This window comes from Glandiceps talaboti, chromosome 4 (assembly GCF_964340395.1).
Source record: "Glandiceps talaboti chromosome 4, keGlaTala1.1, whole genome shotgun sequence".
NCBI lineage: Eukaryota > Metazoa > Hemichordata > Enteropneusta > Spengelidae > Glandiceps > Glandiceps talaboti.
The window spans coordinates 20,776,124-20,920,302 of NC_135552.1; the positions used below are offsets into that span (position 1 = coordinate 20,776,124).

Below are 144,179 nucleotides of genomic sequence, written 5' to 3' on the forward strand. Positions count from 1 at the left end.
GTTGTTTCACATTGATTTTTCAAGTAGGAAGCTATCATGATAAAATAAATTAAAAATCCAAAATAAATACCCAATATTCATCCATTAATAATCTAGATTTCGGATTAATTTCTATGTGCATCTCATCTGAATCATTATGATTCTCTCCAAGTGCCAGCAAATAATTACAACTGCCGACATCAGACCGTGGACGAACGGAACCTGTTACATACAGGGAAAGTAAACAAATGAATCGGATTGATAACACTTGGCTCAGCATGTTGGAACAGCAGAGACTTGTATTACACACCACTGTTTGATAAGAACAGTTTTATGGCCTATTTATGTGTACATGAAATGCCAGTGGAACGGGAATTTGTATGTGAACATGGACTGTTATGTAAAGAGGACATAAAACTGTTCTTATCAAATGATAGAATGCAATACAAGTCTCTGTACTTCAAACATGTTGTGCCAAGTGTTATTAATCCAATTCAGTTGTTGACTTTCCCTGTTTGTAACAGGTTCCATTTGTCCACGGTCTGGTGTCAGCAGTTGTATGTAGGTACATGAATGTGGTCACTTACATTGTCGTCTTCTATCGCTGTACATTGAGTCTGTGTATATTCATCTGTACCACGTTTACTGCTAGTACTACGTGTATCCAAACTGTCAGTCTTTTTACCATGAACATCTTCTCTCTGGTTTCTCTGACATCTCACAAGGATCAATTTTCGGGAATGTTTCTTGTCGTACACCTTGTATTTATTATGTGTTGTTCCCATAGCAACTGAAATTGTCACCAAAAATGTTTCCTAATGGCGTATGGTAATACTATTGGTGATGCACTGAATCCAGCACGTATTTAACGATCTCTAACAAAATACAAGAAAAAAATATAAACTTATTTTTTTTAGAAAAGTAATATATTCACCCTCTTTTTTGAAGAGTAGTCCCAGACAACAGCGGGAGGTCTGTGGGTAGATATCAAAGAAAGGTAGAAACTCATTTATATGTAACTCGTAATGTTGCAACCTGAATTTATCTTGGTAATGGATGCTAATATAGCACCCACCTAATAACGTCCCATTACAATAAGGGAATATGGGAGCCTCCAGTAATTACAAGGGAGTAGGGGAATTAGGGAGGGGGTCACTTTTACAAATCGGTTCTCTGGGAGGGTCATTTTTTTTTAGAAAATGGGATTAGAGGAGAGCTAGAGTTACTTTGACTCATTCTATTGTCTAACTTTGTATTATTTTGTTATTTTGGCATCCCATCGCTGCCACCAGTTCTGCATTCCACTGCTGTCACATCGTTCAGGGTTGAGGTTAGGACAGTGTAAATACTGGAAGTCTCCAAAATGTACACGATATCTAGAAAATTTACAAGATGATGGAAGTCACCAGAAACGTCACTCTAAGTAAGCCGAAACATCGATTGCCACTGTTGTATCTGTTCGGTACATTTCCGGATGTTCAGTAGGTTCTCAGTGCACAATCTAGTCTCGGTTACCCAGACTCTCACCGCTGGGGGCTCTGCCTACGAGACCACCCCAGGACTTTTGAATCCACTTTATAAACATGAATCACGTGCACAGTAAAATCGGGTGTAGACTGACAAATTTCATGAAGGATGAGTCATACCTGTATGAATAGTTGGTGGCCTGATACAACACGGAAGCTTGCACAAAATAATAACAAAGTAATGATGAGAAACTGAACGCTGCATCTCAAGATAATATTTGATCATGTAAAGATGACCAAGGGAGTTGATGACATCTAAGCTAATACAACATACATAATATGGACATCTCATTACATTGCGGTTTAATGCTCAAACTAAGTCTAGCAACAATAAACGGTACCAGCATCATAAAACCACATGTATCTGTTAACCGGAAAAGGGTGGTCTTGTAGCTCTTCTTGTTGAAAAGACATCCTTAAAAAAAAGTTGTAAGATTTCTCCAGCGTCGTGCAAACACATGACTCTTTATGACTCTATTCTTCATCATTGCGTCAACGGAAAAATAGTACTGTGGCTCACGAAAATGAATTTATCAGGTAAAAAAATGGTTGAATTCGACTGAAATTGCAATTTTGTGTTGTTAGCATCTCCCTTTTGATAATATAAACCCCAGACCACTATGCACAGGGGTGAACGTCATTATAGGAATTTTAGTGTCAAAGTACACATTTAAAAGTTTAAATAATAAAAATTCTAATATAATGTAATGTGATGTAATGTAATGTAATGTAATGTAATGTAATGTAATGTAATGTAATGTAATGTAATGCAATGTAATTAAGGAAAATAAATTATGTACTGTCATCAAAATAACCCTAGAGTAACTCACCTACATATAATGTTTGTGTACAGGCTTATGGTTTTCCTTGACACTTTCTAATATTACATATCTGTTAGGAGACCCCGGTCGGACTTCTGCGCAATATGCAATTGCTGGCACAGTTATAACAGGAAAATAGTAAATACCACTACGTCAGCTCGCGCCACTTTGGCATTTGAATAATTACAATAATGAGAATTCTATTAGACTACTAGTCTATACCTGGTACATGTATCATGTTAATTTACATCGAACAGCTGAGATGTAGGGCGGTGAAAGTGTGTGACACACTGTTGTCGATGATGACGTCATTCACGGAAGTTAGTCGACTTTATACGGACAACTTTAATTCTGTAAAAGTGCGTTACGTGAACTAAGATACTTTACGTTTAGACTGTCCCTGGAGAACAGAGCTAGTACAGGACGAACCCAGCCCTACAATCTGGTATAAACTGGATATTTTATGCTGGGGAGGGGGAGGGTGGGGTCAAAATTTACGACAGGGGAGTAATTAGTTTGGTCAATTTTTTTACAGCGCCCCATGCCCAACCCCCGCTGTCAAAATTTTTCATGACCCCAAAATGAACCCAAGAATTTTCGTAGCATTCTGACCCCAGTCTTAGCATCCCACCATTACCACCACTGTACTGCAATATCAGAACACATCAGTCAATTCCTGCTGACAACCATGCAATGAATAAGTAAATTGTTAGTTGTGATGTGAGGAGTTGATCTCACAGGAGAGAAGGGAACAGTGTTGTGAGATAATTGGGGATATAAATTAGATCCAAACACGGACATTAATTAATGCAGTGCCTTCACTGCTGGTAGTAACAATCAATGCATTTAAAATTAAATATATACGTTACATATAGCTGTAGAAATATTCACGCTAAGAACTTGGACAAATCCCCCTTCTGAAGTTCTTGGAATGCATACTTCCAAAGCTGTATTTTGTGCAATGAGTCACATAATCTTTTTTGCTACTCTGTACTTTGTATATGTACATCAAACAAAACATTGTAAAATACTTGCAGCATTCTAATAATGATGGCCAAAATACTAGTATATATTGCATACAAGTGTATTACCAGTAAATACTTTGCTATGTGTTTGACGGTTACACTAACTTTACTTGATTCCATACAGTTCTTGCCTAAATGATGTAAATCAGCTAACTGTAGACTAGTGAACATGGTGAAGCTCAAGGTCTATTGGTACACTTCTTTACTGTCACCATGGTAAATGTACATGAAACAATAAAATTACCCTTGGTAAAACATGTTTTCAGTGCATTTGTACAATGTTTTAGGACACAGTGTATGCAAAGACATAGACACACCAAACACAATGTATGCAAACACACATACACACACACACACACACATGCATGCACGCACGTGTATATACGTGCACACACACACACACACACACACACACGATGTACACAGTTTGCACAAACACGGAATGATCCCATTCACTCCCTCATATGCACACACAAAGACATACACGCAGAAACATATACATGATATAAATGACAAAAGCCGCATAATTTAGTGTTTTTATTTATAACTCTTCGACTTGATCTGTCTGACATGAAAGTGGATTGCACAAATAAAATCAAACAAAACCAATTACAGGGTATAAAATCACATATAATTTCTAACAGTGGCTCAACAAATCATCTTTACATACATACTTCATCAATATTTTCACATTAATACAAAAATAAATAATACACCAAATTACAACAAAAAATAAGTACAGCTTTGGCTAATATTTAAAAAAAAAAAACCCAAAGTGATGAGAATATTTCTAGTTTTATCATTTCAAACTTACATTTTTCAGAGGTTTGAAACCTCAATACAATGGTTTTGTAATATTGACATGACGTGTGCTTGGCACTTAGAGAATTCATTATCATCATCATCATTATCATCATCATCATTATCATTATCATCATCATCACCATAATCGAATCACCGATATAGAAGTTTTCACTTCTAGATCACTGATCACTGGTCACTGCATCACTTTATCACTATGTTTCATGAACCAGACAAACACCATCAATAATATCATAGGAACTATTCTATGAAATGTAATTACAGAGCCTTTATAGGAGCCACAACGTTGTAAACCACAAGCCTCTCTATGGAACCATCCAAAACAAGGTACCCACTAAGAGGTTATTTCGTTGCTTTAACAGAAATATGTGCTCTGGTTTGCGAGAATGAGGAGCCACTGCTTTGACTGTTGTTCGTAATAAGCCATCTATGCACTAATATGGTGAAATTTGTTCATTTTTTCCAATTTGATTCATCCCTCTTTTAACTTCAAGTGTATTTCAGGTTAATAACTTTCACATCTCAAATATTTCATTTTATTAAATATAGAAAAAAGAATAATTACTTGTACTTAAATATAGAACAAAACAATCAATGTATAAATAAAACGTTGCACTTAAAGCAGTCAACTTATACAAGCACTATTATCTGTATATGTCAAACAATGGATGTTCTATGATGTAAGTATAGCTATGTAGTTACCTAGTTTGTGAGGTATGTCATGTTGGGGCGCCCTCACCCATCAGCCAACTCCTCTCAGAGGACAGATGCTTGCGAAATGACACAACATGACATATCTTACTAACTAGACACTACGTAGCACTTTAAATACAACAGATTCATCAGTCAAGCACTAACTTCCTAATTCTAAGGAATGTTGAAGATTAGCACGGAAGGTCAAACAAGTTGAATAAACGAGATATCTATCTAGAAATACAGTTACAGTATCAGTTATTTCAGCAAGCGCTAACTGCTAGAATTATAATAAATGTACATGGAGGGAATGTAAGTTCAACTTTGTAATTGTTGGACGGTAAAAATACATATTTCATATCAAATCACTGACTAAACATGACTATTAAGTAGATGAAAAGGAACACATTGACATTATGCATGGTAACGTATTGATGTACAATATGCATGGCAACATACTGATGTACAATATGCATGGTAACGTATTGATGTACAATATGCATGGTAACATATTGATGTACAATATGCATGGTAACGTATTGATGTACAATATGCATGGTAACGTATTGATGTACAATATGCATGATAACGTAATGATGTACAATATGCATGGTAACATACTGATGTACAATATGCATGGTAACATATTGATGTACAATATGCATGGTAACGTATTGATGTACAATATGCATGGTAACATACTGATGTACAATATGCATGATAACATAGTGATGTACAATATGCATGGTAACGTACTGATGTACAATATGCATGGTAACGTATTGATGTACAATATGCATGGTAACGTAATGATGTACAACATGCATGGCAACGTAATGATGTACAACATGCATGGTAACGTAATGATGTACAACATGCATGGTAACGTAATGATGTACAACATGCATGGTAACGTAATGATGTACAACATGCATGGTAACATAATGATGTACAACATGCATGGTAACGTAATGATGTACAACATGCATGGTAACATATTGATGTACAACATGCATGGTAACGTAATGATGTACAACATGCATGGTAACGTAATGATGTACAACATGCATGGTAACATATTGATGTCTAAATCACTGTGACTGTACTTTCAAATATCTTGTAATCACAATGACCATTTCTATCACTGAATTTGATCCACTACAACAAAATGACATACAAAACCGTTCAAGTAAAGAGCCCCCTCTAGTGACAAAATACAGCTGTGTCCTCACTTAATTCTAAAGTGTCACAATAACTTTGGCCATTTCAAATATCAATATGTATGAACTGAAACTTACAATTACCTGCAGTACTTGATGCTGGTATTTCCTTATTTTAATATCAATATTAAGTACAGTATACAAAATATAAGCTGTGTTCTCCTCTACCTCCCTTCCCTGCTTCATCACAAGAGGGCACTGTTTCATGAATGGGTAAGCTATTTTTAAATATGAAAGTACAGTTTCATGCCGATTAAGTGTTGGTATATATATGGGGGGGGGGGGGATTTCTACATTTTTATGCTCTTTTTGGACTTTGTTGGATATTTCAAGGTGCTAATCGTAGAGTCCAATTTTACAAGGAGAAAACTATGGACTCACATGTGTATCATCGTCACTTTGTAACGTGATCATAAAATATGAACAGCGCCACCTATCATGGAATGAACAAGACTGACTGTTTGCAGTCGAAAGCTCTCAGCGTATCAAAATTATGTTGAGTGTACTGGTTAAAATTTTAGTACTTATGTACCATCAAAGTTATAAAACTGTGATAACACTGTAAAGAATTAAGACAGGATTTGTATGTCATTGCATTCAGCGAGAAGCAAAAGCAAGATTCATGAACTGATGTTATAAATGTACGAGTTGTAAGTAGTAGTTCAATTGTTGTAAGACTGGTGATTTCATTTTTGTTCAGATTATGAGAATGGGTATACGTGACATATTGTTTCATAATTTGGTTAGTGAACACATGTATACTTTGTAAAACTTTACGAATACTATGACTGATCATTTAGGGGTATGATGGCCAACTACAATTAACCATCACAACATTTAGGGTATCACGGCCAGTCTACAATTATCCATCATAACATTTTAGGGTATCACATCTGACAACAATTAACCATCATATCAAAACATTAACAAACACAAATGGCAAGATTCCATAAATCTTTGATGTCCGAGGGCATTTCCCTGAAAAGCTGTCAACTGATGAAATCAGAGCTGTACTTTTAAAGTTGCGTATCCACTCAGAGTAAACAAGTACAAAAAAACTACTTGATTTGCATGTGTCTTTTGTGTTTCTGGTTTATGTATTATCATCTTATAAACCACACCACTGTGAGGTGGTGACAATAATAGAAAAAATATGCCATGGCCTAAAAATACTATCTTTGCTAAAAAATAATATTAGGAGTATGAAAACTATCAAAACATCTGAAAAGTTACAATATAGAGCAAAAATTGCTGTGGCTTTTTACTTTTACTTAGAGTTACATACATGGACACAAGCTGAGTTTATAATTTATTCAGGAGTAAGTTTCACTGCCTATTGAAAGGTACCAGTAGTAGTATAGTTAACCATCTCTTGTATTGGCAGAACTCAATCTCAGTATTTAGGCCCAATACTATAGATAAACTATTTGATGACATCATTCAGTAATGTAAACAAAAATGTTGAGAGAATCTATGTTACGACAACAAGTGTATAAAGAACGTCTAAAAATGATTTTAATACCAGCAAAGTCATGCATCAACTTTACCACTCTGAGAATAGTTTTAATTGTCATTTACATACCTTTCATTTTACAACTAATACAGGGAAAATTTCAAAGTATTTGAAAAGAAACAAACTATATTCTTTACTCAAGGTAAGGTTTATGATTGTTTGTTTTACGGGAAATAGAGTACAGGTGCCTGAACTTCTTACTAACTTGCTATCAAATAATCTTTGACACATGTATAAATTAACCAGAATATTAAGAGAGTACACATCATGTCTGGCCCTTCTTATAAAATGAAAACATATCAAAACTTGTCACTCATAAGTTTTATAATGAGGTTTATGTAAGTCTATGTGGTTGGCCAATAAATTTCTGTATAGTATATTAATATGTGAGTTGACAGGCCCAGACTAGCTGTAAGCTATTTCCTGACTCCCCATTTACCCACTGTTATATTTATTTGGGGTAAATAAACTTATAATTAATAATTTAACGATTGCAATTTGGACAAATGTGAATGACGGTTACAAACAAGGACTGTCTGTGAGTGTGCAAAATGTTGGCAATTTATAGAGTAATTTACTTTGGTAACATACATTGTATTATCACCAACCTACATACCACAATCACTTGATATAATATTTATATATATCCATAAATTTATATGTATTTCTCATAGACATTGGACACCTTACATTATACTAATCTCATTTTAAGTGTGTTGAACATTAGTCTCGGTTACCCAGATTCTCATCACTGGGGCTCCAATTTTCAAGGAGGAAAATGTCTGCCGAATTTTCACTTTCATTAACTCTATGTATGTTTCACAGAAATCTTAATTAAATCTTAATTAAGATTAAACAAAACACTCTTAGCAAGAGTTGCCACCGTGTGATTTTACTATAGAGGTCATGTTGTGGGTCAGTCGCTCTACACAGCCATCTTGTAACAATCACTTATTATGTTGTAATGTCCCAGAGTCTCTGCTGGTGGTGGGGAGTCTGGGTAACTGAGACTAGTTGAAAAATTTGCATACCAGTATATTACAAACGGGTATACTGTAGATTACAAACTGACCAACAGGAAATTATATAGATGCCACAACTATACATCTATAACATTACATACATGTATACCAACAGGAAGTAATATTTGACAGAGATTTTTTTACTTTGATTGAAAAAATACTTGTGAGGATGAAATAAAGTTAAGTAGATGGTGGTGTAGTCTGTCATACTAATCTGTTACATGGACATCTGCATGTCTGCAAAGCTGTAGAAATCATCTATATTCTTTGAAGCACTCTCAGCATCTTTGGATATGAAGTAGATAGAACTACCAATGATGGATTGCATAACAGAAGAACATTTCTGTATGGTCTGCTCACCATTGTACTCTAAACCTATGACAGGTCCTGCAATAGGAGAAAGTTATCAGTATCCATGCAATACTGCCCTCTACAGGACAAACTGAGTTGACTTTTTTTAATAATCTATTGCTATAGGACAAGAGGTAGAAAAAACAGTTGTCTGGCAGAGCTATAGGAATTGTTGGTCCCGAAAAAAAAAGAATGATCCTATTTATTACAATGGCTTCACTGATAAGATAGCACTAATGCAAGAACCTGGAATGAATCATATGCCTTTAAAGTCCCATTAGAATAAATTGTCTAAAAAACTTACCATTACTGACAGCCTGTTGATACTGTGGATCACCCAACATACGTGTCTCTTCTGGTTTCATTGTTACTTCCTTGGTTTGAACTAAAGTACATGAACCCTATTAAGAAAATACACATTACTCACTTACATTAATCACTTTTTCATTTTTTTTTCAAGTATATTAAACTTTAAGTCTTATCAAGGAAGATGAGTTATCCACAGATTCAGTTGTTTGAATACATATTTATATCACCCAAAGTCCTGATAATTGCCAACTACAGTTCACTGAATATACAGTTTGAAATTAGTATTTTACTTATTCACTTATTCCAGCTATCATTCAGCTTACACTGTCATTATCTTCACCTTAGTATCTAAGTGTGTTTTTAAAAAAAAAAAAAATTCCATGGCTGAACTATAGAATAGACAAATTTATGAAATGTGTTTTTGACACAGAATAACAATAATCATAGCATAGACAAATTGATGAAATGAGGTCTTTTTGTGACATAAAATAGAATATTAATAGGACACAGAAATTGAATAGACATTGATTAGAAAGAACACTGTAATCAATAATTCTTTTCTCTTTGACAACAAAACCCTTGAAAACATCAATCACACATTTTGTTGTCAGAATGACAATTACTTCTCTAATTTCATCAATGAACTGTCTCAATTTATAGTCTGATTTTGTGGTGAGAATAACAAATGCAACAATTACAATTACTACTTACTTCTGTCTCTCATTTTATCAAATGAACTGTCTCACTTTATTGTCATTTTATATTGTTAGAATGACAATAACTACTTACTTCTTCTCAATGAACTGTCTCAGATTTTGTTGTGAGAATGACAAATGCAACAATTACAATTACTACTTACCTCTTCTCTCATTTTATCAATGAACTGTCTCACTTTATTGTCGGATTCCTCGTCCTTGAAAAATAACACAAGGCAACTCTGCAAGAAGAAATGGAAACTTAGATGAGGAACACATCGTCATGTACACATAGTATCATTGTTTATTAAACTAGGAGTTATATTCTTGATAAGAGGAAAGTACTACTTTCGACATGCCAACCAATATTTCTATTTATGATACACTGTACTCAATATCATTACCTGATTTACCCATATTCTGCAACTGTATATCGGACAGACACAGATTTTTGTATTTTTATTCTCGCTAGTGTGTTGGGTATATATATGGTCTTTCTGTCATGTTGTAGTCTATTGTACATGTTGTCACTAGTGTGTTGGGTATATATGGTCTTTCTGTCCTGTTGTAGACTATTGTACATGTTACTTTAATTTTTGTGTAATTTTGATTTGCATGTAATGAAGCATAATAAATAAATAAACTAAAATAAATAACACACAAGTAGTTCAAAGTTTTATAGCATTGAGCTTTCAATCTGTCTTGGTTGACAATCCTCATAGAACATGGAAATTTGACTTTGGCACCAGGTGATAAAAACAACGAAACCATTTACAAAGGCAATTGAGTAAAACAAACAAAGAAACAATCTTCCAGAGAATAATAAGCACACTACAATTGCAAAAAAAGAAACATTATAACCAAGTGTCCAACTCTGAACTACTTGTGTGTTGTAAGTCATTTTATCTACCAAGCTAATAAACATCTTTGGTCAACAGTATATCCGGTTGTAATTGATCAAGTAACTGAAGTAAAAACATATTAGTTGTAACTTACTTCATCAGCTTTTTTTCTCCTAGTACCAGTTGTAAGAGGTACAACACTCTTCTCTGTGTCTGTTGATATGTCTACACATGCAAACTGTTCTGTCGTTGGTTTTGGGACAAAGTCTTCCAGTTTAGCATCCTGTCAACAAAAACAGTGAAAGATTTGAAATTTATTGGCATCCTAACATTTATGGTAAGTTGTCTTTGACTTGCAGCCAGAAGTATGTTGTACAGTATCACACACATTCTACCGAATGCAATCTTACAGGATTACTACATAAACACACGTTTGCCTTCAACATCAGACATTTGGCATAAAACAGACCCAGATATCCATTAAGGAATAACCCTCCAAAACGCAATTCAAAAACGGTTCACATCTGTCAATCCGGTACTGATCACGGTTAGACAACTGTCATGTTTTGCCAACTCAACTTTGTAATCTTACTAGGCTAAGCTGAAACACAAAGGTACTACTCACAGCTGGTAAAAGTGACCAATTCTGTTCTCCTGGCACTGGTGTAAAATCATGTATGGTACTCCAGTTATTGTTATAGATACTCAAATCTGATTTCTTGTACTGTTCTAGTTATAATTGAAAATAAAGTATTGTTATGACACACAGATTAATTTTATTTTCCAGACACAATTTATATCATGAGATACTTATATTTGAAATTTGAATATCATCTTAACTCATGACAAAATTCATATTAAATTGACCATATGGATGACAGTTGGGGTATTTATTTTGGATTTTTAATTCGAAAACATTATTGCATACCTGCATGCAAATGATATGCAAACGAGGATGCAATCATTTGCTACACACAAAATCGCATGATTGCGCTGTATGATTTTTTATGGAAATTTGCCATTTCAGATTAACATACTAGTTTGTAACAATACAAAATGTAAGAGAACCCCATGCCACGTAAGATCCAGTGTGGGTATTCAGGGGTGTTTGCACTCGTGCTTGTAGTGTTTACTGCTGCAGTGTAAGTCACTACGCTCGTGAAAGTACAGGTGCAGAGAACACTGCACGCACTCGTGCAAATACCCCAAGTATGGCACACTTGCACTCATGCGTCTTGGAGTTCTGTCATATTACTTTCACTTTCTACATAGACACTGAACATCCACCTATAATAACACACAGAAACTATAGAGAGTAATACTGTATTATTTACCTAGTAATTCTGGATAGTAGTACTGGAAGCAGCCAAATTTCATACCAGTAGAAGATTCTATGATTGGTTGGGTTTGACAACATAAGAAGACCTCAAATTTTTTACAATCCCTTGTCCTAAATTGTTGGCATGCAACAACACACTTACAGTCCCTACAGTCTCGGAAATAAACACTGAAATACACAACAATGTATTGTCTCAGAAATAAACACTGAAAATACAACAATGTATTGTCTCAGAAATAAACACTGAAAATACAACAATGTATTGTCTCAGAAATAAACACTGAAATACACAACAATGTATTGTCTCAGAAATAAACACTTTAAAAAGACACAACAATGTATTGTCTCAGAAATAAACACTTTAAAAAGACACAACAATGTATTGTCTCAGAAATAAACACTGAAATACACAACAATGTATTGTCTCAGAAATAAACACTTAAAAAGATACAACATTGTATTGTTTCAGAAATAAACACTGAAAAAGATACAACAATGTATTGTCTTAGATATGAACACTGAAAGATACAACAATGTATTGTCTCAGAAATAAACACTTGAGATATAACTATGTAGACAGCCTAAAAAAGAAACATTGAAAGATACAACATATCACTTTCTAAGTTCTAGGTACATGTTGTGTCATCGACTTTGTACACATATCTGGTAATAATCACCAAAGTCCTTCTTCTAGGTACATTGAAAAGGGAGCTGTCAGTAACTTTGTACATTATCAACTTACCTTCCTTTGATGGGTGCCAAAAAGATCCTACAATTTATACAGTCATCTACAGTGATTGTAGCTGAATGGTCATAAATATAAATATCACAGTCCTGTCAATAAAGAACATCATACATATATGTAAAAATGGGAGGCACTTCTAGACTTTAATAATTTCTACCGAGTAGATGAACCATTGTTGACGAGGCTTCTGGAAACAGACAGGGGGTAATCAGGTAAGTTACAATCTTTCCAGTATAATTAACCATAATTTTAGAACTCCTGTAGATTTCATCATTAACAATAACACAGATTCAAAAGTGTGATGACCCTACAAAGCTCAAAATTATCTTTTAGTGTTGGTGATCATGTCATTTCTAATTTTTGCTGTACGGAGTTAGTCAATGGAAGAAAATTGTGTTAATATTAAAAAAATGTGTTATCAAACAACTTTAATACTAATGTTTAATTAATGGCGCATTAAGATGCGTTTCTATTCTAAATTGTAATGATTTTCAATAATACCTCAATTTTTTAGATGTATGTTGTCTTCACAATGACTTGTTTTGTTTGTTTATCATTTTTCTGACAATTTTGGTAATAAATTACCATGAGACTATGAGTTAATATTGTGTCCTTGCTCTGAGCTTGACAGGAACACATCTTCCCAGATTTTAACCAACCTATTTCTTTGTCTAAATATTTTGATCATTTTGGTCTGATGACTTAGCCTCCAGTGACAGCTACATGTAATAGCTGATGGTGACCAGGAGATTTGGTTGAAATATTTGGACAAAGAAACATGTTGCTATAACTACAACTAATTCTAAAGACAAAGAAACAGGTTGCTATGACTACAACTAATCTTAAAGACAAAGAAACATGTTGCTATGACTACAACTAATTTTGAATCTGTTCAACCCTAAATAATATGTAAATGAATGGTTCATGAATTACAGACTGAAGTCTTTTACTGTTACACTTTACAAGTTACAGTAGTGATCAACCAACTAAACTGTATAGCTTTTCAACATAACATGGAGTTGTCATTTTCCCTTCAATGGCATCTCAATTGAGTTATCCCTAGTAAATCAGGATTATTCACAACAAATATGGCAGCCATTCAGTAAAAAGTGATATTAGCAGCAAAAAAGCAAAAGTAGTGGATGTGTCTATTTCTTTTGTATTACTAGTACCTTTATAGTGACATAGTTTAAAAATAAACTGGTCACACATAAATGCTAGAAAGTGTCTGCGATTTGCAAGAAATGACTTAAAACCCTAAAAGTCCAAGTCAAAGGTCACTCTCTCTTACAAGACAGCTTACATGTGATTACATGGGGTTAGACACTTGAATGGAATCTTTGTCTTAAAGTGTTTGAGTTATACAGTAATATATTGATTTTATACTGCAAATATGGCCACAATTCAGTAAAACGTGATATGAACACCACAAGTAATGCTTGAGTATATTTGTCTTCTTTTACATTACCTGTAAACATGAGTTAAAAGAAATTGGTAACAAATTTTAATACAAAATGTTTGTGATATGCAATAAAAACAACTGGCTCGATTTTGATAAATCGATCCTGAAGGTCAAGGTCAAAGTCTTAAAGAAAGCTTGCCCCTGATAGTATGGGGGTAGACACTTGTTTGGAGTCTTTATACATTTGGTCATGATTTGGTCAAACTTGCATATCTTATAAAATAAAATAAAATAAAATAAAATAAAGTGACATGTGTAGATGTCCCTCTGTGCAAGGTGTGATTGAAATAAGATATTGCACGTCTGAGAAATGATGTATTATGGACACCCGGATGCACGGAAGGATGGATGGACAAAACAGAACCCTTTGGGAGAAGTTGTGAATGTACAATGACGTCATTTTCACAATAGCCACTGATTTCTGAATCTGGCATTGTCCTTGCAATACAATCACGGAAAGCATAGTAGTATTCAATATTTGCCTGTTACCTGATGTCTACACCTACACTGGATGCCAATCAAGGCATTGGCAGCCATGAATTAGTTATCCATTGTAAAAATTTATCACCTTTGAAATTTGTACTGGATGAAATTGTAAAGAGTATTATGTGATGACCACTGTCAGTCACACTAACACTAACAGACATAAAAGCTCTATTTTCGTACACACGTCATCACAAGGAAACAGGTATTGGAAAATAAATTAAATTAGGTGAGAATAACTGTAGGAGATTACTGTATATATTGACTCAGTTATATGCTTGCCTTCATATGTATCTATTGAAACTAAATTCTACGGTTTAACAACTCAACAATGTATCTCAAAAGAATGTCTAAGTATATTCATTTACATCGTTCTGTGTGTCAATCTTCAGTTCTAAAGGCCTTTATTCTGCATGTTTATCTTCATTTGTAATTCAGAGAGTAATTTTGTCCATACAATATCCTCTTCTAAGTTCAACCGTTCTATGTTAACACAGTGTTGTACATACTGTGGAAACAAAAGAATTCGCTAATCCCAACCAAACACAAGTGTACACCTAAAGCTTTCAGCAAAAAGGAGCTCAGAATATTCATTAACGACTTTACACTATTATAGCTCAGATTTGAGTACACTACTTTAAATGTATTTTAAGTGAAAATGGTGACAAACTAATGTGATATTTGTTGACTGTGTCAGAAAATTTTCATTTACAGTGTAAAACAACATTAGAGACTTGGTCAGTATGATGTATGGTAGAGTTTCTATAGATCTACAATGTTTTGACATTAATGAAACTCAAGGATCTACGTTAAATGACTAAATACCATTCTTACCAAATACAATAGAATAGAATTCAAACATTCTTAAATGACAAGTCTGATTTCAAGCCCTCCTGACATCTGTCTGATGTAATATGTTATAAACAGCTACCATAATACATGACAATAGCCCATTGTAGTACACCCCTGATGATGCTGACAGAGACATCAGTGAAGATTTGGAATTAACTTCCAAGAAATGTTTTGACTGTGAGAAGAAATTTTAATCACTACTGTAAATACAAATGTACAGTGATAGCTATTGATAGCATACACTTTACAGCATTCCCATGTGACTCAAAGTAATTTGTATCTATCAAATTGAAAGGCTAGAGATAAACTGCTGATATAACATCACACAAAGATATGATAATTATGACATGGTTGCTATGGTTACATAAAAAATGAAACCTTCTTCATTCACATTACGATCTAAAATTTGATGCACAATCTAACATCCATATTTACAATTAGCCTACATTTAATCTCCGGTAAGAAATGAAAGCATCAAATTAACATACTGTTGTTACCTTGCTCTAAAAAACCTACACTGACATCTATGGAGGTTAACACGACATTAGCATTTCATATTTCTATTTCACTCAAATAAATCATTATTTAAGTGGTTATCATTCAATATGGATAATTTCACTGATACGTACATTTGCTTGGTTCAAACTAATACCAGATTAAAAAAAATGGGTTATTACCATAGTAATACTCCTAAATTGAGATTGAGTGAATATGATGATGCAGCAAATTACTGACATTTATATATAAAATCTAATTTACAATATTGATTGTCATATTTATATACTGTTCTCTACATACATGTATAGTAGTTTTTTCTTTTTCAAACAGTTTATTTTTCTAGCATATATTTTAGGTACAGATGATATTAACATTAAGTGTTATTATAACAACAAACACAGCAGATGAAACAAGATATTTATATTGAGGACACTCATTACACACTCACCTCACAATTGTTAAGAATAAACTGTTGTCCTTTGATTGTACCAGGTACTCGTCCCACAGTCTCACCCTTCAGGTTTTCTAACATAAAGTCTTTGGGATCAGGTCTATCTTCGCGGTCCCTATCCGGTGAAGAAAAAGGACGTAAAAAACAGTTAAACAGTCCAGGACTGTCTTTATCACAGGACTGGGTAGACATGGATCCAGTAGTTAGAACTGTTAGTTAGATGTAAAGTATGATGACCTTACTGCTACACGTACAGATTACATGTACACAATGCCCTCATAACATGGCTAATATTTTATGATCTACAGGTACAGGTAAAACAATGTCTTCAAGGTAAGATGTATATGTCTCTACTGGCTGGGTGTCTTCTTTCTATGAAATGACGTCTCTCTGTAAATCTTTCAGTAATCCATATGGTAATAACAATCAATTCATCATAAGTGAAAAGTGCTGTCACCACAGTCGTTGTAAAGTGATACCACTTTCTCGGTTTGTATTCTACTCCACGTGTATAGTCATTCAAATTTCTCAAACACAATTCTCTTCACGCCTAGGGATACTGGATTGATTGTAGTGACAATCACTACCATGTCACACAATTGTCCCTTGATGACTCATTTGAGTGTTAATACAATCATATAAATGCAAATATTGCCACCTGAGCACTGAAAAAACAAGAGTCAAGAAAAACAGAGTGATCCCGGCCCTCTCACTGTATTACGTCACGTAATTAGGATGACCTCTACAGCAGACTCATATCAAAATGAAGCTTGGCTTTAAATAATCCTATTGGAGATCTATCCAGGGAAAGTAATTACAATGTAACTGGTAATGAAGTCTTGTAAAACATCTTGAGACGTAGCTTTTTATCAAATAGGAAATTGCTCGAAGGTGAAAATGTTCCAAGATACTGTCAACCTGTCCAGTATACAAATGTAGTAGTATTGTGATAGTTGTATTGTGATGTCTGGTAGCACGTCATACACCGTTACTATTAGCCTGTAGTGAAGACTTCAGAGACCTCTTTTGTTACTGGTATAGTAGTTTTAGTACTCTCCCTTCAGGATCTTGGACAGAATGAATGCAAACAACACAAATACTAAGCCCCCCTAGTTTGATGAATAATAAGAACATACAGTATTGAGGACACCTATCTTTATTGGATTTCAATAAATAGAACACTGAGAAGCCCCTCAATGCATAAATTGTTTCTTTCTGGAGTCTGTGTTCGTGACTGGGGAAAACTAAAATATAAAAACAATATTTTAATTTAATTTTTCCTTTCTACAATTTACATGTTCTCAATTTGGGGATTCCTATCACATTTTGGATATATATTCAATAATTATTGAAATTATAAAATACTTTCAACATGTACCGCAGTAGCTCTCCAACATTAAGTTAAAATGTGACATAATTATTAGCATAAACAATTGAACATTTTCAGTCTAATCTACACATATTATCACGTTTAAAAATGTTCAATTACACTACAGGTAGTTAATATGTCAGATACTACAGAGATCCATAGCCTATAAGATACAGACGTTCGTGCCACATGATCAGCCAACACTCATCTGGTTAAGAAGCCTGATAGGGCTGAACAACACGATGTATCTTACAGTGGTTAAGAAGCCTGATGTGGCTGAACAACATGACGTATTTTACAGTGGTTAAGAAGCTTGATAGGACTGAACAACACGACATACCTTACAGGCTACAGAGATCCATAGATACATGTAGAACCTAAATCCTTACCACTTTATATTGCAATCTAGATAAAAAGCCATGGGAAATCAGGTAGGTTTTACCTACTTTTGATGATCATTATGATGATTGGTGTATAAAATGTGAGGTGACTAAATATTTAGTTTATACATCAGTAAATAATGCAGTGTTTATATTATACTTGTCAAACACATTTAATGTATTCTGTACATGTAATTTATTACGTTCTGAAACATACATGTACTTTATGTGTAGTAGCAGGTGAGTGGTGAGTGATACACGATCCTTTGGCTGTAGTGGCAGGTGAGTGGTCAGTGATGGTGAAAATTATGGCATTTCTTATGAGTAAACTACTTTGGCACTGGTACAATTGTATTTAATGATCAGAATGACTAATTCATATGCACACCCTTACAATGTACATACATGCAAACACACATACATGTACAAACACTGTGCAGATCTGTGATCCTGTGTTGCTTACATTCCCACATCTGACCCTTGAATCTCGTGCTTTTGAGTAGCCAATCAAGATGAGCGTTATGTTGGCAGCTGCACACAATGGAGAAATAAAAAATAAACAAACAAACAAACGTACACATGGAGGATTGTGTTGACGACACGACCTGTCGGTGGAGCTGTCGTCTCTCAAACGATTTTGAAAGAAACATCTTGATTGACTGAAGAAACCTTTCAAGATCCTTGAGAATCAAACAAAATTTTCTATTACACAGGGTCAGATGTTGGAGGACCCTACTGTAACAGCAATCAAATGACACAAAACAATGGAAATAGAAGTAAATAAAGACACCTAGTTGCCTTCACCACATCACATTTTAATCAGATTGGGCTCACTTAAAGGAACATACATGTAAGCATGTTAGGAACAGCACTAACAGGTTATGAACTTCTATGGTCACTTCCTACAATGACTAGTATTTGCCAAGTCATTTATCCATTCATAATAGAACTGCCAAACTTACCATACATGTAAGTTACAGCATTTACAATTACTATTTACAATGATGGTTGTTTTAAATATGCATTATTCATGTTCATCCTACTAAAATCTTCAGGCAGTGGTTAGAATTGATTCAGGTGTGAGAACCCAAAATAAACAAACATGTGAAATCTCGTAAAATTTGCAAATATTTCATTATTTGAAATCTGCATCATACTTTTGGTGGAGAAAATATGTGTCTGTATTATTATGTAAAGAGTATGACCCTTGTGGTAAAAATACACTGACATTAGCAAAATACTAATACAGAACATCACTTCTCTTTGTAAATAAATGTACATGGCAAGATAATCATGGTACATGTATATTATAGCATGCAACAAATACATGTAATACGTATTACATGTAACTACATCTTTCCTGTTATTTGACACTGAGGGCGCTCTCTTAATTTTATACAGTGACATATCCTTGGAAGAAAAGAAGCTTCATACAGCAATACTACAACTGCAAGTTAGTTTCCCTTGGAATGTATTTTTCCTAGCAGCAAATATGGAGAAAATGTTCAAATATCTACGAGATTGTATGTTCTCCGAGTGAAATATTCCTATGCCCACATGCAACCATAGACCCTCCACCCTGGGTGGAGGGTCTATGATCCAACTTACATGTACAACTTCCATATTAATGTTAATGGTTGTTTTGGCGAGCCTCGTGGCAATGTGGACACAGACCAAGATTTAATCTGATATTAATCTGTTTACTGGGTAGGCCATGGCCCAGATTTTGTTACATGTGAACATAGCTACACAGTGTGATGTTGCTAACGACTTGATAGTCAGATACCTTTCTCCCTCCCTTCCTTCACCAGTGGAGGAGACCGTGATGATGTTGGCAATGACTTTGATTGTTTTAATCAATGACAATAGTCATGCTTTCAATCATAGCATCAGTAGGATGGTTACCATCTTTTACATCATGTGGTCAGCCTTGAGAACATTGTAATATTCTTCAGATACTCAATCAACATCACTACAGTTGTACATGTATTTGAATGTAGGGTATGTGACACTGTCATTCCTTTATGTTTAGGCCCAAGGTTTACACTATACTATACTCTATTAAACTAAACTACACTACACTACACTACACTACGCTACACTACACTATAGTATACTATACTACTGTACATATATACTAACTATACTATAGTATACTATACTATAGTATACTATACTATACTATACTACACTATACTATTATAGTATAGTATAATATACTATACTATACTATACTATACTATACTATACAGTAATATACATACTACATGTATACTAACTGTACTATAATACTAGTAATTACTATTACTACACTACACTATACTATACTTACTACCAGTACTCTCTCTCTCTCTCTCTCTCCCTCCCTCCCTCCCTCCCTCTCTCTCTCTCTCTCTCTCTCTCTCTCTCTCTCTCTCTCTCTCTCTCTCTCTCTCTCTCTCTTTAAATGGGCAATCATGTTTTGAAACTGTACAGAATTCACCAGTAATACTACTAATAGTAATACTAATATCAATCTTTCTCCAGCATGACTTCCATCAGACTTTTCAAGAAGGACAGAGCTTGACTTTATTTGATAATAAATGTATTTATCAAATAACCACATCAAATCAAAATTCAAATTAAGATTTACCAATGCCTGTACCTGTAGCTTCCTCATGACTGTTTGTATCAAATTACATATCATTTCCTGTCACAGGAAAAACCTTTCAAAGATATTATATTTAAATGAAATAGAAAAGTTTATTTTGGGTTTATGATGTATTTAAATGATAAAGTATAGAAATACTACATATTAAAACTTAATGAGTGTGCCTTAAATTATATGTAAGGGTTTGTTGGTATTCACAGGAGGGGGGGGGGGGGGGGGTTGTCTCAAAACATGCTTGTTTTGTACATTTTCTGCTGGCAGCACAATGTTAAAGGCCAATGCAAGCCAAGATATAGAAGATATAATTAAGAAAATCATATTTCCTTCAGATCTACCAGTATTGTCAAAGGCGATTCTTGATACGTGTAACTGTACACACACTACATTCTGTAACGTTCGTTTGTTTCATTCAGATGATTGACAGTTCATTGCAATATCATAATTGCTAAATTCTAAGTTTAGGCTTACCAGCTGAACACTTTCGGGGCGGCGTCTCCGTCTCCGCCCGACTCATCCCCTGGTTTTGGCCATAGACAACCCATTCTTGGAATTCACTGGTTCAGCTGTACAGAAACATTCAACGCTACACAAGAGATTTATTTTGCTGTCAGACGCTCCCAGCAATCAAGTCTCGTCCTGTCACGTGATTTCTGTACTACCAAGTTTCGTTGACGAAATTTCGCATTATTTTCCCAATTAGTGTGACAGTTGATAAGTTATTAAAACATACACTCTAAGTTCACACATTTAACGTAAGTTTAAGGTCGTGAAAAGATATATATATTAAATTTCCAGTCTCAACTTTATCTCGTCAATGACGAGAGTAGAGTAGTTTTACTACGCATGCTCACTCTGGCTAGCGACGACGACGTGAGGTGCTGGAAAATCATCGCATCTCTCATGTGAAGACAGGTTATTATAGCGGAATCTATTGCTGCGGTACGTTGCTGGTGTTTACATGTTCACGTTAGTCATGCTAGTGGTCGGTATGATAAGTCATGTTGTGTTGTACTTGCGTAAGGAACGGGAACGAGTGTTTTATGTCCAATATGTAAATATTCCAACCCGGAAGTGTGTGGAACGTGAGTGTGTTGTCAATAATATGTGCGAGAAGACGGTACACTGTGATGCAATCATGCAAGGTGTTGTTTTGGTGTTTAGTTGCTTTGGGTGACCGTGATTCATTCGAGTTGTATGTAGGAATGTTTAGTCACATAGAAAATTAAAGATCGTGTCCGAAAAGAGTCGAGGTTTCGAAGCCGACGAATACAATTGTACACACCCCATTTCACAAGATGCTAAAAATAGTGTTAAAAAATCAACTTGTTCCACCATATTTTCGATAAAGAAATGCTAACATCGTCCTATCGCTGGCTGAACTATCACTTAACCTGAATAGAGTGTGGAAAAAGTGTGGAAATAACACGTGTAAATACTGAAATGTGTGTATGTTTACATTTAAGTTAACAGGGGGGGGGAGAATCTAGCATTGCAGCAATATGTTGTAATGCCACAGTACGTATTAGTTTACACGGTATAATGCACAGACAATAAATTCTCATTGTCTTGAATTAAAACAGTGGCTAACCATAAATATCCTGAATTAGGAGATTCACTAAAAATCATAGTTGTGGACAATAATTTAGAATTTGATGCAAACTACAGCCATTGCAAGAAAAGTGTTGATTATTTTCGTGAGCTGGTGTAACATGAAATGATGGTATAAGACTGTGTAAGAAAAACTTAAAGCTTAGCAAAATCATAGACATTATTATTTATGTCCACCATCTATGATAAAATCAACAGAAAAACGTGATAATTACTAAGTATGGTTGATAAAACCATACCTTGTATAGTCTGTTGAATCACAAATCTTGATTGGTCTGGCTTCATCTACATTTGTGATTGACACTAAAAATTTAAACATGATTATAAATTCAAAAGACTTATAGCTCAGTAGATTTTTTGTCAAATGATCAGTTGGCTTGCGCAGCTCAGGTGTTTATGATAACAACTTACAACAGTGACTTTCCACCGTTTTATTTTACTCTGCTGAATTGTGTAATTAGTAAACATCAACAGTTTAGTTGAAATTTAAGAGAGACAACAACAACAACAACAACAACAATTAAGTTGACATCTCAGACAACCACCAACATACAGATGTGTCATTGTGTAAATTGCTTTGACAACTTGTGTTTAACAAATGATTGATGGGGTGCTAACAATGATGAATTTGTCAGACTGGAGAAAAGGAAGCGTGAACAGTTAACACTGCAATTTAAAGGAGCAAATATTTTCCTGATTAGACAAAGTCTGAATGATTTTCTCACCAACTGTAAAAATTAACTCGGTATAATATTTGTCTTTCATCTATATCATACACACTGTGTTTGGAAATGGACGTGGTTAAGATAATTTCACAATTAAATGTAAATTGAATTACCTAGAAGTATACATGTGGTATATATTGGCTTAATCATAGATCACTTAGTAACAAATACACTTTGCACCTAAACGTGTACCTATCATTAAAGAATACATGTATGATAGAAACAGTAGGAAAAACCTTTTATATGTTGCTTTCTTTGAAAATATCAGTTGTAATATTTCTGAAGAAACAGACAATTCATATCTATCTCACCTAGAGTTACTGTAATTATAGACCCATATGTGTAGGATCTATGCTGTAATATTTTAATCATGCACTAACTTTATTTATAACTACATGTAGGATATCTTGGATATGCAAACAAATTTAGGTTTAGCATTTGAAATTTGATATTAAACTAGAATGTCTTAAATTTGAAATGAATGCTCATTATCTGAATTGGCCAATTTAAGTACACTCTGTAATTATAAATAGATGAAGCTAAATTATGAATATGTATATGTGTGTATATATGTGTGTTTGTAAATGATGTATATACATTATATATATATATATATATATATATATATATATATATATATATATATATATATATATATATATATATATATATAATGTGTATATATATATAATGTTTGTATATATGTATGTATATATATATATATATATATATAGAGAGAGAGAGAGAGAGAAAAGCAATTATCATATTCACAATACAAAACATGAGTATGAGATGGCATCTGATATTAAAGTATGATAAACAAGCAGATATCTGTTGAATTAGTATAAAATTGTGAATAAAGTGTTGGTTTGGACAGCAGAGTGTTTGTTTGTGTCTGTAGCTCTGAGGTTATCAGGCTTTCCTCACTGTACACGACTGATAGGGTACAGAAGCCAGAAATAGCAGCAATTAGGAAGGTAGCAGTAAATTAATATCATTGTTTCTAAATATAGCAGTCCACCAAACCTACATGAATAATATTATTAATAACAAGGTATGTACATAGCAGCATGCATGTACATGCCAAGTGCCATAAACATGTACCTTTGTACATGTACTAGGGTAAGTTTGGTCAACCATAACCCTTAAACCTAGCTCAGTAGCTGCATATAGATTTATCAGTACTAGGGTAAGTTCTTACAACTGCATATAGGTATATTTATTATGAGATGATTGACAGCAGTGGATATCCAATATCAATGCTATATACAGTTGATTAGCCATGGTCTTTATTATGAGATGATTGACAGCAGTGGATATCCAATATCCAGGCTATGTGTACTGATTAGCTGTGGTCTCAATATGAGGGTAAAATGGTGCATGATACACTCGATTTGACAGTGTAAAATTTCTGCATGAATAGTTCCAATTTTCAACACTCATGCTGTACTACATGTATGCTGTCTTCAAGTCATTCTGAATTTGTGTTCTTTTGTAATATCACTTGTGCCAATCAAGTTATATACACCTAGTATTGTATACCAGTGTAGGTCAGAATGTAGAGTAGACAGTACAACAAATGATGCCACTACTGTCCAATCACATCACATCAATAATAATATGTATCCATTGATAGACTGAGGCATCAGTAATCTGATTCTCAAAGAATAGTGTTTTCACTGTGTAGCATCGTCATGGCAACTCCAGCATCCAAGTGCCTGTAATGTTACAGATGAGGAAACCAATCTAAGTTATGAGAAGTGATTGATAGACTCACTTATAAAATACTTTGTACTATGTGTGTTTTGTGGTCTAAAAAGAGTAAAAATCCTACGGTATTATCTGGATTTGACTGTGACATGCCATGTGGTGTCATTTTAATTTCAGTACCAATGGAAATCAATTACAAGCAGCTGAATACTACCCATCGTTCATTGCTGTTACAGCTTCAGTTATCTCAACTGATTTATTTATTCCATGTATATAATAATAATAATAATAATAATAATAATAATAATAATAATAATAATAATAATAACAACAACAACAACAACAACAACAACAACAACAAGAAAATAGCAAGAAAAGAAAACTAAAGCACAAATCACATGTAAATTAATGAAATCATTATGGTTGCTTCCACCAAAATTTGCAGCAGAAGAAAACAATACAATGTACTTTCTAATCTAATGTAACCAAAGTTTCCTAGACTGAACAATTTGTGTTGCAGCATGATACAGTAATTTGTTATTTTCATATATTTTTTTCCATTCTTCATTTACATGTAAAGTCTATAACAATGGTACTATACATACAAAACATATATATGTACAAGTTTAATAAACAAGGGGTGTCTGTTTGTTGGTTGTGACGATGTTCCACAAGAGTGTTTATGTGTTTGTTGTATGTGACTTGTCCATTTAGTCTTGTCTGTAGGTTGTGTTTCATTTACAGTCTGTCAAATACTGATGGTGTGTGTGTGTATTAAAAGGTTTCCACTGTTGTGTAATTTACATGTGACAACATTTGCTTTAAAGGTCTAATCTGTGCGTATAAAAAGGGGTCAGATGATGCCAGATGGCTTTGACATTAGCCCCTCCACCAACGAGGTCTATACTTTGACCATGTAACACAGGGCTCATACTAGAGAACCTATGAAACTGCCATTTCAGAGAGTACATGTATCACAGATTTTTTATCTCCTAATGTTGGACTATGGTATTATGAATAATATACACAGGAAAGACGACACTTCCCCACATGTAGCAAGCCAACGTTTTCATGGAGATTGTATTCATGAAAATGTTAGCTTGATACAAGATGGGAAGTGTTGAGACACTAACCCAGGATTGAAAATTAACCCTTTAACTATCTGAAAGCCTTCCCTCTCATAATGATATCCAATTCTTAGATCTACAACAAGTAAATCTAGTGATATGAAATACCAATACAAGATGTGGGATTTGTTTTGCACAAATATTTGACTGAATGAGTTGAAATTTTCATTGATCACAAAATGCACTTGTACATTCTTGTGCAATATAGTATTTGCCATAATCATCATACCCCATGAAGATTGACAGATCTTATTGATGCAGTATTAAGTGCCACCAAAACTATGAACTTGGAAATAAATGTCACCCAGGCTAAATGTAATGTTATGAAAGTACTGGAGTTAATCCCAACATCTTTGTAATTCTGTATGTATGCAGTGAACAAATACTGCCAATAAACTTTGGTGATTATTGCTCAGTATTTATTTCAACAATAAACGTGCATGGAATTCAAAATGCAATAGTGCAGTTGAACTCTTGCTGTGTGATGGCTACTTTGGTATGTAACCAGAGTACGTGTAACATATTACATTTAATACCATTGCACCAGAGTAATCGTAATAACTTTCAATTTGTGGTAAATAATGATTGATGGTTTTAGGATATGCAACCAGATGTTCATGACATCTCAACTTGATTTATGTGATATATGTGTGTAGAATGTATAAACACATTGAACTTCAGTTTCCTGTACTGAATATAGGTATGTACTGTGGTGACGAGTGTCAATATTTTATCTCAGCATTCAGTCTATACATGTATAACCAGAGTTTGTTACTAGATGTATTATGATCATAAATATATGTATATCCTTTATGAATATTAAAACATAATTATAGTAACAAGATGTTTTCCAGAGCATTTTGAATTCTTAACAATCTATTAGGCCTAAAAGATAGTTTGTGATTTCACCTAGAATCGTAGATTTTTTTGGATTTTTTCCATGTCTAGTTCAGGTAGTTATGTTTTCCGTTGTTTTCCACATGGTTTCTTCCCGTCATATGCACAGCCATTACAGATTGGAAGAACAGTTTTCTACTGTCTTTTTAAGTTGATGTCAGTTTCCGCATCCAGTATTTCTCGTGAGACGTCACAATTTTCACAATTTAAGTTTTTTTTCTTGAATATGTGAAAAAAAGTTTAGGGTCGGCAATGAAAAACTAGGTGGGGATCAGGTAACCGGAACCAAATAATTTTTTAGGTCTAATATAAATATCATAAAATGCTGTAAAACTTAATATCAGTATTTCCAAATGTGGTATTTATAAAAATGAAAGTATTTACAAATGTAGTTGTGTAGACGCGCTATGGTGATTTCAGAGTAGTCTGTTCAAGTAGCAAGACTTGTCAAAGATATGTGGTTAATGGAGTGGAAATGCAGTTGGCAGCTGGTCTTCATACTCTTATGGCTTTCTAATATCATGTTGCAATGACAATTTAATGGATGTCTAATGTATCTATACATGAAAGCTGTGCTTGTACACGTCAAGTACATACAGTATTGTACATTCATTCCTAACTAACTGTGTACATAGGGTATATACCCAGTAACAATCTGATAGCCATTGGATGTACATGTAGTTTGCTAGTCTAGTTCCTATACGGTATCGTTACGATTTACACTTCCGTTACGCGTTCACAGTGGTTTAGTTACAGACCACATTGGCATCCAGACTAGTAGTTTGTATACAGTGAGTTCTAATTCTGTGTGAGTATACCGTGTCTTCTGTTAGTACTGTATTCTCTCATTTCATCTGCTGAGACTGACATTGTTTGATGTATGCAATATTACAAAATTAACACAGTTTATTATTACATGTAACTAGTTTTTAAGTTCCAGTGTTCTCCCCAGAAGGTTTTTTGGATAATGATGCCAATATGCTTTAATTTTTGCTGAGACCTTTTCAGCTGTGCCAATGAGTGATCCAATATCATTGTTTGATAAGTTGATGTGTGGTCAAATCTAACTAGCATAATACATAATACATACTATTAATTCAACTTCCAATATTTGCAGTAATTTTCATGTGAATAAATTCCAATATTTTGTGCTGATTCCACATAATTAGATGTTATTGCCCAATATTTTTCGTCATTCAGGCAAGGAAAATATGAGTGACCTATGGGGGTTTTGTATCGACTCGTAGTGACAACCTTTAGGTTATGAGTATTTTCTGGCTGAATGTAGAAAAATATTGGCAAATAACATATACCAGCTCCAGTATATGTCAAAGAACAATTGGGGAAAGTAATGGCAATTTTGAGCATTTTGACTCATACATGTATTTCAAACTGAGTAGAATCAATGTAGACACGCGTTGTTGTGAAATAGATGCACAATGTCATGACATGGAATGACTAGATTATACATTCCATATTTTTTGTTCAAAATGGCTCGTGCATGGTATAAGAGTTTATATATTTATTTGTAGTTTGTGTACATTATTACATATCCCACAATTCTCATGGCATGTTTATTTGATTTGATTTGAGATCTTCAATACAAGTTGCCTGCACTATTTAAATGTCTGTTTACAGTTTCTCCTCTTAATTGATTTGACATGGCCAGTAGCAATTTCTTGTGACATCGTAATTTGGTGTTCCCCTATCTAACTTACTACATTGTTACTTGCAACTCACTGAGTGTTTACATTAACATTTTGACTCACAACAAAATATTTCAACAACAATGAATATTTTTGTAAATATTTCAAAAACATTTCGGAAAATTAGTCTATATTTTGAATTATTATAATTTTTGTCTTAGCTGAAGAATAGAGAGCACTAACCATAATCTAGAGTCTACTGATATGAAAATTTTTGCTTGAGACTTATTTTCACTTAATATTTCACTGGTAAACAAAGATGCACAAACAAATAGTGACTAAAATGCCTTCTTGTATATGAATACAATGTACCAGTCTGGCAATTAGTGAAAATACGTCTTTGAGAACTAGCTGAAGACTGTAAAATCGTAAAATTTTGTAGTAGCGAAAATATCTAGGTTTATAGTATTTGGTTTGTTATCATTAATACCATAATCCTCTAGTTTGTGTCTGCTCCTAAGGCTGCCCTATTTTATAACTTACTTTCTACTTTACTGCTTCTTTGCCTTATATTCTAAGAATGAGATAAAGAAACACATTAATAGTTCTTTTTCATCGACATGTACCTCTTTTAATAGCTTACAGTAAAAAGACTTGGGAGGAAAGAGGTTTTATAAATTGATGGCAATGATGAAGACATGATTGACAGGTGATGAGAATTGTATAATGCACTATTGTGTAAACTCTAATGCAATGTAAGACGTTGAGTGTGCTGAATGTCTGAGTGATGCAGAGCGTACTCCCTAGGGAAATCTACCTTCATATACACTGCATGTCAAACACGATAAAGCTGGCAGTAAAAGCGTCAAGATAACATTCTTGATTTTTCTTTTCATCCTAACAGGCATGGACTTAGGCAATGGTTTAGTACTGCAAGTTCGAAATGGTGGCAATATCGGTGTACGTAGAATACATGTAGGACGTAGACGAATCGACCCCATGGAACATGAACATCAACCTGATAAAGTACGCAGTGAAAGAATCTTAGTTGAAGGTGATATTCTTAGCTATGTTCCGGATCATTTACGCCGTGTTGGTTTGTACATTGCCGCAGAACCTTTAACACCAGACCACAGCTACTATGAGGTAAGAACTTACAAATTAAAACATCGAGTAATTTCATTTGGATGGAAAATGGAACACAAACTTCCTATTTTTGTTTAATGATTTGATTTGATTGAGTGATATGATTTGATTCAGAGATTTACAACTTCAAGCATTACATAATATTGAACTACAAAATTCTTTTTTTTGTCGTCGATATTTTACCCCTTTATCATGATTTTACAAGAGGTGGAATTTGACAAATTCCTCAGGTAATGAAAGTAGAATCACATATCTTGCATATAGATTGATATCAGCAAGTATTTTTTCCAGGTCAGTGCACCTAAATAAAATTGCAATAAAAGTGTATAAAGCTGGCAACAAATTTCATTTCTGAGCTGTATAGCATATCATGTCGATGTTAACTTGCCTCTTAGACTAGTAGATAATTAGATCAACGAATACCACCCATATGTACATGTCTCTGTCATAATCAGGCTAACTATTTCAAAATTCAAATCTCTCAATTTCATTCAATTTCAAAATAAAAAGTAGTGATATCAATAATTTGTCATATTCTTGATAGCAATAAGGTGGGTTTTTTTTTGTCTGTGCTGGAAATTGCTCCCAGTGGTTTTCTTTTTATACAGACGACACATATATACACACACAATCACACATAATTTTACAGTGTTCCATGCAGGTTTGGGAGTACATGACAGCAATAAGTTTTTATTTGACATTTTTTACTTCCCCTGTCATGTTTATTAGAAACAAGTTATTCGTATGAATGTAAATGTATTCCAAATTCATATAATGAATGATTCAGGAAAGGAACACAATTAACTATTTTATTTGGTACAAATTTTTTTTTTTTAAATCAAATTCACTGTTTGCAGATAATCATATTTCAAATATTGAATTAGGGTCAAAGGTCAATGCACTGAAAAAAAAATCCCAACAAAATGTGCAAATTAGGCCTGGAATTGCATTAGTTAGAAGTAATGGATGAAATTTACTGAAAACCCTGTCTTAACATAATTTGGGGTTTATCAGTATGCAAACTTTTTGGCATATTTCAACTTAAATGTCAGACCTTTATATTTATGAAAATAATCCCAAATTACTAAATTATGTAAAAAGATAGAACAAGTAGTCATAATTAACTGAAAAGTAAGACTAGACTAATTTTTTTTCAAACAAGACTTGTGAGTGAAGATTAGCCATTAGACGCTGGTGTTTTAGTCAATGATTGGTATGTACAAGGTATGCATACATTTCCATATGTACCGGTACATATTCTGGTAAAGCTTGGCCAAGTCAGAATACATGTATACTGTGTTTCATTTGGAATGTAATTGATGCATTCTGGAAGCGTGTATGATGAAAAGAGACACCGTTAGTTTTTATATCCCTCTAAAGTACTCACAGTCAATTCCAATGTGATTAAAATCTGATGTAGTCGGGATCCAATTCACTCTATTTACAGTTTTTGAAATGAAGTCGATGCATAATGCATGACTCTCACTCAGATGGAAAGTGACAGAAAATATATACCTGGATTTTTTTAGCTTGAAAGTACGAACAACTTATTCCAATCTGTGATACTAAATAGAAGACTTGATGCGATTTAGTTACTGCATTATGGATGCCTTACACAGCTGCATAGTTTGTTTAGTTATGAAATATTTATACCATCTAGATGTATATTGTACTGACATAGTGATATAATACATAAAATACTCATGATATGCTGTATGTGAACAACACTTTGATATATACATTAAGAGTTATTTTATCTCCTAGCATTACATTTCATTCAATCAATACTTTGTACATACTGGGTATGTATGTTTACATTCTCTACCCATTATCAGACCAAAAAAGACATTTTGAAATGTCAACATTTAAATGAACATGTTCACATTTGAATGTTTCATGCTGAGAATTTAAATGGTACAAATTTCAGTGAAATGGTAGTGACTGTATCCTTGTTAGAGAAAAATGTCCCCCAAAACTCTGAATTTAGATGACGAATGAGGCTAACCACTGTGGGCTTACACAGAGAAGAGTATTCCTCATTATAAACATTGCCATGTTGATGTATTCAGGCACAGTGTCTGGGAGGAAATTCACATTGATCAATTTGTTGGTGGTTGTTAGTGAAATGGAATTACAATGGGAAGTTATTAGTGGTGGCAGTTGGAAGTTGATTTGATCAGTTCGACAGTTGATTACATACACAGTGGTAGCAATCAGTATACCCTGGTGTTAGAGTAAATCACATTCACCACTAAATGCTGTGAAGATGTGACAATATTTAGGCTTTTAACAAATGAACGTATTAGTAAAAGTGTGTTTATTTAGGAATTAATAATAATAATGTTCTGACATACATTTGTATCCATAAATCTTCTAATCAAAATTCAATTTCAGTGACAGGAAATTTGAATAATCCTATTATTAAACAGACAGCATTGTTCTTTAGAATGATGTTAGAGAAAACCTGTTAAGGGACAATGAATTTGTGAAATTGGACATGTATGTTTGCAAACAACAATTTTACTGATCATTTCTGTCAGTCTTTCATGTACATGTAACTACACAAACAGTCATATGTACATGCTAGTACTATATACGTAAACAGTGATATGTACCTACACTGTACATACTAGTACTATATACGTAAACAGTGATTTTTACATACACTGTACATACTAGTACTATATACATAAACAGTGATATGTACATACACTGTACATACTAGTACTATATACGTAAACAGTGATTTGTACAAACACTGTACATACTAGTACTATATACATAAACAGTGATATGTACCTACATTGTACATATTAGTACTATATACACAAACAGTGATATGTACCTACATTGTACATACTAGTACTATATACGTAAACAGCAATTTGTACCTACACTGTACATACTAGTACTATATACATAAACAGTGATTTGTACCTACACTGTACATACTAGTACTATATACGTAAACAGTGATATGTACCTACACTGTACATAGTAGTACTATATACATAAACAGTGATATGTACATACACTGTACATACTAGTACTATATACGTAAACAGTGATTTGTACAAACACTGTACATACTAGTACTATATACATAAACAGTGATATGTACATACACTGTACATACTAGTACTATATACGTAAACAGTGATTTGTACTTACACTAGCTTACACTATCCTTGAAAAGGGATCAAACATAGCTGTATTCAGTTTTAAAGATGTCAAGATTATGAATATTACAATATGAACAGCTGTTCACTGGAGACACACTACATGTATGTGACATAGATACTAGTGACGTGGGATTTATTTCAGATTGTAATAAGTTATTGATACTATTGATGTATTTGGTGATGACATTGAAATATTCTACCGATAATATGTAAAACAGGGTAAAATATTAAACATGGATTTCTAGGACCAAGTAATTCCACAAACCATAACCAGAGAAATGGAATACCTCAAGTTAACTATCTGTTTACTCAATAAATCTTTCTAAAATTATACTTTCCTGTACTTCCTACAACCAAAATTTCGTAATCCTCTAAGAAATTATGTCATTGTTGCAATCAGAAGACTGTGGCTTTCAAAGATACCACCCGATTTTTGATGTCATGAAGTGAACCATAAATTTTGTTTAACTAATACCAATCAATGATATTCAATGTGTATGATCTTTACAGCTAATGGTGATGCTGGCCACAAAGTATAAATGAAACTTTCTACTTACAAATTAAAACAATTCTTAGAAAATTAATTAATTATAATAATAATAATGTTGGTTTTTATATAGCACTTCCCACTTTGTGCTCGAAGCGCTATATCATTATTACCCCTGGCATGGATCTATAGTGATACAACGGCCCTTTATATTTCCTCAACTCCCAGGGGAGCATACAATCCATTGCAGCCTTTATAAGCACATAGGATTAAAGCATTCACATTGCAACCTCTATCCTACCAGGTCCCCCAATTATAGAGCGTAATTCTGTTATTACCGACTTCTCATCATCAGTATTGTTGGAGGTATCAAACAATACTGAAAAGATATGAGTAGAAATGTATGTATTTAAACAAAAATGGATCAGAGCTCTTCCTTATTTTTTACTTGCGAAGAGACTGACTTTAGAAGCACACTGTGTAGGGTTACAGCTCACTTAATACATGGAGATTACAAATGTGCTGAATGTTTATTTTTAATCAAAGAATCATTTGATATTATTATTTACAGGTAGAATTGATAGACACCGGTGAATTAGGTACAATCGGTGTTGGACTAGTACACAAAGATTACAAATTAGAAAGACAACCTGGCTGGGTTGCTGACTCTATAGGATACCATGCAGATGATGGAAAGTAAGTGTTGTACAATTATGTACATACTAAGCCTTGGACCATGTCCATTTCAAAACACTTTAAATGCATTCTCCTAGTCTAGGACCATGTCCATTTCAAGATATACATGCATGCGTGCATACACACATACATACATACATACATACATACATACATACATACATACATACATACATACATACATACACACACACACACACACACACACACACACATACATACATACATACATACATACATACATACATACATACATACATACATACATGTATGTATGTATGCCTACACACATAAATACATACATAAATACATTATATACATACACACATGCACACACACACATATATAATATAAACTATCTGAAGTATAAATAATATGTACATTCAACAGTTATCTGTTTAATAATAGCTATATGAGTCATGGTCAGGTTTCAGTATTTTTGTATGTCTCCACAGTCATTTTCTCAAAAATAAGCAGAAGTATAGAAAATGGTGGTTTCATTGTGTTGTTCAATACAAAAAGGTGTAAATAAAAGGACTGAAGGACTGTTATACAATACTTGGTGCTCAAATTATGCAATCCCCTTGATGAGTCAAGAAGCGTAGAAACATCACCATGGTAACAAGCAACCTGTTAACCTTATCATGTTGATGTGACACGTACCTAACACACAGTATGACTTCAGGCGTTTGTGATTCATTCCAAATCATAGAAACCGATATGAAGTTATGCTAATTATAAATTGAAGATTTTTCTTACCCAGGAGTAAAAGTCATTAATATTCAGTAAAAGTACACCACAGATGGACATGATTCAGAATCTGTATTGGTCAGCCATGAATCATCCTCTCTATAGTACCACACTGTGTACTGCGAACAATCCTGTGACATCATATATTAGAAAACACCATGCAGTGCATAGGATGGTTCACATCTCATGTTATCTTTGTCTGTCTATGTAGATTGTTCAAACCCAATGGTCATGGCAGAGATGGTCATGGGAGGCCGTTTGGTCCCAAATGTCACAGTGGTGATAAAATTGGTTGTGGAATTAAGTTTGATCAGATAGAATATGAGGAAGGTATACGACAGCAAGTACCTGTATTCTTTACAAGGAATGGCAAAGAGGTAGGTCAAAGGTTAACAATACAAATTTATGTATGTATGGACACAGTATGTAGTTATACCTAGTATATATGGATACAGTATGTAGGTTTACCTAGTATGTAGTATGTTTTAGTATTACATATCCCATGAATATTAATGTTGTATTTACATAATTAATGAGTATAGGCAATGAGGCTATCTCAGACTCTTAAGAATGCAAGCTTCAAATTCAATATAATTTAGCACACACATCGACAATAATAAGGTGCACGTATCCTATAAAGCTGGTGGATGTAGGTTTTAGTTTTAATACATGATAAGACACCTATAGTTCATATAAATTTTTTTCTATTACAGCTTGGTACCATGATGACACCTATGCCAGCAACTGGTTTATTTCCTGCTATTGGAATGCATTCAGTAGGGGAAGAAGTCCGCCTACACCTTGATGCTGATTGGGTGAATATTGAAGAAGACATGATGATTGACAGCAGTGAAGATGAATGGGCCAGGCTACATGACGTACGAGCCAATGGACAGGTAAGTTCTCATTGGTTAATTAATAGCTTTTGTTTTGTAACTTCTTATATGCTTGGCTGATTACTATCCACTGTATCTTCTCATAGGCTGATTACTAGCCATTCTATCTACTCATTGGCTAATTACTAGCCACTGTATCTTCTCATTGGCTGATTACTGGCCACTGTATCTTCTCATTGGCTGATCAATAGCAACTGTGACTTCTCATTGTCTGTTTACTGGCAACTGTAACTTCTCTTTGGCTGATTATTAAGCACTAAAAAGTTCTCACTGGCTGAGTTCTAACCCTTTGAAATTTTCATGATGTTGATAACTAGCAACGCCAAGTTCTCATTTGTCAAGAACTAGTCACTGTAAATTCTCATTGGCTGATTAATAATGGTTCATTGAAACATCTTCTTTATAAGTAAGGTTGACAAACAATTAGTGAACAAATACAAAAACTTTGTTAAATTCATCTGTAGTACCAGTAACATTGATGACGTGTATGCATTGTAATTATACAAGTACCTGTATTTTACAGCTGTTAGAATACGTTGGCAGGGGGAGAAGTATTGCTGATGTCGGATTGGCTCAAGCCAGGAAACCGTTGTCACCAACAAATCACTACTTTGAAATAGAAATTGTAGATCCTGGAAAAAATTGTTACATTGCGATAGGATTAGCTCACAGGGATTATCCCAAATATAGGCATCCTGGCTGGAATAAAGGATCCATTGCCTATCATGCAGGTATGTCAAAGTTGTGGATGTTTATTATGGGATGTTACTACAAGGAGTCAGCTGATTGCACAGATTTGATGTTCACCAAGTAAATTATACATTGTTGTAAGTAGGAAGTCATGATCAAAAAAATAGTTCCAAAAGGAATTCATGTAAAGATTTCTTTCAAGCTTTATACAACTGTATTCACAGTAGCTATAGCAACTATTCCACGGTAGCCATAGCAACTATTCCATGGTAGCCATAGCAACTATTCCACAGGTGTAATAATTCTATCACATTCTGCCAGAATATGTTGAATGTCAAATGAAGTATACCGTAGTGAATTATTTGTATCTTTCCATCTTTTTTTTTCTCTTTTATAGATGACGGTAAAATCTTCAAAGGGAGTGGAATAGGTGATCCATTTGGTCCTCGTTGTTACAAAGGTGATGTAATGGGATGTGGAATTATGTTCCCCAGAGATTACCAAGTAGAAAGGTAAGAAACAGTTGACAAGAGATGCTTTGCATTAGCAATAGTTAAAATGAAAATGTGTATAAAAACTGTGTAATAGTTGGAAAGAGAATGCTAAGTTTAAATTTAGTCGAAATGCAAGAATGTATGGTGACTGATCTGATGACCAACCCTAGTGAGTGTGAGTAGTCATGTTAGGTTTTCAGTATTGTGTTTGTATAGTGATGAATGCATTTTTCTAACATATACATTATATAATCTGTTGTTATAGCGATGTTGAAAGTGATGATGAGAAGGCTGAAATTGCAGAACTAAGGCATCACCATGACGACGATCATGTGAATGAAATGTATGAGTTAGAGGAATACTTAGATAGCAGTAGTTCAGAAGATGAAGAATGGTATCAAGATGGTAAAGAGGAAGGGGTTAAAGTTCAGGTAAGCAAAGTATGTCACATTGAGCAAACTGAATGTCCACAAAGTACAATTTTAAAAGGATAAATGTAGTTGTGTGTAGAAATAATATGAAACAAAACAAGTATTGGTATAAAGTAGTTTGAGACTAGCATTAAAATGGCCATGTGGATGAGGATTTGGTATTTATTTTGGATTTCTAATTGATAAAACCATTTTATCGTGGCTTACTACGTGAAAAATCAATGTGAAAATTGGTAATTATTGTTTCTGAAGGGTAGGTGCTACTAAAAGGGTCGATGTCCACCTAGTACAACCACTGTTTAATATGCGTATGATTTCTAACAATATTGGGATTTCCTTCTTTCCTCTAGATATTTTTCACAAGGAATGGTAAAACTGTTGGTAGACGTGAAGTAAGGATACCACAGGGAGGATTCTTTCCCACAGTCGGTATGCTCAGCTCTGATGAAAGAGTGAGAGTTGACCTTAAACCTTTGACAGGGTGAAAACAGCATACTCTTAAACATGTACAGACTGGCTGGAACCAGTACAGATGGCTAAATCAACACATTACTAGCTTTGACCAGTATATGGAGACTGAAACCTGCATAGACTGATTTGAACCAGTATAGATCGACTGGAACCAGAACAGACTGGCTGAAACCAGTCAGGACAATATAAATATGTATGAAAGAAGCCGGTTGACACATTGGTATATCATAATTTATTACTGAATTGTCATTATTATTATTCACATCTGTAACAACAGATGGTTGTGTCAAAAACAAATTTATGCAAATTATGTACTTTTTTTCCCACAAAGACCATATTTGAACATATTTTGAGCTGGATTGTTTTTTTGTAGGTAGGGTTGCATGGGGCAAGCATTTACATGTACATAAACTATGCTTACAGTGCTATTTTTGGCTGAAATATATTATTTTTCTTGTAAATTGAGAATTGATAGTTATATTAATATACAAGAGTGTTGACTACTTGTAAATGTAATCTGTGCTAGGGAGGCCAGATTTTATATTTGGATATTTAAAATCGTTTTAAGTTGAGTGCCAAAAGAGTTCCCATGAATACTCGTGGTCTTGGGAAAGTTTAAGTTATTAAAATATTTGTATTTAAAGTAAAATTCTTTTTATCTTGATAATTTTTGTTGTGGATATATCATGTTTCCCTTGCCCTATGTTTGCTGAGATCGTTTAGTGATACTTGGTTTCATTCAGCCAAAAGAATGGTGAGAACACTGCCTCCATAGGACTAAATCTCTGAATGACTTCAAATCATGTTTAATACCACAGTTTTCATTTGTTTACAACTCAGCCTAAGAACCTAGAAATTCTTTAGTTTCTGTTTGTAAAACAGTATTGCAATATATTGTAGACTGTCATGTATGAGCAACTGTAACCATGCACAGAAAAAAATACAAGACTCCAGAATCTTGTTTGTAGCCATACAATTTACTGATGTCTTGTCTGTAGCCATTAATATACAATTTACTAATGTCAAACTGCTTGATTGCACCAAACTCTGAAGTGAATTTAGCTTGGTGTTTTAAAAAAAATTAATTTCCTGCAAATAATTTTTCCAGGAAATAATGAGGAAGAGTACGTAAATACATACTTTGAATACAACAATATATACAGTTATATGAATACACACAACACAAACACAAATGTGACATTTTAGGCCTAGCACAATACAGGGTAAAGGAAACAGTTGGTGTATCCCACACAGTAAAGTTTAGCAGGCAAATTATGTTTCAGTGAAACATAATGATAATCATGCATTTTTGGATGTTTTTGTTTTTGTTATAATTTTGTTCTTTTGAATGAAAATTGAGTTTTGTTGTAGGAATGATGTACTGATGTGACATTAGTGTAGTAAAAGGTAATTAGGTGTACATTCAATTTGATTAAAATCTGATGTAGTGAACATGGCGAGATTTGTTAATTAACTCCTACTTTTATTGCCCTTTGTTCTTTTTTTGTTCTGTGAGCACCTTGTAGCTCCACCTGATGCAATACTATAGGAGTTGTCATACTCAATGAATGAGAATGCGTAATGTGCCGAAACATATGGGTACAGTACTTCAGAATGCTCTCAAAAAGAGCTTGATCACAGACAATGATGTTAATGTTATTGTTTGGTGGTTGTGTTTGTTTAATTTCGAACGTTGGGTGTTATATGGTAAGACAGATTCTGATTGGCTACTCCTGAGTACGAGATATGGTTTGAGAACTATGGTATTGTGTCAGAAGTACAAGGCACTCACTGTACAAAAACAGAACAAACAACAATAAAAGTAGGAAATGGGCAAATCGTCGCACCAAGTTCACTCATCAGATTTTAATGAGATTGGGTGTAAATTATTCAGCCATTGGGATAGTTATACTTAGTGGTAGAGTACAAATACTTTAAGTAGGTCAAGTTTATCGTAATAGGGTGTTAGTGTCTATAGCTTTATCATGTTGATAGTGCTTCCTTAGTTTTGGGAAAGAATGGAGGAAAGAGAAATTAAACATATAAACAAAACTTAATGCAACTGTTATTTAAACTGTCAGTTGTACAGTTCATGTCTGCTTCCAAAATGAGTCTGTCTCTCAGTGATTTGTTTCTGTTCGATCATTTACTATTCAGAAATTTATAAAATTGGTTTAAAACACTCTCGTTAAGCTTTGTGTTTATAGCATAAGGACCACTTTGCAGCTCTTTGGCAAAGCAGCATCACATTAAAGTGTCCAAATAATAACAAAAGCTGAGAGCTAAGGTTTTAGTCATGAAGCCAATCGCATGGCAATTTACAGTGCTTCCAATCGAAGAATGAATGATATAGTACTGCAACATATTGATACATTACTGAACTTACCCTAATGTACTGACATAGATTTAGTTATAATAGAAGTCACAACATTGTCTACACAGTGGCAAAGTTGAATAATTTTATTCTGATAATGCCATTTAACAGGCTTGCAACCCATTCTGTTGGATGATGTCATCATGGCTATAGACATGCCGAGTGATAAGACAACAAACAAACCTTGGTAAATGTAATGGGTGCCAAATTTGAAATTTGTTATATGACTGAAGGTATCAGTAATGATGCACTCATTGTGGCAAATCTTTGCTCTGACCTGATTAAACACTATATGAAGACACAAACCTATGTTCAACTTGGTAATGTATCTCTACATATTTCAGTAGTTCAGTGTTTAAACTTCGACTGAAAGCACTGTAGTAAAGAAAACGTCCAATTAATGGATGTAAGGAAACACTTGATTAAATATCATGAATATTTGAACTAAGAAATGTCATTGAGTTTTTGTTATCAATAGTAATTCAATATAAAAACAACTTGAATCATGAAATGATGGAAAAGGATGATTCCAAAGTACGCTACAGTATTCAACTTATCATATCCACATTTTTGGTTCACATTTTCTCTGATTAGCATAACTAGTGGCCAAACGATACAACTTTCTTATCTTTTTCAATAACTGGAATACGATATATTGAAAGGTTACTAGCGGATCAATACACTAATAAGTCATGTCAAATGTCAAGGGTCCAATCATGTGGTTGTATTTTTCAAGTCACTGTATTTGTTATTATACCATGGTGATTGTCATGGAATGTGAGATACCACATTATGCATTGATTTGGTATATATACCACATTATACATTGATTTGATATATACCACATTATGCATTGATTTGATATATACCACATTATACATTGATTTGATATATACCACATTATACATTGATTTGATATATACCACATTATACATTGATTTGATATATACCACATTATACATTGATTTGATATATACCACATTATACATTGATTTGATATATACCACATTATACATTGATTTGATATATACCACATTATACATTGATTTGATATATACCACATTATGCATTGATTTGATATATACCACATTATACATTGATTTGATATATACCACATTAGGCTTTGATTTGATATATACCACATTATGCATTGATTTGATATATACCACATTAGGCTTTGATTTGATATATACCACATTATACATTGATTTGATATATACCACATTATACATTGATTTGATATATACCACATTATACATTGATTTGATATATACCACATTATACATTGATTTGATATATACCACATTATGCATTGATTTGATATATACCACATTATACATTGATTTGATATATACCACATTATACATTGATTTGATATATACCACATTAGGCTTTGATTTGATATATACCACATTATGCATTGATTTGATATATACCACATTATACATTGATTTGATATATACCACATTATGCATTGATTTGATATATACCACATTATACATTGATTTGATATATACCACATTATGCATTGATTTGATATATACCACATTATGCATTGATTTGATATATACCACATTATGCATTGATTTGATATATACCACATTATGCATTGATTTGATATATACCACATTATGCATTGATTTGATATATACCACATTATACACTGATTTGATATATACCACATCAAAGGATATGTGGATCAGTAAAACTCATATAATTTGTATACAATTCCTTTATGTGGTCTGTCTGTCTAATGTCAGAATTTATATCAAGGTTACTAAATCGCCATAGTTACTGAGAGTCAAAATAAGCAGTACAGTGCAGTCAGTTTGATGAGGGGTAAAGTGAAATGTATACCCGTGTTGAAAAGTGCAACTGTATAAATCATATCTTTTATGATTTACATCAACAAAATATTTTGAACAATTTTCATGAATCTTCTGACCCCTCATCACCATAGTGATAGGGTCACCATGTATGTTTCAGGTGAAAACATGTAGAATTTATTACATAGATGTACAACAGGGTTGTTTTTCTTTATTTTTACATATTGGTTTTCTTCAGTCTTGATATTATTCCCGATTTATAATATTGCTAACTTATAATACATACAAGATGATGAACAAGTTGGAACTCCACTTTTACTGGGAGCTTTGTGTTAGTTAATGTACACAGAACTGTTTGCTATGTTTGCACACACGACAGTTTGTTGATGTCTTCCTTATATGGCATGTCAAAGGTCAAATGAAATAGACTAGGATATACATGATATAAGTAATTATTCAACATAGTGGGCTGATGTTGTTTTATTTGATTGGGTACCTGTCCTATTCTCACTGCAAGGGCTTCGGAGAAATGACTATTTGAAGTCCAAGTGGTGAGAATGGGACAGGGGCCAAGTCTAAGGGCTGGGGGTGCACAGATGGGGCAGGGTTGCTGAAGTTTAAAAAGTATAATGTAGATGAAAAGTGTATAGCTTTCAAAGATTTCATACTTGCAATGTACTCTTTCTAATGTTGTAGCATTGTAGTCAACTGTTGTAAGCAGAGTCAGTTCTACTATAACAAGTACATTTAGTGTCATTCCTGTTATTTTCAAAAGCACAGTTTTATTGTGTGGTTACGTTGAACCCAATACTAATTAAATACAATATTAACAATTCAACATTTCTACAACTACTATGGAATGACATGTCAAAATTATTTTTTAAACATATTCAGTTATTGTAAACTTCACATTTAGGGGTTGATACCTCCAGTTGTAACATATTTGTACAAATCAAAGAATTACCAATGTAGAAAGTAACATTCAATGCTTGAGATGGAAGGAAACGCCAGATTTGATAGTGTTCACATTTCCAATGTTCTCATCACTCAGGTTTGACTCAGAAACCCTGTAGAGAAATGTTTCTATAAATGACATCTAATGCATCAGTCAGACTTTGGGTTCTAACATTTGCATGAATGGAATAAGCTGTGAACAGACAAAGCAAGACAACATTGAAGACTGACATTGAAGTTCAGGGTTAGCTAAGTTCCCTGGTGATGAGAAAACTGGTTTGTTTCAATTTGATATGTATTGATAGAGTACTGTCCAAGCCTAGAATCCAGGTAGTTAGGGATTTTGAATTTTTATTTCCCCAACTGGGAAATAACAAATTCAAAACCCCCATCTGCATACATTCAGGCTATAACTGTCTTATCTTTAGTAAACATTGTACAAAACTGTAATGTATGTAATAACAACCTTTATTTATACTGAATAGTTCCTTGAGCATATAAACACTCATCTCCTAAGAAGTCTAGTGAGGGCCATCCCTCATGGGTAGGAGGAAACCGGGAAAATCTGCATTGTTCGGTAGAGCCAAACTGAACGACACTCTTCTTAGTGTGGGAAAAGTTTAATCAAACTGTGAATGGGTTTGAACCCTGACCACAGTGGTAAAAGGCAAGTGGTTTAACCACTCATCCACCGACAACCTTTGTTAGTTTTCAATGTAGTTGTCAGTGTAGAGACATGTACCTTTTGACAAACCAGTAATATACCAGTATGCTAGTTTTCACATATCTATGAACCAAGATAGTGCAAGTCATTCAAATAAAATGTTTTCATATAAAATATCTTTGTCAGATTCTTTCTTTGTCATTCTCTCACATCATTTATAAAGTTCATCAACAATATTGAGAATAAATATTGCAAATACAGACTCGGTGATCTCTTTCAACCATTGCTGAGGGTGCCCCCTAGAGTTCAACATTGTGAATTGTGTTGAGTATCAACATCAGATATTCCTTGTAACACATTGCACTTTTCAGTTCATAATTGTACTTGTTCTGTTATTGTGCTTGTGAATGAATGAATGAATGCCTTTCTTCTCAATAGGTGATGCTGACACACATCTGCCGAATGATGACCATGTGACATCAGTGAAATTGTGAAACCTGAATGGTCACAGTTGTTAGCTAGGAATCTGCAAGTTGTCACTGGTTTCCCTCTGCTTAAAATCTATGGGTAAGATTCGAACTAGGATTGTCCCCCAGTTAATCCAGCAGTACAAATAGAAACCTGATAGGACATTGTAATGTGAATGATTAAATCCTATGTACTTGAGGCTGCAATGGACTGTATGTGTATAAAGAAGTCATTTTTGTGCCATTATGAGTCCATGTCAGGCGTAGTTAATATAGGCAGGTAATTGAACACACGTTGGCATAAACTTGTATGCCATACCACTCAAACGTTACTTCAACCCAGGCTTCAGCATGTTAAAGGAGGAATATTGTTTTCATAGAACTGATGTTTCATCTTCTAAGTATTAGGAATTGGAATGTATTAGAGTACAGGGGAGTAACTTCATTCATGTATAGTCCTTAAAATGTCTTAACATGTATGCAAGTAGGAGATACAAGCCAATAGATTTTAGCACACAAAGAGAGGTGAAAATAGAAAGCTTGTAGAGTTCAGCATACAAATACATATATAGACCGAGGTGAACATAGAAAGTATGTAGAGTTCAGTGTACAAATAGAGAGGTGAACACAGAAAGCTGTAGTAAACACAAGTACAAGAGGTGAACACAGAAAGCCTGTGCTCTTCAACAAATAATATTCATTCCCAGTCTCACAGTTTCATCTTCATATCAGAACACTCGACCAACTAAATAAAAACAAGAAGACTATATTCTCTCTTTTTTAATCTTTTTTTTTTATTTACTGCCTTTTTCACTGTTTGTGTTCCGGCAAAATTTATCAGCATTTATTCCTGCAAGAAGAAAAGAAAAACATCGGTTATTTTGTGTTGGTCAGAGAAATTTGACGGTTTGGTTATTTTGTATCGAGTCACAAGTTTTGATGGGTTGGTTTTCATTTTCTTTCAGGCCCTTAGACGAAACTATTTTTTTTTTTGTCTTTATATCATGTACACATCAAGAATTCTGTTTTCATTTGATAACTGTAATAGGTAACCTCTCAAGTTATTAAATTTACAAAGTTAGTGATGCAATGAGCCACACAAGGCATAAAATTCACATATGACCAATATCTCACAATCCATCAGTCTGTATACTAGTCAAGCTAGCAGACGGTGTATGGGACGCGATACTGACTTTGTCCCTCAAAACTGGGACAATGTCAAAACTGAATCCCGGCTTACTCCATCTGCAAGCAGGACTATCTGCATACCAACTGAAGCAGGGGAAGGCATAATTTTTATCAATTTGCCTTGGCCGCAAGTGGCTTTGGTTAAAAATGCAAATGTTTGGGGTCTAATAGTATCAGAAATCTTGCAATACCTAAGTAGTTCAGGAAGTGTTAGACAAGATAGAGACAGTGAATATCTATGATAGAAATTTATACTTTAACAGTTTGCTATGAAAGTTATATTTTGTAAGTGTGAATTTGATTATAAGTACAGTTTAATGACCTAAACATTTAAATCATTACAGGGATACATATTGGATGCATTTCGTTGGGACTGATGCCCTAAACATTTTACTACAAAAACATTATGCTTACCTCTGGAATTTCATACTCGCCCTCATCAATTCCCTCTATGACATCATGTGGATGATGATGTTCTACTGTACATCCCACTGACTGAGCTGTTCCTAGGATTTCCTTGACTGTACCTGATAGATACCTGGACATTGAGCGTGGCCTCATAATGCGAGCAATGTCAATTATTTGATCTAATGTAACATTACCACTGTGGATAACTGTGAAACAAAGGAAGACAAAACAATGTCAGTAAAAGATTTATTACTTGATTTCATATCAATTCTTAGAAATATATATATACAACATACACTCTGTCACATATGAACCCAGAATAGGCCATTACAGACTGCAAACAGGAAATTGAGAATACAGCGCCCTCGCTCAAATTGGGGGTATCATCACCTCGTAATACGTTCAAGAGCTTTGTTCCTTGTATTCTGTAGAAGTGTAAATCAGGGATGTTTTTCGTATTGTTCAGACATTGAGGAAAGCAGCAGTGCTCTATGATTAACCGAGTAACCTATACCATGTATACCCCAAGGCACACACAGAGAGGAAGTAGACCGCCACCATGGCAAATTTTGGAAAGGCCTATTGTGTAATCCTATCAAAAACTACATACACACAACCAAGCAACAAGTTCAACTTTCCAGTGTTTGCTAGGATAATTTGTTGGCCCTGATGGTCTACAACTAGTATGTTGGAATGTACCTACAAACACCAAATTCATAGTAGTTCATAGTAATTCATAGCAGATTCAATAGATATGGACTTTGTCATCTTAAAACTACTAACATAATGAGACACAAAGTTAGGCATTGAGTGGCCAATATATAACATATACAACTCTAAAAGGAAATGTTTTAAGGGATAATTGCAAAGATATTTGGAATAAGAATTTCTTGACTAATCAAGATGTGATCCAAGTGACTTACTATTTTTCTGCTTCTTTCTGTCACGTGGTGGTTCTTTCAGTGCTTTGATTACTAAAGATGATGCACTTGGTACAACTTCAACTTTAGCCTGTCTGTTCTGGATAACTAACTTAACAGTGATTCTTAGACCTTTCCAGTCTCCAGTTGCCTTGGCGATGTCGTCACCAACTTTCTTTGGGGACTGTTGATAAAAACAACACAGTACTTAGTTGAAGTTACAAATTATGTTATTACGTCATACTCATATCCTAAATGATGACCCAAACTTCTGTACACACATTCATCCATTGCCCTGTCTTTCTGTGTAATGAGCTTGAAGCTAAGTTTACAGCAACAATGTAGTATACCTAACCCCTAGCTCAATACAATTAATGCATGTATCTTGTGTACAGCTGCATACTCACTATTCTACATGTTTGCTATAATAGTGATGGATTTTCAAAATTGAACTACCAATGCATTGGAAATATTTTCAGGAATCAACTTTACTTTCCAAAGAGGGAGAACCAATAAGACTGGATATTGCAAAGCTGTATGGTTTATGATAGTACTTGCAGACTGAATAAGTAGGGACTCAATTTTGACATTCTCCCCTTCCTTCTCTGTCCAGTGGAGAGTTAGGTTTGAAACCAGGGCTTGCCAGAAATGCCAGCAACTAAAGAATTATCATGCCAAGTGGTCAAATATTAGCAAGAAATGACTATTTACTCATTTGACATCGATTTGACTACAGAAGTCCCAACTGGGATGACCAAAAGTCACGCAATAGGAAAATTTCATTTTTTTACAAATGATGAGTTTGAATGACCCTCCTTTACAAACTTACACACACATGCAAATGGACATATCCAGTATGGTGGCATACACTCAGATGGGTGCTTTGAATTTTGAAAAATTATGGTATTGAGATTCTTGATCATCCAAGGAGAGACTTCTTGTAATCAAGAGATTCATGTGAAATATATAGTCAATCGATCACTCGGTTATATTAGACTGGTGGGCCTGATACTTTTTGTTATTGGCACACAAGCATTATGTTTGCATATTCACAATGGGCTTGTTGTATAGAGTGTTGCAGGAGCTGGACGATGTTACAATGGCACACTATCAAAAGTCCAGCCTTGCTTTGTCTGCAAGCAGGACTAGGTTTAGGACAGCTGAATAGAATTACTGAAATTAGAATTTCATGACTTAGTATAACTGATGCAGGACTTACCAGACCAAGTGGACCAATCTTGGGAGCAAGTGAAGATGTTGCACCAACTTCACCACCAGTTGCTCTAAGATATACTGAAAGAATGATTCAATGTTTGGATGTCAGTTATGTGATCAATGGATGAAGAGTCAACCAACACTATTTGAGATAAAAGGTCTCTTTATCCTTTAATCAATGCATGACATGTTTTCCCAGGTACCCCTGGTATTCACAACAGAAACAATATAATCACTTGCTGGCCTTCACCTTACAATTTACACCTTAGATATAATGTGTCAAAATTATAACTGTACTCCAATCATTGCATAAGTAACTTTATGGGGTTGAGTTAATAGATTTTTGGATGTACTTTTTGCTACATAAAATTCAAAATGTACTCTCAGTATTCCATTCACTGAAGTATGTTTAACCATCACTGGTGACTGGTAGTAACTTGTAAGAATAATGATCTGATGACAATAATATTTCAAAAGTATGAAAAAAATATCAAGGAAATCCCTGCTATGCAATCAACTGTTCTAACAATGCCAGACGACAATTGTAATGTTATAGAAGGTTAGCTGCAATTTATTTGTAGCGTTTACTGTGATTTTGAGGAACGAAAAAAGGCACAAAAACATAAAATCCCTCAAATTCACACCAAACGCTACAATTATTGCAGTTAATAGAAAGTATGCAACAACATTGCCATGATGCTACTAGTACTAACTTCTAGAATAGTTTACATGTAATTGAGGTTACCCATTTTGTTTTCACTCCAGACTCCAGTGAAAGTTTGGAAACTCAACTAGTGCCACTTCAATTTTATTTGCAGTTTAAGAAAATCTCCTAGTACATGGTATCCGGTGGTATTACTAGGGACGATACTATAAAATTTACGTTTCTGATTTTACCAAAATTAATACACCGATTGTGAGGATGTACTATGGGTGTATTCGTGAGAAATATTCATTGACAGTCGTGAACATGTAACACTTGTAGTGCCGGTGAACACCGACTAAGGCGAAATAATCACATGGCCAAGGGTCACTCTTTGCTACTTCATTGAGAATAAATGATCGACGATGTATTTATTTCAAAAAGCATACAAATAAATATTAAACATACTGGAACGTGTAAACAGCATGGTAAGACTATCACCCTATGGTCGCCGCCATCTTGAATATTCGTAAATACACGACAACTACTTCTACAGTGGCTCTGAAAACAGTATAGAAAACACTTACCGACGTGAATAGCGGTAGGATCGAATTTTGGAGGCATTATGCTGTATTTCTAGGTGGTTTAAATTATTGAATACAAGAGGTGAAAGTGTGGATGAGCCCGATTAAGGACACGACCAAAAAGATGCACTTTACACCAATTCAATACACGGGGAAAAGGCAGATTGCTTCGCGGAGTAAAATTTCCAACCATTGCGCAACTATGGCGCCCTCTAGTGACAATAGTGGTATTTCTGAACAGACGGCAATACTTTAGTCGAATTTTTGAAACTGTGAGGGGAAAAAGCTACATTTTAGTAGAAATCATGAAGGAAATGACATCGATATAACAATTCAGTAGGGGTACACTTGATATGTGGATGGTTAAAGGTGCATACAGTTTTAAAACATCTTACAGGCCGGATATTAAACATAGGTGGTGTACGGTAAAGTTATTTTACACAGGATATTACAAAGAAACTGGAACTGGGGCCTGGAAACTTGTATTTTACGAAAATATCCATCTAACTTCAAGTTCTGGCACAACCAACAACAACAAAGTGCACTTTATCTAAATTGTAGGTGGCCTGATAGTACCCTGTTACATACATGTGACAAAACGAACATATTTAAATTATACAACAATTTTTCTAAAAAAGCTATCAGGCCAGCTATCAGGATATAAAAGATAAAACACTGAAAGCATTTCATTCCAAAACCGACATTCACTTTATTAGGAAATATTTTGTCAAATGGACAACATTTACACAAAAATACATGTCGTTTTTTTTGGAAACCATGACGTAAATTAAAAAGGGGTATGAAATCAAATTACAAAGCACATATTTCCCACTTCTCTTCTTGCTAGAAATAGTCAACACACTTGAGACCTAAACCTTTGAATTTCAAGTCTGCGTGACTTCAGTCATAAAGTTACTCTGTATACCTTCAAAATGGTGATATGTCACAGTATATATACCTATTGCGATACCTGTGACAAGGTCACTCGCAAAGAAATGTATGCGTTTGAAATCAACCATGGTATCTCCTAGTAAGTGAACAACTACCCTGCTGACATGCCTCATTTACATTAAATGTGGCAGTATTATAATATTAGCTGTTGACATGATGACAATATACTGGTATGCCATATTCCACAAATCAGATATAGAATTCAAAGCTTTAAGCTCTTTCTAAATTCACCTTACATTAGCTCTATATTTCATAACAATCTGTTTACATATTGATGGTAAAGCAAACTCATTTTCTTCTTCCTTTTTTGTCATTTGCATATTTAAATTACATTCTCCTTCTTCTTACCTCCCTTTTCACCAAAACAAAGTTGGTAGGTGTAAAATATGTTGTCTGTGGTATACCGAAGCTTCTAAATTAGGTCTTAATCAGATTTCACTTTTTTTAAAGTGAGAAAATTGATCAGAGTTTAATTAGATTGTATATTTCCTACAATAAAGTAAAACTGCTTAGTTGATTGTCTAAACATTTGTACAGGTAATAGGTATAGATGACATCTATTTGCAATGTAAATTCATAGGAATTTTACAGTGGACGTCAAAACAACACTTTGAAGTAGAAATCTGAGTGACATCTTTCTACACTTTCATTTCATTCATACTCTATTTGCCTAACAGTAATTGAACACTATATGCCTAACAGTAATTGAACACTATTACATAAAAACAAGCTACTTACTAAATTCTAATTTGTTTACAACTTGTCAGAACGTGGAACTACAATAACATAACATGTGTATATACCTCTACAAATAGATCGGTATCTTTAGGATCTAATGTATCAAATGAGCTTCTTTTAATCAACACTACTTTATGATGGTTCTCTGAACAAAGAAATTGAATCACTGGTATATGTGTATTTCATGAAAAGTCTTCGGTTACAACATAGACCCTCCACCAACGTCTAGGGTTACAGGGATGGAACTTGATACTTATATAATACCAGTAACTTGAGTATCAAAGTACTCTGGACTTAAAACGATAGTAAGTAAATACTTCCTGTAAAACACACTGCAATGAATATCACTATACAATATACAGAACAGTAAATAGAAATGATTTGTATACATATCTTGGATGGGCTTTACATCACTAATACAATAATTATGATATGAAATAAAATGATTCCTTGCTTATATTACTGTGCTCAACACAAATAAACAAAAGTAAACAATGCAACGACAACACAAAATAAAAGGAAACAAAACACACAAGTACAAGGTCAGCCTTTTGTACAAATACACTAATTTGACATGTTGAGAGTTGACCTATTGATGAAAGACATCATAAGTAGATTACAGATATCTATTTGCTGAGTTCCAATGATATTTATCCAGTTTTGTTACAGATTTCAGTATAAATCAAAAGAAATAGTACCAATTTAAAAAATATTTTGGAGGTCTGTGGGTCAGAAATTAACATTGTTACAAGTATACATTTGTTAAAAATCCGCTGACAAGAAATGCTGAAATTGTCTGTAAAATGACTTGAACTGTTAAGATTATCCGATTCAATGACAAATCTTTGAAGTGAGACATACCGGTATGTTAAGCTGGCTTCGTTCATCATCAGTGTATTTGTTCTAATACAGGTAAAATCTTTACCAATGGTTCCATAACGCAGATCAATTTGTTAATGCCATGAAGCCCATATACAAGTGGACATTCTTAAAACAAAAGTATGTTGTGGTCTCGCCTTCCAAAATAAAAGTCTACATATAAAGAACGATGGTTCAAATTCTGTTATATTGTGATGTGACGTGACATTATGCAATGTCACGTGATGCAACGTGTATCATGCTGTGATCAGATACAAAGTAATGCATCATGTGATATGGTGCAGTGCAATGTGATGCTATGCAATATGTCATATGTCATGCAATGGTGCAATGCGACAAGATGTGATTCCGTGCACTGCTGGTTTGATTGATTAGTAGCATTCTCTGGGCTTCCCCAAACAATCAATCATCCCTTGGGGCATACCAGGTGTCACATTGTTTGAGGCTACTTAAGGAATACTCACTTGATGTTACTTTTGAAACAAAATCAGACAGCAGGTGACAAATTTGTACCCTTAAAGCCGATGTCAATAGCAATTAGTATATGATGTATATATATTTCATTGACACTCAACAATCATATCACAGTATATCAACTTTGTTTCCAACAATCTCTGGATGAAAGTATCATATTGCTATCTCAACATTGTCTGGTTTGTTTTAATATAATATGTTCTCCATATACAATCCAGTCATTACTAAAAGTATATCAAGTACAATCTAGTTTATTTCACCACAACTACTTTTCTACCTGGCATTACAAATACAACTGAATGTACAGCCATTTTTAGGAGATGATATTCTAATGTTAGGTGTAATTATTAATCTCAATAAAGTCACCTTATGACAGTAATTATTATAATTCATATCTATTTTAGTTTGCTAAAAGATGTCTTGCTACAGTTGTAGTCCATGTACTGAATATAGTGAATTAGAAACAGTACTGATTGAAACAAAACAAAACAAAACATTGACAAAGGTCAACACACACGACAAATTTGAACTTTTTACACACAAACTCTCGGAACACAACCATACATGCTAACATAATGCATACTTATGTACTTCTCTGTTCATTGAACACATTTCATTGAGTTTGACAGGGAATGAAAATGATTCATTCAATTTGTTATTTTATAATACCTAACAATTTGGTGCACTGTTTGACTCTGGCATGGTTCACTTATGGCTAAGCTAGGCATTTTCTACTCTATTTTAATGTGTTTTTTGTTAGGGTGACTCTATTATTTTTTCTGTTTCTCATTACTTTTTCATAGCAACTATGGTCAATTTATATAGAAAAAGTAAAAAAAATAAAAAATCATCTTCATGTTTCTCTGCCTCTCATTTTCCTTCTCTCTATCTTTGTTTTATTGGATTCCTGGTAACAAGCCCTTTCCCAGCTTTTCTATACAATTGGCATGTTTTTATGCTCCCTACTTGGATAACTTCTGTGATGAAAGAAAAATATTCTGTTCGTAAACAAGTGTTGTTGCCACCACCATGACTGTAGATGATGTCGACAGTCCAGGCACTTGCTTATTCTTGCCAGCAGTGAGCGAAAATACCGGTATGTATTTTTTATTTTGATGTTGGAGCTGAAAATTTGGGTGTCTGGGTAATGAGAAACAGAAAGAGAAGTAGGGTCACCCTTACACTGTTATTGCCTCCCATCAGCTGCATAAAGTATTGGAATGAAATGGGACTGGGAGGGGTGGGGGTGAGGGTGGGGGGTTGTACACTTTGAATTGACAGATTTCTAGGCTTGTAATGTGGTTCTAATCAGTTTTTGCTTGTGTCTCTGAATGTGTCAAGAGACATGCACAATAATACCTGATAACACTTAGTTGTAAACACATTACTAAAAATATTTTGAGGCCCAAGCTTAGAACATAGAACTATGATAGATTAACAAACCACAGAGAGTCAACAATAACTTTTGATGGGAACTATATTAAGCAGTGTTTACATTTTAAACATACATGTATGACATGTGGCAAATACATGTCTGGTCTCAATGATGGTATTGCATGTGAGCTGGTATTGCTTTCTATAAAAAACAACAAGTAGAAGTTATCTGATGAGTTAGGCCATCATTTTTGACATCTGTGAATACCTTGTATAGCTAGTCATATACTAATATAGTCATACACCCAAACACTGGTGATAATATACTAGCACTTTTTCACAACAAGCACATGTTTTATGGTGTCAAACTGTTTTGGGCTAAATTAACAGCAGGAAGTCGATGTGCTCAATACAATCAAAGTCATGCAATCACATGAAAATGGAAAATTTGGATTTGTAAACCAACTAGAAGACATACAGGACGTACATTTGGTAAAAAGATCATGGAAAACAAACAGCTTGCTTAAATAAGAGAATGAAAAATGTATATAAAGATATGTTCCTGTTCTTTTGCAAAATGTTATTGCTTTGATTTGACTAGTTTTACCAACACACATTGCTGAGGCTAGTCCAGATATAACAAGTTCTATGCAACACTAAGGCTTGCCCAGATATAACAAGTTCTATGCAACACTAAGGCTAGCCCAGATATAACAAATTCTATCCAACACTGAGGCTAGCCCAGATATAACAAGTTCTATGCACACTGAGACTAGCCGAGTTATAACATTAACAAGTTCTTTGCACCACTGACGCTAGTCCAAATATAACAAGTTCTTTGCACCACTGAGTCTAGCCCAGTTATAACAAGTTCTTTGCAGCAGTGAGGCTAGCCCAGATATTACAAGTTCTATGCACCACTGAGGCTAGCCCAGAAGTTCTTTTCTGCACCATTTCTGTACATTTGATTAGAGTTGTATTTCATCTGCATTATCATCTTCCTTACTGACACTACTTTGTTCATCTGATTGTCTACTCTCACTTGTTTTGCTAGTACTCTTTTCTCCTTCCTCATCGTCATCATCATCTTCTTCAAGCTCTTGCTCCATGAGTTTTTTGGCTAGCTTGACATTGTAAAATTCATTGTAATGTTGTTTTCTCTTCAACTCAAAGGCATCTTTTTTTTCTAGAAAACAATAAAATGTGTTCATTGTGTAAATCAAAGTTAGACATCACTGTCAGCTGACAGTAAGTGGTTAAATGTACATCAATAGTGTCAATCTGTCTGCATATATGGCAATGTCTCATATTTTAGTGTAACTCCTTATATTACCTTGCATATTGACAAGTATAACAAGATGATGATCATACTAAACAACACCAAACAAACTTACTATTACGCCATTGAACAATTAAGTAAAATCACAGACAAGTGAATATTGTATGAAGTCTTATAGGTATTTAGGTGTATTACATAGCATCCCTATATTCTAACCACTACCAACTGTAGGAGTATATACACATCCCTCTTCCCTCTACCTAATCTTCATCGTCATTTATTTTTACCTTCGTCTTCTTTACTAAGTGGTACTACTTCTTCATCACTACTTTCCTCTTCACCCTCTTCCCTTTCCCACCATCTCTTTGCTGTTGCTTCTTCTGTCAATCTGAAATGCCAAAATGATGCAAAAATTACAATGATCCCATACGAAGATTGTAAATTAACACAATAAAATATGTATGATTGCTGCAATCTTTTTGTTTCCATTTTCTCTCAAAGTAAGAAAATTGACATCGTGCCAAATATTGAAGCATTTTAGTGAGTAAGAGTAACTTATGGCACCATGCTGTGCTATGCAGAAATAAATTGCAGACATCTTCACACTTTGACAGAGAACAATAAACTAAATCATAGACAATGTATTTCAACATTGACAGAGAACAATACACTAAATCATAGACAATGTATTTCAATATAGACAATGAACAATACACTAAATAATAGACAATGTATTTCAACATAGACAGAGAACAATAAACTAAATCATAGACAATGTATTTCAACACTGACAGAGAACAATAAACTAAATCACACAATGTAATTCAACATTGACAGGGAACAATGAACTAACTTGTAGACAATATGTTTCAATATTGACAGAGAACAATAAACTAAATCATAGACAATGTATTTCAACACTGACAAAGAACAATAACTTAAATCGTAGACAATGCATTTCAACATTGACAGAATAACAAATTCAATAATAGAAAACATTTTTCAACATTGGTGAAACAATCACCTTAGACAATGGAAAGGTGAGTACGCTTACTTTTTAGATATGGCATCTTCATCTAAATCTTTATCTTGTTCATGATCACTGACTGGGTCAGCATTTTCATCGTCCCCTATAACCATTCTGTTATATGGTGTATCAGGTTCATTTATTTTCATATGTCCGTACTCCTTGTCTGCAGGGTGATGTGTTGCTATGATATTCATTTCATCCCATTTCACACCATCCCTTAAATAAATGGCACAATTTTGAAAACCAAGAAACTGTGTTCATAAGACCTAGATGTAAATTAGCCTGTCTATGGTGCTGTTGAGATACATCGTTCGCCCTTGGGAGAATACAAGGGCTAGGTACGACCAGCTAATGATGTATCTTGACAGTGCCATAAACAGGCAAAACCTACATGTATGTTGGGAACTAATTTGCTTCTTATGACTCTCACTTCTTTCACCATGATCCTCATATTTAGACTAGTCACGGTCAAAATACAGGCTACAAGCTAAAATTGGTGGGCAAGGGACTGCTTAATAGCTCCTGTGAGATGCCAGAGTCCATCTGTCATAGAACAATGACACGGCTGTTTTACACAGTCATAAAACAATTATTACACTTCAATAATTTGACAAACAATACATAATTTGAGGAATTTGTATACTTATAATACAGCTTAGCATGGGTGCCAATGTGGTATCGAATCAGAAAGAAGAAAGAGAGATCCTAAGATTTGATGAAGGAAAGAACTAGACTAAATACGGCTAGAACCACTTGGCCAATCAAATCAGGCTAAAGTAGTATTATACATAATAAATGTCTGCTAAAATGTTACAGTTGTACCTGAGTACTATACTTCAATTATAATATAACTGTCTTCTAAATGTTACAGCTGTAGGTAAAGTTGTTTACATTATAACATAACTGTCTGCTAAATGTTACAGCTGTAGGTAAAGTTGTTTACATTATAACATAACTGTCTGCTAAATGTTACAGCTGTAGGTAAAGTTGTTTACATTATAACATAACTGTCTGCTAAATGTTACAGCTGTAGGTAAAGTTGTTTACATTATAACATAACTGTCTGCTAAATGTTACAGCTGTAGGTAAAGTTGTTTACATTATAACATAACTGTCTGCTAAATGTTACAGCTGTAGCTAAAGTACTGTACATATTATAAGTGCTATATATTTTCATTAAATGTTCACTTCAAACATAAATGTTGTAACTGATTTCAGTTGCCAACACAACACAAACGACAGTGACGGCTTATTTAGTGAAATTTCATATTCTAAATCACATTTTTGATAACAGTTGGCATGCCTCAAAATCATCCATAATGACATGGTTTAACAAAGAATGCTTCTTATATACAATTACCATGTTCTTGTTTATTGAGATGGGGTACAGTGGGGGTGGGGGTGGGGTGATTCAGTTATAAAATGGGAAATGGAAGCTGGATCCAACAAAAATCAAGAAAAAGAAATAGTTTTAAAACTCAATGAGTGAATTGATCAATATCACACACAAAGTTAAGTTATATTGCACCACAAAAATTGATCATTCAATCGATCAATCATTCAACCGAATAATAAATAAATAAATCAATAAATCAACTGATCGATCAATCGATCGATCAATCAGTTACATGCTCGCTGCCCCCCGTGGTAGTATCTGAGGAGAGAGGTTGGGCTAAGGATTTTATGAGTTTCAAAATTTAGTATGTTTATAGCAGTAGGGTGTTGATAATCAAATAAAACAATACAAATTACAATATCAAATATAAATACACAAATAAATGAATAATACATATTAAAGGGAAATCAAAGTGTGACCAATGTTTACCTTTTGAAAAGAAGTAAATTTGACTCCTTTTTTTTGGCAGACATGTTCTGTGAGGTTTGACAGTTGGTGCTTCATTTACATACCTGATATAATTTCTTGTGGTATGTACTGTTGTACAGATTATAGTTTTTACAAATATCCTTTTCTTATATAAATTATTATAAATTGCAATAACTTGTTTAAATAATTAATTATGTACCTCAAACCATACGGGAAATCAAAAAAATTAAATAATTGTTTAATGTTGTTACACAATATTCAAGAGAAGTACAGATTGACAGAACCACAGAATGTTGTTTGCCAAAATAAATACAAGATGGACCTACACTGCACACCTCACAAACTGAAAGATAAACACATTGTTATTTTGAATGGTCCATGGATGAATTTTTCTATATTGTAGTTCAAATATAATTTATAACTCACCTTTCATATTATAATAAATATATATATACAATTGTATTCGATATTTGAAAGAAATACATATTCACATTTTTAATAACGATATTATAACTAATTAATAAGGACTGAACGAGTGCAGTGTTCATGAAGTGAATGTAATTTCAAGCTGTGCTACACAATTTTTGTGTGAGTGTGCGTACGTTTTTCATGTGATCTATGTGCAGTCGACAGAAGTCAATGACTTCCCTCTTTTGAAGCAGACGTATAACGTTACAAAATACAATGTTGTTGACATTTCGTCTGATAACACTGAGCAGTCATCAGTGACATACAGCGTATTTAGTCAATTCTGGACAAACTGACTAATTGGTTGGCGCAAAATATCACGGTGTTGGCAAATAGTTACACACGATGAAGAATACTCACTCGCTTTTGGTGCCCGGCTTTTCAAAATGTTTGGCATTTTTTAGAATGCCCTTCTTCTCTTGCTTCTCCGCCATGATGAATCAAATGATTTGTGCGCATGTGCACTTTCGAGAATTCGATGTTTATCGAATGCCAATCGGCTGTACGAATATATTGAAAAAATATTGCGTTCGTCTTAACAGCAATAGCATTAAATGTTTACTCTTGAGTTTCGATGGTGTTCTTAAGCTGACTGATTTTTGTTGGGTTATCGGATTTTTATCTGACGACGACGAAACTATAGTCAGCGTCAGATTCACTTCACCAACATTTCAAGTTTCAAATTCAAACTGATCTGAATCTGAATCCGACGCCAATTTATTTTAGACATCAATCCTGTAGGTAAATAAATGTCACACTGCCAGCAGTTGCAGCCCAGAACTTCGAGTGTTTTCCAGATTATTTGGACACACTTGAAGTCTATGTTTTGGTATGAAGGCAAGAGTAACATTTTCTGCAGTCTTCGCTTTTAAGTTTTTAATCCAGTCTCTGTCAAATGTCACAATGGCCTCAGGAACTAATCGCCGCTATGTTATCCCACCAGACGTATTTGCAAAGCCGTTTCCAGTTGACAATCTGCACAGATTACCCAGGATTGAAGGCAGTGTTTGGAAGAGAAATGAAATGATATTTTGCACCGAATCTAAATCTGGTCGCAATCAGCATGTGATATTCTTCCCAGGCGATGTACAGGTGGGTATTGCTTTTTATCTTATGGAAGTTATGGCAACAAGAGGCGTGGTGCATGGTGGGGAGAGCAAGGTCTAACAGCACATACCTCTAGGCTTAGGACACTCAGGGGGCCGTCCTGAATATTGCCCAGCTTGGAGGAGTGTCCTGAGCCTGGAGGTATGCTGTTAAACTTGTATGGGTGGGGATGTCGATCATTGACATGTAAATTAGATACAAAATAATTATATCAAACTCAGTAAGTACGGGGCAGAAATGAGAGATTTTCAAATATGACCATAAGTGCAATTTCTTTTTCACCCCCACCCGTTGATTTAAAATTGATCACAGGGAGCTATGCAAGTTTTAAAACAATCCATTTTATGTATTCATGATGAATTGAAACAGATTTCCCATAGCAATAACAGTTAAATATAAATAACACATGCCAGCGAGGGCAATAGGCTAGGCAAGGGCATCATCAAAGTTTTAGTAAAGAGTGCCAGCCCGAGGACAGGCATTAAATTGTGATATTGCCTGAGTTAATGTGTCATTAATTTCATTACACCATCCACTCATTTGTCCAATCATTCATCACCATTCATAGGTTTTCCCTTTCATTCTGCATTTCCAAACTGATGCACAATGGTTGAAATAACTCCTACTAGTCCTAGTCTCTACACGCGCGCGGGCAATATTATCACCATGCATGATGCAGGCAATACTCTATTTAAAGGTCATGTGATTCGATTCTGACCAATGACAGCTTGAGTAAGAATGTTGATGTGTAATAATGACCCCTAGAGAATCATTTAATGAAACTTTGGAGGCACTAAGATATTACAACCCATAACACCAAAGTAAAGCATTTTCTGTGAAAATGATTTTCAGTTTTAGGGTAAAGGAATTTTGGATTGTAATATTTCAGTTCATTCACAATCTGAATATATTTACCATGGGATTAGATATGTATAACTGATTGAATTCACTCACTCCAGATGTGTACACATCTATAACTCATTGTTTCTATTACCTCCACTTTTACAGGATTTCCCAGAGTTGATGGAATCAAACCGAGATAACAGAAAATGGAGGAAATGGAATTTAGAATACACTGCCAATATTCTAAGACAAAGGTTTCCCAAAAGCTATGTATGGGTTATCAAATCGTCACGGCAACATGCAGGAAGTTTCAGCTGTTTTGATAATTTTGTACATTGTGACATCATAGGGACACCTACCTATAGTGAAGGCGTGGAAGCAATCACCCATTTGAAGAAATTATTAGAAAATGCAATTGACTATGTCAATACTGAAACACCATACTGTAGCACAGATCATACCAAGTTGTACACAGAGAAACAGAGTTCACAGTGTGTAGATGAAAGTGTGCAAAATGCAGAAGATAAAAGTGCTGAGAGTACAGGAGGGAAAGATGGACAGGCTGCAGGAGGGGCAGGTGTGCCAAATGCAATGGGCAAAAATGTACATAAAGCAAAGGTTCCAGTAGAACTTCCCATAGTATTGGTAGGATTCAGTAAAGGCTGTGTGGTATTGAACCAAATACTACATGAATTGGACAATGCCAAACGAGACAGTGAAGTGGTAGAATTCCTTGGACGATGGAAAGATTTATACTGGCTTGACGGCGGACATAGTGGGGAACTGGAAACATGGATCACAGACACCAATCTACTACAAGGCCTGGCTGATTTGAAAGTAAACATCCATGTACACGTGACTCCATTCCAGGTACTAGATCCAAATCGTCCATGGAAAGGAAAGCAAGAGAGGCAATTTGTTGACAAATTGAAAGATATGGGAGCTAATGTTGAAGAAACTTTACATTTTGAAGGGGAGGGAATATCTTTTAAGAATCATTTCAAAGTTATTGAAACCTTTTGAATGGGAAAAGTTTGTAATGTAAACAGTACTTTTGGTAAACAACGATGGCACAATCAGACAACAATTATCCCAAATCATAGTCAAGTCTAGAATATCAGTGTTTCCAATATAATTTCACTGAAATATAATTTAAAGTTTTAATACTGTCAGGATATATTATATTATTATACTATAAAACATACTATTAGCATGTTTGTTAGCATTCTTAAGTTGAGAAGTAGTTATCACAGTGTTATGCACTGTGTGCCATAGTTTAAACTTGTTTATGTTCTCAGAATTTGAACAACAGCAGAAATATGACTTGTTTGGCAAATAATTACAAAGCAGATTAATTAGCTGATAAAAGAGAAGGTTTGATTTGATGTAGTTATTATATTTCATATCGACTGTATGCTTGTTTTGTGTTTTACAACCCATAACATCAAAGTAAAGCATTTTCTGTATGTACCACAATTGTAAATCATAACATCCATATCAAGTGTAAAAGCATGCTATTTCATTAGCTAATTGACCACGTCAGAAAGGCCACATGCTAGGCTTGTAATTACCAATTGAAACGGTATATTTTTACTCTTGATATGAATGTATAAATGAGTGTAGCACATACAGAAAGTGCTTTACTTCTGTGTTTAATACTCGTATTTGTCATGTGACTGACTTTTCACTTCATCAGATTGCTGATTGTAGTCACAGATAAATAGGAAATCTGGTGATTTTAACAGAGATAGGAAATTGTGTGCAAAACATCTAAACTATTTTAAAAATACTGAACATGCTAGGAAAGGAAGGCAGGTATTAACTAGGTCCAGAATGTCGAATACATTGACTCAGGTAGACTTGAATACATGTGAGTGAATAGTAAAAGGAATGTAAATGCATAAAATTTGATGTTTTGAATTGCTTCAAACACAACATATAACATGATGCATTCTAGATATGCGGTAAATGTGCTCACAGGATTGATAGCCATGAAGGGATCCACATATTTTATAATTAGAATGCAAGGTAAATATAAAATGACATTTTGTATCATGAATGCACTTGCAGTCTCTGCATAACTATTCATTTCACTGATTATTGACAAGTATTCATTTATCATATATTTCAAGTATCTCATTTAGATTGTCAGTTTGTTCCCTTATCAAAATGAAACGATAAAGGATACTTTCCAATGTCAAGTACATTTCAAGTATGGACTTGGTCAATTATGATGCTAAATAATTGTTTGTGAAATACAATAGGCATATACTTATTTTGTACATTTCAAGCATACTTATTTCATACTTATTTTTGACTTGGCAATGTCAAGTCAATACATTGAAAATTCTACAAAGTCCCATGCGAGTACAATTTAAGTGTGCTTATTTTATACTTATTTCTGACTTCATCTTTTCGTGCAGTGGCAGTTTTTATCAGGGGTGACATCTCCAAATTTAATTAGATCAGGTTTGTGGCATGTTGCTTGCATGAATTATTGTCTATTGGAAAAGTTAGCTGTTTAGCAATTGAGGCATCAGAAAGCAGTGGGGAATTTATACAAGCATCAAACATGTAAAACTTTAATGCAAAGACATACACAGAAATAGCATGTAACTTTTAATATCATTGTTTTTATTACTCTGGTAATTGAGCCTTCGGTTTACTATTACAGATGGACACAAACTAAAACTATTGTCGCAACTTATTGATACAACAGTGATCAGCTATTGAATGGATGTTGGTTTAATTATAGTCTCAGTAGAGAGGCATCGCAGAGTTTTATTGACAGAGTATCATGAACTTGCAGTGTACTGTTTTGGGACTTCCAATGTTTACACTATCTTGATCACAGGATGATTTGAATTGCACAACAGAGGAACTACTATCACCCACTTGTGTAATCTACCACATTGAAGAACAATGGATTTAGTTTGCATCTAATTTAATCGAAGGTTCAATTGTATACCAGAGTTGTATTTTTATTATAATTATCATATGGTAATAATGTACATGATGTAAATATTTGAAATCACAAGAAACATTTTGAAAATGCTTTAATAATTTATGAAAAATGAAAATAATTATAACTCTACTCATCAAATTAAACTAAATTTACATGTATGAGTGATAAAAACTTATTTCAAATCATTCTACTCTTAATACGTGTGCTATTGTAGAACATGAACTCTGACAAATGAAATACTGGCACAAAATGATTCAAGAGATGTAGTCCAGATTTTAAAGTTTTTCTTCTTAATTTTTAGTGCCATATGAACTTTTAATAACTACTTCTTTCATGTGAGATAATTATCATGTTCATGTTTTAGTGACAAAATATGGCAAATAAATACACTTACAAATACAGTACTTGATATAATATATAGAATATATACATGCTATGTTTCATATGCTAATTATTGCTGTATTGGTGTTGAATTGCTGTGTGTATTATGGTCAAGTGTGTTTATCAAGAAAAGCCAAAGCTCAGATAACACTGTGTTGTATATATGAGAGTGTACATCATATCTATTTTTATAGCATTAATAGTGACTTTGCTGACAAGTGAAGTACCTGACCTGTGATATGGGGGGGAGGGGGGGCGCAAGCTGTATTATTATTACAATGGACCACCTCTGAAATAAAACTTTACCTGTAATCGTTTGACTGTACCAATGTGAGTAAAGACAATATTAAGTTTAAGTGGTCAGTGATTTAAAGGTATCCTAACTATGTACTGACATGGTAAAGGTTTTGAAGGGAATAATCATAGGCATTGTTAGGTTTAAATTGCAGAGTGGTCATTCACCACCGTGATAGTAATAATGTGTACTGATTGAATCAGAAGCTTGAATCTGTTTCAAGAATGTCTTGGTTTACAGGTTGGATGAGGTGATCTGTCTTGAAGAATGTCTTGGTTTACAGGTTGGACGAGGTGATCTGTCTTGAAGAATGTCTTGGTTTACAGGTTGGACAAGGTTATCTGTCTTGAAGATTGTCCTGGTTTTGTCATATGACCACCCAATGGTTCCACACTGAGGCTAGGTTTTGATGTCAATACAGGATCACTGCTTATTGGATTATGGACCACTGTCAAACTCTCCTGTAACATAGATAAATATTGGTTGTAGTGTAACAATGTACATTCTCAGCTACTCGCACATACAGAAATATTGGTTTTAGTCTAAGAAGGTACAGTGTCAGTCTTATCAAGGTAAAATTAAACTGTTCAATACCACTCTCTGTCTAGCTTGTGACATCTAATTTATCCAGACAAGTGTATTGCATGGTGTTACATTATACTGAAGGTTGTCAATGTAAATGAATAGAGTAGTGGAATGAGACTAGGCAATCTGATATAAATCTGAATTTTTTGGAGAAGGCTAGATTCAGTTTATTTATTTTCCTAAAGAATATGCATGTACACAAGAGTAAACGAAGAACTACACAGTAGAATTTGTAAGAGATGAAAAATACTTTGAATGTATTTTTCTCAAAGATCAGATTTTGTAATCAGATTACCCAGCTTTGAATACATTATTAGTACACATCCACATGTCATAAGCAAATATGATGGTGATTAAAATATTTAAAAAAAGTCAGTCGGAAAATAAATATTTGAAGACAATGTAATTATGCAAAAACATTACAAAACAGAGTTGGTGAAAACTGTCAGGCTGTGTTAACAGTATTTTGTGGCCATTTGTACGTTTACGGAAAATACTCATCAAAGTAATAAATTCCACAAAATAACGATCCTGGAGAAAGCACACACAAAAAGCACTGAACTAGGCTAATTTGTACATGGTATTAAAAAAATACATGTATGTATAGTTCACTAATATTAATAAATCATCAAGGTAAGAAGTGTCACATTTAATGTAATTTTACTAATTAATTGTCCAATTTGACTCCCTTCAATATGGCTGCCTTGGTCTGTGTCGCTATAGCAACCATGGTATGATAATGGGTCTGTCAGTATTGTTTATACATAGCAAAGTGATATCCGATAAGTTAATATTGAGCAATGTTAGTACATAATAGACAATGTCCTCTGTGATATTGACAGTCAAATATGAATCAATTTATAAGTGTAAAGTAATTTCAATTTAATTTTGAAGTGAAATTTGATAAGCATGGGACTAGCACAATATTGTTCAGATTTTCTATTTGATACAACCATGCAGAAACCAATAAGATACTGGATATGCTACACTTTAAGACAGCAAGATTGAATGAGTACAGTTTCTTTCAACATTTTGTCTAAGTGAAATGAACTACACATGCTACCTTACAAACACGGACATTTTATGCACCAGGCGTTTGATACTAAGAAAAACATTGGCATCCGAACATCTGCATGGAGTTGCAATACATTTTAATCGTTTATTTCATATAGCAAATACATGTGATCTTGCTATTGAAATGTGACATATGCAGTTAATTCCTTGTTGGTTTCTGCGTGGTTGTATCAAACAGAAGAGCTGAACAGTATTGTGAAATTCACAGTACTAGTATACATGTATGTTAGTATTTCTTAGAGTTTGGACTTTGAAACTACAGTTAGAGGCTTAGCGAGCTATACCAGTATTGTTAATGATATCTGAACTGATGATAAAACAGGTAATTCTTTATGATTTCAATTATGGTATATTTGAATATATTTATATGAATTTATTCCAGGCTTAGTGTTAGTGATACTGTTAAAGTGGCCATGTGGATGAGGATTGGATATTTCATTTGGATGCTCAATTTATCAAACAATGTTATTGTGGCATCCTACTTGAAAAATCAATGGAAAACAACATATGCCAAGTCCTTGTGTGTAATTGCAAAAGACTGATAAATGTGTAAAACGTTTGTTATTGTGCTTATAATAACAACTTTTATACTCATTTTTTAACATTTTGCTATGCATTGAGCTACAAACACAGACTTGGTCTATGATATTTACATTCATTTTTCAAGTAGAATACCATGATAAATTTGTTTCGTCAATTAGAAATCCAAAATAGATATCCAATTCTCATCCTTCTGCCACTTTAAGTGTTCAAGTGGAAATAGGTCAATTCTATCTCTACTTCTAGAATTGCATGCAATGACCAAACCTAATGTGCGTTTTATCACGCTGCAATTCAACTGACATTGTGCACAATTAGACAGGTACCACAAACAACCTAATATAGTCTTCACTTATGACTCATGTGAAACAAATAAAACATATATACAAATAAAACGTGATATGACAATATCAATTAAGTGTACAATCAATAGCAAACACTAGACTGTGTAAACAATACCTTACAACTGAAAGGATATATATATATACATAATTGTGAGTACCTCATTTTCTGAAGTCTTCTTAGCCTTCCGTTTTAATCGAAATAATTTCCCGATAGGACTTTTCTTTGGCGTCTGTTTTCTGTTTGGTGATGTCTTCTTAGTTTTCTTAGGGGATACATGATGTCCTTCTGCTAAGACATTGGCTGCATCCTGTGGTGGCTGTGGTAAATCATCAACATACAATGCGTTCATGTCATCGGCATATTTTTCAATCACCTTCTTCTTCTTGTATCTTGCCTCTATTTCTTTCATGGTCCTTGGGATGCGTACATCACATATACAACATGCAATGATTACTGTGGGGATCAAAGAATTACAACATGCAATGATTAGAGTGGGTATCAAACATATACAAGATATACAATGATTACTGTGGGGATCAAAGAACCAGGATCAAGTATTCATGATATCTCTACATCAGTTTACATTACGTACATCATCACTTACACACATGTATAAAATGCCAGAGTTGGTTTTCACAATTTAAAGATATAGTATGGTATGTGAAATTATATGCATGCATACCATCCGTCTACACATTTATACACAAATATTGCATGGCCTATTGATACACACACTCACACATACACACACACACACACACACACACACGCACACACTCACACTGTATATAGACATGTACAACCCCACATAAGTATCAACAAGTGAATGTCTTACCTACTACACAGAACAATCTCATAAGTATCAACATTGTGAATGGCATACTTACTACATAGAACAACCCCACATAGGAATATTCCAACTACCTGCCACAGCCTTAGTCCCCAAACATTAATTTCTGTGAACTTGACTTCAGTCTCAACAGTGCTAACTTCATCTTCAGTCTCCTAAATATAGGGTTACATTGTCATATCGTCAATGTTTTCCAATTTTCAGTTGAAATGAGGTGGAAATGACATTATCAAGGCAACCGTAACCATTCATCAACAAGTATTCAAATATTACAATGAAATTATACAGATTCTGTGCATGGAAAAGTACAATTTTGTGATTTTGGTGCTATCCTTTTTTTAAGTATTCTCTTTACAGTGTAGAGTATTCTGATTTCTGTTTGTAATAGTAGCTTGGTTACACAAGGTGGGTATTTGTGGTCATCTCAGCAACAGGGTATAAACAGTGTGATAACGATACTACTGTGAATTATCGTGAATTATAGTTATAGTAGCTTAATAATAATCAATACATGGATGGCATTTATTTGTCATTCTATTCAGTCATTGAAACGGCAGTTGACATTAATTCAATTCTTCATTTTAATCTGCCATTATCATAGTTGAAATTCAATAATTCTGATGTACTGAAAAACAAATTAATCCACATGTACACTAAAAGCATTAATATCGCAAAAATAAATATTATGATAATATAGTTTAAGTTGTAAGTCACTATTACCTGGGCAGTAGCCAGAAGAATTTGACAAATCCACATCAATAATATCAGCATCACTTTCACTCCATCTTTACCCGCCATTGTTGTATCGATAAGACCCCCTAGGTGTGTGATTAAAATGATTGAGTGTAGGCCTTTCAATTTCAAAGAACCATTGTTTGAAGAGTCAATGCAAATATGAATACATTTACTGGTAGATGCAAAGTAATTACTTACTTTGGGATGATATCACACTAAGTCATGACATTCAAACGCTTGAAATATTAATTGCTATGTATTATTGGCATGATTCAGATTTAACTTGAATCATTAATCTACAACTATACATCTACAAACACACAAGTATGCACACAGGGAACTCAGGCTCAGTTAGTTTTGGTTACTAAATGAACAAACAAACACGTAGATAAATAAATACTGACAAACATCAGCAATAGAGTAATCACAAATCAGTATTAACAATAATGAATGTTTCACAGTATCAAGAATCATATATGTTTTCGTATATGCAAAACAATCACAAGTCCAAATAATGGGGGGTAATTGGTATTGACTCTTTTGCATATAAGGAAACATATACTAATTCTTGATACTTCATTATTGTTGATATTGATTTGTGATTACTCTATTGTTGATGTTTGTCAGTGTCTATTTATTTATTTATTTATGTTTGTTTTAGTAAACAAAACTAACACAGCCTGAGTTCCCTGTGCCTTGACACAGTGCACACACACACACACACACACACACACACACACATATGCATACATATAGACATATTTGCAATATATATTTCCAATTGTACATTTATTTCAGTTTTGCCTCAGACAAACTAACACACCTTTGCTCCAAAGTTGTCCAATTAAATCCAGTTAAATTTGACCACCACAGAGTTGTAATATAAAACAAAAATATGCAAAAACAGATATTTTAAGCTTGCTATGTTGACATACACAGTGAGTAAAAGACAACATACCTCTAATGCCATTGCTACTGTAGAGTCCAAAATATTGTCAACTCAAGGTATTAATACTAGTAAATATTTATAGGTAAGGAAACTAAAAAAAAGCCACTGTACAGGACAGAGTTTACTAGTGCTACTGTACAGGGCAGAGTTTACTAGTGCTACTGTACAGGGCAGAGTTTACTAGTGATACTGTACAGGACAGAGTTTACTAGTGCTACTGTACAGGGCAGAGTTTACTAGTGATACTGTACAGGGCAGAGTTTACTAGTGCTACTGTAGAGGGCAGAGTTTACTAGTGCTACTGTAGAGGGCAGAGTTTACTAGTGCTACTGTACAGGGCAGAGTTTACTAGTGATACTGTACAGGGTAGAGTTTACTAGAGCTACTGTACAGGGTAGAGTTTACTAATGCTACTGTACAGGGCAGAGTTTACTAGTGATACTGTACAGGGTAGAGTTTACTAGTGATACTGTACAGGGTAGAGTTTACTAGTGATACTGTACAGGGTAGAGTTTACTAGTGATACTGTACAGGGCAGAGTTTACTAGTGCTACTGTACAGGGCAGAGTTTACTAGTGCTACTGTACAGGGCAGAGTTTACTAGTGCTACTGTACAGGGCAGAGTTTACTAGTGCTACTGTACAGGGCAGAGTTTACTAGTGCTACTGTATAGGGCAGCATTTACTAGTGCTACTGTACAGGGCAGAGTTTACTAGTGCTACTGTACTGGGCAGTGTTTACTAGTGCTACTGTACAGGGCAGCATTTACTAGTGCTACTGTACTGTACAGGGCAGAGTTTACTAGTGATACTGTACAGGGCAGAGTTTACTAGTGATACTGTACAGGGGCAGAGTTTACTAGTGCTACTGTACAGGGCAGAGTTTACTAGTGATACTGTACAGGGCAGAGTTTACTAGTGATACTGTACAGGGCAGCATTTACTAGTGCTACCTTACTGTACAAGGCAGCGTTTACTAGTGCTACTGTACAAGGGAAAGTTTACAAAGTTAGAATTAGTACAAAGATATGTGCAACTATATAAATGTATAGATTAGAATTGACATAAAGTTGATAAATATTTCCTGTCCAACTATAATTTTAATACAATTCTAAAATACAAATAATTAGTGCCACTCACATTGGAAGGCAGCAGTGGTCATACTCCTGTGTACCTGTCTTTGTCCAAGCACAGGAAATAACAATTTGACACATGTGTAAAAGAGAGAGGCAGCTTAGTTCAGGTACCAATAATCACAAATATTTGGTTGATACAGCAATGAATATTTTATATAGGTAGGTTCAACATAAGTTACTTGCAGTTACTTGTAAAGTATATATGTTACTTGTATTGGTAAATGGTTAATATTACAACCCATGAAAAAACACCAGAGCATTTGCTTGAATGAAGTGAGCCAAGGAAAGACTTCAGGCAAAGACAAAATTAGGTACTAGCAAAAACAACAATACGACTGGCACAAAAAAAACAACAGTGGGTGCTATGATGTACTTTCACACAATGCTTGTATCTATTTGTTTATATTTGTAGAAGTTATAATGTAACAGTACCAGTAATATCTCAATGTGAAGTGTTCTATTAATAAACAGAGTGGGATCCAAACTCCTGTGGTGTTTATGCTTCTGTTACCAGCTCTAATTATATTCTATATCTTTGCATGAACCTTCTCTCGTTCCTACTAACCACAAGCAAGCAAATTAATATACCGGCATTTTTCACTGGGTTATAGTCACTTGATATGACTTGAGTTTGTAGAATTGTTGTAAGGCTGTTATTAATTTACCAATTAAACTGAAAACAATTCATTGTTACCCCAAATGGAAACTTGATATGATGTAAAAATACTACAATACTTATATGTAGTTAATGTATAAATTAAATGTTGCAATGACAATAAATTGGGTAAATAGAATTTGGAGACAAAACACACAATGCATGCCAAGCAAATATTATTACATTACCAGCGGTATCAGTTTATATTTTCACATAATAAAGGTTAGCAAAATATTAAAGCTTGAAGACAGAACTCATTTATTGTATTTTTGAATACCGTTGTCCATTTCTATTTCTGCTCTCTGTATAATCTAAAGTGCCGAGATATACATAAAATTGTTTCATATTATAAACAACAATGAACATGCTAGTAAGTGAAATCAAAGTAATGACAACATGTACACACATTATGGTGTAAACTACCCACTTTACATGAAGTATTTCATACATCAACTCATACACTGATGGTTGATTATAGGATTTTATTTATTGAGAAGTCATAGAATTTTACTACACAAGTTTTACTGGTGAATATTTCCTTTTATCATCAAGTCAAAAATCTGTTTTATTTTCAGCAGTTCACCTTGCAATCTCACATAGATTAAAGGTTAGTTCTAGGAGTTTCTTATCGGTTATTAGAGACCTTTTCAGTCATATGAACACCTGCTATCTGTATCAGTATGCTAATAAGTCCACCTGGACTTAAATCATCATGGGTACTACACAATTAGAGTCCTTTGAACACCTCATATCTGTATCAGTATGTTTAGAAGTACCATTGATTTAACACAGTTCCTCTTCACTGTCAGGATCTAAATTAATGATTTCATCCACATAGTTAGGGGGTTCATCACACAGTAGATACTCTGATGACAACGGATGAACAGTGTACTTAACTATGCTGTCAAAAAGCCATTCTCTGGAGACAGTTACAACACCATATCTCTTGTAAAAACCTGAAACAAAGTAATAATTATGTTACAAATTTGTCAACACTGATGTAAGCTATGATGACTGATGGAATTAGCTTTCTTTTGTGTCATCATGTAAAGTGGGTTTTCATTTTCTTTTCATTGTTGTGAGATGTGTATGGAACTTGTTTATGGCTAATTTTATTGTAACAGCAAGACGTTTGCAAAAAAAAACGGACAAATAAATCACATGAAAATAAAAAATTACTGGGTATTCAAATTGTTGTAATACTTACTGTTGTAGTTAATACGAGTTGAATTAGCATCAGGTTGGGCTACAATAACTGGTGTTTTATCAAGGTCAAAACTAAACATTGATGGACTGTTGACAGTACTAGCACCACTCAGTTCCAATAAGAATCGTAACTGATCTGATGTAGAGAGACAGAGAGAAAAACAACTTAAATATTTTGTATAGAGTTCTAAATCATAATGATTACATGTACATCATTTTACATAATTGCTTTGTTTTTATAACTTTTTAGCCTTCAAAAGTAAATACTCAGATGTCGGATTACAGTTTATCCTACATCATATTTGTGATTACAACATTCTATTTAATGCTTCTCTAGTGTTACATGTCATCATTGTATTGACCTGTTAAAATGACTTGATAAAATTGTTAATAATATCACATAATTTTCATATAGTCTTCAGCAATTGGCTCAGTTTGTATCACATGGTATTCACTATTGACCCATAGTGACCTCAATTTGTATATAGGGGGCACTATTCACATTCTATTTTCCCTAAGGCAATATTCATGTAGTGCGGAACTTTTATCAGGGATTAGCTTTGACTATAGAAAGAATATGTGCCTGAAAATGTGATGTGTTATAATAGCACTTATTCAGGCCTTATTTGGGCACTAGTAGACATCATATTACTCTTTGTGCTGTTATGTAGAAACAGGTACGTATTGCCTGGCCTTATTTCAGGCACTAGTAGATATCACATTACCCTTTGTACTGTTATGTAGAAACAAGTACTTATTCCTGGCCTTATTTGGGCACTAGGATGTCATATTACCCATCGTACTGTTATGTAGAAACTATTTCCCTTGGCTTTCAGCTTCGCGAAATAGTTGCTACACAACAGGCCTTCGTGGTAATAGATGTCTACTAGTACCCTCATAGCCAGGCAATACATGTAAGTGTATACTATATTTCAGTTTGTACCTTTAGTTAATGCTGTAAATGCTCCTACACAACAAATCTCATATCCTTGAAGTAATGGTTTGCCTTGACTAGTTCTGGCTCTGTATGGACCTCTATGACTGTCTCCATTTACTACATCACCACGCACTTCATACGGATCTTCTGAAACCATCTCATGAGCTTCTTTGCAGGCTAGAATCCCTGAAATGTCAGTTTTATGAAATGATAATATCTGAACACCATACACATCACAATTTATGTGTCTATCAAAAATACAGATTGTGTAGCTTAAACTCTTATAGGGTTTGAAACAACATTGTAAATTTTTACCATGGATATCAACTAACATTTTGAAACATCTATATTACTTTTAATGCTTACCTTGAAATCAACAACGGTGATTTATTTGTCTATAACCTCTGCATACAACGCTATCAGAAAAACTGCGACAAAAGTTCACAAAAGCTCCTACCAATCATATGTCTATCTATAATACAGGCTATAAAACTTGGATACTTACATTTATAACTAACAACCCATTTTCTTGCAGCAATGCCAAAGAAATATTTCAGTGTGCGCTCAGCAACCATGTTATCATCTACATAGATAATTAAACATGTGTAAATTGTTAATGTTCTAGTGTGTTTATAAGACTACAGTACATGAACACAACAACAAAGATATGCAATGGTAAGTGAAGGAAATAACGACCACAAGACAAACACTAAACAGACCTACTTTCTGCAATTTTGAGCTACATGAAACAATTATAAATTGAAATGTATTGTTGCTTTCTTTTACTTTACTAAGAATATGTATACTTATAATGTCAGGTGCATCATAAATACTACACAAGTCTAGGTGTAGGAGGAACTGGAAGGATTTCAAATCTGTATTTATAATAAGTACAAGATGGTAACATATGACATTTATAGACAAAGACTGTACTATTCATATTTTGAACCTTAAAGGTTTATATACTTTTGAAGTATGAGGTAAACAGATATAATGACCACTAGGTCTCTGAATTCCCAGGGGAAAGCAAAAACCACTGATTAGTTGCAATTCTTCTAGAACTATTATGTACAGTTCTTACCTGTTTTAACAATCACATGGGTTGTACTAGTTGTAAATTTGGACTGAACCTGGCAACCAACTTGTCTTGCAATATACTCAACATCTTTCTGTCATTAGTAAAGAAATTATAAAACTTCAGTGAATAAAACAACAGAAACATTAATGACCGGGGGGGGGGGGGGGGGGGGCATCTATTTGTACCAATAAAACTATAAATTGAACAAAACAGGATTAAATATACCATAGAGAGAGAAATTCTTGTCTGTGTGTCTCTCTCAGCTGTTGATTGCCTTATGCAAGTTATTACAATTGGTAAATTCTACACATAACTCTGTTCAAATTTGCCTACAACTGTATGAAAGCCAAGTTACATTTCACAAAATATCATGTCCATGTACAGAAAATGAATATTAGTTTTACTTTGAAAATACTAGTCAAGAGTAATATTAAAAAGTATAAGTTGACTTACCAGTTCTTCTCTGTTGAGACTAGTAGCAACAAAAGAATATTCAGATTTAAGTTTGTTCTGTCTTGCTGAGCTGGTACATACTATGGTACCACTGCCATCGTTTCTGAGTGATAGATCTGTCGTGGACACAGCAATGTTGCTGCTGTCTGCTGCAGTAACAGCTTGCTCTTTTGAAATAGAACTGCTTGTCACAACATTGTTACCAGCAGGACTGGCTTTACAACTTTTACTTTTAGTAAGGTTGTCAGTAGAACTAAATGCAAGTCCTATCTTTCTACTGGTGGATGGCTTTGTCAGCACACTATTACTACTAGTAGATGTTACACTTGTTGCCTCTACGTTGTTATTTCCAGTGATTCGTCGACTTGGGACATTGTGACTAAACTTAAATTTTCCTTGTGATTTCTGATTTCCCAGTTTCACTGTCTTTGTATTTTCACTATTGGTAGATTTCCCTTCATCTGTCTGACAGTGTCTCTTCACTGTTGTCGGCAAACCAGCATCACTCTGATCACTTTCGTCACTGTCAGAGTCATCAGATACTACAGGTATATGTTTCTGTTTGTTACTTTCCTTGTTATCCTTCCTAGCACTTGTTTGTTTACAGTTTGATTTTACTGGATCTACAAGCTGATGTACTAATTTGTCTACTTCTATGAGTTTTTCTGATACAGTGGTAGGTGGATAGGAGACTTGAGACTCTGTCACATGTGGTGGCGGTGGTGGTGGTGAAGGTGATAATGGACTACAGCAAATATCATCATCACTATCTTCCTTCATATCAACACCTTCATCATCAATGTCACTGTGTCTGCTTTCAATATTATCACTTGGTTTGTCACACACACTTTCCTGCATCGTATGTGTGGTGTCCACATCCATCAGACATTCATCTTCTCCACTCTCTGTACCATCTGCATCTTGTTGTTCCACATTTACATCAACACCTTTAGCAGAGAGCTTGGCTTTGATCTTAGCCATTTCAAACTCTATTTCATTCAACTCATCTTTCATTTGATTCCTTGCCTACAGAAATAAGAAATCACACCAAAATGTTGTCAGTACACATATTCAGGGACATAGAATGATTTAGGGATTGGTTTGACTCATGTACAAATGTCAACACTTTAGTTCCGTATTCTACATGGTACAGACTTGATAATACAGACAGAATGAAGGAACATACAAACCTGTGTACAAAGTACATGTAAATCTCCTTGCTTAGACAATACAGACAGAATGAAGGATTATACAAACCTGTGTACAAAGTACATCTCCTTGACTAGACAAAACTGATGATGCACTGGTTAGATTCAGATGTTTACTGGTCATACTATCTTGTGTGCTGTCAGCTATAAAATAAGACAAAATGAAAATGACATCAACCACTGAACACCAATTTAACTGATAAAACTACAATTACAGTCATTTCAATTTCTCCCCCTTCATTCTGTGAAAGTCAGAGATAAAAATGACTTGACAATAATTCAGAGTCTTTATCAGGATGTAACATCCACAATTTAAGTAATTTGTGTTAAATTACAACTGAGGTATATAAAACCAACTGTTTCTCAACAAAAGAATGCATAATATTATGGTACAAAAAAATACATGCATTAGTTTTTCAGTCATAATTTGATGTCTAATCAGTGTATGATATGCCACTGATGCAATCCAATTTCTTGTGGCACACTAAAATTTAGTGTTCTTCCATCCTTTACAATGTAATAGCTCCCACAAAAACCAAGTTATTATCATTTTGAACAACTATGTAAAATGTTCTTTTGTTACAGGGCAAAGTACGTATAACAGTAAATAATCAACCATAATGCTATTCAAGGTGTACATTGTATGTGACACAAAATAAACCGAGAGAAATCTGACAGACAATAGTGAATTGTGAGACGAAAAGAGACTTACAATTATACTCTTCACAACTGTTGAGTGTCTTTTCTTCAATTTGTTCACAGTATGTGTCAATGTCATGGTCATCTTGACAAGTCTCACCATTTGTAGTCTGTACTCCACCATCACCATTGTCATCTTCATTCTTATTATCTTGTCTTTGTGTCTGTTTATCAGGCAGATCAAACGGACATTGATAGAACATACCATCCCCTTGAGTACATTCTGGTAGATCATCATCCTCATCACTGTCACTGTCTTCATCTAGTTGCGTAACAACTCTTCTCTTCCGCCGTACAACTGGTGATTCCACTGTAACCTTGACAACAGTTTTGTCACCTGTTGTGTCATCATTCTCCCCACAACCTTCCAGTATACTCTGACTTTCATCTTCATCATTAGGTAATACTTCTACCCTGTGGTTATCCATTATGTTTTGTTGATTGGCAACTTGACTAGATCTATCCACATCAGTTACAGCCATTGGAACCCTGAAGGCATTGACATCTGGTTTGTGCATGTTGAATTTTGATTGCTTCTTATTTTGTGATATGGACATTGGTGATTTATTTGTACTTGGGCTTGTAACACTAGGTGGTGTAGGTGGAACAATACATTCCCCACAATCTAGATCAGAGTCTTCATTCTCCTCATCATTATCACAATTACTCCTCTCTCTCATCACCCGATTGTCTTCCTCAATTTGATGATCTTCTTCCTCATTACTTGTCATACTTTGATGTTCAGTATTACTGTACAACCTAGGTGTAGCACTAAGAGGAGGGCTTGGGGTAAACATCTCAGCTGTATGGTCATTTGGCGAGGATTTGCTACTCAGTGATTGGTTACCCGGTGAGGATTTGCAACTCAGTGATTGGTTACCCTGTGATTGGTTGCTAGGTGCATATTTATTACACTGTGATTGTATGCTAGGTGCTGATTTGTTACCCTGTGATTGGTTGCTAGGTGCTGATTTGTTACTTTGTGATTGGTTACTTGGTGCTGATTTAATAAGTTGTATCTTTTGATCAGCTGATTCAGAAATCATTTCATTTGACTCCTTTTCTTTCATTGTCTGAGAGAGCTCATTCTGTTCAGGTGCACCATTCTTCTGTTTTTCTTTCATAGTGTTGGAGTTTGGAATTAGTACATCTTTTCTCTCGAGTTCTTTTCGTAAAGTCAAATTTGGTATCATTTTGTCTTCACTCAGTACATTACATGACTCTTCAACTGTAGTTATGCTGCTTTCACAAATCAAACTGTCAGACTCTATTTGTTCAGGTGTATGTTTCTGACGCCTCCTTAATTTCATTTTCCTAGTACCTCTTATCTGCTTACTTATTGCATGTTGGTTATCCTGTGTGGAAGACACGTCATTACAAGTATTACTGTCAATTTTAGTTGGTATACAGATAGGAGGAATGTGTTCATTGTTATTCTGGGACGCCCCTAAAGTTGCAGCTATGATAGATTCACAACTTCCTTGGTTCTGATCATCAATCTCCACTGATTGTCTTTTGTCGATATTGTCTTTGTTACTTGCTTCCCTGAATCCATCTTTTCTAGAGTTGTTTGTTTGAGCTGCAAAGACAGGTGATTTATACTCCTTACTACCCCCAGAATTGTTACTGACAATGTCAGCTGGTGAATTCACTTTTCTTTGTCTCTTCAGTGGCTTCCTTCTCTGTTTTGTTGTTTTGTTAATGTCTACAACTTCACTAATTGTAGTGACATCATTACTACTTCCAATGACATCACTGCTAATTTCAATGACATCATCACTTTTTGCAGAAAACAGTTCCTCTGTATTTTTTTGACAGTTTGAGGCATCATTGACGACATTCAGCATGGTGTCCATTCTCTGTCCTTCTAATGAACTGATTTTTTCATCTGTAGCTTTCAAAGATTTTTTCTGTTGAGATGCCGAATTCAATGTCCTAGGACTTCTCCCTTGGCTGTGTCTATGTCTACGTTTTGTTGTCAATGATATGCTATCATCAAGTGAGTTTAAAATGATTGACACTGGTGTATTACTTGTAGTGGTTTGTTTTCCCTCACATTCCGAGTTCTTCACATCAGGAGATGTATTCTTCATAGTTGTTACTGCCTGTTGACTGTCCACCCTGACATGTCTTGTCTTCTCCATCACTGTATCTTTCAATATTTCATTCTCTTTCCGTATATCAACTGAAACCATATCAATTTCAAATGACTGTCTCTTGACCTTTTGTTTCCCTCTAGCGATAAGGCTATCATCTAAGTCACATATAAGGTCCAAGTCGGTGTCTTCATCTTCATCTTCATCATCATCATCTTCATCATCATCATCATCATCATCATCATCATCTTCGCTATCTTCTGACTGTCTCTCATCTCCTTCCACTACACTGCCTATTTCTCCATCATTATATGTAGCATCTCCTGTGACTGCATCTTTGCACTGGTCATCTAAACCTAACTGATTGTCATCCTTACATTGATTTGAACTATGAGATCCTTCTAGATTAGATTCAGGAATGGTTGATACTTGTACAGTGTTAATTATTTCTTTGTTCCTGTCTTTACTGTGATACCCTACAGTATGTTGATGAGCACTGGTAGGTGTCGGTAGGATAAAGCCTGGTGTATCATCTGACATCTCAGCTGTATGTCTGGACTCCCCATTGCTGCCATCAGTTACTGACTTTATATCAAATTGTTGAGTTGAACTATTCTTCTGGCTAACAACACTCTCCATGACATCTTTATCACATAGTTCCTTATTTCCTTCAAGTACTTGTTGTTGAATACCTTAGCAGTAATAAAAAAATAATAATTTTGGTATTAGGCCTAAAAAAATTGTTAGGTTCCACCTAGTTTTTCACTGATGATCCTAAACGTTACTGTCATTTTCCAATCTGACTAACATATTATGTTTTTGATGATTTCAGCCTACAATGTCCATGTTTTCCATTTCTTTCCTACACTCATTTGATACAAGATGTTGCCATCGCAATGGATTGTCAACTAACTCTCAAGACAATGGAAGAGTACAGTATCCATAGTTACCTGTCAGTGGTTTATCAGTTCGTTGTATGACAATCCTATCTTTGTTACCATCATCATCATCATCATCATCATCATCATCATCTGATAATTCCAAGGATTCTGTTGTACTACCATCTAACTCATCATTCATGTCCATACTTGGTTTATGACATTCTATATGGTCACCATCTGTAGATCTACATCCTGCAGGGTCATCATCTGTGGACCTGCAACCTGCAAGGTCACCATCTGTAGACATGACATGGCCATTATCTGTGATAGGAAAATGGTACATGTTTGTATCTTATTAATAGTATATGAAAAAAACGAACAAACCAACTTGCAGTCAGTGATTTCAGAACTTAACAACAATGTTGCTAAACAAGAATGTGTCACCCAATAGTCATATCAGTCTCTTGGTTATAAAAAAGTTTGTATCAAAGTGGAGCTGAGTTGCATGGTTACAGGTGTCACATCATGTTATAGCTGTACTTAACTTACAGTACAGAAGAAGTAACATGCAAGACAAGTACTGGTAAATTAATAGACATTACCTTTTGAAAGGTCATCTTGCTGACTGTTCTGAAGATGTTTAGTTTCGGCACAGAGTGCATCCCCATCATTTAGACTGCCCTCTAGTGTCCAATCTTTGTCTGACAAACATTGCGAAATCTTCAGTTCATCACTATCGTCTTCTAACACTGTGTTTTTCAGTATGTGACCTATAACATCTTGACTACTGGGAATAAACTCATCCATGCTCTTCTTGATTGTTTTTTTCTTTTTACTGTTTCTTGATTTCTTGTTCTTGTCTATCAAACCGTTTACACTGACTGAAAAAGCAAGGCTTGGACAATTGATGGTAGCATCAGTGTTTTCAAATGAGTCAATCTGTGGATCAGACTCAGTGATTGCTTTCCTCTTTTGATTAGAAGTCGTCTTGTCAAGATCAGTGGTGTCAGTGTCCATCATAGCTTCCAGTGACATATCGGATCTCATCATCTTTATGTCATCAACATTATCTGCCGTTTCTGCCTCAAAGTCTAGTGACACTTCCCAATCATTCACAATTTGATCACTTCTTTTCTTAACTTCAGTATTTTCAGCAGATTTCTTCCTACCATGTTTCTTGCCTTTGCTGTATGAATTCATAAAGACTTTACTACTGGTAGACCCTCTGGTAAAAGTAGAGAAGTCGTCATCCAAGTCAACTAAGCCATTATCTCTGTCATTTGTAGCTTCAGTATCTTTCCCTCTCTGGCTGCTTCTTGTTTGTCTCCTCTCCATGGCAACCCCATTTTCAATATTACACACGCCATTGGTAGCACCACTTTCAATTAGTTTCTCTTTTTCATTGCCAGCATCCTTTCCCTTTGTTTTGTCCAAAGTATCACACTTAGTTTGTGTGACTGTGAAGTCTTTCAGATTTTCTGTTCCGGCTTCATTTCTATCTGATACTATGGCAACACAAGGTTTTTTCCTACTGGGTCTTTCACCACTACTGCTATGCCCTCTCTTGTTAGTAATTCTAGTTGTTTTCTTCCTCTGTGCCCTGCCTTTCTTCCTAGGAGTTCGTTGACTTGGTATAAATTCATAAGGATCTACATCAGACGTAGAAGAGCCAGTGATAGCATTCCTACTTGATACTTTGGATGGCGAGATGAAAACATTTTCTTTTTCTTGACATACCCGTTCTGAGACACTACCAGAATTCTTTACTGGTATCCTTTCTATTTCTTGCAGGTTGTTTGTTACAGATGTTTGGTGAACTTGAGACTGTAGCGATACAGGACCATCAACTTGACCTAGCTGTACATCATCATCATCACAACTGTTAAGTCCATTTTGTTGTCCAAGTGTTGGTAGTTTCTCTAACTCCAATATCAAATCTTGTCTTCTAGTTCTTACAGTATGATCAATATCAGGATATGAAGGCTCTCTCTGCCTTCTTCCCTTCCTACCTTTTTGATTAGTTGAAGATGGAGCCGGAAAAGAAGAACTGTGGAAAAGAAATTCAAAGAACTTGAATTGATCAGTATTATATTCAGATAGGGCAAGTTTGTAGAGATGTCTGTTTACCATTTATACTCAGAGTAAAAAACCTGGCTATACTGATGATACGACTGGCTAGCTAAAAATAATATTTATGTCAACAATATTTGCTAATTTATCATACTGGTACTTGTGATTGAATATTTAGAACTAAATTACTGGGGTATTAATAATTATGGCAAATCTTCTCAACTTTAAAAAACCAACATCAGCAATTTTATACCATCTTATCATATAACATATCCAAAACTAGACAAAGTATGGCACATATCAACCTTATCAGACATTATTGTTTGCGATAAAGACAGCTTGTATGCTGGAGTCCAAACTTGGACAAAGTACGGCATATTATATCAACCTTACCTGACGTTAGTGTTTGTAATAAAGACATCTAGTCTGCTGGAATCACTCTCGTAATCATCATCGACATACACTGGGATACTTGTACTTTCAGCCTTCTTTTTCTTAGCAATTCTTGTATTTTTTCTCTTTGTTCTTTTTCCAAAAGAGGTGGCACTGGTCTGAAAGAGGTACAAAATTGAGGTAAAATTAAAAATAAACACAATATATGAAATTAAATATCATGAGTACTGAACGATGACAATAAGATGTAAAATATATCAAAACCCTTGGTAGAAATATCCCTGAATTATTGAAACAAATATTTTTCCCCAACAAAACCTGATCATTGATAAATCCATACCTGGTTTATTCCTGTTGTGGCATTCTGTATTTTTTGACTTGACCTAGGAGAAGGTTGTGAGGCCATGATAGGACCACGTGGTGGTGTACCTGTAAATAAAACATGTATAATCACATTTCTCTGAGTGAACAGAAGTAAAAATATGAATCAAGTAATCAACCAACCAAGCAATCAATCACCAAGAAGTTACAAAGGTTTGAAATCCATTAATTTGCAATGTTCAATTTATAGGTGTCAATCAAAGATTTACAAAACACCAGGCTGAGGTTTAAAGTACTGTCTAGTTAAGTATCTTGGGCTGAGTGAAGAAACAAGTCTCTCAAAGAGAAACGAAGAAATTAAGATATTCCCAAATAATATCTAAGCAGTTAGAAATTGGTGCAATGTGAAAAGTGGGCTGTACCAAAGAATGTGAGCTACAATTTGCAATGTTATATATTTTAACAACCATATACTTACACTCCAGTCCTGTATCATCTTTGACAGCATTGACAACACCCCGGACAGCAGTCACTATCTCATTCAGTTTATTATTTTCAGTTAAACTCCTGCAGAGAAATATAAAATAATACACTGTAGCTTATAAATTCTTCAACTCAAAATATGTTTCTAACAAAAATTTTTTTTGGTATTAAACCTTAATGGATTACAATATGTAAGTTGAAGAAAGTGAAAACATTACCTATTAGTATTAGAGCATCTTACAGTAATTCAACCAAACAACTTTTTTATTAGGCCTTACTACAATATATGTCATTTCCTTTTTATGAAATAAAATATTGTACTATACCTTTTTGTGATGGGCTTTTTACAAAGAGGACAAGGAGCTGATGACTTGCTGTGTAGAAATTCTACAATACAAAATCTAGAAAACACAATAGCAAAGAGGTTTTTGTTAACTTGACTGGTAACAATGGTACACCCTTACATTCTGAAACTGGGATAATTTCTTGACAAGTGATAAGACTATTTTACCACTGAACTCTTGCATAATTGTAGTTGGCTTGAAGCCTTCACCTTCACATCTGCCCAAGCCAAACCGTGTTGTTTGAAAGTCACTAGTAGCTACATGTATGTATATGTGTAATACATGTACTAGTGACAAAGGTTTACTTTTTAGACAATGCCAAAGGGATGTATTGAATTTTTTGTTTATAATAAATATAACATTGACTATCAAGGTGCATGGTACTTGTAAATAGTACGCTGTTTCTTGATAGTAATTGTCGGGTGTACATGCCATTAAAGTCATGGCTATCACCTTTTCCACAGCTTCCAAGTATATTCACTGGTCTTATTTTAGGAGACAAACATGGGTGCGATACTGCACTTTGGAACTCGCATGACATGTGTAGTGTACTGATGACGAATCCTGAACATTTCACATTCAAATTTAGTTAAAGGGAGTACAAATTATTGGTATAACTAACCTACAAAATTGATGATCACATCTTGTTGACACTGGGTCCTTCATTAAATCCAAACTGCAATACAAAGTAATTGAAGTGATAAAGTCAAACATACAAGATATCATTAATTAATATGTTATAATAGTGACTGAGTAACTGAGTTCACTATAACTACAGTACTCCAGCCATAGTCTATGGTTTTGTACAAGATTGTGTCATTGTAAATCTCAATAATTGAAACTTATAGTCTAGAAGGCTTGAATTGTGAAGTTAGTATGTCTTGTCAGTAAAAATGACACTTCTTGAAAAGTCATTCTGCTCATGGTGGTCTGCCACTCACTTCATCATGTTCTTGCAAGCTTGGGATTGTCTATAGTGAAATCCATTCATGCTTGATTCTTGCATAGACCATGGTGGATGTATTTGGGATCATAGACTGTCAATGTCTGATTGTCACTGCACATAACATGTAATCAATGTACATGTACTTGACTAATTTGCATTTTTACTGTAATGGAACTATGAACAGGTCTATATGCCTATAGATACATAGATTGAGCACCGCAGTTACACCAAAGCCGTACACTGATTGTTCTAGCGGGTAGTCAGGGACTGTCGATGTCTTCTAGCCCAGAGACTTGGTGATTCTTCACTAGTTTGTTTTCTACTCTAGACTTCTCTTCAATGACACAACAGTATGTAGTCAATACTTACCATATCGGACATTCTAAATTCTTCTGCATTCGACATAAGGTGTCTTGAACCAGTTTGATTTCGTTGGTCGCCATAATGGTGTAGCTAATGTCCTGGGTTTTGTTTCAATTACAACATTGTACACACGGAACTGTGCACTTCACTTGTCTGCCTTATGAAACACTGTAGTACTCACGCTCGATCACATACACCTTTAGGTTACAATATTCGTATTTTGTCAAAAATATGTCTTCTAAATAGCATCAAAATATCACAGTTGTCAAAATGCATATATATGACAAAAGTTAACCAATAAAAATTAAACTAAATAAAGGCTTCGCTCGCAATTTTGCCAGTGTCGTCATCAAACTCACTGCACAGAAATGTACAAGTTGGATCTTCGTGTCGTCGCCATATTCGATTTTCCCGCAAAATCTCACCCATCACGTGATCAAATTGGTAAGGTAATGTTTCTTCTCATAAAGTGCAACAAGCTGGCTATGGGATGTTTATAATGTGCCATTCACCAGCGCTTCCAAAACTAGTACCATTTCATTTCTTAACATGTGAAAAAAGGTAAAACGATAATTTTATTTATTTGCGAGAATAGATGTCGCGATATCGTGATAACCTTCGAGAGTCAAACACGTACGCAGTGGCTTGTGGGATATGTAAGAGAGGGTCATTCTTGGGTCATGTTGCATTACTTATGGTGTGGCAAATTACGTTGACAACATTGGAGGATATTTCTGTTGAATAAAACACAATACCCTTAATTTTTCATAACAAGTGAGTATCGTACAACTTTCTTCTATTTTATTGAAACGGCGAGTTCTTAACGAACTTACTCTCGTGGTTAAATTGTTCGAAACGATCAGAGTCGCAAGTTACTCGCATTCGTACGTGTGAATTGCATCACTTCAGTCTTCAATATTCAATATTCAAAATCATAATATTATTGACACTTCGAGTGGCTATGTTCACGACTATGTCAAGTTCAACGTACATTCTCCATTCAATGATCGAACCTTTCTGATAAAACTGTGTCATTAATCGACAAGGTGGATGAAGACGTGTTTGTATTCCGTCAGTATTCAAAGAATCAAGAAAATCTTTTTGGCCCAAAGCAGTGTGTTAATGCACATTAGGTGATTTGACATCTGTTGATTTGATTTGACACCTACCACCCTATTAATTGTCATTTCTACTGTTATAACTTCAAATTTTGCAAATTGCTAAATTTCATTCAAATTTACTTCTTTATTTTACACCAATATACGAGTATTAAACCTCTGTTTACAAATGTAAATATGATCAAACGTTCTTGTGATTCTATTATTTCCGGGTAGAAAGTTTACATGTTTATAATGATTATGATTAAAAATCTCTTAATTTTGAATTCATGACTTCGTGGGTGTTAGCACATTACACTACTCTGAAAAAGTTGACGTGTATATTTGTACATGTACCGGGACATGTACTTGTACTTACATTGTTTGGGTAAGTTTGATATGCTTACCATGAATTGTGGACGTCATACCATTTATTGCCATTGTTATTCTTCTATTTTACATGATTTAGTTGCGTCCTCAAGGAAATCAGACCAGGATTTGAACAGTGCTAAAGACACCAAGATGGCAAAGGTATTGCAAACTGATATATTTGATGTATTTTACAAATTACTACATTTTCACGGTGTGCAAAATAGCTACATCAATATATTTCAAGGGGCTTGTGAGATATATAATTTCTTTGTCAAATACATACCATCTGTAAACCTCTTCTAAGATTGACCAGGGGTACTATATTATAGAGAGAAGTAAATATGGAATCACATCTTTGTTGCCTGTGTATACATGCTTTTACTGGGAATTTATGGGAATTACAATATTTTGAAGGCAAAACAGGCTTGGTGTGTGGGAGGACCAAGGGAGGGCAGGAGAATAGATTTCCCTTCAACAACAGTGGGACGGCACATAACAGGTTAAATGCCTTCCCCACAATTGCCATTTTTGAGTAATTGAATTCAAATATGTTTTATTTGGTGTGTGTTGGTGATCAAAATGACAAATCTGCCCATTAGTTTCACCTGTGTATACATGCTTTTACTCTAGTTGGAGTAAATGTCAGCCCACACATTTGTCAAGAATTTGTTTTTCTTTGGAATAAACCTGAACCCAGCAAAGATTTTTGATATGGATATTAACTACAGATTCCCGTTATGTCATTGGATGGGGAGTGTTTACATTTAAAGATGTCAACTTATAATATTAAGACAGTCATCTGAAGATAGAATAGCACTAACAGGTTGTCGCCATCTTGAAGTGCCCTCACATGATCAATATAATTTTTTATTTTTCATCTGGTTCAACCACCTGGATTTCAGAGTTCAATGGTGCATGCTACTACATCATGTACACGGTATATGACTGACAACATGTGTTTGTGATATTAATCTATCAGTTGATTTCTTCCTAGGTGCTTGCAGAGAGTCGAAAGTTGGTATGCCTTTTACCAAACCTCAGGGCAATGACAGCAAGAATAAGATGTTTTTCAAGTTATCGACAACAACAGCAGTCTGCCAGTGTCTATGACGAACAGCAAGGTAAAATAACTGTGAACTTGTACTTTAGATGTTGGATACTGTCTTTATGCTCAGAATAACATTGCCCACAAGATTGTCCAAAGTAACTAGGTCACCATCAAGACACTTAATTTTCTTTGCTGACAAAGTTAGTAGTTAAAATTTCTACTCACAGAGTCAAAATATTTCTTGGAAGTGAATCCCAAATGTTTGCCAGTATCTTATTAGCATTGTCAGGGGTGTACTACTAACTTTTTGATGCTGTGAGTTGAAATTTTCATTAGTAGCAATGCACCCAGAGTGCATGAACATTCATTCTTGCAAGATGTTATAAGTTTTACCCATATCTGGTCAGTCGAGTTTTGTCTTAATTTATAGAAATTATGTTTCCATTTCAAAGTTTCCTTCAGTTGAAATTGGTGAATGGAAATGAGCATATTCCATTAACTGTTAAATTTTCAAATCAGTGTCTGAGATTTCCTCCATGTCAATCATATTACCTTGTATATGTTACCAACATGCTTTGCTGTACTTACCGCCTGTTTCATGTTGGCTCACTGACTTTGAACCATGCAGAAATCAATAAGAAATTGGACATGCTATTCATTAAAATACCAAATTGAATGAATACAAATTCTTGCACCATGCAGACATCATATGTAGAAATCAAAACATTGGCTCCCGCATGTCTGCATCTAGGTAAAATGTAGCAACAAATTGTGATCTTGCTATTTTCATTAAAATGTAGAATTTGCAGTTTCTTAATGATTTCTGAGTGGTTACATATCAAACAGCCAGTGAACACTAATATGAAGTGGGCTGTACAGTCAACTTTCCTTACCTAACTTGACTCTACTGTAGAATACAGACCTAATGAAAAACAAGCAATCATGTTATTGTACATTACTTTCAGCATTCATGGCTTCTCTAATCAGTATAGACTGTAGTCAATATTTCAATTTCAGGGATTGAATTTATGGCTTTGACAAAGTTTTTTGTACGCCATGCATATGACAGACATCTTTCTTATGTCTATTGTCACAAATAGGGATGTGGTAGGGTCATTCCTATTTATACGATTATTCGATATAACTTACAAACATTAACGAACGTGTTTTGTTGTTACTATAAATATCTGTTGAAAAAAATACAATGGAGTAGTATTATTATGATAATTTTTATTGTATTTGTTACATTAGCTGGTGTAGGGAGTGACTGGCCTGATGGTAAGCTTGGTTTCCTCACACCACCTGACAAAAGCTTTCCACTACCTGGCAATGTTGGTGCATCAACTCAATTAAAACCACCAGAAGTTTGCTTACCAGTTGAACTTAATATCAAAACTTTGCCTACAGCACATGAAAAACAAGTAATTGTTATGGAACAATTCTTTCTATCTGATGAGGTAAGTTTATAATGTTATTGCAACTATCATACAAAATTTCATGTTTTTCAGTTGTCACCAGTAAAGCTGGATAGATTTTTGTCCTGACCAATTCTTGAATAACAATTGTACATGTATGTGTCATATCTTTAGCGTTGCGAACAAAGCTGCAATGGTCAATGTGTGTCTTTCCCAGACCAACTGGTTCTCATGGAATTGGCATTTTTTGGCAAACTTCCTGTCTTTGAAACCATTCTAACATTGAAATTACGCAATTGAGACTGATATATATCTGAGATGAAACTTACTGATTCCTCATTTGTATCTTCACCTTTCAATAACCAACCATTGAATTGAATTCAACTGAATTGAAATTTAAGAAATATATATGCATACAATCTTCGAAAGCAAAAGGGAAAACATTCCTAGTCATGATCAGTAGTGATTATTTGTGATAGTTCCTATGGCAATCTGGAATGTTGTATATATACACCAACAAGTACTAGTATGTTTGATAGTCACTAGGCCTAGGAATACAAGCTTGACTAGCTTTGCTATTTCTTGATCCCTTTTTGCCATGTATTCTGTATATGTATCTATTTTAAGGTTAATTGTATTATATTGGTGAATAAACATTATTATTATATTAATATTTTTTCCACTTGTGCAAGTTCACTCAACAAGATGTATTTACCAATTGAGAATTTGCTTGATATTCATGCCTATAAGCAGTATTTTCCTAAATTTCATATGCTGGTTTGTCATCCTCACCACTTTATTTTTTAAATATAATATAGTAAAAACCATTGTATTTCTTGTAATTCTATTGCAGGGAAAAGCAATGACAGAACAAAGTGAACAATCTTCTAAAAGTATAGAAAATGTATTAGAATGTATAGCTGTGGAATGTCCTAAAAAGTTAAAAAAAGGCAAGTATGATGTCTGCATGTGATAATGTTGTTGACATTAGCACCCTTCGTCTAGCCATTCAAATTGTAATGTTTATGTGAGAGTTTTTCTGCTTTGAACCCCCATGGCACAAATTATTCAATTCTTCATGTGCTAGGTTTGAAAACAGAGGTATAAGAGTACATGTACCTTGTTTGATACAAGTATTCAATTCATTGTGTTCTCGGTGTGAAAACAGATATATCTTGTTTGATCATATTATCTGCAGTAAGAACTAGCGAGACATTGAATTATGCTATGTTGCATATAAACAGACTACTAATGTAAGTGGTATGGTATATGCATTTAAATCTCAGTTAATATAGTAGCTAAGGTCATGTCAGTAGTCACTGAAGGGTTTATTAATTGATGGTTTTGGTTCTTTAGGTTTTATGGAATTATTTCCTGAGGCTGGTATTGGTAATGATGGTTTGACAGTAATTACACTCTGTCAGAAGACTGTAAATGATATGAGTGGATGGAGTCCTGCTGTGGAGGAGGAAAGGAATGATCTTACAGACTATGTAAGTTTTGATCTCATACTACCCCCTACGGTAAAATGATGTTATATCATCATTTAGTTCTTTATACAAACTATGGTGATGACAATTCCTCCCAACTCCTCATCTGAGACTATAGTAGAATTATATTGTGTTTCTATTCTATTCTGCAGTTTATGGCTGGTGCACAAGAAATCTGTGATTTGTTAAAATCTGAAGGTTTTTGGGCAGACTTTATTGATCCATCATCTGGTCTTGCAGTAAGTACATAAATATAGACTACTTTCTATTTGTATAGATTACATGATTGTGTGCATGCATATGTGCCCTTGTGTGTGTGTGTGTGTGTGTGTGAGTGTGTGTGTGTGTGTGTGTGACAGTGTGTGTGTGCGTGAGTGAGTGTGTGTGTGTGCTATGTAATGTTCAATTATTACTAACTCACCTCGAAAAGTATACCACGCAATTGAAAAATCTTACTCCAAATGTTCTTTATAATGGATAAAATATATCAATGTAACATGATATTGGTAGTATTCAGGCTTCTTCAAAAGTTTGATGGCCGACAACAAAATTGGATGCTTACAAAGTAAGATGTTGATGTAAAACATAGTTTTTTTGCTGTAGTTAAATAATTTCATCATGAGAACAGAATGCTCTGTATTGGGTACTGTTCTCGCCAGTGAGTATATATTGTGCTTGTCATTGATCAAAGTTAGTCAACATTATATAGCATTACAAAAAACTTTATATATCAAAGTATATTGCCTCCTATCTCCCTACTCATTTGCATTGTCTTTACTTCTCAGTAAAAGTATGCCAGTTAATGGTTATTTGTGTATATTTTACTTTTCAGTTTTATGGACGTCATACCAACATCAATCTGTTTGAAACTGATGAGCGTTATCAATCTCTTGGATTTGATATTATTGACCTAGGATGTTGTAAAGTGATTAGTCACCATGTATGGGGAACACATGCATTTGTAGGAAGTCTTTTCACCAATGCTCCAACAGACAGTACAATTATGAGACAAATTATGCAAAGCTTACATAAGGACTGAAACAACATTGTATCATAGTTCAAGTCTGGAATACTATGTTATGAAATGTTCTTAAAATTATGTTTGCAGTGAAGAACGATGCAGTTTTATGGATATGGACACTACAGAACATAAAATTTCAGAACAAGTATATACTGAAATACATATTTTACATTCACAGAGTTGTGAGTCAGACCTGAAATTTGTATTCCAGCATTAAGTTTACAGTGTCATTTCACAGATTATACTAAAATCAGATTGTTGGCATACATTCACGTTAAAGTTGGCAAGAAGAATGTACATGGATGCTTGGTTAGTACGGTAAATTGCTATGAAAAAAACCATTTTATTCACTGTAAGTAATTCATGGAAATCAAATCCTAAGATGTCTCCTCAGTCTCACCAAGGATGTGCCACTGACAGGACTGGTATCCAACATCTCCATTTGGAGACAAACCTTTTGGATTTGATTTCCAGAAATATTTGACTTTAAGATGAAATGTTTTATTCACATTAAAAGCATTTGATGCTATGTGTAGTACCTGGCAGTAGCTTTGTAAACAAAACACACAACTTACTATATCCCAGATGAGATGATGCATGGTGCTCAATATGTCAACCAGTTAGAAGGGTTGGTCATCATTCTACAACAGTTAATTGTAGTAGTAGTACTACATGTTGTTTTTCTTGGGATGGGGTTGGGTGGTGGGGGGGGGGGGGGGAGTGGGGGTGGAGTTGTTTGTCCACATTAAAAAAGTGTTCAGTTCAATTTTGCATGAAGTGAATTTCCCAGCTATTGTATTGGTATGCTGTGACTACAATCAATCACTTTTGAGGAATGCTTTCTGATTGTGGATATTTGTTATTGTATTCACAGAAAGATTAAAATGTAAATTATTTTATGATGCTAAGTGGTATATTGGCAAAATGTGTGTGTGATTCATATTTGTTTTACGTGAACAAGAAATGTAAACAAAACAGATTATCCAACATATTGTTCAGGATAACTTTTAAAAATGAAATTTCTTTTAACTGCACTGCAAAATAGCCCCTGGTTCAAGTGGTTCTGTGTACAGAAACAGCACTATTTCACTAATTACCTGTAGTGTTGATAGGAAAGCAAGTGTTATATATATGGACAGTCATTAAAAGTGAAATCTGATGAAAGTTTTCAACCAGGCCTGAATAGATTTTACCCATGTAACACTAATGCTTTGTAAGAAAGTATCTATGGCATTCATAAAAAGTTTGATGGTTTTGGCGTGTTACATTGGCAGCTATAATTAAAAAAATGTTACAGGAATACTGTAAACCTGGAAATTTTTGCTGAAGAGGTATTTTTTGCTTATTTCGCAAACAAAAACGCAAAAATATATAGTAACTAAAATGCCTTCTCGTACCTGAACACAATGTACCAATCAGGCAATTAGTAAAAATTAGACTTTGAGAACTAGTTGAGAAGTGTAAAATCGCAAAATTTTCTAGGTAGTGAAAATATCTACGTTTACAGTATTCACTTGATATCTGAGAGTCAATTCAGGGATATAGAACCAACAATTGTGTTTCCTTCAGTGATATATTTACAGAAAAGGTATTTTAATTTTAACAGTTGTATGTGTTTTGCAATTGTCATTATACTGATACATAAATTCTTTTGTGAAATGTACATTACTGTAAGCTATTTTTTAAAACCATAATAATTTTGTGTAAAAGCGAAAATATCTATTCTATGTATGTTTGGTGGCCAAAGGCTATTCAATTGTTTTGATGTACACCAATATACACTATGTTTTACTACAGTCAAGGAGACTGCAGTAATTATCATAATAATATTGTACTTCTAGTGCAAACACAACATGTACCAATACACACTGTCAATAAAGAGTACACAAACTAATGTTGTACAAGACAATGATTTCATGACTTTGATGATTTCACATCACATAGTATTGCAGGGTTACTACTTACTAACATTGCATTCATGGGACACACTGTTTTTCTATTCTATAACAATAGACACATATCAACTGCAGACTAACAATAACAGAGATACAACACACATAGCAGGATCTTTTACCTAATCTCATTGAAAAGTGAGTATTTCTATTCTTTTACAGTGCAGTAGAAATGGGCTTCTGCTGAACAGTTACACAATGGACTTACTGGTTTCGATCATTTGCTTTCCTACTGATAATCAATGTGATCATTTGTCTGCTTCTACATCATATGCTCGGTATCTCAATAATTGGTTATTTTGCATTGAAGTTGTCAGGGTGTGTAAATATGTCATGCCCCATCATGCCATGAGTCAACAGCCAATTTGTGCTATATCTAGAACAAGGCACCAATTTGTTCTCTTATTACTGATTGTTCAGCTACCAACATTTACAATATTAAAACAGTAAGACTCAGATTAGATATCGACCTGCACAGTGTCACTTTCTCTGAACTTCTAAATAACTTGCACCTCTTGCTTATCAAGCCATTTCAATTTCAACAGATATCATGAATGAACATCATTCTTGTGCCCCAATGCCATTGTCAATCTCTGAACCCCCCCCCCCCCCCTTTCCTTTCATTGCCAGGCTCTATCTACCCCCACTCTCCTAATCTTTGTCTTTGTCATTACCAGTCTTTGTATCCCCCTTTCCTTTCACTTTCAGTCTCTATCTACCCTCCCCTCTCTCCTAATCTTTTGTATTAAATATAAAAAAATGAGAACAATAGTATTTTGATTTTCATATATTAATTTTATTGCCATTGTACATCATCACCGTTACAGGGTCATTGTTTGACAGTGAATAGATGGAATCAATGGTTGGCAGTGACCATATAATGCCCCAATAGAATAATTCTCTTCAATTGCAATTGTTTATGATTTGCAGTGTTTGACATCTCTTCTCCAGGAACACTGATTCAAAGATTGTAATATGCAGTAACCATTCAAATCACTTGGCAGTAGTTTATGAATACATTAAATGGTGTACAGTTACAGCTTACAAAATTAACATTAAAATTATTAATTATTTATCACCAAGGAATTCTTAGTAGAAATATTTGTTTTGGGATATAAATATGAATTATGAATTACTTTGAGTTCAGCAATGTGAGTACTCCTGATAGATTGTTTTTTGAAGTGCAAGTATATCTGATGATTTTAAATAACAAATTATCCTATGCGAAAATGTGAGACTAAATGACCCCCCTGCCCCTTCACAGAAAGGTCAGCTTCAGTGACCCAGTACATAAAAGTCAGTCTCAATGGCCATTTGCATAAAGGTATGCTTGAATGACCCACTGCACAAAGGTCAGTGTGAATGATGTTTTGCATACATAACCTAACAGATTAGGCTAAGACAAAAAAAATCGTCCTGATTCCAGTAGAAAGGAAAGATAAAAAATACACATCTTGGTTATTATTGTTGAATAAATTTATGAATAGTGGTAGTAAAGAAGAAAAATTAATATCGTCCACTACACATGGTTTCAAGAAAATCTAACTAAAACTCAAACCTTCATACTTCCTAAGGAACCAAATCAGTTGACAGAAATTAATGAACTGCCTTGCTATAATACCAACATGCTCTTGCTTGGTTCAGGAATTAACCCTTCCAGATCAATGGAAAGGTATCACACAATACCCGATCACCTGGTCGCAAACCACCTGTGATTGGTGGAGACACATCCCAAGGTCTGGTTGCTATGACAGCATCATCACCGACCCATCTAGTGGATAAAACTCTTCTTGGTGTTGTCAAGGAAGTATTTGCTGGTGCACCATGGACAGTCAACATATGAAACACAACACAGTCACCAGGCTGTAACAGTTTTGTACAATGTAGTCAATATATGAAACAATGCAGTCACCATGCTGTGAAAGTTTTGTACAAATCAGTCAATATACGACACACAATACACTCACTGGCCTGTAAACGTTTTGTATAAATCAGTCAATATATGACACACATTAATGTAGTAACCAGGCTGTAACAGTTTTGTACAATGTAGTCAATATATGAAACAATGCAGTCACCATGCTGTGAAAGTTTTGTGCAAATTACTCAATATGCGACACACAATACGGTCACCAGGCTGTAACAGTTTTGTATAATGCAGTCAATATATGAAACATAGTGCAGTCACCAGGTAGTACACATTTTGTACAAATCAGTCAATACAGATGAAACACACATGACAACGGAATATTAAGCAATACATAGTTTGCATTTTCTGAAGTTTGTGATTTTGTGAAGTTTGTCGTATTGAAAAGTAATCTCAAATAGAAATGGTGAAAAATATTGATAAAGTCCAGAATTTATCCTACCTGCATTTCCCATTTCAAGATATCACCTTCTGGGATTTCTTTATCGATATCAGGCATATCTTCATAGATTTTATCATCAGTATGGTTAGCATTCCGCCCATAATTCAAAGATGTTGCAAACTTTCTCGGATGAAACCATTTACCCCATCGGTGAGATCCTCTGACATATTGGATGCTGGTTTCAATGGAAACATGATCAATTGGCATCCAAATGGAACAAACCTGAAAATAAATGTTATAATAGACACAATTTACAAATCTACTCACCAAATACATATTTAGTGTTCTAGACACTACAAACTTTTCTACTGAAAGTGACTCTCGAACAGTGCCCCAAAAGTAAAAATTCATCACCGCTCTCTGTTGTCTGAATTTCAAGACGGGTATCGCATTGTTGTAGCTGTGCTGAAATTCAGTAATTAAATTGTGCAGTACGTAATTTTAGTAAATTGTGGGGTATCAAAATTCAGTAACTTGTGTTGAATATCAGACCTATAAGGAGTTGAATTTCAGGCATGCTTGCACATAGTGCTCAGCTGAACTTGGATATGAGTGCAGTGCTGAATAACATTACTACAGCAGTACAGCAGAATAACCCATTCACATGGCAGGACTACTGTGTTTTCTTTATGTAATATATTGTCTGTTACATCACTTTTGGTGGCAAGTGGCATTATGACTATCAATTTCAATCCAGGTATCTGTTAATTGCTTGCAATTAATTTCTATCGATCAATTCTTCATATTTTTCCTTTCTTACAGTGAAAACATTTGGCATAAAATATTGACCATTTTTGGAATACATTCCTTCAACATTTTCAACACAGTTCTTCAGCAGGAAATTTTGGATAATTGGTTCTGATTTTAAATTTTTGGTTGATAACTATATGGGTGTTAAGAAATGCAAATAAGTAGAATCACCTTGTTGCCATCTACAGGATAGTATGCTTGATCATGGTGCCATGGTGTTACTTTGGATGTATCTGGATCTTTAGTTAACACATGCTCATGGTAAAATACTACTTCCTGTCAACACAAAACACATTATTAGTAATTTACATAAATTTACGTTTATTAAATGAAAGATACTAAACTGTATTTTCAAGTGTCCCATGACAAAAAACTATACATAATTAACAAACATCAACAACAGTGACTCTATCTTAAGTTCATTGCATTGTCTATTTACAATTTCAAATATATGTTTTATTTGATGACGTGTTTTACAATGGGCAAACATGGATGTCTGCTAGATGTCTGATAGATTATGTTAGATTATGTTAGATGTATGCTAGATTATGTTAGATGTCTGCTAGATTATGTTAGATGTCTGCTAGATTATGTTAGATGTCTGCTAGATGTATGCTAGATGTTGATAGATGTCTGCTAGATGTATGCTAGATTATGCTAGATGTATGCTAGATGTTGATAGATGTCTGCTAGATGTATGCTAGATGTCTGTGCTAGATGTCTGCTAGATTATGTTAGATGTCTGCTAGATTATGTTAGATGTCTGCTAGATTATGTTAGATGTTGATAGATGTCTGCTAGATGTATGCTAGATTATGCTAGATGTCTGCTAGATGTCTGCTAGATTATATTAGATGTCTGCTAGATGTCTGCTAGATGTTGATAGATGTCTGCTAGATGTATGCTAGATTATGCTAGATGTATGCTAGATGTTGAGAGATGTCTGCTAGATGTCTGCTAGATGTATGCTAGATGTCTGCCAGATGTCTGCTAGATTATGTTAGATGTCTGCTAGATTATGTTAGATGTCTGCTAGATGTATGTTAGATGTTGATAGATGTATGCTAGATGTGTGCTAGATGTTGATAGATGTCTGCTAGATGTATGCTACATGTTGATAGATGTATGCTAGATGTTGATAGATGTATGCTAGATGTTGATAGATGTTAGCAGAGAGATTAGAAGACTTACAAGAGGTATATAAGTCGATCAGTGTCATAAAAATGTAAGCAATCTAATTTTCATAGCAAAAGTGAAAATTAGCATCATATTATTCTATGAAAAATAAGGAATGTCAATAATGTATATCAAACTTTTTGGTGCATGTACTTCAAGAGACGGATTGACAATATGTTTTTTAAAACTTTACTTTTAGTAAATTATTTTTAAACCAAATCTCTAGCTCTTACCATGATGCTGACTCATCTCAAACTGAAAGTCCACTCTCTTACCTGTGTCTTCATCAGTTTGCCTACAATGGCAGCAGCAGGTGATTCCTTTGCATACTTCTCAAATTCTTCAATTTTCTGCCAGTTACAGTAATCGTTGAAATAGCTACCAGGTCCATCCGCTCCTTTCAAACATTCAGAGTATTGACTTGGATTGGCCAAATTTTTGTTAATGCCAGCCTCTACTAATTGAATCCAGTTTTGGTCAAAGACTCCTCTCAGACAAACTGCACCATTCTCTTCATACTCATGTATGATGTCTTCAGTTATCATCTCAGACATGATTTTTGAAAACCTAGGAAAATATCAGTAATAATAGTGCCAATGATGTTGTAGCACAACTGCACAGTCTTTAAAAATGTTTATCCACATGCTGATCCATGCTAGGTATAGGTGTTCATTTGCTGAATGATTATCCAGTTGCCTATCCATCCCTGTTGTTATCTTTGCAATATACCGGGTATGCGATTATTTGGCTGTTGCTATGGGCATGGCCATGTTGCTAGACATATTTGCATATATTTTTTGGATGTTTATTCACTTGGCTATGAATCCCTGATGTTATCTTTGTGATATGGCTGTTGCTATGGGCATGGTCTTGTTGCTAGGCACATTTAAATACATTTTTTGAATTTTATTCACTTGTCTATGAATGCCTGTTGTTATCTTTGCAATATATGCGATCATTTTGCTGTTGCTATGAATGTAGTCTTGTTGCTAGGCATATTTGCATACACTCTGTGAATGTTTGTTCACTTGTCTAAGAAACCATGTTGTTATCTTTACTTTTGTGAAATACACCACCGTTTGGCTGTTGCTATGGGCGTGGTCATGTTGCTAGGGGTATTTGTAAACTCGCTTGCCTATGAGATGATGTTATTTTAGCAAAATATACTGGTATTTGGTTGTTGCTAAGGGCGTGGTCATGGTTGCTTGTGTCAATTGTGTCAAAATGTTTTAAACAAAATCTGCAGAAAAACACTTATAGAACCATCTCATCAAATTTCAGTCCCATTGACCGAGTACATTGAGATATAAATTTTTACACCTAATTTGCATATCACTGATGAGATCATTATATGCTTAATAATTCTTCATCTACACACCACCAGATGCACCCCCATTACATTTCAGCCCAATCTGCTGAGTAGCATTGGAATTAAAGATTTTTGACAAAAAAGACACACTTTTAGCCCTAATTTGCATATCACTGATGGAATCATCATGTCATGAACAAATCTTAATCTACACACTCCTATGAATGTTCCCACCACATTTAAGACCAATCTGCCCAGTAGATTTTGAGTTTAAGTTTTTTGACCAAAAATAACATTTTTTTGAGCCAAATCACATACCTGTGATGCGATCATTTTGCTTTGGAGAATTTCCCAACAAGACACCAAAAGTATTGTCCCCATCAAATACCAAGGCAATTGGTCTACCTGTTTTTGAGTTTAAGTTGTCCACACACAGACAGACAGACGTAGACTGACGGACACTGCACCATGCCTATAGCACTAGTGAACCTTATCTGAGTTCAGTTGTGCTAATAAAATGGGGTAATTATTTTGGAGTTTCATTCTACAAAATTATTTTACCATAGTTTCCTACTTTAACAAAAACAAACAAACAAACAAACAAACAAACAAAACAGTGTGACACAAAATGACCAAGTCAATATTTTGTTACTCAATTGTAAAATTTACTAAATAGCTAAAAAAAAAAAACATCTGTGATCTGTAAACAAACTAGGTAAACATAAGTCAGCAAGTAAACATAGACTTTGTACAGCAATGTTTCACTATATTCATTATATTTACTATATTATATGGAGACATATGGTATGCATGCAACATACAGTGGTGTTTGCACTATCTATATATAGGCTAGCACAGTAATGATTTACGACATACTGCATTGTTCTATACAAAACCACTTCCTGTTCGTACATTAATAAACTTTTCATCAAATTTTTGGATTTTTTGGTACTTTTAAAGTTATACAACTTATCAATCTGATTAAAATCTGATTTTAATCATATTGACAACTTATAGACACTGGCTCGGTTTATGTTCGCCCTCTCCCATATCGTTTTTTAAAAATAGAAAAACATGTACTAGACAGCTATTAAGTCTTCTGCATGGATGATGCAATCATTATGTACATCACAGCTAGCTACTTCAGTATTACTATACCACAACACAATTTGTATCATATCGTAATCAACACGATGTCGTCATTGTGTAACAATATTACGACGATATCTGAAATCAACAACCTGTAAATTTACGGTTTACCGTTTAGCTCATTTGAGCGCAGTAACTTCAGAGTTCGAGACTGGCCTGTTGGACCACAGGTTGGACAAACAGATTACACGTAGTATTATGTGAAAATGTATGCCATGTCTTGCATATGCGTGTTTGTTTTGAATATTTTTATCGCTTACCTTTTGAACTATGATTTATGAACTCCGTTTCCACTCATTATTCAAAACTAAAATATGCCTATTGTGGTATTATTATTTTAGTTTTGAATAGCTTTGTGATTTTTACAGATATTTAAATGTTCTTGCCAGGTGCCAGTTCAAGTTGTTTGAAATACTTGAGATGACGTAATTAGGGACCAGACAGTTTCTTCGGCCGGGGGTGTGTGGATTTGTGTGTGTGTGTGTGTTTGTTTGTTTGTGTGTGTGTGTGTGGGGGGGGAGGTCACCCTGTTTTTGAAATTGACAGGGGGGGGGGGGTCATGCTGTTTTGAAAATTGTGGAGGGGGGGGGTCATTGTGTTTTGGATTGTGATGGAAGAAAACAATCCTTTTCTACAATGGTGTATAGCCTTGTCTGAAATGTGGTACATGTAAATATTTGTTCTTGTCCCTGTTTCTTACATGAATCCTTTACTATTACTTATTAGTTCAAACATAACTATACATATACATATACATGTATTACCTAGCTACCACACTAGTTACAGAACTTGTCATGTAAATGCTTGTTTCTCACAAGGTTGAACGTCATAGATAGTTTATAAAAGAAGTTAATCTAACTTGTTCTACTTGTCAGTATGAACTTGTCAGAAGGGATTAATACACTTTCTATTTTGGACACTATATGTTATTGACACTACAAATCACCACATCTCATCAGATTCCAGTTTATATTATACACTAGGTATGACCACCTAAAGTTCTCTAACATACCGGTGACTTTACTATACATGCAATATTAATGCCCCTATACCAATGTTACGGGCTCATTTTTATGTGACATGGGAAACTCGTTTAAAACTTACAGTTACGTTAGCTTTTCGAAGCTTGGAAATATTACCTCGAAGACCATTATGAATAATATAAACATTGCCCTGTGTAGTCAATAATTATAATTATGATAGTGCTAACCCGGGATCTTATAAGTAGATGCAAGACAGTCAAGCAGTCCACACTGAGTCACGATCAAAAAATACCTAGCTGTCATGTGAATATCATATATGGGGGGGGGGGGGTCATCATGTTTTAGAATTAAGTGATGGGGGGGGGGGGGTCAGCCTGTTTTTGGTTGTACAGATGGGGGGGGGGGGGGTAGTGACTTTTTGTCGGCCCGATTTAGGAATCCAACACCCCCCCCCCCAGACTGGAGAAACTGACCAGTCCCTTACTTAACTTGACTGAGGTTGACTGAGGTCGTGGTTGTAAGTCACCTGATTATCACATGGTCACATGACCATACCTACATACAACATGGCAGTAGGTACGAGGTGTAACTTGTTTCCAGTGTTGGTTTTTATCATCATCATTACTTCTCTGAGTGATTACGCAGTGAGTATTGGCATTTTTCCGTCACATAAAAGCACGTAGTTCAAATTGTGGCCGACTTCACACCCACACAATGCCTCGTCACTATTTATTCACAAGTAATGTCATACGTACCATAACAAACTTGTGTGAATTAAAAAGGACACCTCCCCCCCCCCCCCCCCCCCAAGGTTAAGTCTGGCTACAATGATTGTGTAGCGTTATGATTTTGAGTTTGACTTGTTTTTTTCTTCTGTTTTTGTGCTTTTTTGCGTTCCGTTAGTTTAACCGCAGAGCAAACAGTTCAAATGAAACTGAAATGAAATGAAAATTGAATGAACAACCTTCCAAAAAAACCTCAAATTCAAAACTATTAATATAATTACAAATATTGATATACAAATGTGCACAGTGCAATATTAGGAGCAGAGCATTACAAACTTAATCCAAGGAACTAGGATGTCACAAGATGTAACTTGGAGTTTCACACTTTAGCAATCTTAAACGACTGATTCAGCTTGTCAAGGTGTTTGTTCATATAAAATTTAATTGCATTGCAATGGCTGTTGCTAAAGAGATCGTCAGGCGATTCTAATTTCTACGTTTTATGGGATTTTCTGATGTGATTAGCATGGTAGAATTTATTCTTGAGGTAGTAGTTCGAAACCAACTCAGATCTTTTGTTGTATTTTTTTTTCAATTATATAAAATATGAGTTGTTAGTTTTGTTAAGTACGATAACTTTCTATTAATGCTCGAGTCATGTACACCGTGAACAGTATTGCATCAGCTGTGGATAAACATAGTTTTGTAGCTGTATGCATGGTATTAAATTCAAATCAATTGATTCTTGGGTCCACATCCAAAAATCAGGACCTTCAACAACAGCAATCACGATTTCCACCTGTTTCTGTATTTCTTATGGATAATATTGACCACTGAATAGCATTTACAATGTCCAACTATTGGTAATTAAACAATTTTCAGTGAATATAATGTAGTTGTTTGATCAAAAACTGATACTGCAGTTACACCACTACAGTTTTAACATGGTGACATATTCAAAACCAAGCCTATACTCAAAATTTAAACTGGCCACTACACTACCTACAGATAATATTGACCACTAATTAACAAATGCAATGTCACTTTATAAATAACTGACAAATTTTTAGTGAATATATCTTTGGTTATTCAATGACGAAAAATATTTATTAATTACTCAAAATTTTGAAAGCCAGTACTGTTATTTTCTTTTCCATGAATTACTTTAGGTGATTGGAAGGTCTTTCTCAGTTGACTACAAGAACAACTGTTTTTTGAAAGATGGTGAGCCATTTCGTTACATATCAGGCAGCATTCACTATGCTAGAATACCTCATTACTATTGGCAAGATAGACTCAAGAAAATGTATACAGCTGGTTTGAATGCCATACAAATGTAAGTATGAAATGTACACAGCTGGTTTGAATGCCATGATACAAATGTAAGTATGAAATGTACACAGCTGGTTTGAGTGCTATACAAATGTACTAAATGTATACAGGTGGTTTGAATGCTATACAAATGTAAGTATGAAATGTACACAGCTGGTTTGATAGCCGTGATACAAATGTAAGTATGAAATGTACACAACTGGTTTGAATGCTATACAAATGTAAGATGAAATGTATACAGCTGGTTTGAATGCCATACAAATGTAAGTATGAAATGTATACAGCTGGTTTGAATGCCATACAAATGTAAGTATGAAATGTATACAGCTGGTTTGAATGCTATACAAATGTAAGTATGAAATGTATACAGCTGGTTTGAATGCCATACAAATGTAAGTATGAAATGTATACAGCTGGTTTGAATGCTATACAAATGGAAGTATGAAATGTACACAGCAGGTTTGAATGCCATACAAATGGAAGTATGAAATGTACACAGCTGGTTTGAATGCCATACAAATGGAAGTATGAAATGTACACAGCTGGTTTGAATGCCATACAAATGTAACTTATGAAATGTATACAGCTGGTTTGAATGCTATACAAATGTAAGTATGAAAATGTACACAGCTGGTTTGAATGCTATACAAATGTAAGTATGAAATCTACACAGTTAGTTTGAATGCCATACAAATGTAAGTATGAAATGTACACAGCTGGTTTGAATGCTATACAAATGTAAGTATGAAATGTACACAGCTGGTTTGAATGCCATACAAATGTAAGTATGAAATGTACACAGCTGGTTTGAATGCCATACAAATGTAAGTATGAAAATGTACACAGCTGGTTTGAATGCCATATAAATGTAAGTATGAAATGTACACAGCAGGTTTGAATGCCATACAAATGTAAGTATGAAATGTACACAGCAGGTTTGCATGCTATACAAATGTAAGTATGAAATGTACACAGCAGGTTTGAATGCTATACAAATGTAAGTATGAAATGTACACAGCAGGTTTGAATGCCATACAAATGGAAGTATGAAATGTACTCAGCTGGTTTGAATGCCATACAAATGTAAGTATGAAATGTACACAACTGGTTTGAATGCCATGATACAAATGTAACTTATGAAATGTATACAGCTGGTTTGAATGCCATACAAATGTAAGATGAAATGTATACAGCTGGTTTGAATGCCATACAAATGTAAAATGAAATGTACACAGCTGGTTTGAATGCCATACAAATGTAAGATGAAATATACACAGTTAGTTTGAATGCTATACAAATGTAAGTATGAAATGTACACAGCAGGTTTGAATGCTATACAAATGTAAGTATGAAATGTACACAGCAGGTTTGAATGCCATACAAATGTAAATATGAACTGTACACAGCTGGTTTGAATGCCATACAAATGTAACTTATGAAATGTATACAGCTGGTTTGAATGCCATGATACAAATGTAAGTATGAAATGTACACAACTGGTTTGAATGCCATACAAATGTAAGATGAAATATACACAGTTAGTTTGAATGCTATACAAATGTAAGTATGAAATGTACACAGCTGGTTTGAATGCCATACAAATGTAAGTATGAAATGTGCACAGCTGGTTTGAATGCTATACAAATGTTAGTATGAACTGTACGCAGCTGGTTTGATAGCCATACAAATCGATTGTATGAAATGTACACAGCTGGTTTGAATGCCATACAAATGTAAGATGAAATGTACACAGCTGGTTTGAATGCCATACAAATGGAAGTATGAAATGTACACAGCTGGTTTGAATGCCATACAAATGTAAGATGAAATGTACACAGCTGGTTTGAATGCCATACAAATGTAAGTATGAAATGTACACAGCTGGTTTGAATGCCTTACAAATGTTAGTATGAAATGTACACAGCTGGTTTGATAGCCATACAAATATAAGTATGAAATGGATACATGTACAGCTGGTTTGAATGAACAGATTTGTGGAAAAAGACCTAACACCCTGTGTGGGACTACTAGGTAATTTTAACTTTTTAATAGTGATTAGGTTGGTATATTTTCCTTTATAGATTTGTTAATAAGCATTACTACTTGCCTACTTGCTGCACTTTGGGACTGACAAAACTTAAGATCATGATGTGCAATCATTCAGCTTTGCTAACTAATAGGCAACCCAAGATGCATTGTGCTCATTTGCAGGAGTTTTATAGTCATGTTTCCAGTTTCAGACTATAGTTGTTAAGATGTATTATCTGTAGTAATTTAGTACAGAAGTGACTTCTATGATATATCGTGACTTGAATCCTTTACTACTTATTTCCTGGTATTTTTTTTATACCATAGATATGTACCTTGGAACATTCATGAACCCAAGCCAGGACAGTTTAACTTTAAAGATGAAGCTAACTTGCCATCATTTCTACAAACTGCTAATGACACAGGACTGTTAGTCATTGCAAGGATTGGTCCATATATATGTGGAGAATGGGATATGGTAAGTATACAACTTATGTAGAATCAAAATGTTCATAGTGTCTGATCACTGACTTTTCCATGGCAATTAAAGCACTGAGTTTACTCAGCCTGTATGTTGTGGGTTGGGAGGGCAGGCTGAAGCATACAATATGTGAATTATCAGGAGTGGACCATAGAATTTGCAATGATAGAAATTGTTGGGGATGGTTCACTGTGATACAAATGTAGATTTAACATTCAGATAGACAGTCCTAATACTCAGACTCCGTAGAAATATGTAAATATTCACATAACAACAAAGAGTCTGCTCCTTCAGAACCTTGTATTAATTATAAGGACAGAAAATCACACATTTCTACTCATTGTCTTTCAGGGTGGTTTGCCATCATGGCTGCTGAAAAATAATCCTGATATTCAGCTAAGATCTTCAGATCCTGATTATCTCACACCAGCTTTGAGTTGGATGGATAATCTCTTACAACTCTTATCTTTATATCTGTATAAGAATGGAGGGCCTATCATTACTATACAGGTAAAAATAACTAAGCCACTGGTATAGAGACAATCACTATTCAGTCATTGTATAAGAATGGAGGGCCTATCATTACTATACAGGTAAAAATAACGTATAGAGACAATCACCATTCAGTCATTGTATAAGAATTGAGGGCCTATCATTACTATACAGGTAAAAATAACTTAGCCACCGGTATAGACAATCACTGTTCAGTCATTGTATAAGAATGGAGGGCCTATCATTACTATACAGGTAAAAATAACTTAGCCACCGGTATAGAGACAATCACCATTCAGTCATTGTATAAGAATGGAGGGCCTATCATTACTATACAGGTAAAAATAACTTAGCCACCGGTATAGACAATCACTGTTCAGTCATTGTATAAGAATGGAGGGCCTATCATTACTATACAGGTAAAAATAACTTAGCCACCGGTATAGACAATCACTGTTCAGTCATTGTATAAGAATGGAGGGCCTATCATTACTATACAGGTAAAAATAACTTAGCCACCGGTATAGACAATCACTGTTCAGTCATTGTATAAGAATGGAGGGCCTATCATTACTATACAGGTAAAAATAACTTAGCCACTGGTATAGACAATCACTGTTCAGTCATTGTATAAGAATGGAGGGCCTATCATTACTATACAGGTAAAAATAACTTAGCCACTGGTATAGAGACAATCACCATTCAGTCATTGTATAAGAATGGAGGGCCTATCATTACTATACAGGTAAAAATAACTGACCGCTAGTCACTGATATAGACAATCACATAATTACTATAATGACTACATTACTATGTAGCCTGGTGTCTTGAACTGAATATCTTGTTACAGCTGTTTTACTGTTACTTGATTATAAAATACAGTTTCCAAGTATTTGTTGTCACTTTACCAAAGTACATTTTTTTGCTGTTACTTGACCAAAATACAGGTGTTTTTTTTGCTGTTACTTGGTCATGATACAGTTTGCAGAGGATACTCTATTGACAGTTAGCTGAATTAGATTTTGTTTCGGTCATTTTGGTTTGACTTTCAAGTTTTGAAATATTATTAAATGTGTTTTATTTTCACATACTTTGATGTCTCTGTTTTCCATTTAACCCTTAGAATCCTAGCACAACCATTATCTTTTTACATGGACTTGACCTGAATAGGGTTTTTAATAATCTTGTTATTCATTATGTACAGATTGAAAATGAATATGGTAGTTATTATGAATGTGATTATGATTATCTAAGAGCATTGAGGAGTAAAGTTGTTGATGTGCTTGGTGATGATGTTGTATTGTTTACAACTGATGGACCTTCTAATAACATGTTAAAATGTGGTGCATTACAAGGTGTTTTAACTACTGTGGATTTTGGAGCAGGTGAGACTCTCTTATCGGTCTTGTACTTTGTCAAATAGAAGAGGATTATTTCATCATAGCAAAGAAAGAGAAAAGAAAAAATTGAAACAGATTTTGTTGTCTCTAATCATATATCGTACTATATTATTTTAACATTGTCTATTAAAAGGAAGAAGAAAATATTAATATTAAAGACACTTCAAACCTGTTTATCTGTTCAACAATCTTTGAATAAAATTATTGTCATTAATTTACCTCCTACACACACACACACACACACACACACACACACACACACACTCACACTCACTCACTCACTCACTCACACATACACACACATACACATGCCCATGCATACATGCATACATGCATACATACATACATACATACATACATACATACATACATACACATACATACATACATACATACATACATACATACATACATACATACATACATACATACATACATACATACAAACAAACATGCACACACACAAACATACACATGCACATGCAGACACACATACACACACACACACACACATACACATGTTCACATACATGCACACACAGACAAACATAAACAAAAAACAAACACATACACAAATAGATACAAAAGTAATTATAGTTTAAGAAATTTATAGTTTGAATAAACTTAGTAAACAAAATTCTGTGGTTTGCCTTTTCAGGTGGTGATGTCAGTAAACCTTTCAGTGAATTGAGAAAATTTCAGCCTAATGGTCCCCTAGTAAGTGTAACTATTTATGTCACCCAGTGTATTACCCTTAGTGTTCATTCTCAGCCTAATGGTCCCCTAGTAAGTATAACTATTTATGTCACCCAGTGTATTACCCTAGCGTTCATTCTTAGCCTAATGGTCCCCTAGTAAGTGTAACTATTTATGTCACCCAGTGTATTACCCTAGCGTTCATTCTTAGCCTAATGGTCCCCTAGTAAGTGTAACTATTTATGTCACCCAGTGTATTACCCAAGTGTTCATTCTTAACCTAATGGTCCCCTAGTAAGTATAACTATTTATGTCACCCATTGTCATACCCTTAGTGTTCATTCTCAGCCTAATGGTCCCCTAGTAAGTATAACTATTTATGTTACCCAGTGTCTTACCGTTAGTATTCATTCTCAGCCTAATGATCCCATTCTCAGCCCAGAAATCCAACCAAGTACATATTGAGTTTTAACATTCAAGCTATAAATACAGGTGTTCATTCAAATACATGTTTGACTTGACAAGCAATCTGTTTTGTGTTCTGTGGACATTTTACAGACATATTAGAAGTAAACACCTGTTGGAAAAAAATAGTATTTCCATACTTTGATCTAGTATTTAAGCTAGATTATAGGTTCATCCCTCTATTGTACAAATAAATTGACTAAATTATAGCATTTTGTCTAATGAAAACATCACTTCAAGAAAGTATTGCAGTGATTGGATATGATATAATAACACTAGATATAACAAATTGAATATGGTAATAGGTTACGGCACAAGAATGTTGTATGAAGGATAAAATACTATGCTTAGCATTGCTACCGTTTTGACTTAGGGTCTATATTTAATCACCCTGGTAATATATTCAATGGGACAATGCATACTTTGTCTGTTTCTATTACTAGGTCAACTCAGAGTTTTATACAGGTTGGTTAGATCATTGGGGTCATGCCCATGCTGTGGTCAATAAAGACAAAGTGACCAAGTCATTGGATGACATACTTGCTATGAATGCATCTGTTAATATGTGAGTATATAGTAACACAAATATCCATCACAGACATTAATATGACTAGTAGATAGAGGGATAAAATGGAGTGTTTGAAAACTATACATTGATGGGTAAGTTAATGGTACTGGTATGTTTGTGTTTATGAGTACATCCAGATCCAAACAGAGGCTGCAAGTCTTATGTGTATTTTTTACCGACAGGTACATGTTTGAAGGTGGCACTAACTTTGGATTTATGAATGGTGCCAACTATGCTCCATACAAGCCACAACCAACCAGTTATGATTATGATGCACCATTGACTGAAGCAGGTGATCCCAATGACAAGTACATGGCCATTAGACAAGTGATAGCAAAGGTATGGAACCATACTACTTTTAAGTTATGCTGATAGATCAGATGTAGAGAACTGCTTGACCTTTACCCCAGACCATACCACTCCTTCAAGGGGTGGCCAACTCTAATTGAGGATGACAATGATACAAATTTATATGATTAGGAAGTGCACACTACCAGACCCTATCCCACCACATAAAGTGATGATTTTATCTCCTTTCATTTTCAGTACAGACAACTACCACCAGACCCTAACTCACCACATAAAGTGATAATTTTATCTCATTTCATTTTCAGTACAGACAGCTACCACCAGACCCTATACCACCACATAAAGTGATGATTTTATCTCATTTCATTTTCAGTACAGACAACTACCACCAGACTCTATCTCACCACATAAAGTGATGATTTTATCTCTTTTCATTTTCAGTACAGACAACTACCACCAGACCCTATACCACCACATAAAGTGATGATTTTATCTCTTTTCATTTTCAGTACAGACAACTACCACCAGACCCTATCTCACCACATAAAGTGATGATTTTATCTCATCCCATTTTCAGTACAGACAACTACCACCAGACCCTATCTCACCACATAAAGTGATGATTTTATCTCTTTTCATTTTCAGTACAGACAACTACCACCAGACTCTATCTCACCACATAAAGTGATGATTTTATCTCCTTTCATTTTCAGTACAGACAACTACCACCAGACCCTATACCACCACCTACACCAAAATCAGCCTATGGTCAGATCACAATGTCTAAAATGTCATCATTTTATGATGAACTAGATACAATGGCACCGTATGGACCAATCAAGGCAACCTACCCAATCACTATGGAAGATATGCAACAGGTCAGTGCAATGGGAAAGACGTCAAGTACTTTTTATTACCCGTGGGACATCTGGGTATTTGAATTTGCCAAAATATATTTGCATCCCAAGACACCTTGGATTGGGTCAGTCTTGTTAAATGTAAACACAAAGTTCTGAGAAGACTGTAAGTTACCATCTTATATCCCATAATACATTCTGTAATGCCGTAATGAAGTATGAGATACATACAACACTACAAGTAAGTCATGAATTGTCAACATATAAAGTCAGTCTAACTGATATCCAGTATACATTCCTTAATTTTAATGGCATTCATTTCTTTCTTGCACCATTTCTTTTTCAGAGTTATGGTTTTATGTTATACAGAACTACAGTACCAACAAATAGCAGTGATTCTTTACTTAGTGTCCCTGGTATTAGAGATAGGGGATATGTACTCATCAACCAGGTAGGTTAACACCCCCTCCCCCCTGTGCTGTAGTACCAACAAATAGCAGTGACACTGTACTCATATATGCACTCATCAACCAGGTAGTTACCCCCAATGCCCCTCAACCTCTGTATATTTTCATATTCGTTGCCCTTGTTGTTAAAGTATGGGAACAATGTAGTTGCTTGTTTGTCAACCTACAATGAGCACTGTCCAGAGGGGACTATAGAAATGGCCTATGTCCATTTGACAGTGCATGCTGTCATCATGTACAGCCCTAGTATAGCTATACCACATATAACTCAATCTCAACCAGTTTATTATAGTTAACAGTATGTTACATTATGACTATGGATGTTGTCAATCATTCAGTGTATTCACCTGCTAATTATCTTTGACCTCTAACTAAGAATTTATCCTTGTTTTCAGACTGTGGTAGGTATTTTATCCAGAATGACCAATGATCCTAGTCTGAGTACAACTCTGAACATTACAGCTGTGGCTGGTGATACACTGGATATCTTGGTGGAAAACCAGGGACGAATAAATTATGGAAGTCACATAAACGACTCAAAGGTAAGGGATACAATAGCAACTGCTATCAGTCACATAAATAACTCCAAAGGTAAGGGATACAATGGCAACTGCTATCAGTCACATAAATAACTCAAAAGATAAGGGATACAGTGGCAACTGCTATCAGTCACATAAATAACTCAAGGTAAGGGATACAATGTCAACTGCTATCAGTCACATAAATAACTCAAAAGGTAAGGGATATTTTACAACTTCTATTTTTGATGCAGTCACATAAATGATTTGGATACTTCTATGCTGCTATCTTTGTAGTAATTTAAATGGATCTATGGTGAGTTCAAAATGAACTGATTGTGTATTATAGCACACCTCCAAATATATTTATTTGTGGCATCAAAGTCTAGCATAAGTGAGGCAACATAGTATGTGGAACCAGAGACAGTGGAGGGGACCTATGATGGAACTTTTACCTCAATAGGTACCGACAAGAGTGATTTAAGTCGTGGCACATCACACAATATATTTTAGTAGTAGAGTATACTGTGTAGTATTTTGTGTGGACAGTTTGATTTTGTAAAATATGAAAATACAACAGAATTGTCCAGATAAAGCTTACAGTATATATTGTACAACCATAGCATCAAATTAAATTTTAGAAGCATATTTATCTGAATGGCTGATCTGAGATATAGTAATTCCTCATTATGTGTGGCAAATGCTTTCCTGTTTTGGTAACATTTTGTTGTTTTTCAGGGAATTGTTGGTAATGTCACCATTGAGGGCGCTGTACTACAATCCTGGAGTATTTATTCATTGGACTTGGATGCTGTCATTAACCCTAGCTACGTCATCAACAAGAAAATAAACTTGAAGTACAGATCCAAGAAAACAGCAACTTTACAGACACCTTCATTTTATACTGGTACACTTAGTGTTGATACAGTACAGGACACTTTTCTTAACACTAAAGGATGGACAAAGGTAGGGGTCATATCAGGTCACATACTTAATGTTGATACAGTATAGGACACTTTTCTTAACACTAAAGGATGGACAAAGGTAGGGGTCATATCAGGTCACATACTTAGTGTTGATACAGTACAGGACACTTTTCTTAACACTATAGGATGGACAAAGGTAGGGGTCATATCAGGTCACACACTTAGTGTTGATACAGTACAGGACACTTTTCTTAACACTAAAGGATGGACAAAGGTAGGGGTCATATCAGGTCACATACTTAGTGTTGATACAGTACAGGACACATTTCTTTATAACACTATAGGATGGACAAAGGTAGGGGTCATATCAGGTCACATACTTAGTGTTGATACAGTACAAGACACTTTTCTTAACACTAAAGGATGGACAAAGGTAGGGGTCATATCAGGTCACACACTTAGTGTTGATACCGTACAGGACACTTTTCTTTATAACACTATAGGATGGACAAAGGTAGGGTTCACATAAGGTCATTATATATTTCTGAAAAGTCACATGCTACAATGTTATCATTGTTACACAGTGCTCCAATAACTGAATTTTTATTGTTTCACTTTCTTTTACACTAGGGTCAAGCATACATAAATGGTTTTAATTTGGGTCGTTACTGGCCAGTAGTTGGACCACAGTTAACTCTCTATGTACCAGCCAGTGTACTTACAACAGGAGATAACACCCTGACTGTCTTTGAACTGGAAAATGCACCATGCAATGATGATGGAAACCATGGTAACCATCTATGGAATAATGACTGTCAATTTCAATTCATAGACAGACCTATCATAAATTCCACAATAGCAGTGATGGAAGACAACTATTGGATAAAGTGATCATGTATAAAGTTCCTTTTTAATACACCTAATCAGCATATATATCCAGTGTGATCATCCTCCAAAAGTCAAGATGCAGGGTAAATTGTCAGTGTAACTGATATCACAGTAGTTACAAAGTCAGAGATGTTTTCATTAGTCCCCTGAAAGGAAGACTATTACAATGGGCTCTGTCTGTCTGTCCATGTGTGTGTGTGTGCGTACGTACGTACACGTGTCTGTCTGTCCATAATGTCATTTCTCAGACATTCAATGTCCAATTTCTTTCAAACCTGTTGTAAAGGGGGCATGTCATATGGGATATATGCACGTTAGCGGCATATGCACATTTGACAAAATGGCGGCCATTTTTGGAGAAAACAGAGAGACGCCATTCAAATGTCTACCCTTGTATTATCAGGTGCAAGACTTTTAGCTTTGACCTTGATGTTGACCTCCAGGAGCAGTTTTCAAAATCAAGCCATTTCCTGCATATTACAGACACTTTGTAGTATCTATTTGTTCCCTTGCTACTAGTTTCTTTTAAATCACATTGCCATTCAGTCACACAGAAGTAAACTTTTTGAGGGGTTTGTGTCTTCTACAAGAATTTGTTTAGATAAGAGGATTCATTATACACATGCTGACTGATTGCAAGGGCAACAGTATATATATGTCTGTTTTCTCAAGGGACTGTGGGTCACCCCAACAAAGACTTTCCCTGAGGGCGAAGCCCCAGAGAAACAGTCTGTGTTGGGGTGATGCACAGGCCTGAATTAGACTGACCTATGATGTTGCATGAGCACGATCAGTCAATATGTGTTTTGTAACACACCACTACCTACATTCTCACTCTCTCGGCACACTGTTCTATATGGTTAACACATGACAGTGATGATAGTTCAGAAAACAACACAGGACGAACATAGAAAACTGTAATTCTTGAATAATTATCAAATGTGTTCTTTCCGAATCCTTAATTCTGGCACAAGGATGGCAAGATTGTCTTCAGAAATTTGTACAAAAAACAAGATGTCAGGTTCGTTTGTTTTGAAAACATGTACTCATGACATCACCAGTCAACAGCTGCTAATGCTGTTGCCCATACAGGCAACATCATTTGCAGTCAAGAGCACAAAAACTATACATACCATGTGACCATGTATTGACGAATCACAACACAGGAAATGTACAACATGTAGTAGGTTTGCTTCTGAATCAATGATTAATGTGTTATACAGCTATACACATAACTTCATTGATAGTCAGTTCAATATATCTTTAGAATGATATAAACCATGAAGTTATTATAGACATCAAAATATTATTGTAGCTGTAACTTTTTGAGGAGTTTCTATTTTGTTATAAACCAGATGTCAATATTTTGATTAAAATGTCAGTTTCAACTGTTGGAAGTTGGATGCCCAATTTATACTATATGAATGAGTGGTGTACATCTATAAGTTTTGGGAGAATAATTGCTCTCAATGGACCATCAAACTCACAGAAAGAAACTATCATTGACGATACAAAGCTCTGTTTTTAATCATACTTTGATAATTTGAGAAGACCCCTTAATTGATCGGCTCAGTCCTCTACAAATACAGAAATAAAGTCTCTACAAAATGGATATTGTAACAGTAATCATTTATTTATTCACATTCATACAAGAAAATAAGGAAGGTAAATATGCAGCAGATGAACACTGGTAACTTACTGTAAACAGAACAGAACAGAACAACAATTTTCAATTCCTGTGTGACAGAATTGTTTGACCCTTCACAATGTTGACTTGGTAAAATTAACTTACAAGAGTATGGTAAGAGTAATTAACTTACAACTTACAGCTGGTAAGGAAATTTACAATATTTAAAAACCAGAGGGAGGTCAAAGGTTTCTCAAAGATTGTGAACTTGTAGAAAATCAAAACTTTCTCAACTATAAGGCATATAATTTGTAAACATGAGGATTGTTTAGATTTGTGTAGTATCGACACCATTGACAGGTAGAATGTGCCTCAGTGAGAAATGTTTATGAAAATCAAAGTTGTTTCAAAATTTGTCATACCAAAGCTTGATCCTGGTCCATGTCAAATTTGGGGTCCACCATCTTGTTTTCAAAGAAATCGATTTTATATTCCAATAATTTAAAAGCTTTTGGTGGTCATATGGAATTCTAAAATGGCTTAATTTTGAGAACATTTTGACCTAATATTTCAACATTTTGTACAGAGACCCCCTGATTTCTTAATCTTGATTTCAACTTCAGAATGGGTTGGACTTTACTTGAACAAACATTTATTTTATTTCCAAGGTTCATTTCACATTAACATAGAATACAATGAGGTACACGTTTGAGACAAATAAACCCTTACTACAAAGACAATAAACATATACACATATATTCTGTTCTACGTCTAGTAATTCAAAAACAGATTTCTGGGAAAAAGAAGTACAAAAATAATACTGTTTAGTTTCAAAATACAATATTTACATATAGAGCCTTGATTATACTGTGTAAAAACAACTTTGAATAAATACCCTTAATAAAGGTTTTGCAGCTCAGCTGCATATCATTCTATTGCTTCCATGGATTCATGTATGCCATGGTCTCTTCCATGATTTCATGTATGCCAATCTATCTCTTCCATGAATTCATGTATGCCTATCTGTTTCTTCCATGATTTCATGTATGCCAATCTATCTCTTCCATGGATTCATATATGCCAATCTATCTCTTCCATGGATTCATATATGCCAATCTATCTCTTCCATGGATTCATATATGCCAATCTATCTCTTCCATGGATTCATGTATGCTAATCTATCTCTTCCATGAATTCATGTATGCCTATCTGTTTCTTCCATGATTTCATGTATGCCAATCTATCTCTTCCATGGATTCATGTATGCTAATCTATCTCTTCCATGGATTCATGTATGCCAATCTGTTTCTTCCATGGATATCTTGAATGCTGATCTCTCTTGCTTTGATTCATGAATGCTATACTGGTTCTTCTATAATTTCATGAAAATAATTCTACCTCTTTCATGGATTCATGAAAATAATTCTACCACTTCCATGGATTTCATAAGTGCTATACTGTTTCATCCATGATTTCTCGAATGCTAGTCTATTTCTTCCATCCATGATTTCATGTATGCCAATCTGTTTCTTCCATGGTTTCTATTCTATCTCTTCCACGGATGTTATGTTGTACAAATGTGTCCTCAATACAAGGAAATAAATAATTGCATAAAATACATGACAATAAATTGATGAATTTCCCTATCAATAAAATTATCCTTGGTTCCTAAGTCATTCAATCAGCAATAAATATATTATAGAGAATACATCAAATAGAAAATAAATTGATGTTGTATTACAGATATGACCTCTGAAACACAAATGTAAAACTAACACAGGTAATTTACTCAAACATTTTCCGATTATCATATTTCTAGGTCTTCTGAAATAGCATTTCAATTCTTGCTTGAGGGGTCTGAAATAGCATTTTGATTCCTGCTTGAGGGGTCTGAAATGGCATTTTAATTCCTGCTTGAAGGGTCTGAAATAGCATTTTAATTCCTGCTTGAGGGGTCTGAAATAGCATTTTGATTCCTGCTTGAGGGGTCTGAAATAGCATTTTGATTATTAAATAGCATTTTAAATATTTTGCAGTGTTCTGGAGCGTTATGCTTGGTATCCACAGCACTACTTTTGCCAGTTTTGGACTCTTTAGAATTGACATGATTCAATTAAAACATCAGATTATATAAATATTCAAGGTCAAAAGGTCAAAAATGTCACATTTATTCCTCAGCAAAGCATGACTCCCCCTCCTCTATCTACCTCAACATATCTACCTACCCCCTTGCCTATCTACCCCAAACTTTATCTACCCACCCCAAACAATACATAATGAAGTTATGGTGTATGTATTCATTACATTAACTGAACTTTTCAGTGATATTATTTTGTCCTTTTTCAAACATTTTTTCTCATCGATCATAAATGGTTCCATTCTTAGTGTCATAAATACGATACATTTCAAGTAAATATTGCATCAAAATACATATTAAATATTATACAAAGTATAAATATAATGTTACTTAACAAAATTTTAAGTATGATGTCACCATTTTCCCCAACAATAGGCGCATGTACTGTTATAAACAATAAATATAGTAAACATTTCCCTCAAGAAAGTACCATCTACTGGTACATGCAAAAATGTATGTACGACATTATTTTGCTAACAAAAGCTACATGTACTGGTACACATTTAAAGTACAACATCATGTATGTACTGGTGTATAAACAAAAAGCGCCATGTACTGGTACATATGTTAAGAACGACATTATTTTGCTAACAAAAGCTGCATGTACTGGTACACATATTAAGTACGACATCATGCATGTACTGGTGTATAAACAAAAAGCGCCATGTACTGGTACATATGTTAAGAACGACATTATTTTGCTAACAAAAGCTGCATGTACTGGTACACATATTAAGTACGACATCATGCATGTACTGGTGTCTAAACAAAAGTTTCACTCACTGCCAACAATCACCATGTACTGAAAACAAAAGTGCCATGTACTGGTATATAACAATTTTAAGTATCCATTCTCCCAAAAAACACTACACTCACTGACATACAAACAGCTTTTAAGTATAGTATCATTCCCCCCTCCTCCCAAAAAACAAGCTGCACATACTGAGATATAAACAGCTTTTAAGTATAGTATCATTCCCCCCTCTTCCCAAAAAACAAGTTGCACATACTGACACATAAACAACTCAAAAGTACATGTATAATATCATCATTTTCCCACAGAACTTCAAAATGTACCATGTTGTGCAACGTGGCAATATTTAACACTGAGAAAGTCTCTCTCCCAGTACCCTACGGACAAGATACAATTTGGGAGGAAGACGATTATCAAGATACTATATACTAAGTATTAAAGTGGTGTCTCATTTGATTAACACTAAATTAATCTGACAATTGCTTACAAGATAATGTACTTGATGGAGTCACATGACGGCACCATACACATATACTCCGTACTGTAGATTGTAACCAAAAATAAATCAACAGAAAATGTTAAAAAGTTGCTTACTGTGACAATGTATTATATATCAGCTGCTGTTATTAGCTAAAAACACTAACAACATAACACAGTCCCATACAAAGATGAACCGTTCTCTTGGTTTCTTGAAGCTAAAGAATCCAACCATCATCTGAATTAATATCTGGTGTAAAATGTAGAGGTGTCTTTGGTGGAGTTGAACTTAGAGACCCTTTTTTCTTGCTTGATTCTAATACCACAGGAGAGCCATTAGTTGCATTACTGGTATCATTTTCTATATTCTGTACATCATATGACTTTGGTGATTTAGCTTTCATAGTAATATCTGCATGATAAAGGCCATGGTTGATGTAGCCAGCTTCAGCCATCATAGCTGCCTCACTATCTCGACGATCAAATAAATCAGGACGTCTGCTCTTTTTCTTCCGACGTGTACATCTACATTAGAAATAAAAATGGTTCAAGTTAACAAAATCTGATATTCTTACAAACCCAATCGGACAAGATCGCATCACTTCAAATTATCAAATCATGTCTAACTGTATCATTACAAATTTCAAATTATCAAATAACATCAAACTGTATCATTACAAATTACTGATATATCACTAAATTTGTAATTTCGACCTCATCTTAGTGTGACAACTTAGCTAGCAGAGAAATACGATATTATTAATGATATTAAAACTAGTATCAAAATACTTTGTCAAATTTAAAAAAAATTTAAGGTATATTATTCAAGACATTTTTCTTTACTCAAAAAAGTAATAGAGTGTTTCCCCAAGTTTTTCACAAGAGGGCTCATGGATCAGTGATATCTTCTGAGTTGCCAGTTTGAGATAAGGTATGTAGTATCAGGGGTCTGGTGATTGTTGAAATACAACAATGCCGTTTTCAGTGCAGTTTTAAATTAATTTCATCAAGACAACTCTCAAACGCTATATGTACAAGTGTCACAATAGGCTTTTCCAAAATTTGCCATGGTGGCGCTCTACTTCCTGTCTGTGTGTACCTTGGAGGTATACATGGTTTGGGTTACTTGGTTAATCATAGAGTACTGCTGCTTTCCTTGATATCTGAACAATATGAAAAACATCCCTGATTTACACTTCTACAGAATACCAAGGAACAAAGCTCTTAAGAAACAGTACTACGAGGTGATGATACCCCCAATTTGAGCAGGGGCACTGTATTCTCAATTTCCTGTTTGCAGTCTGCAATGGCCTATTGAAATTTGTACTCACCTACAGCATACTCGTATAACAATAGCATTGAAGATTATACAGACTAAAAGTCCACCAGTGACTCCAAGTATTATAAGCACATTCAGTGTTAATACCTCCGTGTCTACTGATTTAGCTGCATCACCAAAACCTGCTAATAAATAATACACATACACAATTTTACAGTAACTCATAACATTGGCTGTAATTCTGAGTACATGTCAACAGAATTAAATGTGATGCAATGATAAAACTAATATGAAGGGACATTCGCACAATGTTGCACAAGCTCAATAAATTGTTCGTTTAGGACACCCCCCCCCCCCCCCCCCCCGAACATTCACAAGTGCGATATCACATGTTTATATATGATGTATGTAAACCATAATGAAAAGTGTAGCAGTCACATCACTAAAATCGATGCAATGTGTAAAAACATTATGGTAAACATAAAGTTCCAACCTTATGAACCTGTTTACTGAGATGATGGCAAACACATCAAAATACTATAATAACCTCAGCACTGTATCTCACATTAGAAGTAATTAATTTTTTATCACCTTATCAACATCCCAGTAGTAAATACAGAAGTTTTATCATTGAAGGTGTGAAAATTTTTGTAACTTGGTTAGAAGTGTGAAAATGAAGTTCAGCAATCGCACTGATGCCAGACCCCCTCCCTCCCTTAGTGAACAAAGTTCGCATGTTGAGTTTTTGTGACACTGTGTGATCGTCCCTAAGGTCGTATCTGCTATACAATTGTATGACAGATACGACCTTACTGCACTGATATGACGAAATGTGGTCTATCTTCTGTGATTTTACACTGAAATCAATGTGATGTAGAACTAGTTTCATTTTAACTGTGATCTGATGTAGATAGCAATATAAACTTACTGTCGACATCAACTTCTACTTCTTCAGCTGCCATCCACCATGACAAATGAGGAGCAGTGTAATACCAGGTTAACATTCCTTCATACTCAAATATTTTACCATAGCCAGTCTTAACCCAAACACCTGAAATCAGACAACACATAAACACTGCTAGTATCAACTTCCAGTCTAAAGACACATTATTCTAAATGATCAAGCTTACCCACATTGGTAGACTGTCGACAGTCGCTCGCGCCTTTTTTGCCCAAAGTTTTATCTAAACTCCGATCCCGCGCAACACTAGTCTAATCGCAAATTGAGGGCCGAAGGCCCGAGGTCGAGGGCCGAAGGCCCTTTGCAATACGGCCCTCGAAATCAGTTTGCGATTATACTATTACTAGTGTTGCGCCGGACCGGAGTTTAGATAAAACGTATGGAAAAAAGGCGCGAGCGACTGTCGACAGTCTACCACATTGGATGTGGAACACCAGATGTAGTATGTTAGGGTGACTTTATATTTTTTGTTTCTCATCATGAGAAACATTAAAAAAACAAAACCAAAGTCACTCTTACCAAATTGAAGGTGTCGAAACACAAGAGGTGATACATATAGTTATGTGAATACTGGATGTTATCTATATGTGCACTGGATGTGCTAGAGATCTCCGCTCTGCAGACAAGTTACGTCTGATTCCACCCCGCGGTACATTCAGTAAGACATACGGCCAGAGAGCCTTTTCAGTTTGCGCGCCATCACTGTGGAATATGTTACCTGTAGAGATTCGTACTGCAAGGAATGTTGAGTCTTTTAAACGCGGTTTGAAAACCTATCTTTTTAATATGTACTATCATTGATTCGTTTTTGCTTTGCTGTTCATTTATTTCACCGCAGGACTGTGTGTTCTTTACCCTACCACTTGCACTGTGTATTTTTAAATTTTGCATATTCTTTTTAGAGCTTCTGTACATCGCACTGTGACGTATGTGTAGTGCGTTTTCTAAGAAATTAAAATAATAATAATAATAATAATAATGTGCTACGTCACTCATGTGAAATGCCTGATATGGCATTTTACATGTAAAACAACTGGTATGAAACACTAGCAATAACACTGAATAAAAATACCAGGGATAAATGTTTCAACATATTAACAAATTTGGCTTCATCCCTGTTTACTCTTTCAAATTACGCAATAAGGATTTTTTGATAATTTCACTTTTTGCTTAGTACAATGTTCTCAACTTACTTTCTTTCTGGTCGTAATACCATGCAGCAACTTTCTCCCTATCATTAATACGTGCATCTGATGGTAGGGGCATGTAGATCTCAACGTCCCCCTCGATTGGAATTACTCTATCGTAGAAACTGTCCTTGACAGTTACTTCCATAGCACTATGGAATATTATATTTAGTGGTTCAGAGGATTCAGGGTTGGTTGATGACGAGGTGACTAAGGCTGGAGTATAATCTGTTGACTGAACTAGTGTGACAGAAGCTGTTACATGACTGGTGTCCACAACATTGTCTGGTAATAACTTGGGGTCAAAGTTGACAACAGCTGATTGGCCTCCATCTGCAGAATGAAACATTGACAAATAATGATTATAATTTAAAGTCCATGAGCAAGAGTTTATAACTCCATCACAATGCACATCCACTTTCTTGCACATTGGTTGATGCATAGTATATGTGATGCATAGTGTGGGGTGTACATGTGATGCATAGTATGTGGTGTACGTGTGATGCATAGTATGGGGTGACAAATGCCATATATTATTTACCTGTTGGTTGACTGGTTATGAAGACAGCATCTTGTAATACTTCTACTTCAGCTGCTACCTCCTTGAGTAATAACAGCTCCACAACTGTGAATATCAATAAAATCAAGATTTATTGTAATGCTGCAATGCCAATTCATAATATCATAGTCAGAGCTTTATAGCATAGATTGTGAGCTGTGATTTTCTCAAAAATATTTTAGGACATAAAATTACAATTAGAAGCAAGTAATTGCACAATGTGTGTGTATGCTATGACTCAATTTGATGACATGGATATCAAGGATACATACACTGCAACAGAAATATAAAAGATATCTAAAAATATAATTATTATCACAGTACACATGAAATTGAAACACTGACATAGAAGTTATGATAAAGTCAAATCCTACCTGTATCTTCATATTTGGTGAGATAGACAGAGTTATCCAAATAGTCTGGGTTAGATGCCTGTATTATCAACGGATGGTTGGAGTCTGGACTCACTGTCATCACTATCATGCCATTGGCATTAGTACTTCTCATACTCAGAACTTCATTGTCTCTCATTGCCATAACAACAGCGCCTTGAAGAGGTTCATCAGTGGCTACATCTTTCACATGTACAAAAACTATAATGGGTGCTGCAGCTGTTGTTGTCACCACTGTGGTTACAGGTTGGATGGTGGTTGCAGACTGGCTTGTTGCCTTTGTTGTAGATGCAGGACTTGTTATGCTTGAAGTAGTCTCAACCTTCGTTGGTGTTGATACTGACTCGCTAGTTGTACCCAGCATGGTTGTTGATGCAGTACTGGTTGCAGCAACTGTTGTTGGAATGGAAGTTTTAGCCTGGGTGTTAGGTCTTGTGGTTACAGCCTGGCCTGTGGTTGCAGTTTGGGTTGTAGTTGCAGGCAGGGTTGTGGTCATAATCTGTGTTGTTGGTTGGGTTGTGGTTTCACCCTGGGTTGTTGGTTGGGTTGTGGTTGCAGCCAAAGTGGTTGATTGGGTTGTGGTTGCAGCCAAAGTGGTTGATTTGGTTGTGGTTGCAGCCAAAGTGGTTGGTTGGGTTGTGGTTGCAGCCTGTGTTGTTTGTTGCTTTGTGGTTGCAGCATGGGTTGTTGGTTGGGTTGTGGTTGCAGCCCGTGTTGTTTGTTGCTTTGTGGTTTCACCCTGGGTTGAGGGTTGGGTTGTGGTTGCAGCCAAAGTGGTTGATTGGGTTGTGGTTGCAGCCAAAGTGGTTGATTGGGTTGTGGTTGCAGCCTGTGTTGTTTGTTGCTTTGTGGTTGCAGCATGGGTTGTTGGTTGGGTTGTGGTTGCAGCCTGTGTTGTTTGTTGCTTTGTGGTTTCACCCTGGGTTGTGGGTTGGGTTGTGGTTGCAGCTAAAGTGGTTGATTGGGTTGTGGTTGCAGCCTTGGTTGTTGATTGGGTAGTGGTTGCAACCTGTGTTGTTGGTTGGGTTGTGGTTGCAACCGGTGTTGTTGGTTGTGTTGTGGTCACAGCCAAAGTAGTTGATTGGGTTGTGGTTGCAGCCTGGGGTGTTGATTGGGTTGTAGTTGCTGCCTGGGTTGTTGATTGGGTTGCAGTCGAATCTTCAGTTGCTGATTGGGCTGTGGTTTCATCTTCAGTTGTTGATTGGGCAGGGGTTGCAGTCTGGGTTGTTGATTGGAGTGTGGTTGTACCCTGGGTGGTTGTGTGGGTTGTGACTGCAGCCAAAGTGGTTGATTGGGTTGTGGTTGCAGCCTGTGTTGTTAATTGCTTTGTGGTTGCAGCATGGGTTGTTGAATCGGTTGCATCGTCAGTTGTTGATTTGGTTGTGGTTTCATCTTCAGTTGTTGATTGGGTTGTGGTTTCAGCCTTGGTTGTTGATTGGGTTGTGGTTGTACCCTGGGTTGTTGGTTGGGTTGTTGCTTCAGCCAAAGTGGTTGATTGGATTGTGGTTGCAGCCTGGGTTGTTGAGAGGGTTGTGGTTTCAGCCTGGGTTGTTGATTGGGTTGTGGTTGCATCTTCAGTTGCTGACTGCGCTGTGGATTCATCTTCAGTTGTTGATTGGGTTGTGATTTCTGCCTGGGTTGTTGATTGGGTTGTGGTTGTACCCTGGGTTGTTGAGTGGGTTGTGGCTTCAGCCAAAGTGGTTGATTGGATTGTGGTTGCAGCCAGTGTTGTTGAGAGTTTTGTGGCTGTAGCCTGGGTTGAAGTTGCAGCATCGGTTGCTGAATCAGTTGCATCTTCAGTTGTTAATTGGGTTGTAGTTTCATCTTCAGTTGTTGATTTGGTTGTAGTTGCAATCTGGGTTGCTGATTGGGTTGTGGTTTTACCCTGGGTTGTTGGTTGGGTTGTGGTTTTACCCTGGGTTGTTGATTGGGTTGTGGTTGCAGCCAGGGGTGTTGAATCGGTTTCTTCTTCAGTTGCTGATTGGGTTGTGGTTTCAATCTGTGTTGTTGATTTTGTTGTGGTTGCAGCCTTGGTTGTTGATTGGGTTGGAGTTACAGCCTGGGTTGTTGATTGGGTTTTGGTTTCACTTTGGGTTGCTGACTGGGTTGTGGTTTTAACCTGTGTTGTTGGCATGGTTGTGGTTGCAGCGTGGGTTGTTGGTTGGGTTGTGGTTGTAGCTTGCGTTGTTGAAACAGTTTCATCTTCAGTTGTTGATTGGGTAGTGGTTTCATCTTCAGTTGTTGATTTGGCTGTGGTTGCAACTTGGGTTGTTGATTTGGTTGTGGTTGCAGCCAGAGTAGTTGATAGGGTTGTGGGAGTAGCTTCAGTTGTAGATTGGGTTATGGTTTCATCTTCAGTTATTGATTGTTCTGTGGTTTCAGCCTTGGTTGTTGATTGGGTAGTGGTTGCAGCCTTGGTTGTTGATTGGGTAGTGGTTGCAGCCTTGGTTGTTGATTGGGTAGTGGTTGCAGCCTGGGTTGTTGGTTGTGTGCTAGCTATATCTTCAGTTGCTGCCTGGACTGTGGTTGTAGCTTTGGTGGTTGATTGGGTTGTGATTTCTCCCTGGGTTGTTGACTGGCTTGTGGTTGCAGTTTTTGTTGTGGTTGCAGTTTCAGTGGCTGCTTTTGTTGTGGTTGCAGCTTCAGTGGCTGCTTTTGTTGTGGTTGCACCGAGAGTGTGTTCTCTGGTAGACATTGCTTCTTCAGTTGTTTCTTGGTGTGTTGTTGCTCTCTGTGTGGTTCCAGCATGGGTTGTTTGTCTGGTTGTGATTGCAGCCAGGGTTGTTGTCTGCTTCAACGTTGCAGATTGGGTTGTTGCCATTGACGATGTTACATCTGTTTGCTTTGAGGTAGCTACAGTCTGGGTTGATGTGCTAGATGTGGCTCTAGGTTCAGTATACCTTGTTGTTACACTTTTGGTTGTTGGTGCAGTCTGAGTTGCTACAGTAAGTGTTGTATCAGTCTCAGAATCATATGTTGCTTCACTTGTTGAAGTAAATGCAGTCTGGGTTGCTGTAGTGGGTGTTGTACCAATCTCAGAATACTTAGTGGTGGCACTTGTTGAATAAGCAGCAGTCTGGGTTGTTGTTCCACCAGTTCTAGTACTTTGTCCTGATTGTGTTGTTGAAGGTGTGGCAGTTGTTGTAATTTCTGGTGTTGCAGTAGTTGTTATTTCTAAGTCAGTACTTACAGACCTCTCTTCAGTTGTTCCACTATCTGATTCAGTTGTTACATCTTCTGATTCAGTAGTCACATCTTCTGATTCAGTTGTTGATGTTTCTCCTTTTGTTGCTACTGTTGCTGTTGTTGTAGCAGTTGTTGTTGTTCTATCATCATCAGTTTGAATAGCAGTTACAGTTGTTACCATATATGGAGTAGTACCATTCTTTTCTTCTTCTTGAAACATTGTAGTCACCATGGTAATGGGATTAGTAGGTGAAATATCGCTAACAGTTACAGAGTTAGTAGTTGAGTGGAGTGATGATGAAGCCACTGAAGATAGACCAGAGGTTGTTATTGGTGATGATAAATCTGTTAGTACGTGAACTGTAGATGAGGTCGCAGTTAATGGTGAAACATTCATTGGGGATGTTAATGTAGAAGATGATTTAGATACAGTAGACATTTTGTCATGCGTACTTAACTCTATTTTAGATGTGGGTGACAATGATGAAGCAGATGCAGAGATTGAAGTTGATGGAAGTGTTGTTGGTGTTTGCTGAGAGGAGGATGTATGTGTTACTGTTGATAGTCTAGGTGTTTCTGAGGGTAATTCTTCAGTAATATCTTCTTGTGTTGTATCTGTATCAGTAGATGTTTGTGTGGATGTCAGTGATGTTAGACGAGATGTAGATACTGGATATGTTACACTAGAAACTTCAGGGACTGGGGATGTTACCATTTTTGAGGTGGTTGTTTCTGATGTCTGAACCGTTGGTGGTAATGTCGTTGGTATTAGTTTAGTGGTTCTTGGTGGTGGGGGAGGGGGAGAAGATGGAGGAGGAGGAGGAGGGAGAGTACTGTTAATGATCTTTGGGGTACTAGATGGAACTACTTCGGTACTACTTTCTGCAGTAGATTCTACAGAATAATCAACTGTTGTCGGGAAAGTCACTCGGGTATGTTTAATGGTTGATGGTACAGGAGATGGTGAAGAGGGAGAAGAAGTGGGAGACAGGGTTAACGTCACAGGTCTACTGGTAGTTGTGAGTGGTTCTAATGTAGTATCTTTCTCATCAGTTATTTCCTGTGAGCCAGAAGATGATTCAGGTAACAATGAAGAGTATCGTTCAGTAGTTTGTGATGACTTGGTTGTTGCATCAGGTTGTGATGTAGTCTGTGCCTGAGCAGTAGTTTGTGATGACTTGGTTGTTGCATCAGGTTGTGATGTAGTCTGTCTCTGAGCAGTAGTTTGTGATGACTTGGTTGTTGCATCAGGTTGTGATGTAGTCTGCCTCTGAGCAGTAGTTTCTGATGACTTGGTTGTTGCATCAGGTTGTGATGTAGTCTGCCTCTGAGCAGTAGTTTCAGATGACTTGGTTGTTGCATCAGGTTGTGATGTAGTCTGTCCCTGAGCAGTAGTTTGTGATGACTTGGTTGTTGCATCAGGTTGTGATGTTGTCTGTCCCTGAGCAGTAGTTTCTGATGACTTGGTTGTTGCATCAGGTTGTGATGTAGTCTGTCTCTGAGCAGTACTTTGTAATAACGTGGTTGTTGCATCAGGTTGTGATGTAGTCTGTCCCTGAGCAGTAGTTTGTGATGACTTGGTTGTTGCATCAGGTTGTGATGTAGTCTGTCCCTGAGCAGTAGTTTCTGATGACTTGGTTGTTGCATCAGGTTGTGATGTAGTCTGTCCCTGAGCAGTAGTTTCTGATGACTTGGTTGTTGCATCAGGTTGTGATGTAGTCTGTCTCTGAGCAGTAGTTTGTAATAACGTGGTTGTTGCATCAGGTTGTGATGTAGTCTGTCCTTGAGCAGTAGTTTGTGATGACTTGGTTGTTGCATCAGGTTGTGATGTTGTCTGTCCCTGAGCAGTAGTTTCTGATGACTTGGTTGTTGCATCAGGTTGTGATGTAGTCTGTCTCTGAGCAGTAGTTAGTGATGACTTGGTTGTTGCATCAGGTTGTGATGTAGTCTGTCCCTGAGCAGTAGTTTGTGATGATGTGGTTGTTGCATCAGGTTGTGATGTAGTCTGTCTCTGAGCAGTAGTTTGTGATGACTTGGTTGTTGCATCAGGTTGTGATGTAGTCTGTGCCTGAGCAGTAGTTTGTGATGACTTGGTTGTTGCATCAGGTTGTGATGTAGTCTGTCTCTGAGAGGTAGTTTGTGATGACTTGGTTGTTGCATCAGGTTGTGATGTAGTCTGTGCCTGAGCAGTAGTTTGTGATGACTTGGTTGTTGCATCAGGTTGTGATGTAGTCTGTCTCTGAGAGGTAGTTTGTGATGACTTGGTTGTTGCATCAGGTTGTGATGTTGTCTGTCCCTGAGCAGTAGTTTCAGATGACTTGGTTGTTGCATCAGGTTGTGATGTTGTCTGTCCCTGAGCAGTAGTTTGTGATGACTTGGTTGTTGCATCAGGTTGTGATGTAGTCTGTCCCTGAGCAGTAGTTTCTGATGACTTGGTTGTTGCATCAGGTTGTGATGTTGTCTTTCCCTGAGCAATAGTTTGTGATGACTTGGTTGTTGCATCAGGTTGTGATGTTGTCTGTCTCTGAGCAGAAGTTTGTGATGACTTGGTCGTTACATCAGGTTGCGATGTAGTCTGTCTCTGCTCAGTAGTTTCAGAAGACTTGGTTGTTGCATCAGGTTGTGATGTAGTCTGTCTCTGAGCAGAAGTTTGTGATGACTTGGTTGTTGCATCAGGTTGTGATGTTGTCTGTCTCTGAGCAGTAGTTTGTGATGACTTGGTTGTTGCATCAGGTTGTGATGTTGTCTGTCCCTGAGCAGTAGTTTCTGATGACTTGGTTGTTGCATCAGGTTGTGATGTTGTCTGTCCCTGAGCAGTAGTTTCTGATGACTTGGTTGTTGCATCAGGTTGTGATGTTGTCTGTCCCTGAGCAGTAGTTTGTGATGACTTGGTTGTTGCATCAGGTTGTGATGTAGTCTGTCCCTGAGCAGTAGTTTCTGATGACTTGGTTGTTGCATCAGGTTGTGATGTAGTCTGTCCCTGAGCAGTAGTTTGTGATGACTTGGTTGTTGCATCAGGTTGTGATGTTGTCTGTCTCTGAGCAGTAGTTTGTGATGACTTGGTTGTTGCATCAGGTTGTGATGTAGTCTGTCTCTGAGCAGTAGTTTGTAATGACTTGGTTGTTGCATCAGGTTGTGATGTTGTCTGTCCCTGAGCAGTAGTTTGTGATGACTTGGTTGTTGCATCAGGTTGTGATGTCGTCTGTCTCTGAGCAGAAGTTTGTGATGACTTGGTCGTTACATCAGGTTGTGATGTAGTCTGTCTCTGCTCAGTAGTTTCAGACGACTTGGTTGTTGCATCAGGTTGTGATGTTGTCTGTCCCTGAGCAGTAGTTTGTGATGACTTGGTTGTTGCATCAGGTTGTGATGTAGTCTGTCTCTGAGCAGTAGTTTGTAATAACGTGGTTGTTGCATCAGGTTGTGATGTTGTCTGTCCCTGAGCAGTAGTTTGTGATGACTTGGTTGTTGCATCAGGTTGTGATGTTGTCTGTCTTTGAGCAGTAGTTTCTGATGACTTGGTTGTTGCATCAGGTTGTGATGTTGTCTGTCCCTGAGCAGTAGTTTGTGATGACTTGGTTGTTGCATCAGGTTGTGATGTTGTCTGTCCCTGAGCAGTAGTTTGTGATGACTTGGTTGTTGCATCAGGTTGTGATGTTGTCTGTCTCTGAGCAGTAGTTTGTGATGACTTGGTTGTTGCATCAGGTTGTGATGTTGTCTGTCCCTGAGCAGTAGTTTGTGATGACTTGGTTGTTACATCAGGTTGTGATGTAGTCTGTCTCTGAGCAGTTGTTTGCAATAACATGGTTGTTGCATCAGGTTGTGATGTAGTCTGTCCCTGAGCAGTAGTTTCTGATGACTTGGTTGTTGCATCAGGTTGTGATGTAGTCTGTCCCTGAGCAGTAGTTTGTGATGACTTGGTTGTTGCATCAGGTTGTGATGTAGTCTGTCTCTGAGCAGTAGTTTGTGATGACTTGGTTGTTGCATCAGGTTGTGATGTAGTCTGTCCCTGAGCAGTAGTTTGTGATGACTTGGTTGTTGCATCAGGTTGTGATGTTGTCTGTCCCTGAGCAGTAGTTTGTAATAACGTGGTTGTTGCATCAGTTTGTGATGTAGTCTGTCCCTGAGCAGTAGTTTGTGATGACTTGGTTGTTGCATCAGGTTGTGATGTTGTCTGTCCCTGAGCAGTAGTTTCTGATGACTTGGTTGTTGCATCAGGTTGTGATGTAGTCTGTCCCTGAGCAGTAGTTTGTGATGACTTGGTTGTTGCATCAGGTTGTGATGTAGTCTGTCTCTGAGCAGTAGTTTGTAATGACTTGGTTGTTGCATCAGGTTGTGATGTAGTCTGTCCCTGAGCAGTAGTTATTGATGACTTGGTTGTTGCATCAGGTTGTGATGTTGTCTGTCTCTGAGCAGTAGTTTCTGATGACTTGGTTGTTGCATCAGGTTGTGATGTAGTCTGTCTCTGAGCAGTAGTTTGTGATGACTTGGTTGTTGCATCAGGTTGTGATGTTGTCTGTCCCTGAGCAGTAGTTTGTGATGACTTGGTTGTTGCATCAGGTTGTGATGTTGTCTGTCCCTGAGCAGTAGTTTGTGATGACTTGGTTGTTGCATCAGGTTGTGATGTAGTCTGTCTCTGAGCAGTAGTTTGTAATAACGTGGTTGTTGCATCAGGTTGTGAAGTAGTCTGTCTCTGAGCAGTAGTTTGTGATGACTTGGTTGTTGCATCAGGTTGTGATGTTGTCTGTCCCTGAGCAGTAGTTTGTGATGACTTGGTTGTTGCATCAGGTTGTGTAGTAGTCTGTCTCTGAGCAGTAGTTTGTGATGACTTGGTTGTTGCATCAGGTTGTGAAGTAGTCTGTCTCTGAGCAGTAGTTTCTGATGACTTGGTTGTTGCATCAGGTTGTGATGTAGTCTGTCTCTGAGCAGTAGTTTGTAATGACTTGGTTGTTGCATCAGGTTGTGAAGTAGTCTGTCTCTGAGCAGTAGTTTCTGATGACTTGGTTGTTGCATCAGGTTGTGATGTAGTCTGTCCCTGAGCAGTAGTTTGTGATGACTTGGTTGTTGCATCAGGTTGTGATGTTGTCTGTCTCTGAGCAGTAGTTTCTGATGACTTGGTTGTTGCATCAGGTTGTGATGTAGTCTGTCTCTGAGTAGTAGTTTGTAATAACGTGGTTGTTGCATCAGGTTGTGAAGTAGTCTGTCTCTGAGCAGTAGTTTGTGATGACTTGGTTGTTGCATCAGGTTGTGATGTAGTCTGTCTCTGAGCAGTAGTTTGTAATGACTTGGTTGTTGCATCAGGTTGTGAAGTAGTCTGTCTCTGAGCAGTAGTTTGTGATGACTTGGTTGTTGCATCAGGTTGTGATGTAGTCTGTCTCTGAGCAGTAGTTTGTGATGACTTGGTTGTTGCATCAGGTTGTGATGTTGTCTGTCCCTGAGCAGTAGTTTGTGATGACTTGGTTGTTGCATCAGGTTGTGATGTTGTCTGTCCCTGAGCAGTAGTTTGTGATGACTTGGTTGTTGCAATAGGTTGTGATGTAGTCTGTCCCTGAGCAGTAGTTTGTGATGATGTGGTTGTTGCAGCAGGTTGTGATGTCGTCTGTGCCTGAGCAGTAGTTGATGACTTGGTTGTTGCAACAGGTTGTAATGTAGTTTGTCCCTGAGCAGTAGTTTGTGATGACTTGGTTGTTACATCAGGTTGTGATGTAGTCTGTCCCTGAGTAGTAGTTTGTAATAACGTTGTTGTTACATCAGGTTGTGATGTAGTCTGTCTCTGAGCAGTAGTTTGTGATGACTTGGTTGTTGCATCAGGTTGTGATGTAGTCTGTCCCTGAGCAGTAGTTTGTGATGACTTGGTTGTTGCATCAGGTTGTGATGTAGTCTGTCCCTGAGCAGTAGTTTGTGATGACTTGGTTGTTGCATCAGGTTGTGATGTAGTCTGTCCCTGAGCAGTAGTTTGTGATGACTTGGTTGTTGCATCAGGTTGTGATGTTGTCTGTCCCTGAGCAGTAGTTTCTGATGACTTGGTTGTTGCATCAGGTTGTGATGTTGTCTGTCCCTGAGCAGTAGTTTGTGATGACTTGGTTGTTGCAGCAGGTTGTGATGTTGTCTGTCTCTGAGAAGTAGTTTGTAATAACGTGGTTGTTGCATCAGGTTGTGATGTTGTCTGTCCCTGAGCAGTAGTTTGTGATGACTTGGTTGTTGCATCAGGTTGTGATGTTGTCTGTCCCTGAGCAGTAGTTTGTGATGACTTGGTTGTTGCATCAGGTTGTGATGTTGTCTGTCCCTGAGCAGTAGTTTCTGATGACTTGGTTGTTGCATCAGGTTGTGATGTAGTCTGTCTCTGAGCAGTAGTTTGTGATGACTTGGTTGTTGCATCAGGTTGTGATGTTGTCTGTCCCTGAGCAGTAGTTTGTGATGACTTGGTTGTTGCATCAGGTTGTGATGTAGTCTGTGCCTGAGCAGTAGTTTGTAATGACTTGGTTGTTGTATCAGGTTGTGATGTTGTCTGTCTCTGAGCAGTAGTTTGTGATGACTTGGTTGTTGCATCAGGTTGTGATGTTGTCTGTCCCTGAGCAGTAGTTTGTAATGACTTGGTTGTTGCATCAGGTTGTGGTGTAGTCTGTCTCTGAGTAGTAGTTTGTGATGACTTGGTTGTTCCATCAGGTTGTGGTGTAGTCTGTCTCTGAGTAGTAGTTTGTGATGACTTGGTTGTTGCATCAGGTTGTGATGTAGTCTGTCCCTGAGCAGTAGTTTGTGATGACTTGGTTGTTGCATCAGGTTGTGATGTAGTCTGTCTCTGAGCAGTAGTTTGTAATAACGTGGTTGTTGCATCAGGTTGTGATGTAGTCTGTCTCTGAGCAGTAGTTTGTGATGACTTGGTTGTAGCATCAGGTGTACTTGGTGATAGAGTGGATTGAGATTGGGGAATGGTAACATGTATAGATTGAGTTTGAGAACTATCAGAATGTGTTATAGGTAATGATGTTGTATAATGAATAGATGAAGAAGGTGTGGTCTGTGATGAAAGTGGTAAAGTTGATGTGTTAGTAAATGAGACAAACGGTGACATTTTACCTGTTAGTGATTGAGTAGTTGATAATGATGGTAGTGTAGTAGGCAAGACAGTTGTGGGTGGTCCTGATGATGTCATCAAAGGAGTTGTTGGTGCTATGATACTTGCAACATCAATGCATTCAGCATTTAAACACAACTGTAAAAAATGAGATATATATTTGTTTTAATTCTTTGTATGAGGTGATCAAAATCAGATACAAGCTGTAGTATTATATATACATAACATTTATTTGCTTTGTTTTTTTTCATTTGAATTAGTTGGTATCAAAATCAGCTGATACTTACTAAAGATATTATTCTCCTAAATCTTTCTTTGTTCAGGTAAGGATAACACTTGTGACTTAAGGGGTCTTGCCACTACGAGTTACTAGATGAGTAGTTACAAACCCTTAGATCACAAGTATTTTCCAGCTGAATGAAGAAACATATTGGGAATAATACAATTATACCTCTTCACTTCCTTTAATTGAACTAAACATTTGGAAAAATAACAATGATTTTGAACGTTTTGACTCATATTTGACGCATCACAGAAACAGTGATTGTCATGGGTTGTCACAACAAAGAATGACCAGGGTATATACTCTGTATTTTCTGTTCAAAGACAATAACTTGGCTTTTGCATGGTCTATCTGTTGGCTTTTAGAATTTCAAAGACTAACAGATAGATTGCAGGCATTTCTTGAAAACTTGACTGATACCATATGACTATGTACTTACTTTACCATCTCCACATTTAGTACCATCAACCACCATACCAATCCCATACATTGTGGCGGCTTTATCAAAAGCTGTAGACATGATTCTGAAAATGACAATGACAATAAATTACACTGTACATTAAAAAATGTTTTTTATCAAGCTAATATTTGGACAATAATGAATTTGACAATACTAGTATTTAAGTACAGTAAAGCAAAACTGTGATAACTGAAATGCATAGAAATAATAATTATAACTTACTTGCAATCTTTATCATTGTCAGCTTTGTAGGTAAATGTATCTACACCAGGAATTCCATTGAAGAAGTAGTCTCTACCTTTCTCACACTGCAATGACCCACAAAGGATATCGCTGTAAGGAGTAAAAGGAATGTTATTGTCATTCTTTGAACTGCATGAAGCGTTTGCCAAATTTCAGTCATTTAATAAGACTTGCCCTCCCTTAGGCAAACATTAGCATTGATCAACACAGTACATACTAGTAGTAGTACATGTACAGTAGATATAATAGTGCCAAAAAGTGGAAATATATTAACATTATGTTACTGTGCTTTGCTACACTGTGGTGTGTTGCAATGTGGTATGCTGTTCTGTGACAGAACATGAAACAGCTGTACTGTGACAGAACATGAATTAGCTGTACTGTGACAGAACATGAATCAGCTGTACTGTGACAGAAAATGAATCAGCTGTACTGTGACAGAACATTAATCAGCTGTACTGTGACAGAACGTCATGATGCTTGAGCATCATTTTGGTGTAATAGTAGTATTTGATTACATTACAAGTACTTGTGGTACCAGTGTGGTATACTACCAGTAGTGGTATTTGCTTACAAGTACATGTGGTGTCCTCTGTTAACTGTCACAAGCGTACTGAGTGTAAGTGCATCACAACAAACAAACAAAAATGAGAACAAACCTTTCTGCACAAGGAATTGCTGTTTGTGTATCATGATCTAAACCACAATGTCCAGTCCCTGTGAAACCATTACTATTGGTTTCAAAACACATTTGGTCAGCAACAATACTCTCTACAGAAAGAAAAGAAATTTTTTTTAAATCTGAAGTGGACACATTTATTTTGTCAGAATGTGTTGTCATAGAAAGCATTTGTTCATCATTGGTTACCTACACCAATACCTTTATTAGATGTACAAACGTGATCAATCTGCAAAACAGTTTTACTTAAGATTACAGGATTTGATGTAATGTATTTATGAATATTTAGTGTTTCCTGCCTTCTGTAAAGATTGTACATTTCAATATTTGTAGATTCTCACCTGATCCATACAAGGATTGACACTGATGTAGATGTGTGGGACACTGTCCTTGGTAACAATAACCCTAAACAAGATGAAGAAGAAGAAGATAAACCATGAAACAGGGTGTATGATTATACAGTCACTGTCTAACATGACATTGGTCATCCAGCCTTCGCTTTACTAAGATAGATGCAACCTAAATCTATTGTTCTTCAATGTGGTAGATTACACAAGTGGGTGATAGCAGTTCCTTTCTTGTGTGATTCTAATCACCCTGTGATCAACATAGTGTAAACATTGGAAGTCCTAAAACAGCACTGCAAGTTCATGGAACTCTAAATAAACTAGTTTTCTGAGACGTCTCCCTACTGAGACTGTTATTCAACCAATGCCCATTCAGTAGCTTATCACTGTTGTATCAACATGTTGCCACAATAGTTTTAGTTTGTGTCTATCTTAGTTTGTGCCTATCTTATCTAAACTGATTAAAACACTGCAGAAACTCTGTTGCAACACAGTACAATACTATCACTATTAAATACAAACCTGTAAAATTCCAACTACAACACTTTGAAACAGTCAAAACATTGAACAATCTGAAAGACTATCCATTGATCATAACATTGTGAAACAAAAATCTGAATACCATGTGACTAACGTATTGACAAATCACAACATAGGAAATGGCTTACGCGTTACGAAACACTTTGAAACACTACAGATATTGATCATAACACTTTGAAACACTACAGATATTGATCATAACACTTAGAAACAGTACAGGTATTGATCATAACACTTAGAAACAGTACATTTGTACTATGAAACAGTATAATCACTGACTAAGAAATCAAGACAAATCAAACCAAATATGAAATGCATGTTACCTGGTCCTTGTTACATGGAGTACCATCAGGAGAGTTTCTGTCATTAGGACACTGAAATCAAATAGACAACATCTTTGAATTCTGTGAGTAAATTAAAATGTTCTCTTGATAGAATAAGTATATCATACTAGTACAATACTAAAAGTAGTGAATTACAGCACAGTACAATAACAGTCATTCGTATTGGATTAAGAATTAAAATCTACCTCTAACTTTCCATTCATGTTGTAGCTCTAAACGGTATGAAATCTTCAAATGAATTGACCACTTTAAGAATAGCTGATTTTTGCATATTGATCCTTTGGTAGCAATAAAAGAGTTACTTACCATAGCAACCATGCCATCACATGTTTCAGATAGATCACATTCATTTGTTGATTCTCTGCACACAACACCAGCTGATTTCAACTGAAATAGATCATAAATTGACACAGAAAGTGTTACAAAAATAACATAGTCACATACATTGTATGGACATCATGACCTGGATGTATGACAGGTAACACTTGAAATGATTGACAGGTAACAGTGGACATGATTGGCAGGTAACAGTTGAAATGATTGACAGTTAACAGTTGAAATGATTGGCAGGTCACAATTGAAATTATTGGGAAGTTGACATTTGAAATGATTGGCAGGTAACACTTGAAGTGGACAAGATTGACACATAACAGTTCAAGTGATTGACACCTAACAGTTCATATGATTGACACATAACAGTTCAAGTGATTGACAAATAACAGTTCAAGTGATTGTCACCTAACAGTTCAAGTGATTGTCACCTAACAGTTCAAGTGATTGACACATAACAGTTCAAGTGATTAACTGATAGACAAATGATAGGTAATTACCTGGCAATCTGAGCAGCATTGTCCTGAATCACACTCGGCACCTTCTACCAACTGACATGTTGAGGGATTACAACAAGAACTGGTACATTCCTATAGATGAATAAAAAACATAGCTTATTATAAATCCAGACATTACACTATCATGCAGCAATTTTTAGGTTATGAATTGATGTGTTTTGACTTTTTGGTGGTGTAAACTTCCTTCTAGCCCAGGATTTATTGGCTCCCTGGTGAAATGTACCGAATGCAGAGATGACCAACTCTAAGTTATAACACTCTGTGTGATTCCACAGGCCAATTATGATGATTTGTCACTTTAAAATACTATATAATTTGTACATACCTCTATGGAGCCACAATCACATGTTTCATTCACTTCAATGATACCATTGCCACACTTTGGCCCAACAATCACCTATAGTCAAGATATTATTAATATAGTTACTATTACCTTTCTAGCACTGTCAAATAACAAGTAACATAGGTGGTTGGATTTCAGTGCTAGCTTTCAAACACTGTCAAATAACAAGTAACATAGGTGGTTGGATTTCAGTGCTAGCTTTCCAACACTGTCAAATAATAAGTAACATATGTGGTTGGATTTCAGTGTTAGCTTTCTAACTCTGTTTTAGTATAAGAGTTGCCATGACGATGTCTATGTTTTATTTTATTTCAGAAATAAGTCTTAGCGTATTCAAGATGTTATCATCAGAGGTTTTCCCATAAACACTTGCAGCAAATACCCAAAATAGCCAAATATATGCCAAGTGTAGAAGGGCGTCCTTACAATATTTCAAAGTTAAATAAGTTACTGAGGTGCCATTTCATCACTTAAAATGATATGTACATTGATAGGAGTAATGACTACAAGTTTACTAAAGGCAGAAATAAGTCTGACTAGACTTTTCCTTTAAGTTGATAGCAGAAATCAATACAATTGTACTAAAGGCACAAATAAGTCTGACTAGACTTTTCCTTTAAGTTGATAGCAGTAATCAATACAAGTGTAGTAAAGGCAGAAATAAGTCTGACTGGACTTATCCTTTAAGTTGATAGCAGTAATCAATACAAGTGTAGTAAAGGCAGAAATAAGTCTGACTGGACTTTTCCTTTAAGTTGATAGCAGTAATCAATACAAGTGTACTAAAGGCACAAATAAGTCTGACTGGACTTTTCCTTTAAGTTGATAGCAGTAATCAATACAAGTGTACTAAAGGCACAAATAAGTCTGACTGGACTTTTCCTTTAAGTTGATAGCAGTAATCAATACAAGTGTACTAAAGGTACAAATAAGTCTGACTGGACTTTTCCTTTAAGTTGATAGCAGTAATCAATACAAGTGTACTAAAGGTAGAAATAAGTCTGACTGGACTTTTCCTTTAAGTTGATAGCAGTAATCAATACAAGTGTACTAAAGGTAGAAATAAGTCTGACTGGACTTTTCCTTTAAGTTGATAGCAGTAATCAATACAAGTGTACTAAAGGTAGAAATAAGTCTGACTGGACTTTTCCTTTAAGTTGATAGCAGTAATCAATACAAGTGTACTAAAGGTAGAAATAAGTCTGACTGGACTTTTCCTTTAAGTTGATAGCAGTAATCAATACAAGTGTACTAAAGGCACAAATAAGTCTGACTGGACTTTTCCTTTAAGTTGATAGCAGTAATCAATACAAGTGTACTAAAGGCGCAAATAAGTCTGACTGGACTTTTCCTTTAAGTTGATATCAGTAATCAATACAAGTGTACTAAAGGCACAAATAAGTCTGACTGGACTTTTCCTTTAAGTTGATAGCAGTAATCAATACAAGTGTACTAAAGGCACAAATAAGTCTGACTGGACTTTTCCTTTAAGTTGATAGCAGTAATCAATACAAGTGTACTAAAGGTAGAAATAAGTCTGACTGGACTTTTCCTTTAAGTTGATAGCAGTAATGACTACAAGTGTACTAAAGGCACAAATAAGTCTGACTGGACTTTTCCTTTAAGTTGATAGCAGTAATCAATCAGTACAAAGGAACTCTAATGACTGAACTTTTCTTTTAATCAAAGATTGATAAATGTGACTTTACTTGTGTTGGTGAATTAAAAAGACATGTCAGTCTCCCAGCTGATAGCAAACTCTCCATGTTTTCTGAACTACACGATGAAAAATGACTTGCAGGAAAATCAAGTCTGAAAAGACAAAAACAGAAAGTCATAGTTATAACAGTGCTACAATATACTGTACCTTTATTAGTGTGAAATGTGTGACATCTGAATCAATGCTTTCTATCTAATAACAGCCATATTTCATAGTTTTTCTTAATTTGAATAAAATGTTGAAAATTAACATAAATTTACTGTGATTATATATATAATTGATTTTGTCCATGACATGTATTCCTCCTGTGATGATCATGTGATTTCTGGAGTCTTTTTTAGTAACTTCCATGACAACTAAATAATATCTTTGATTCAGCAATATGGTATTACTGTACTTCCAATAGTATACAAACTTTTTAAATTTCAAATCATTTTAGGAATTGAAAACAGTAGGTGTAAATTTTCTATTTGGCTACTGGAAAACAATACGATTTAGTTTTAATTTAACGATACAAACTTCATGCTACGGTGCCTATTACTCTAGACTATGGTTTTAAAAATCTTACATTGTGACTTTGTGAGGTATGTAAAACAAAACAAATAAAATATGAATTTAAGTTGAGAAAATGAATACTCACAAACTGCTCTGCTGCATAATACAAGCTTGTGCTGGACAAGTACAAATATCTGTCAAATTGAAATTAAAAATTAAACATATTAATAAACATGGCATATTTCTGTGGTCTTCCACTGGAAGGAATCCTTTCCAGCATAAGATTAAAAATCCATAAAAGTATAAAATCACGTCTTCACTTTTAAATACATGCAGTACCGTACAAACCTGAATTTTTACTCTAGTGAAGATACTAACATATTCTAGTTTAATGTCATTGTTGGTGCATGCCTTCTAATGATATTACAATTGTCTTTGGGCATTTTTAGAACATTTGATTGCATAGTAAGATTTTTCGACATTTTTAAAAAACTACGTCACTGGATCGTTTATAAGTTATATCTTAGCACTAGGCTTGATTTCAATCATTTGCAAATGATGAATAGGTTTGCTTTAGTAAGTAGAACACAGTAAGAAGTTTTTTATGTGCAACAAAAATTATGCCCGAAAGTGTGTAAACTCAGCCTGTGCCCCTTTAATGTTGGACAACATGATACACTGCATCAATTTACATTCTGTATACTAGTACATGTATTTTGTTCACTTACCTCCATTGACGGTATGATACTCATCATCATGTATACCTAAATTATTAGCAATTTGATGAGCAAATGATGATGCAGTTTCTTCAGATACAATGTTTGGTAAAACCTGGAAAGGGTAGACAAAAATAAACTTTAATGTCTTATAGACCTGGAACACAATATTGTCATACACTGTATTTCACTGTGAGTTACATACCATTGTAAAGTCTTCTGAATGACTTAACTACATGCTACATACACCAAGTGTTGTCCCTCCCACTGAATGACTTGACTACATGCTATATACACTTACCGTTGTTACTCCCACTGAATGACTCAAACACATGCCACATACACCAACTGTTGTCCCTCCCACTGAATGACTTGAATACATGCTATATACACTTACCGTTGTTACTCCCACTGAATGACTTGAACACATGGCATCAAAAAAAGAAACGCCTATTTCAGCCCTTGGTGCAGTAACCCTATAGATAAAAAGATAAATATTCTGAGTCTATCTTGTTATTGTATTTGTTGTCATAGTGACAATCATTGATTGAATTTGTTGTCATAGTGATGATCATTGATTGTATTTGTTGTCATAGTGACAATCATTGATTGAATTTGTTGTCATAGTGATGATCATTGATTGCATCTGTTGTCATAATGATGATCATTGATTGTATTTGTTGTCAAAGTCTTAGATCATTGATTGTATATGTTAAGTCTTGGATCATGAATATGTTGTCATGGTTTCAAATTATTCAAAGTATCTTTTGCATTGATTATACATCATTTACATGTCTCAATTACCATTGGGTAATCCTGAACTTGTCCCTATATAGGGTCAATTATGGATAGAGTACAAGGTACAGTAAACAATTGTAAAAGAATGCTGCATTGGATTGACAAGTATGGTAATGTAAGCACAAGAAAATTAGACATACCTCAAAAGTTGTGTGTTGTCTTTTTGAACTGAGGTCATTTCTGAATTGACGTAATCTTCAAAGCGTTCAAGAACTGATAAGAGACTTGAAAAAGTGCCGATACGGTCACCTTCTGTCCATACTTCAATGTAAGTTAACCGTAAACGGGTGTTTAGCTCTTGGAAAAACTACAGAAAAGATCAGATTGATTAGACATTGGAAACATTCGGTCTGAAAATTTGACAACACACCAAATCTCATGTTTATATTTATGACATACGTGACAACATATCAAATCTCGTGTATATATTTATGACACACGTGACAACTAACATACCACATCTCATGTTTTATAATTATACATATTTTGACTACATTAGTACATACCATATCTGCTGTGTTAACAACTTGTATAGCATAGTCAATGGTATCGATTCCTTGGCTGACATCGAGGGCAGTATACTGAAACAAAGAACAGAGAGTTATAAATTGGAGCAAAGTGAGATATTTTTTCTATAAATTCGTTTTTTCCATTAACATTGTAGAAGGGCATTCCTCTAAAACAGTTTAACAAACATTGTGATGGTAATTGATTTTTATCAACGTCACACGACATGAAATAAGAAGATGTGATACTTACCAATGAATGATCACACACCACAGCTAATTCAATATACTTAGTTTCTGCCTTAATATCTCTTTTCACCTAAAAAAACAAAAACATTTTAAAGTAATTTTAATGCATTTAATCATCATCAATTGAGGTTTTTAATTGTTTAATTATTGATGTACAAATATCTGAGGTTTTCTACATTAAGCCAGTCACGGTCAAAGTCAATGTCAAAAGATAACGTAAAAAAAAAACTTACCCGTCTATGATTCATGTGGACATCATCATGACCTACAAAAAGACAATGTCACAGAAACTGAATTTAATATTACTGTGAAGGATTTCATGATATTTGAAGAGTAGATGATACAATTTTTTGCCAAAATTATAGAGAAAAGTACCAAATATTGTATATTTGTAATTCTGAATAAATATGTTACTGTATGGAAAAATAAATTTATATCTGATGGTGAAACTATTTATCTTAATTTCTGTCCGTGATAGTTTGAGTTTGTGTTTTATAATACAGCCTTCTTGTGGATTCTGTTAGTAAATATTTGTACCATATTATACAGAATGTCATAAAAATGCATGAAGTATTGTGTTTTAGAATAAGTACATTAAATAACTACACACTGATAATTAAGTGGCAATTTATGACAAAGACCAGTACTAAAAAACACCTGTGTTTATATTGTTATTTCAATTTGATCTCATTCATAGGTCAATGTCTAAGGTTATATTGTATGTGGAACAGAACAAAATGCTGGTAGAGAAGGTTCTATAGTTGTTGTGCAGGGTGAACAAATCATATCAAAGGAATAGTGTCAATAGAGACTATACCAGCATTGGCAATAAAAAGGAATGCATACTGTCATTACCAGCAGAATGTCTGTCTATACATCATACAGATATAGGGTGTTAACAATGTAAAGGCATATTGTCAGAAAGGTGCACAAAGTGTGATAATCTGAAGTGTTTATATTTATAGTGATATTTATTATAGTGTTTACTAAGTGTGACAGTTTGATGGAGTCAATTACACACCATATTTGTTGACTTTCAGATTTAGGTCATCATTTTCAAGTAACACTCCTGATTAGTACAAGATTAGTGAAGATACAAGATATATTTATGTGAAGAGTGGGTAAACACAGTGAGCTGTAGATAGCAGAATGGAAATCCAGCGAGCTGTAGATAACAGAATGAAAACACAGTGAGCTGTAGATAACAGAAAACACAGTGAGCTGGAAATAATAGAATTAAAACTCAGTCAGCTGTAGATTATAGCTGTGTTCTTCAGGTGTAAGATATTACAGTGAACAGAATGAGAATGAGTGACTGAGTGTATACAGAGATACACAATCTATCTCACCATGCATACTATATGATGTGGGGGAAATGATGGACTTCCTGGTCATGATATGTAAATTATTTTCATCCTGTTGAACAAAAAGGAATATGGTAGAATAATGTGAATTGCAATGACTGCTATGCAATGTCCATGTATTTGGGATGAAGTTTTGTCTATAAGTGCAGTGACGTCTACACATGCGTATACACATGACGACAGTGATATTTGTATGTACAGCAATGAAATGCGAAACATGCACAATAGCAGCAGTGACATAAAACCTGTGTTGAATTTTGACAACAAACATAAACAATATGTGAAAGCAAAACGTGTATCATGGTAGATGTATCTATTCATAAAAAGAAAATTTGTCAATTTTATTGTTTCAAATTGTGTGATTTTTATCTGTGTACAAAGTGAATGTTAAAAAATATGTGGTGAATGTTTTAAATCAGGTCTTATATACTATACATACCTGTAGCAATATTGACTTTGTTGAACTATACGGTGATATAACATAACTTCCATTCCTGGTCTGTATTGTACCTCTGAAATTTAAAATAAATAAAAAAAATAAAAAAATAAATAAATAATAACATATCTATGATTGTACAAAGGTCTATATGACACAAACTTTTTAGACATTTTAAGTTAGTAAAATATGAAGGATGTACATACTACAGTATCTGTTATTAGTTACATAAATCATTAATTTCTGCATGCAGCCCAAAAGGTTGTCATAACTTAGTTCCAAAGCCATGTATGGTATTGAATATAGCTAGGGTTGGGATAGTTTTGATGGTTGAATTACTGCCTATTTCCTATTACTGTTGACTTGGATACAACCATACAGAAACCTATAAGAAACTGCATATATATACTTTAAGAGCAAAATTACAATTTCTTGTTATATGTTGTCTAAAAAAAATAACCCATTTAAATGTACTGCAACTATAGACATACACATGCAGGCACCCATGTTTCGATGTCTGACGTCTGATGTGGCATGTTAGCTCATTTCATTTAGAACAAAATAGTGCAAGAAACTTTATTCATTCGACCTTGCTGTCTTAAAGTGTAGCATGTGTAGTTTCTTACTGGTTTCTGCATGGTTGTATCAGACAGAGCCAGTGAACAGTAAGTTAAGCATGAATTGGGCAGTATCACTATGTAATTATGAATTGATAAATCAAAAAGAGTAATATTCTGGGAACTGGTAAGCCTTATCTGTTTCTGTAGAAACTGGTTTGGTTGCAATATTCAGAAAGAAATTATTAAAACAGTTACTAGGGCTTTCTGAAATAATGCCATGTATCTACCAATTGCTTAGAGTGGAACACTGACATATGCCTTGTGATGAATACCATAAAGACACAGCAATCTATGTCTTAGTACTCAGGTCTCTATCGGTACCAGGGTTATACTAAGCTGTTGTTGTTTGATAACCTATAGACCCTAGGTAATCATATGAGTGGTGTTTTCATCACTACTTACCTAAAACCATTGCAGGTACTCATAGAAACCAGGGAGGTCTCATCACCTTCAACTTGACCTTGATAGAAACAATGTTTTGATACCTAGAGAATAAAAAGAAAATGATGATATTATTAGAAAGAGTTAAAAGTTAGGTTTGTATTTTTTTATGATGGATCTGGAGTACGATTTGAAATATTTTGATGAGTAACACTTTTCAAAAATTACTGAAATTATGACACTGAGAAAATAAACTGCATATTACCTGAGTCTCTGAGGGTTTCCCTTCTGAATAATACTTGGCACTAAAATCATTGCTAAAAAGATTTCTGAAATATTAACAAAGAATAAATCATATTTGTCAAGACCATGTTTACAGTGTTTGGTGGTTTTTATGTTGAGAATTTACAATCAAAATCAATTTTCATGAAATAACAGAAAACTTCAACAAGATTGGAAAAAAAGGCTAAAACTAAAACATTACTACATGATGATGTAACTGTATTAGCTGGTCATTATCACCAGGAAATGCACCCATGTGTTATAATCAAAGTGTTCTTTATTTTTTTTTTACATACATGTACTTTTATAAAACATGAAGAGTTCATCTTTCAAGTTTGACACCATGGTAATTTAATTAGTAACATTGTGAAAGTTCCCGACCTTGAAGACACCATGGTAATTTAATTTGT

General features: G+C 35.2%; 9 protein-coding genes across 11 annotated transcripts; 4 read left to right on the forward strand and 5 right to left on the reverse strand.

The window, feature by feature from the left end:
- Positions 1–7,611: 7,611 nt before the first annotated feature.
- Positions 7,612–21,650, reverse strand: LOC144433685 (protein XRP2-like). Its single transcript, XM_078122037.1, has 9 exons — positions 21,516–21,650; positions 16,646–16,763; positions 12,900–12,991; positions 12,153–12,325; positions 11,444–11,547; positions 10,973–11,101; positions 10,141–10,218; positions 9,277–9,373; positions 7,612–9,008 (listed from the first exon to the last, which is right to left on the reverse strand). Exons 1-9 carry the CDS (start codon positions 21,587–21,589, stop codon positions 8,839–8,841), a joined length of 1,035 nt encoding a protein of 344 aa, XP_077978163.1. The 5' UTR covers positions 21,590–21,650; the 3' UTR covers positions 7,612–8,838.
- Positions 21,651–21,910: 260 nt separating this feature from the next.
- LOC144433646 (SPRY domain-containing protein 3-like) lies at positions 21,911–41,323 on the forward strand. The gene is made up of 9 exons (XM_078121990.1): positions 21,911–21,986; positions 29,665–29,906; positions 34,147–34,271; positions 35,233–35,398; positions 35,735–35,917; positions 36,441–36,648; positions 37,005–37,119; positions 37,367–37,532; positions 37,883–41,323. The coding sequence occupies exons 2-9, from the start codon at positions 29,667–29,669 to the stop codon at positions 38,015–38,017; spliced, it is 1,338 nt and encodes a 445-aa protein (XP_077978116.1). The 5' UTR covers positions 21,911–21,986; positions 29,665–29,666; the 3' UTR covers positions 38,018–41,323.
- Positions 41,324–45,058: 3,735 nt separating this feature from the next.
- Positions 45,059–49,393, reverse strand: LOC144433880 (large ribosomal subunit protein uL11-like). The gene is made up of 5 exons (XM_078122273.1): positions 49,250–49,393; positions 48,024–48,097; positions 46,808–46,988; positions 45,891–46,090; positions 45,059–45,138 (listed from the first exon to the last, which is right to left on the reverse strand). Exons 1-5 carry the CDS (start codon positions 49,284–49,286, stop codon positions 45,133–45,135), a joined length of 498 nt encoding a protein of 165 aa, XP_077978399.1. The 5' UTR covers positions 49,287–49,393; the 3' UTR covers positions 45,059–45,132.
- Positions 49,394–49,992: 599 nt separating this feature from the next.
- LOC144433612 (protein phosphatase inhibitor 2-like) lies at positions 49,993–58,698 on the reverse strand. The gene is made up of 4 exons (XM_078121949.1): positions 58,625–58,698; positions 55,996–56,187; positions 55,229–55,329; positions 49,993–54,848 (listed from the first exon to the last, which is right to left on the reverse strand). Exons 1-4 carry the CDS (start codon positions 58,696–58,698, stop codon positions 54,631–54,633), a joined length of 585 nt encoding a protein of 194 aa, XP_077978075.1. The 3' UTR covers positions 49,993–54,630.
- A 415-nt stretch (positions 58,699–59,113) lies between these two features.
- On the forward strand, positions 59,114–61,457 carry LOC144434610 (mitochondrial protein C2orf69 homolog). The gene is made up of 3 exons (XM_078123083.1): positions 59,114–59,356; positions 60,380–60,752; positions 60,828–61,457. Exons 1-3 carry the CDS (start codon positions 59,168–59,170, stop codon positions 61,235–61,237), a joined length of 972 nt encoding a protein of 323 aa, XP_077979209.1. The 5' UTR covers positions 59,114–59,167; the 3' UTR covers positions 61,238–61,457.
- A 1,418-nt stretch (positions 61,458–62,875) lies between these two features.
- On the reverse strand, positions 62,876–68,047 carry LOC144434299 (uncharacterized). The gene is made up of 4 exons (XM_078122751.1): positions 67,970–68,047; positions 67,287–67,404; positions 66,557–66,852; positions 62,876–64,316 (listed from the first exon to the last, which is right to left on the reverse strand). Exons 1-4 carry the CDS (start codon positions 68,045–68,047, stop codon positions 64,176–64,178), a joined length of 633 nt encoding a protein of 210 aa, XP_077978877.1. The 3' UTR covers positions 62,876–64,175.
- Positions 68,048–84,858: 16,811 nt separating this feature from the next.
- LOC144434491 (cobalamin trafficking protein CblD-like) lies at positions 84,859–91,303 on the forward strand. The gene is made up of 8 exons (XM_078122945.1): positions 84,859–84,975; positions 85,768–85,829; positions 86,665–86,791; positions 87,970–88,175; positions 88,987–89,083; positions 89,490–89,626; positions 89,776–89,862; positions 90,456–91,303. The coding sequence occupies exons 2-8, from the start codon at positions 85,821–85,823 to the stop codon at positions 90,660–90,662; spliced, it is 870 nt and encodes a 289-aa protein (XP_077979071.1). The 5' UTR covers positions 84,859–84,975; positions 85,768–85,820; the 3' UTR covers positions 90,663–91,303.
- Positions 91,304–93,394: 2,091 nt separating this feature from the next.
- LOC144434476 (putative phytanoyl-CoA dioxygenase) lies at positions 93,395–99,743 on the reverse strand. 3 transcript variants are annotated; one of them, XM_078122930.1, is made up of 5 exons: positions 99,610–99,743; positions 97,167–97,458; positions 95,887–95,991; positions 94,966–95,187; positions 93,395–94,459 (listed from the first exon to the last, which is right to left on the reverse strand). In XM_078122930.1, exons 2-5 carry the CDS (start codon positions 97,443–97,445, stop codon positions 94,244–94,246), a joined length of 822 nt encoding a protein of 273 aa, XP_077979056.1. In that variant the 5' UTR covers positions 97,446–97,458; positions 99,610–99,743; the 3' UTR covers positions 93,395–94,243. The 3 variants fall into 3 exon arrangements, with proteins under 3 accessions (XP_077979056.1, XP_077979054.1, XP_077979055.1); XM_078122928.1 differs by lacking the exon at positions 99,610–99,743 and adding an exon at positions 99,461–99,593; XM_078122929.1 differs by lacking the exon at positions 99,610–99,743 and adding an exon at positions 99,442–99,593.
- A 1,155-nt stretch (positions 99,744–100,898) lies between these two features.
- LOC144434048 (beta-galactosidase-like) lies at positions 100,899–112,664 on the forward strand. The gene is made up of 13 exons (XM_078122495.1): positions 100,899–100,976; positions 102,227–102,393; positions 104,745–104,895; positions 105,250–105,408; positions 106,595–106,775; positions 107,449–107,507; positions 108,395–108,516; positions 108,702–108,858; positions 109,542–109,706; positions 110,032–110,136; positions 110,548–110,694; positions 111,409–111,636; positions 112,227–112,664. Exons 1-13 carry the CDS (start codon positions 100,899–100,901, stop codon positions 112,485–112,487), a joined length of 1,980 nt encoding a protein of 659 aa, XP_077978621.1. The 3' UTR covers positions 112,488–112,664.
- The last annotated feature ends 31,515 nt before the right edge of the window (positions 112,665–144,179 follow it).

Coding starts and splice junctions, on each gene's coding strand:
- LOC144433685 (XM_078122037.1), bottom strand. CDS start 21,589: ATGGGTTGTCTATGGCCAAAACCAGGGGATGAGTCGGGCGGAGACGGA. Junction 12,326..12,899: donor TTGGCACCCATCAAAGGAAG/GTAAGTTGATAA, acceptor TGTGTATTTCAG/TGTTTATTTCCGAGACTGTA. Junction 9,374..10,140: donor TTGATAAAATGAGAGAAGAG/GTAAGTAGTAAT, acceptor TTTTCTTAATAG/GGTTCATGTACTTTAGTTCA.
- LOC144433646 (XM_078121990.1), top strand. CDS start 29,667: ATGGACTTAGGCAATGGTTTAGTACTGCAAGTTCGAAATGGTGGCAAT. Junction 29,907..34,146: donor CAGACCACAGCTACTATGAG/GTAAGAACTTAC, acceptor TATTATTTACAG/GTAGAATTGATAGACACCGG. Junction 37,120..37,366: donor AGAGATTACCAAGTAGAAAG/GTAAGAAACAGT, acceptor CTGTTGTTATAG/CGATGTTGAAAGTGATGATG.
- LOC144434299 (XM_078122751.1), bottom strand. CDS start 68,047: ATGGCGGGTAAAGATGGAGTGAAAGTGATGCTGATATTATTGATGTGG. Junction 67,405..67,969: donor TTCTTCTGGCTACTGCCCAG/GTAATAGTGACT, acceptor CCCTATATTTAG/GAGACTGAAGATGAAGTTAG. Junction 64,317..66,556: donor AGAAGACTTCAGAAAATGAG/GTACTCACAATT, acceptor TCTATGTTACAG/GAGAGTTTGACAGTGGTCCA.
- LOC144433612 (XM_078121949.1), bottom strand. CDS start 58,698: ATGGCGGAGAAGCAAGAGAAGAAGGGCATTCTAAAAAATGCCAAACAT. Junction 56,188..58,624: donor AAGCCGGGCACCAAAAGCGA/GTGAGTATTCTT, acceptor CATTTATTTAAG/GGATGGTGTGAAATGGGATG. Junction 55,330..55,995: donor GAAGATGCCATATCTAAAAA/GTAAGCGTACTC, acceptor TTGGCATTTCAG/ATTGACAGAAGAAGCAACAG.
- LOC144434610 (XM_078123083.1), top strand. CDS start 59,168: ATGGCCTCAGGAACTAATCGCCGCTATGTTATCCCACCAGACGTATTT. Junction 59,357..60,379: donor TCTTCCCAGGCGATGTACAG/GTGGGTATTGCT, acceptor CCACTTTTACAG/GATTTCCCAGAGTTGATGGA. Junction 60,753..60,827: donor AGAAGATAAAAGTGCTGAGA/GTACAGGAGGGA, acceptor ATGTACATAAAG/CAAAGGTTCCAGTAGAACTT.
- LOC144433880 (XM_078122273.1), bottom strand. CDS start 49,286: ATGCCTCCAAAATTCGATCCTACCGCTATTCACGTCG. Junction 46,989..48,023: donor AGATTGGTCCACTTGGTCTG/GTAAGTCCTGCA, acceptor TTTTATCAACAG/TCCCCAAAGAAAGTTGGTGA. Junction 46,091..46,807: donor CAGAAAGAAGCAGAAAAATA/GTAAGTCACTTG, acceptor TTTGTTTCACAG/TTATCCACAGTGGTAATGTT.
- LOC144434048 (XM_078122495.1), top strand. CDS start 100,899: ATGGCAGTAGGTACGAGGTGTAACTTGTTTCCAGTGTTGGTTTTTATC. Junction 108,859..109,541: donor TTAGACAAGTGATAGCAAAG/GTATGGAACCAT, acceptor TTTCATTTTCAG/TACAGACAACTACCACCAGA. Junction 110,695..111,408: donor GTCACATAAACGACTCAAAG/GTAAGGGATACA, acceptor GTTGTTTTTCAG/GGAATTGTTGGTAATGTCAC.
- LOC144434491 (XM_078122945.1), top strand. Junction 89,627..89,775: donor GGAATGATCTTACAGACTAT/GTAAGTTTTGAT, acceptor TCTATTCTGCAG/TTTATGGCTGGTGCACAAGA. Junction 89,863..90,455: donor ATCCATCATCTGGTCTTGCA/GTAAGTACATAA, acceptor TTTACTTTTCAG/TTTTATGGACGTCATACCAA.
- LOC144434476 (XM_078122930.1), bottom strand. CDS start 97,445: ATGTCTGAGATGATAACTGAAGACATCATACATGAGTATGAAGAGAAT. Junction 95,992..97,166: donor GCAAACTGATGAAGACACAG/GTAAGAGAGTGG, acceptor TTGTGTTGACAG/GAAGTAGTATTTTACCATGA. Junction 95,188..95,886: donor ATCCTGTAGATGGCAACAAG/GTGATTCTACTT, acceptor ATTTATTTTCAG/GTTTGTTCCATTTGGATGCC.